Source organism: Clupea harengus, chromosome 13 (genome assembly GCF_900700415.2).
Source record: "Clupea harengus chromosome 13, Ch_v2.0.2, whole genome shotgun sequence".
Classification (NCBI taxonomy): domain Eukaryota; kingdom Metazoa; phylum Chordata; class Actinopteri; order Clupeiformes; family Clupeidae; genus Clupea; species Clupea harengus.
Genome location: NC_045164.1, coordinates 15,558,821 through 15,680,716, shown reverse-complemented (window position 1 = coordinate 15,680,716; position 121,896 = coordinate 15,558,821). Strand labels below are relative to the sequence as shown.

General features: G+C 41.0%; 9 protein-coding genes across 24 annotated transcripts in view; 4 read left to right on the top strand and 5 right to left on the bottom strand.

Moving 5' to 3' along the window:
• Positions 1–1,274: 1,274 nt before the first annotated feature.
• On the top strand, positions 1,275–36,904 carry parga (poly (ADP-ribose) glycohydrolase a). Of its 4 annotated transcripts, none has more exons than XM_031579195.2 (18): positions 1,275–1,592; positions 2,664–2,678; positions 3,350–3,994; positions 4,232–4,361; positions 5,423–5,548; positions 6,682–6,762; positions 7,124–7,198; positions 12,662–12,754; positions 14,433–14,587; positions 20,560–20,639; positions 20,759–20,819; positions 21,316–21,391; positions 22,901–23,048; positions 30,189–30,267; positions 31,166–31,274; positions 32,947–33,052; positions 34,925–35,053; positions 35,830–36,904. In XM_031579195.2, coding segments are annotated over exons 1-18 (2,283 nt in total). In that variant the 5' UTR covers positions 1,275–1,590; the 3' UTR covers positions 36,003–36,904. The 4 variants fall into 4 exon arrangements, with proteins under 4 accessions (XP_031435055.1, XP_031435056.1, XP_031435058.1 ...); XM_031579196.2 differs by having other exon boundaries at positions 1,276–1,408; XM_031579198.2 differs by lacking the exon at positions 2,664–2,678 and having other exon boundaries at positions 1,276–1,592.
• Positions 36,905–38,420: 1,516 nt separating this feature from the next.
• ogdhl (oxoglutarate dehydrogenase L) lies at positions 38,421–53,794 on the top strand. 6 transcript variants are annotated; one of them, XM_031579193.2, is made up of 23 exons: positions 38,421–38,642; positions 39,510–39,728; positions 40,036–40,206; positions 40,737–40,839; positions 42,178–42,293; positions 43,740–43,894; positions 44,029–44,175; positions 44,262–44,352; positions 44,446–44,625; positions 45,150–45,278; positions 45,415–45,594; positions 45,745–45,897; positions 46,610–46,712; positions 46,875–47,003; positions 47,598–47,748; positions 49,668–49,795; positions 50,162–50,340; positions 50,627–50,698; positions 51,438–51,563; positions 52,065–52,137; positions 52,620–52,783; positions 53,017–53,171; positions 53,452–53,794. In XM_031579193.2, exons 2-23 carry the CDS (start codon positions 39,528–39,530, stop codon positions 53,573–53,575), a joined length of 3,030 nt encoding a protein of 1,009 aa, XP_031435053.1. In that variant the 5' UTR covers positions 38,421–38,642; positions 39,510–39,527; the 3' UTR covers positions 53,576–53,794. The 6 variants fall into 6 exon arrangements, with proteins under 6 accessions (XP_031435053.1, XP_031435052.1, XP_031435050.1 ...); XM_031579192.2 differs by having other exon boundaries at positions 38,421–38,834; XM_031579190.2 differs by having other exon boundaries at positions 38,421–38,914.
• Positions 53,795–53,964: 170 nt separating this feature from the next.
• On the bottom strand, positions 53,965–55,493 carry c13h10orf53 (chromosome 13 C10orf53 homolog). Its single transcript, XM_012838085.3, has 3 exons — positions 54,962–55,493; positions 54,691–54,810; positions 53,965–54,597 (listed from the first exon to the last, which is right to left on the bottom strand). The coding sequence occupies exons 1-3, from the start codon at positions 55,053–55,055 to the stop codon at positions 54,533–54,535; spliced, it is 279 nt and encodes a 92-aa protein (XP_012693539.1). The 5' UTR covers positions 55,056–55,493; the 3' UTR covers positions 53,965–54,532.
• A 2,741-nt stretch (positions 55,494–58,234) lies between these two features.
• chata (choline O-acetyltransferase a) lies at positions 58,235–66,698 on the bottom strand. Of its 3 annotated transcripts, none has more exons than XM_031579200.2 (15): positions 66,402–66,698; positions 65,912–66,048; positions 64,696–64,887; positions 63,605–63,723; positions 62,976–63,029; positions 62,469–62,649; positions 61,473–61,650; positions 60,956–61,125; positions 60,771–60,871; positions 60,335–60,463; positions 59,840–59,962; positions 59,468–59,609; positions 59,289–59,351; positions 58,703–58,840; positions 58,235–58,612 (listed from the first exon to the last, which is right to left on the bottom strand). In XM_031579200.2, exons 2-15 carry the CDS (start codon positions 65,957–65,959, stop codon positions 58,370–58,372), a joined length of 1,881 nt encoding a protein of 626 aa, XP_031435060.1. In that variant the 5' UTR covers positions 65,960–66,048; positions 66,402–66,698; the 3' UTR covers positions 58,235–58,369. The 3 variants fall into 3 exon arrangements, with proteins under 3 accessions (XP_031435060.1, XP_031435059.1, XP_031435061.1); XM_031579199.2 differs by having other exon boundaries at positions 65,912–66,027; XM_031579201.2 differs by having other exon boundaries at positions 64,696–64,854; positions 65,912–66,027.
• Positions 66,699–67,192: 494 nt separating this feature from the next.
• Positions 67,193–70,047, bottom strand: slc18a3a (solute carrier family 18 member 3a). Its single transcript, XM_012838482.2, has one exon. The coding sequence runs from the start codon at positions 69,420–69,422 to the stop codon at positions 67,875–67,877; it is 1,548 nt and encodes a 515-aa protein (XP_012693936.1). The 5' UTR covers positions 69,423–70,047; the 3' UTR covers positions 67,193–67,874.
• A 19,061-nt stretch (positions 70,048–89,108) lies between these two features.
• On the bottom strand, positions 89,109–93,399 carry rgra (retinal G protein coupled receptor a). Its single transcript, XM_012838493.3, has 7 exons — positions 93,284–93,399; positions 92,867–93,023; positions 92,224–92,345; positions 90,766–90,919; positions 90,243–90,360; positions 89,459–89,572; positions 89,109–89,273 (listed from the first exon to the last, which is right to left on the bottom strand). The coding sequence occupies exons 1-7, from the start codon at positions 93,360–93,362 to the stop codon at positions 89,130–89,132; spliced, it is 888 nt and encodes a 295-aa protein (XP_012693947.1). The 5' UTR covers positions 93,363–93,399; the 3' UTR covers positions 89,109–89,129.
• A 6,177-nt stretch (positions 93,400–99,576) lies between these two features.
• lrit1a (leucine-rich repeat, immunoglobulin-like and transmembrane domains 1a) lies at positions 99,577–102,569 on the top strand. The gene is made up of 4 exons (XM_031578648.2): positions 99,577–99,989; positions 100,275–100,732; positions 100,876–101,181; positions 101,359–102,569. The coding sequence occupies exons 1-4, from the start codon at positions 99,802–99,804 to the stop codon at positions 102,396–102,398; spliced, it is 1,992 nt and encodes a 663-aa protein (XP_031434508.1). The 5' UTR covers positions 99,577–99,801; the 3' UTR covers positions 102,399–102,569.
• A 916-nt stretch (positions 102,570–103,485) lies between these two features.
• lrit2 (leucine-rich repeat, immunoglobulin-like and transmembrane domains 2) lies at positions 103,486–107,297 on the top strand. The gene is made up of 3 exons (XM_031578649.2): positions 103,486–103,764; positions 103,956–104,725; positions 105,260–107,297. Exons 1-3 carry the CDS (start codon positions 103,655–103,657, stop codon positions 106,045–106,047), a joined length of 1,668 nt encoding a protein of 555 aa, XP_031434509.1. The 5' UTR covers positions 103,486–103,654; the 3' UTR covers positions 106,048–107,297.
• A 3,010-nt stretch (positions 107,298–110,307) lies between these two features.
• Positions 110,308–121,896, bottom strand: part of cdhr1a (cadherin-related family member 1a) — an 18,311-nt gene continuing 6,722 nt past the window's right edge. For 3 of the 6 annotated variants that reach the window (XM_042709563.1, XM_042709564.1, XM_031578644.2), the window contains 18 exons: positions 121,599–121,896; positions 121,411–121,416; positions 120,984–121,079; positions 120,404–120,549; positions 120,270–120,320; positions 120,083–120,172; positions 119,727–119,813; positions 118,976–119,095; positions 118,610–118,753; positions 118,321–118,399; positions 118,058–118,158; positions 117,434–117,637; positions 116,524–116,676; positions 116,152–116,316; positions 114,440–114,507; positions 113,229–113,457; positions 112,720–112,974; positions 110,308–111,129 (listed from right to left, as the gene is read on the bottom strand). The exon at positions 121,599–121,896 is cut by the window's right edge. In XM_042709563.1, the coding sequence (XP_042565497.1) occupies positions 110,557–111,129; positions 112,720–112,974; positions 113,229–113,457; positions 114,440–114,507; positions 116,152–116,316; positions 116,524–116,676; positions 117,434–117,637; positions 118,058–118,158; positions 118,321–118,399; positions 118,610–118,753; positions 118,976–119,095; positions 119,727–119,813; positions 120,083–120,172; positions 120,270–120,320; positions 120,404–120,549; positions 120,984–121,079; positions 121,411–121,416; positions 121,599–121,659 (2,628 nt within the window). In that variant the 5' untranslated portion in view covers positions 121,660–121,896 and the 3' untranslated portion in view covers positions 110,308–110,556. The other 3 variants (XM_031578645.2, XM_031578647.2, XM_031578646.2) reach the window with 3 other exon arrangements.

The following is a 121,896-nucleotide window of genomic DNA, read 5'->3' as shown; positions in this document are numbered from 1 at the left end:
TTCTTTAAATTCAGCAACCTTACAAATGAGACATTACAAATGATACACTGTTTAATGTTTTTGGGCCTCTTTATTCAAATTCAAATGAATTTTGCAATAGGCCATTTATTTTCATTTCAATTTTGACACCAAAATAGTGTGGCGACATGACATTTTTTTGACATGACGTTTTTTTCAGTCACTTTTCATTTTTAAAATTATCCTTCGAATTATCTTCGAAACAGTAAATGCATTTCTTGAAATAATTTCACACAGCATCAGACAATTGACTTCCTGCAAAAACCCATAAACTTTCTCAAAATGCTTAGTTTATGTCTCAAAAGTAAATAATTGAATCAATGAGTAGCCTAAGTACCACCAAAATGCAAGTCCTTTTCTAATCGTTTAACGAAGATTGTCAAAATACTTGGTTATTTATTATGTTAATAGCGTATTCTTCATTGTCCCTCATCCTCTCTGGCGTGGTGACCTATGAGGTTTTGCACAATTTTTTTTGCCTTTGAACACATTTATGGAAAACTAGTTTGAAAGGTCAGCCAATCACAAAACAACTCTAAATCTGTAAGCACTTTAGACACTGTAAATTTGTCAAGAAGTTATGTCACATCAGCATTCCCATGTTAGCAAACAAGTTACAAGTTACACAAGGTACCTTTTGTTTCCCATTGTGCTTCAGATTATTCTCTGAAATTGCTAGTTGCTTTCATCTGAAGAACAAGCCTTCAAATAATTTTCATGTAAGTTCATGAAAAGTGCTTTTAATTGCCAGAAATGCTCAAGATCGCTATTAGCAGTGAAAGGTGTCATCTGAGGGACAGTGAGATTACAGTTGATTAATTATATTCGCTGCCTCAGAACAGCCAACCAGTCATTGACCGTTTCAAATTCATAAACTAATTGGCTATACCATTGCTGGGCTGTTGCAATGGTGAAAGGGTCCTCTTTAAATTGTATTAATCTTGCTGCGCTATTTAAAAAAAAAAAAAAAGGCTCTGGTACATATGTAGTTATCAGTCAGTCTTTGTAACTGTCTTATCTCGTAAAAATAAACATGTTGCTACTGATATGCTAAAGCAGTGAAAAATGAGGGACTCTAGATTGGTATCCATGTTTACAGACAACTTTTAACTCACACCTTGCGGTTTCTTATGAAATGTTATGATACTTAAAGCAAAAATGCTAATCCGCAGCATACAAAATGACGACGGTCACTCTCACGATTGGACTACAAAGTGACGACACTTCCTCAGAGGTCAATTGGTCTCTTCAGTTCGACGTCACGCACTGAAAGTAAACAATTTTGCGAGACAGGAAAACTATCGTATAGTGGCTCGAAAAACAACGCCCGAATCGTGGAGAAAGATTTTATTGTTAGTCATATCAATGAAACACAATGCACATTGTTAATGTAAGTTAAGGTCTTGTGACTAATACATTAAGCAGACTATCCATATGGCACTGTCAGTGTAGCTAGCTAGCCAAGTAACATTTAGTAGCTAGTTAGCTACTAGCTAATAGACTTGAAAGCCAATAGCAAGTTAGCCGAAGAGTTTGTTGGCTAGCATGCGATAGAAGTACCAAAGATTTTCAATGTAAGTTATTGACAATTGTCTGTTTGAGATTCTGTCATTCAATCAGCTTGGGAGATAAGCCCAGTTACTCTATTCTTCCTTAAAGCTCGTAAGATGTGGGGAGTTACTGTATTAGCTAACATTATCAAGCTAACTTAACAGCACATCACCAGTGTCTACGCACTGTGTAACAGTAACAGAAACCTACATTTCGCATGCATTTTCAAAATTGATGCAAAGTTCTGCGTTACAGTTTATTTAGTGAACTAGCTAGCAGGCTTATTAGAAATGTAGGATAATATTAGTTTAGACGGCCACCATCAGCTAACCCCACAACTCATGTAAATGCTAAAACGTTAGCTAGCTAACTGTTCCCTGGTCCCCGTTACACTTGCTGCCGTTGGTTGATTGGTAGAAAACAAACATTATTTATCAGATACACATAAGCAAGACTTAGTAATTTGGTGACATGATATCATATAGTTAGAATAAAGAGCTGGAGCTAGTTTGAGGGTTTTGTCGGACTCAACAGACCTAAAGTGACTTTGATATCTAGCTAGCTACCTAGCTACCATACCTGTGTTGACATTACTTTCATTGTCATGAAACGGAGTATTTAAGTTAGCACATTGCATCAGTAACTACCTAGGGATTTAAATTTGCGTCAGCTAGAATACAAAAGTAATAGCTGGAATGAAAATATTGCTCCTGACCACTCTTTGCTACGTAGCTAGCTAGGATAGGTAATTTGTTGTCATCTGGCTGAAAGATATCGTTCCCTTTGACAGATTAACGTTACAGCGTATAGAAGCAATCTCTGGGAACCAAGTCATAATATAAATATAACATCTGCATGTCTTTATTCGTTTAAGTTTAGACCTTACCGTTAAACTAATTTCACATCATAAAGTTAGAAAATGCTGCCTATTTGCCTTTGAGTTTGATCCCATAAATTAACGTTGTGTACTTAGTATTGAACTCAACATGCGGAACCAACGTATCAGCTAGTCCCTCCAGTTGCGAAAAAGAATAATTTTCTTTCGATTTTTTTTTTTTTACATCGCTTACTTGCCCTTTAACGACGGAGGACAGGATGGAAGCTGAGAGGTAATGTCAATTTTGTCTATGCTTACTGGACATGATTAATAGTGTTTAAAAATAATAATAATATCAATTATTTTATATACATAGTGCCACCAGGTTTAGGTACTTCTGAGAGAAAAACGCTGTATTATAAAGATGCTTTCAAAAAATAATGACGAATAGTTTTTACTTATTAACATGCAAAGAGCAGTTAACAAAAAACAACAACAAAACAAAAACAGCATCAAGCCTGTCTTCAAAACAGCATCAATTTACCTATAGGTACACTTGTAAAAAATGTTATGGTATTTGCTGGTATGGTAGGTTGTTTTGAGCATTTTGGAGAACTTGCCACAGTTCTTCCGTGTATTTAGACTGCCTTGAATCATTTAGTCTCTTCATGTCATCCCAAATTACACTGGTTTCTGACAGTTTTGATCTGATGGCCTTTCGTTTTTCAATCTGCAGTGGGGGTCTGTTACTTTGCTGCTTTCTGTCTTTAACATGCATATAAATGTCTCACTGGAATACATACCTATGATGAAATATGATATTTCCTGTCCATACACTAATGCTTATAAGGATAGAAAATAATTGTCTAAGACAAATGTTTTGGGAAACAACTAAAGTGACTAAAACTTTTGCACAGTACTTTAAGAACTTAATCTCTGTTATTGTTTGTGTTGTCTTTGTAGCCTTGTTAGCGCAGATTTAAACTCAGAGGAGACAAGGAATCATCTCCTTAAACAGGTCCAAGCCGACGGAAAGGATTCTGCATCAATTAAAACCTGCAACAACAGTAACAAGTCTACAGATAGAAGTGACCAGAACCTGAGTGTCATGTGTGACTCTCAGTTAGGGTCTTCCAACATGAACTGTGAACAAATCAGTGGGTCAGCTGAGTCGGAGTCCGGTCTTGTTGACTATCCTGTCAATCGAGTGAATTCTCCAAACGGACAGAAGCCTTCCAAGCCTGACTGTAGAGCTGCCGAAATTTCCACTGGGAAGACCCTCAGTCTAAGTTTAAATGAAGCATCTTGCATTACCCAGGATGTGGAAATGTTGAGCCCACAGAGTCCTACATGCAAAATCTCCACGTGCAAGGAGTCTATGGAGGGGACTGGTGCTTTAGTAACACCCTGTAGTACCTGTCTAACACCAGGGGAAAACACCTCAGACAAGCCAGACACGCCAGACACAAGGGCCAAAGAGCAAGTAGGTGAGCGCTGTGATGCTGCTGCTGTGGAAAGCTCTGCTCACAAGACTGACTGCATTGCCTCATCAGTGTTGAACCCTGTAACTTATCAACAGGAGAACAGCTGGACAAAGTTGCCAAAAAGGTATTTTTATCATGTGCCATACCAAAACAAAGTTTTACTCATCCTAAAGTATTTCAAGCGTTATGCAGTAGTTTACGCATTATGCAGTGTGTTTAAGTGCTTTACTCAGCCTTCCTGTGACAGATTATGTGAATATTATTCAGTGTCAGTGCTGGGAATGAATGAACTCTTATAGCAACAGGAAAGTAGGCTACTGTGTTATGTGTGTCATGTTGTGAATTTATTGGCTTTTATAAGTGAGCTGACAGAAGATAGAAGAGACAAACTGTGGATGGGAACACCTGTTGATGAGCTTAGGAGGATGCCATTGTGTGGTCATCCCTTGCCCCACTTGAAGGTTGCACCGAATCATTATGTAATGATCAGGGTAAGTCAGTGTTGGTAATTATGTCGCGTACTCATCCTACACCTCACAAGGCAAATTCACAAAAGCAGCATGGAGTTTACAACCAACCGAAATGTCTGCAATTGATATTTCAGTACGATATTCAAGACCAAATGATAAAATGGTATTTGTATGTATGTGGCAGACTTTCATATGAAATTAAGCAGGCAAGGCTGTCTCTGCTAATCAGCTGCCTGCCAAAGAGTTACTACAGTTAAGAAGTTGCTAACTTTTAGGATTGAAATGGTATAATTATGAACCTTTCAGTACAGGTCTTTTGGTCCTGAACACACAGGTACAGGTAATCAGGAGGTATAGCACAAACCATAGTACCACTAATCAGAGCCGCAGTGGTTGTCTTCCCAAAATGACACGGACACTGCGCTAATATAATCTAGCTCTGAAAAACAGACGGGCAAGTGCTTCAGAAGTGCACACAGGGGTTATCAATGAAAACTGTTAGTAATTGTGCAATTGCAAGTAATACAATTACTATAAGGTGATACAATTTTGAAACATTTGACACTTAAGTGATATTGCACATGGGTGTACTCACTTCTATTATATACTATACTATATGTTCTGTTTATATCTAACGTTATCCCAGGTAGTGAACCAGGTCCAATCTGAATTGCCTTGACCTGGGTATAACCAGCATTGATGGACTTTGTCTGAATTGACTAAACACGGGTTACACCTTGATAAAATAACCCTGGTCTGACTCAGGTCATCATACAAGGGTCAAATGAAGCATGGCTGAGAAGTTAACATGGTAATAATCCATATAAACAGTACTTCTTGTTAGACGTTATGATAATAACCATGTAATGAATATAGAGGGGACAGCTCCAGATTGGGTACTGAGTGAAACAGATTGTTCACTGAGTGAAGTAGAAATCTGTTTTTATTACATTTCGCTAGAATGTCAAAATAATTCAGTGGAATTTCTCATGATCTTTCGATGTATGGCCAGGGTGTATTTAAGCAGCAAATGAATATGTTTGAACACTTACCCTGTATTCTCTGTTCACGTGTTTCAACAGACAGACCTGCTTAGGGAAGGTGAAGTCCCTATGCCTTACCCAGGCAAGTTCAGAGACACTTGGGATGACATGGCTGTGAAGATGCCCTGTTCTGAGAAGAACCTCTTCCCAGTTGAGACCAATCAAGTAGGTTCCAGGCTGAACTGAAGTGTTCAGTGAAATTGTTTTGGATGCCATAGCCAAAACTAGATTTACGTTTCCTGAAGGAAATACCAGTGCATACAAAGCAAAACAAATCCTGCTATCGTGGTTGCTAGGGTATCACTATGTTAGTGGTTGCTAAGGTGTTTGTAGGGTAGTTAAAGCAGTTGGCAAGGTGCTGTCATGGTACTCAAGGTGGCTCAAGGGATTTAGAATGGTAGTTGAGGCTGTTGCTATGGTGGTTGCTAGGTGTCGCTATGGTAACCAGGGTGGTTGCTAAGCTGTGATTGAAAGACAGAGTGTTGATAGGGTAGTTTGAGGTTTTTGCAAGAGTGAATGCTAGGGTGTCACTATGGTAATCAATTTGGTTGGCGTGGTGTTGCTATGATGGTTTAGGTGATTGCTAAAGTGGTTGCTAGGGTGTCATTAGGGTAGTTTTAGCAGGTGCTAAGGTGTTTGCCAGGGTGTCATTAGGGTAGTTTTGGCAGTTACTAAGGTGTTGCTTTGGTGGTTTAGGTGTTTGCTAGGGTAGGTGTTGTTATGGTACTCAAGGGGTTGGTATGGGAGTTAAGGCACTTAATAGATTTTCATAACAGTGGTTGCTAGGATTTTGCTTGGGTAATTGAGGTGGTTGCTAGGGTAGTTATGGTTGTTGCTGTGGGAACTGAAGTGGTTGCTATGCTGGTTGCTCGGGTAGTCACAGTGTTTGCTATGATGGTTTCTGGGTTCTCATTATGGTAGTGGTTGATAGAATGTGGCTAGGGTAATTATGGTGGTTGCTAGGATATTGCTATAGTAGTGTTGGTGGTTGCTTTGGGAGCTTCAGTGGTTGCCGTTGTTACTATGCTGGTTGCTAGGGTGTTGCTCGGGTAGTTATGGCAGTTGCTATGGTAATTGAAGTGGATGCTATGCTGGTTGCCAGGGCATTGCTAGGGTAGGAAAGAGAAAAAGAGGGATTGCTTTGCATGCCTACAATAATAATAAGAAGCTTGCCTAGGAAGAACATTACAGTGCATTGCTTTGCATCAGCAAGTTAACAACTTTGATGGTAGAAGGGTAACTATTTGCTTTTATCCGCAGTCTTAAGTCTTATTTAATGGTTCATATGTTTGCTTTAGGATGGAAACACTGTCCAAAGTAGATGGGACTTGATCTGTGCAGCTTTGGAAAGTGAATGCAAAAGCTCACTGGACATTAGGGTAAGTTTACATCATGGACATTTGTATTTCTATATGTAGGTCATATAGAAATTGTTTTTGAAAATTAAATCCCATTTCATCAGAAAAGTACAGCATTTTTCAGATGTTTAATAATGTAAGCAGGTTAATCAGAGGTTCAAAGCTCAAAATACTACTTTCAAGACGGTTGATGCATTTATGTTGAAAGCTATTTCCACAACAACCTAGCACAGAAATTCCTACCTGAAGAAATCTGATTTTCAGTGAAACGTTTTGTTTTCCTTCATGTTAAGACCTGGGAGAAAATGAATAGATTAATAAAGGATATGTCTTGGTTTTCCAAGAAGTCTGTAATGTTTCATTACCAATTCTTATCTTGTAGGATGCAATTCTGAGATACAGCACCACCCATGCCAAGCGATGGGACTTCACAGCCCTCAATGTTCTTTGCACTGATGTAAGTATCAACCTTTCTGGAAGGGGAAATGTAGACAGAACAGACACAGGAAATGGTTCTCTTTGGCCATGACTCAAAACAGTCCCTGCAGATGGTTCATTTGCATATGATAATGTTATCTGAGAAAATGTAATTAAAACATCATATTAAATCTTCACTTTACTCAGACATTATGTCTTTTCTAATCTGGTTGGGTAATGCTCAATTCAAAAATAGATCACTCACAAAGTACTGTTGCACTGCTTTGTAAATAACTATGAAGCTTTTGTTAAGTAGATGGGGTATTCTATTTAAAAAAAAACAAAAAAAACAACTGAAGCTAAATAATAGCTTATTCCTGTTATCGTTTCCATGTTGACAGATACTCAGCTCACAAGCAGCACACACCCTCAAAACTCCGACAAAAGACTTGTATGCTACAGAATGGCATTCCATAAAACTGTGTTCTCCTCTCTATGTGTTGTGTCCATTCTACTGTCAACCTGTGGGGGCTGTGCTCGCTGACTGGAGTTCTGACTAACCGTGTGTCTGAATGCCCTTTAATGAAGTGGTTCTTCAGTGGCACTAGGGAGTGGGACTGGTTTCCGGGCCCGTCGTCTAGCTACACGCTCATTGGTGTGCGTCTGCCCCTTCTGGTCCCCTCTCCCAGAGGGCTGTGTCTGTGAATGTCATCCAATTAAGACAGCGGTGGGCAAACAGCATGACATCAGCAGCTGCTGCCATAAGCCCTGAGAGGCACTGCTGTTTATCCAGCCTCAACAGGCCCAGCAGATGGGCCACATTCACGGCCAATGGCAGCCTGTTTCTGCCCTACCCTAGGGATGCAATTTAAACACAGTAGTTTAGAGGGTTGGTGATGATTTCCCAAATTAAAGTTCATTAGAAACTTTGATTTTGGCCATGTATTTCAAATTGAATGAACAACAATAATTCAGATATTGTCTGGGGTGGCATGTGCAGTAATGACATTTTGAGTACATAATGTGCACATCTTAAAAAGGATGATTCATTTTGAGTACATAATGTGCACATCTTAAAAAGGATGATTCATTTTGAGTACATAGTGTGCACATCTTAAAAAGGATAATTCATTTTGAGTACATAGTGTGCACATCTTAAAAAGGATGATTCTGGTGGATTGATGAGTCATCTATTATGGAAAGCAGTTGACTTTGTGCTCTTTTTGTAGTCTTTCTCATCTCTTTTTGTACTCTTTCTCATCTCTTTCCCCGGTTGGATAGTTATGTTAGTCACACTACATAAGTGTACTACTAGTTTAATCCAGTCATCATTTCCCCATTTAGGTTTTATCCAGAATTGTTTTAATCAAAAACATATAGTTATGCTGCTACTGCAAGCAGATTTGAATCTGCGACTACCATTCAGAAGTCTGCATGGAGGTTTCATGTGACCAATGTTACTTTGTTGCACTGAAGAACTTGGCACAAACTGTATCAGTTAAAGTGGGGCCAAACTTTAAGAACTGTATATTTGAACGCTGAATATTTGATAATTTCTTTTGGATGGAAATCTACAGAAATATTTTAATATGCACTACATGATACGACTAGTTGGTGAAACATGTCATTCTGTTATTCTAATATTAGTGTTCCATTGCAAAGCTGGTGAAACTGACCGGCAACTATAGGTCTTCAGAGAAGCCAAGCCAGCAGTGCAGACCAGTGTAGCGACTGCAATTGGCTAATGGACGTATTATGAGTTTTGAGATGGTCTGATATTAGAGGGCCAGTGCTCTATAATGTGACCTGTACGGATGGGCTGGCCTGCCGGCTGGAGCTCCCTTACCTTTACATTAAGGTTTATAGCATAAGCATAGAGCTAATGGATCAATAGCTGACTGGGCGGTTTTACAGCTTGATCCAATTTAATTAAGACAAGCCATTAAATCTATATGGAACTTCATCAAAGCCATTAGCAAGCACAACTGCCTGCAGTGAGACCCAAATGGGGCATAGGCGAGCTACTGTCTGTTCTAGTGGTTCAGCACTTCTCTCTTTTCCTCTTTGTGTTACAGTTACATGCATTAATACTAAGAATGATTGCATGAATAAGTGGTATTAGGCCATTTCTAAGTGTGAGAAGCAACTGTCTTGAGCAAACAACTTCATAGCTGCACCATGTGATATCAGAGAGGAAGGAGCAGTGTGATTATCACGTTATCTCATTGAGAATAATGTCTGAGAAGATCATAATTCATGATCTCAGCAAAGGAGCAGTGTGAGTATCACGTTATCTCATTGAGAATAATGTCTGAGAAGATAATAATTAATGATCTCAACAAAGGACTTCCGTCCAAAAAGTTCAGTTTTTTTTATAAGACCTTGTGCGCAGCTTTGGAATGACTTTGACCTCTTCACGTGGGTCTCAGATGCTTTTCATCTCTAACTGCTGTGATGTTCTGGGCCAATTTCTCTATATTCCAGTTTTCAGTTGAATTATGTGGTTGCAAGATGGGGTCAAGATGGTTAAGCAAAGACTTGACGGAAAACCTACTGGTGGAGAGAATCTGGTTTATTCCAAATGACGGCTTAGTCCAGACTGCCAGTATTCTATACAGAAGCTCAAAATACACACAAGGGTCTTCTCTCACATTTTCTTTTGTAGAAAATATGTGTGTAAGGGTGGAATACACAGCTTTGCACGACAGAAATAAAGTAACGCTTTATTTCTACGTCTTTCTTTTATTTACGTCTGTCTGTGAGGCAGGTTGAGATCATGAAAGATGTGGCCACAGTCAGCTGGAGATTCTGTCTTTGGTGCTTTTGATGAGAGTTCAGAAAGTCATTTGATAGAATCTGATGAATCACTGGGTCACGGACTTTCATCTAATCGTATACAGGGAAACAATATGGATCCTCTTCATGTAAATGCATCATGTACAGATCATATACAGGGAAACAATATGGATCCTCTTCATGTAAATGCATCATGTACATGTCTATTTAATTTAAATTACAAATGACATCCCCAATGTGTATGTTCCAATGGATATGTGAAAACACACGCACTGCAGCACATGGGGCTCAGTTAGGCTGAGGAGGCATTCTTCAGACTTTTGGATCATTTTGTATGTGTATGGAGACTTTACTATGTTTATGCTCTCATTTGTGTGATTGTTGTCCAGCATTTAGATGAATCAAGTGTCATTCTGAACAGCATTTAGGGCTATTTGCATCAAGGGCTAGGATTTAGCAAAAGTTGTTTGCTAGAAGATCAACACGTTTTTTTGTTCCATGTCTGGCCAACAGAGGACACTGTAATCTTATGTTTCGAAACTCTGACTGAAAATTTTTTGCAAGGGGGGTGACGGGTAGCACCATGTATGGGAATGCATTTGATTACACATTTGTATTAAATTGTATGAATCTTTATCAGCAGATTCCCCTTGGCAAATCTTTAATGTTGGTGAGTCACAAACAGTTAGTGTATCAGCAACCTTTTGACTGGTTTCATTTTGTGTTTTAGCCTCGGTAACCACTGTGTAAGTGTGTATGAATGTCTGGTTCCTTTTCTGGTGAAAAGACTTAATTTACTTACATTTAGTGTAGTGTTCCTGCAATGCTTGGATAATTGTTAAGCGTTGAAAGTCTTGGGGAGCACATCTTGACAGCAGAGGTGTAATGCCTGTCAGACATGAAAGTCAAATTTGGATGTGTCTTGTAAGGCGTCATGCTGCTGAGCATTAAATGAAGAAGTCAGATGCTCGAGACCTGATGGATGTCAGAATGGTGTACCCTCACTGCTGTGGTACCTTATCTCTCACTCTCCCTCTCTCATGCTCAGTGCAGTCTCTCCTGTAGGCTCAAAGTGTTTGGAAAAAATGTGTAGAGTAAGTATATACAGTATAGGAAGATATAGACACTTGGAAGATTATGAAAGAGATCAAATAGATTGATTAATTACTTACAGACAAAACCCTTATTCGATTTATGTAGGTAAGTTGTTCAACTGTAAGTTGTGATGAAATTGGCAGTTGTTCTTTTGTAGTGCCCAGAGAGTGAAGTCCTATTTAAGGATCGGGAATCCAAAGCCTTACCAGTAGTCTGTCCATTTTCTTTTGACAGTACTTCTCCCTCCTGATTATTGTGTCAGATGGAAAGGCCACTGAGGCCAGTGGGCCTGTGTGCATGAGATGTGTGTGGTGTGTTAGCGTAATCTGTGTGAATAGCTGTCAGAGGGGCTGTGATTTAGCCAGCCCCTGCCCCTGCTCCTGCTACCTCAGCTCTCCTCCCAAGCCCAGCCTGTCAGCCCCTCTCCATCTATTACACCCAGAAGAGCGCTTTAGGATGTCAGCTGGGTCATTTCTTATGACAGCGTTTAGTCAGGCCTCCTCTGCGCCCATATGAATGCTCCTTGACTAAATGGCCAGCCAAGGCTTCCTGTTCAGAAGCGCGCTGCCCTGCCCTGCTGCCTCTTGCCTAGATTGGCCATTTGCATCCGTTCCAGGAATTCCATTTAATCTGGCGAGCGCACACCCGCTAACTTTGATGAAAAGGCAGGGGTAACTGATCACTGTGACATTTGGAGCCGATATGTTTCTAAATAAGAGGGTTGTAAATCTCCGCCGTGATTGGCCGATATGTTTCTAAATAAGAGGGTTGTAAATCTCCGCCGTGATTGGCCGATATGTTTCTAAATAAGAGTGTTGTAAATCTCCGCTGGGATTGGTGTTAATGCTCCTGTGTTTCAGGGAATCTCAGAGTTGCTGAGAAGCCAAGCAAGTTTAGGATTCCCCTAGAAGTTAGTCGTGAAGTAGTAGTTGTTGTTGTTTGTGGTTGTTTATTTGGATCCCCATTAGCTTCCACAAAGTGGTCGTGTGGCACAGTTTGCATTTCATAAGATGTAACTTATACTGTGGGAGGACAGCACTATTTTATGTATTTTGTTTTGCTGCAGACATTTATAAGGTACACTTTTATTGTTTTGGTGATGTCACGCCTAGCGGGGTTTTTCTTGCAATTGTGAACAGTTATCTTCTCCTTTTATTTCTGGTCTGTAGGGGCTTACCTTTATTTCTCATTAGAAAAGTGATATGAAGCCAGGCCCAATATTACTCTCTCCTCTTCCTCTGGGGGTTGAACGCACACATCCAGCGGATACCTCCACTTCCAGAGGTTACCTGTTTGTATTTTTCACCTGCAGTAATCAGAACCCTATGAACAATAAGAAAATCTGACCATAAGATTGAGTCTGTCAGTGGGAAAAAACAAACATAACTTTCAGTTTATCCTGAACATTACGTATTGGTGCTTGTAGACTGCCCACAGTCATTGCTCCATCCAGTTTTGTTTGTGATTGTAATATAAAAAACGTTTTACCATTTATTCAGTATGTGGTCACGTATCACCATGGAAGGCTCACACTGGCATGCTGCTCAGAATGGTTTTAAATAGGAGACTGTTCAGCGTAGACAGACCTGACCTGCCTGTTTGCTCCCTGCAGGCTCTGGAGCTCAATGAGGTCCAACAGCTGTTTGAGGTTCTGCTCCCCAGCATGGTCCAGCTCGCGCTCAGTGCCCCTCACCTCTGCACACAGGTACGTACGAACACAAGGGAGCCATCAGGGGTCGCTATTTACATGTTTCTGATCATGGGTAATGCTTCTGAAAGCCCTGTGGTTGGGAGACTTAGGCTGGGCTTGTATCAGCATTGTAGTAAGAGATTCGATTTTACGTGGTGGGACGAAAATGTTTTGTTAGAAGCCATTGTAATTGTCCATTCAATTTTATTTATATAGCGCCAAAACAATCAAATTGTCTCAAGGCGCTTCACAGAGCCATGAGCCTGAACCCCCCCGGGGGCAGAAAGGAAGGAAGGGGAGAGAATCTGAAACATGGCAGATAAATTCAGACATGTATCAGGATAAGAATGCTAGCATACACGTGGCAAATGTACACGATGCATACAAACAGAAGATGGTATTTACATGATACATGATACATACAAACAGCTTAGTGGGTATATACAGTGCGCTCTTAAGGTTAATATTACAAAGACAAGTAGAGCAGTGAAACAGAATGATTTTAAAATGAGAGTATGTAGATGTATCATGAGTGGGGTAAATAGGCTAGCACAGAGTTTGTAGATTACATTTACATTACATTTAGTCATTTAGCAGACGCTTTTGTCCAAAGCGACGTACAAGGGAGAGAACAGTCAAGCTAAGAGCAATAAAAAGCATGGTGTAATAAATACTACTTTACATGAGAATTAGAAAGCAACGACCTAGAAAAAAGGAAAAAGAAGTGCAGGAATGTAACTGCTGAAGTGCAAGTTAAGCGCTAGTCAGGTCCCAGTTAGGAAGGGAGGTGCTCTCCGAAGAGTTGGGTCTTCAAAAGCTTCTTGAAGGTAGAGAGGGACGCCCCTGCTCTGGTAGTACTATGTTCAAGATGTACACGAAACCTTCAAGCTTCTCCATTGTTGTTTGTGAACAAGTCATGTATGAATTGTCACCACACCACAACTGCTGTCAACACTGCCTCTCTTCATGAGCAGCCTCCTTCTTTAGATGGATAACCACAGAGGTAATCGTCCCAAGTGTACTGTACGCTATCTTATTCGACCAGTTAGCTCCAAGCTCGCATTGTTACTCCCCAAATCTCTTTGCTTTGCAGTGTCACACTACTTCAAAAATGTGGCACCCTTCCTTCACAGATTTCCTTGTGTGTGTTTGGTAATATAAGTCATTCCAGTCCTGTATAGAACTTGCTGTTATACACATGCAAACACACAGTCACAAACTGCGGTATCGTATGATTAACCGAGTATTATTTAACTCCACTTTTCTCATGCATGAGCATATATAGTATAAAATGAGACTTCATCAGGTCTATAATCAGGATCAGGGCTTGATATGTCTGTTTAGTTTTTCATTGCATCTTATTCTGCTTCTGCTTATCCTGAGTGCTTTGCCTTTACATAGTGGTCGCCAGGGTCTTAGCTTATATTTATGTGCCTGTTATTAATGTTTTCATTGATTAGTAATCCAGGATGCCATCGAGGGGCTCTTGAGGTCCAATCAGCACAGATGGATGGCCCTCTGTGCTGATGCTGATGGCTGCTCCAAGAGTCCAGCAGAGCACCTTAATTACTGCAGACCATTTGCGTAATGTGATTCTGCCCCCCCCCCCCCCCCCCCCCCTATGTTAAATGGTTAAACTAATCCTCCTGGCCTTGTGCTGTTGGCCTCACCTCTCCCCTCTCCCCATGTGCAGCCGATCCCGCTGCTGAAGCAGAGGATGAATCACTCCGTCACGCTGTCCCAGGAGCAGCTCGCCTGCCTGCTGGCCAATGCCTTCTTCTGCACCTATCCTCGACGCAACTCCAGAAAGGCAGAGTACGCCAACTACCCAGACATCAATTTCTACAGGTACACATTTTCACTCAACGACACAATATTTATTATGGGTATAGTAGATTAAAAAAAACATATTGGTTTCTTTATTCTTTTATTGTAATTGTGTTGTAGAGCTCGATCAAGCATCTGTGTACATTAACTGCACCAAATGGTTGAAACTGTCTAAACTCTGACATCTAGAACAAAGCTTCTGCAGCAGCTGCAGCACTGTTCTGTTCTGTTCTGTTCTGTGATATCCTCTGGCAGAACAGAAGCCATGAGGAGATGAGAGAACAAGAAGCAAGCAGATAAATTCATACTTGCATCAGGATAAACATATTAGCATACACATGGTATAAACAAGACTGATTAAGGATGAAAATGGAAAAAGCCAGCATTTAAGGTATTGGTTAATGGGAATACAGAATGTTCATAAGGTTCAGAATCAGAATCAGAATGGGATTTATTGCCAAGTAGGTTTACACCTACTTGGAATTTTTTTCTGGTGTGGAGGTGCATACAGTAAACATAAAAACATAGAAACACAAAAAGTACTACACATAACATAAAAACACAAATAAGTACTACACATAAGAAAAGTACTACAAATAAGAACCAAAATTGATGTTATACAGATAACCAGAACTATGAACTATGAAGCAGGACAAATCTCAGAGATGGCATTCATTTATATTAGGGAAAAACAGGCTGGCACACAGTATGTATAGAAAGGATCCGAAGCAGAGTAGAACTTGTGCATAGCAGTTAGTGGGAATGGGCAGCTGAAAGCTGAGAGTTTCTGCAGGTAGATCAGGTGGAAATACTGCAGCAGCGTCCCACAGTGGAGATAGTCTAGTGTAGGTGGGGGAAACAAGTGAGTGGACAGAGCTAGGTTGCCTTATGCATATACAGTACCAGTCAAAAGTTTGGACACACCTTCTCATTTTTGGAGACGTTTTTTTCTTTACTTTTATTATTTTCTACATGATAGATAACACTTTTTATGTTTAGTACATCATTCCATATGTGTTCTTTCATAGTTTAAATGTCTTCAGTATTAATCTACCATGTAGAAAATAATAAAAGTAGAGAAAACACTTCTCAAAGAAATGAAAGGTGCGTCCAAACTTTTGACTGGTACTGTATGTAATTATAGGTTATGGTGATGAGGAGCAATGTTAGCACAGCCATCAGCATCTGCAGGCAAAGCCTTGATAAATTGTCGACATTCAAGTACATTGTGAAAACAAGGTAAAAATGTCATTATAGCTAAAGTTTGTGATACTGATTATTATGAAATCATACACTTCTACAAAGAATAGCATGATTGAATATTTGAAGCCGAAAAACGGTCTGATGTATCCGCTCTTCTGGAATCATTTTTGATCAGGTAGCCAACTATATGGCACACCAAATGTGGACAGTCATACACCACCCAAAGCCTGTGGCATTGCCACCCCAAAGCCAGTGTGGTTGCAGGGGTGTGATGTCTCCCACATCAAGAGGGGTTCTCCTGGGGCCCTAAACCCCTCTGCATCCTCATTCTGTCTCCAGTCCGTGGACCAAAGTGGAGGGAGAGACAGGGAGACGTGGAAACCATAGACACACAAATGGGAGCATCAGCATGTATCAGCCTCAATCCTTGGTCTTCACCTACTATTTTAAAATCTAGATTTTTTTTGCTACATCTGGTCAACGCTGCCATCTTCTCTTTTTCTGTCTTCTTTTAGCTACTCTGCTACACCAGTATATATACAGCGGTGTGTCACAACAAAATCAGTCCAGTGTCACAAGTGTTTAGAATTGCAGTACCTGAATAGGTTACGTATAGCCTGGATACCATCCGAACTTAGCCCCGCCCACAACATTTGAGGTCTGGAAGTTCGGTCTGGCACCGCTCCGTTGGGGAGAAATTATCAAAAATCAAAAATAGTTCGGACCAATCAAATTGTCAGGGCGGGCTTTATACGATGATGGACAGATGATCAACCGTAACGTAATCAACCACGTCACCAACACACGGGTTGAATTCGTTTTCAACAAACATGGCTGCCGCTGGAGAGCTGAAATGTATAGATTCCAGTCCATTTAGACATTGACAGTACATTCATTTTGAAAGAGGAACAGAGAAACGTGATCAAGGCATTTGTTGATCGAAAAGATGTGTTTGCCTTCCTTCCTACTGGATCTGGTAAAAGTTTAATTTATCAGCTGGCCCCGATGGTCTACGTTATGGTCATACTACGTTGCTCTGATTGGTTCTAGGTATATCCAATTGAGCAAAGAGGCATTTTTTTTTCCTGGTTCGGTTGAAACACGCCCCATAATCACAGCCCACTGGAGCAGTAAGACTCATATTCCGACTAGAATTATGAGTATGACATCGTCAGGCTAGGTTACGTAGGCATACAACAAATAAAATGAGTCTTTAACTTTTCTTTAATATAAATCAAGAAAACAATAACCATTGGACATTTTTGTTATTTTATTCATATGGTTGTCGTCTATCTTTGTGCAAAGTTGCATCACAATTGAATGACAGGAAGAGCAGGTTGCTATTCATTCATTTCGATTTACACAAAACTCACCTCCGATTTACACATTACAAAACTCACCTCCGATTTACACATTACAAAACTCACTTCCGATTTACACATTACAAAACTCACCTCCGATTTACACATTACAAAACTCACCTCCGATTTACACATTACAAAATTCACCTCCGATTTTCTCCAAACTTGATTTTCTGTTCAACTGATGACGCCTTAAACAATTTAGCTAATTTCTCTGTATTGGCTGCACCAATTTTAACAAATTACCCCTTATTTTAAAGATAATTAGAATATCATAAAACAACATTTCATGTTTTGACCAACTAGATTGATTTGTTTGTGTCACGCCCCATGTGATAGCTAAGATCAATACAATAATGTAAAGTAATACTGCATACAAATATTTATTTTGTGTGTGTGTAATATTTATAGTGGAGTAAATAATTCTGGTGGGGCAAAGAATCTGGTTAATTTCACTTGTTTTTAGAGATATCTGCAGTGTCTTTTTCTGTCCACCACTGTTTATTTTCTGTGTTGTTGATGAATATTTGTCATCCTGCTCTTTGACCTTTAGTGGTGTGGCAGTAGTTCAGTGTATTTTTGACCAACCCTGGTGAATCTCCCTGTGCCATGCTATCGTGTGGGATGCAGTGTGTTGGAGAGGACATGTAGGCGTCTATCTGATTACCCAGTACTGTTGCCACTTCAAAAAAACTGGCCATGTGGCACACTGGCTGAAAGTAATGCTTATGGAAGGTAATTAAAACGGATGAGTGTTGTGCGGTGCCGGTGCTAGGCTGTGATAAAGTGCACAGTTATCCATCTCGTCAGTATGCGTGTCCCCATCCATCAGACGCTGACCGCTCTGGGCCCACCTCGCTGCATGAGAATGCAGAGCTGATTTATTTACTGGCCTGTTATTCTGTCTGTTATTAGATTTCAGGATGCACTGCTGGGATAGTTTTCTATTACGGCTGGATGACATTTTGTAAATGATTTGGGCCTGTCAGTCATATTGGCAGATGGGTGTGACAATCCCATTTTCTTGTCTGTTTCCCTCCCCTCGACCCCCCACTAAACGAATCAAACGTGAGCAGTTCTGACTCAAGTGGGTTCACACTGGGTGGGAGTGCATGGAAAATTGTATCTCGGACAGAATTTCTGCCCAGATGATGATGAAACTAATTACATTTATCAATTTGACAACAAAATTAGTACTATGGTGTTGGCTAACAGAACACACACATAAACTCCTCACTACGGAAAAGCCGTAGGATATTGTCCAGGGATGCTTCTTGAGTCAATTTGTCTCCACCTTAATGAGTCATGAAGTATAGTTAGACACCAGAATAGCCTCTGAATTTCAAATGCAACAACATAATGAACACAGTTTTGATACAGCAACTGAATACAATTATATTTAGCTCTCCATTGCAAAGCTTCAAAATGTACCATTTTTTACTGTCTTACCTACAAGAACATACAGTACATTGCAAACATTCTCTGTAGAACTTCAAGCCCTTTCATTTCCACTGCACCATCGGCACGTGCAGATGGGATGATCTCTATTCATGGTCCCCTAGTCTGTGGCGCCTTTAAGTTGCAGTTAACTTGTCAGGAAATTAAGGTTTAACTGGTAGAAATAACAGAAAGGGCCAAGCACTATGCACTCTCCTCCCCGTTTGGTATGTGCTCTAACACCATGGACTAAAACCCAAAACCTGTCAACCATTTGTCAACCAGAATTATGACCCTAACAGTAATGATTGGTGTTAGCGGTTTTGTTTTTCAGACTGTTCTGACATCATCACAGTTACTGCAGACTACACGTATTCGTTTGGGCTGGAATGGAATCAATGTCATTTCAGATGCATCTCCTTTTCTAGGACATGGGGTCAGTCTGAAGCTGCAGTTTTTTTGCACATCAGGACTAGGCAAAGCCCTTAGCCTGCAGCCACTCTGCAGAGAAGCAGGAAGACAGGATAGCTTATCCAAGCAGGCGATGGATCGTTATGGTGCAGTCCTCTCTAATTGAGGGACTGTCCATCAGTTTGTAAATTGTCCACTGTCTGATTGTTGCAAGAGGGAGGTTGATAAGTGGATTGCTGTTTTGGCAGAACCGTCAAGGTCTGCCCTTCAATAAAAGAGGAAGAGCTCCGAGCTGTTTGCCTAAAACTGGAGATTTGCATGGGTCAGGAAGTTGTGTAATGATTTCCTTGTAAACAGTACAGTCTGAAAGCCATACAAAATCTGAGCAAATGTAAGGGCTGCTGTACAAGACAACTCATTTACCTAGAATGCTCTTGTTTAAGGTGACATATGCATACATGTTTTTTCCCCATTGAAATATTGGACAAACTGATTTTTTTTTTTTTATAACTGAGTCTATCTTTCACCCACATGTCCAGTACTTCAGTGATGTCTGAATAGCCATTGTAAGTGTAACAGCATAAGGCCAGATCATTTCAATGGACATCATATCCAACCAAACATGGCCAAACATGGCCATTTCCTCCCAGTTTCAATTCTGTTATTTATTTATATGTATTATATAATCATTCATTTTCTACCAAAGGGCAACAATTTGTTTCCAACTTTAAAAGCTTGCTCTCATCTTAGCAACAACTCTCATGTCAAAAACAGGTTGCCTTCCGGGCCTGCATTACACAAAATTGGCCCTATTGACTAAGAGGGAGGGGTGGAAAAAAAAACTCCATGCAGGAATAGTCTGTAATAAATGAGCTCTTTCTTTCCCCTGGAGGCCTTTTAGTGCATCAGCTTTCCTTTTGTCATTTCATTTGTTCCCCTTTTGGCCGTGGCTAGTGCGTGGGGTGGGGTGGGGTGGGGTGGGGGTGGGGGGCGCACTAGATGAATACGGGTGTGAGAGAGACTGTGTTACTCAAATAGAAAAGAGCCATGTGAGGAGGGCAGTTGCTGTATTTGGATGCCTTATTCTCAAGCCTTTTAATCCTGGACCTTCAGACCATTAGTGCACTTTGAAGCCTAAGGAAAGAAAGCCGTCTTCTTTTTTTTTCCCTGGGTCCCTCTCAGTGTAGTGCTGTCTTCAGCAATGTAGCACAGCAGCAGCCTGGGGCCCTGCCATTGTGTCTCTGACTGAGGCCTCCTCCAGTGGAGTGAGTGAGGGAGTGAGTGAGGGAGGGAGTGAGGGAGGGAGTCAGCCAGGAGAGGAGCGGAGCAGAGCCAAGGAAGCACACAGGGCTCAACACTGACTTCAGTCACATGTAGAGCAGTGTGATCATGTGTCACAGACATCAGTCAAGTTGGAATTGATTGCTCTTTGTGAATAAAGATATGCAAACTTGGCACAACAGGCAGGAGAATACACTAGGGGCTTCTGTAGGGTCTCTACAAATGGCCTAGAATCTTGAAATAGTAAATCATTTTCAAAATGATCATATTTCCTTTTTTTTTTGTTTCCTTTTTTAAAAGGTTGTTTGAGGGCGCCTCTCCACGAAAGATTGAGAAACTGAAAACCTTGCTGTGTTATTTCCGGAGAGTCACCGAATCCAGTAAGAGTTGGAGAGCATGCCCTTTCAAACATCTAATATTCCAGTGGTCAGTGGATTTGTGTGTTGTGTGTGGTCAGAAGTTGTACTCCGGGGTGATTTTGTGTGTTTCCTCTCCTCAGGACCTACAGGCCTTGTGACGTTCACCAGACAAAGCCTTACCAATTTTCCTAAATGGGAAAGGTGAGTAACTAAATCCCAGTGCCACAACAGTCAGGTATTGGGACAGCTGCTGATTTATGGGACTGATTTCAATCTATTACTGTTTTTATATTAAGCTTTGTTCTCCAGTCGCCAGTCTGTTTCATTTGAACATTCTCTCAGTGATTGCATTTGGCGGATTTGAGAGACGATTCCTTCAAAATGCTATTTCTTTGATAAATTGAGCTTGGCACACTGTAGGCAACCTAGCCCATTGTTTTTGAAAGGTTCACAGTCTGACAGAAGAGGCTTTTTATGATGAACTACTCTTAAATTCTTGTTATGATATAATCCAGCCAGAAGTAAAATTTAAGGTCATTAGTGAAATATATCTAAATTGCAATGGTAACTAAAGGTTGCTGCTGTAATTCAGAAAGAATAGCAATACTGCGTTTGTCATAGTAACTACGAATAAAGAAAACAGCCTGTTTGTCGTAGTCCTAGACTGTGAATTGACATGTCCTTTTGGCCGTTTAAGCTCCCGCACTCTACTCACGCGATTGCACATTACCTGTGAGGGGACTATTGAAGATCAAGGGTATGGTATGCTTCAGGTAAGATACTGGATGATATTGAACTGGATATAGAAGGTGCTCTGCCCAACCCATTTAAAGTGCATTTGAATTACGTGTTGCATGAATGAACTGGTTCCATAATGTATACATGACATCTTCCTGAAAATGATTTGATACATACCTAACAAGCTCATGTTGCAGCAGCAGTGCCAGTGTCCATGGCAGTATAAAGGATAACTAATAAGCACATGGTGTGTAGTAGACATTAAGTCACTGTCAAAATGGCGTCTTATACAGAGCTTAATTACCTGAGACCTGAGTGATTGACTGAACAACTCATTTAACAAATACCAGACGATAAATACAAAGGCATTCCAGAAGTGGTGTTCTCCATCATCTTCCATGCTTTTAGACAGACAGTATGGTCAATCAAGGCCGTGGGTGTGGGTGTGTGTGTGTCTGTGTCTGTGTGTGTGTGTGTGTGTGTGTGTGTGTGTGTGTGTGTATAGTGTGTGTCTGTGTGTCTGTGGCCCTTGCTCTTCCCGACCACTGCAAGTGCATCTTCATGTTTGACTGCTAGTGGTTCTGTTCTCCTGCCTCCACCACCTTTGCTCAGGGACGGGGCACATGATGACAGCTGCTGCACACACGAGTATCAGTGCATGGGCTCCCATGAGGACCCAGGGCCCTAGTGGCCAGACTGACGGATGTTTCTGGAAGGGCTGGGCTGGGCTGGGCTGTCAGGCTGTCAGTGGCTTTGAGGAGAGGCCCGACGGCTCGACCTGGAATTGAGCGACCTGATCAGTGAGATCAGCTGGCAGCCTGCAGCCCTCTCCCCACCTCCTCTCCCCACCTCCACACCTCCTCTCCCCACCTCCCCACCTCCTCTCCCCTCCTCCTCTCCTCTCCTCACCTCCTCCTCTCCTCTCCTCTCCTCCTCTCCCCACCTCCTCTCCCCACCTCCTCTCCTCTCCTCCTCTCCTCACCTCCTCTCCCCACCTCCTCTCCTCACCTCCCCACCTCCTCTCCTCTCCTCTCCTCTCCTCTCCTCACCTCTCCTCTCCTCTCCTCATCTCTCCTCTCCTCTCCTCTCCTCTCCCCACCTCCTCTCCCCACCTCCTCACCTCTCCCCACCTCCTCTCCCCACCTCCTCACCTCCTCTCCTCACCTCCTCCTCTCCCCACCTCCTCTCCTCACCTCCTCTCACCACCTCCTCTCCTGCAGAGCTGTAACTGTAAAAGCAGAGGTTCAGCATTTCAGAACCTTTTCACTATTTTAAAGTGGCTAACACTCCACTTGGTCCCTGTAGGAACACTAGCATGTAGCTGAGTTTTTAAACCCATTGACAGTATGAGGAACCCCATGATCTTAGCATTGCTACATTACCAGTTGAACCACAGGTTCAACATCAGTCATCATCAAATTCATGGTACATTGCCAGCGCTAGGTCCCAGCTCTGAAACTTGATTTGAGTATTTAGGTGTGCGTAGTAGTGCTTCGGGTGTTCTGGAGAAGTCTGATGTGTCTCACTGGTGTCTACTGCCCTAGGTGGACTTTGCCAACCGACTGGTTGGGGGAGGGGTGACTGGGCGGGGCCTGGTGCAGGAGGAGATCCGCTTCCTCATCAACCCTGAGCTGATTGCATCACGCCTCTTCACTGAAGCCCTGGAACACAACGAGTGCCTTATCATCACAGGTTAGCATACACGAACACACCACACACTAGTGCCTTATCATCACAGGTTAGCATACACATACACACCACACACTAGTGCCTTATCATCACAGGTTAGCATACACAAACACACTATTGCCTTATCATCACAGGTTAGCATACACAAACACACCACACACGAGTGCCTTATCATCACAGGTTAGCATACACGAACACACCACACACTAGTGCCTTATCATCACAGGTTAGCATACACAAACACACCACACACTATTGGAGGTGCCCCACAGTGGTTTGCAATGCGGATTGCATCAAGTGCTGATCTCGCAGTCATTAGTTAAGGGCAGAGTTTAGCAGAAAGTCAGTGAAAGACCTCGAAGTAACAATTATTCAGGAAACCATGGACTTCATCAAGTGTGCTACAAATACTGGTCAGCTGTGAATGAATGAACACACACACACACACACACACACACACACACACACACACACACACACACACACACACACACACACACACACACACATTTGTGTGCATTTCAGGTTCATCGTATTGGAGTTTGATGGTGTACTAAATGCCTGTATCATAAGGACTGTTTTCCACCCATTCTTTAGTGGAGGTTGTCCTTGATGGTTGTCATATAAGGCTTATCCATGTGCCATACTGGTACCAGACAGGTTGTACAGCTCAGTGCTACATTGGTTTTGGATGAAGTGAAGAGAATGCATCGCAGGTCTTCAGTCAGATGCTTGCGTTGCATGTGCTTATGAATGTATTCCAGTGTCCTCTTCCAGTGTGATTCTGCTCTGTCTCTTACAGTACAGTCGTCTATTTGGAACTGCAGTCCACCCATATTAGTGACCTTTCCTTGATTTATATTTGATTGTATTTATCTATGCAGTTTTTATACACAGCTACACAGACTCACATATTCTCTCTCTCTCTCTCTCCCCCTCTCTCCCCCTCTCTCTCCCTCTCCCTCTCTCCCTCTCTCCCACTACCAATTTGAAGGTTAATCCATTACATTGATTTACACTAGGCTGCCAAGATTTTCCTCATTCCTGCCTGGCTGAATTGCCTTATTCTTCACCCTCCGACTCAGTGCTTGGTCCTACCTTGGTGAAAGTGACCCTCTCTTTTCTCCCCTCTCCTCTCCCCTCCTTCATCACTCCGCAGCTTCATACACACTTCCCTCCTGCTGTCTCTCACTCATCCGTCTTCTCACCCACTCTTTCCCTCCTATGCACCTGCTGAAACAGAGAGGGTGGAAGATGGGGCCCACAACATCTTGTATTGGCTTGTGTCATTCATTACTCACAAGTTCATTCTTCCTGTGTTTCTTTTTCTCTTTCCTTCATAACAACACAACTTTGACAGCAAGAGTTTCTCTTCTATGTGTCTGCGTTTAACGAAAGCACTTCAGTAAGATATCCATTCCTCAAAATTCCATAGACAATTCCATGGGCCATAGACTGTCTTGTCTGAAATGGTACAGGACATGCAAAATAGAACATACTGTTTCATCCACTGTCTGCTACTTTAATAGCTTTTCTTCGCTTCTCGGCCTTAATTTTCTGAACACAGCACCAAGAATGAATAGTACATGACTGACTGATTCTAAAACATTGAGGTAAATGCACCCCTGCACCTGAGGTCATTTGCTATTAGTTTAGATGAGATTTAGACAGAGCCGTTTATGGTGCCTCTAAGCATCCCTGTTTTCTGAAAGAGTTTGTCTGTGACGGGAGCCTGTAGACTACTCGAGTGTGTGTGTGTTCAAGCCTCAATGTGATGAGAGGCCACTGTCCACCCTAACACTTCTTAGCCATCCTTCTTTGCCACAAAAAAAGACCACGTCTGTGTCTTCTGTCTTTGATTTCACCCTCTTTTTACTGCCTTCATAGAGTGTGGGACTGGCCATTGTCATTGTGGCTGAATAGCATTAGAGAGAATTAATGGGGTTTTGGAAAATAATGCCTGTGGTAGTTAAATAACTGCTTGGGAGACCCCACATTCGATTCTGTTCAGTAAAGTGCATGTGTGTATGTCGTTTTCATATAGAATTTAGACCCATTATATGTCTAAATAGCTTGTTGCTATCCCTCTGCTAAGTAAGGGATAATGTATAGTCCGGCGGTCATTAACGAAAAATAAATCTCGACGGGACAAACAGGACCCCGACCACTTATTATACGGTTACTTGCCAACGCGATAGAAGACATTCCTCCAAAATACCTCTTTTTAATGATTTTGTTACCGTTTCGTGATTTCCGCTAAGAAAAAAATAGTTGTTCACGCAAATTGAACTTTTAACTTTCAGGTGTTGCGTAGAAACCCATTACTTGCTGACTTCAAGTTACAAGAACCTCCTGGAGAGGTCTGAAACATGCAAGGTCTCATGAACTATCCTAGCTATCTCTAGCTTAGGGAACCATCTTAACAGTTAGCAGCTGCTAGTGTGTGTTCATATGAACTCATGTTGATATGTGTGAAAATGAACTTGTGTTAAAATGAAGTTGCACAAGCACCCTGAGGGTTTCTACCTTTTCCTATTACAATTTTAAATGTATAAGTTAAGTTCTACAAAGGAAACTGTAACATCAGCTAGCTATCATTTCATGCAAATGGAATTATGCCATTTAAGGTTATTTTAAAGTTTACTTTGCTAGCAACTAGACAATATTACAACCAGGAACACCGTTTACTGCATAGCTGGAAGCAGCATTTCATTTCTCAAAATCATCTCACCAATAAAAGGCAGTCTAGGGTTCAAAGCAGAGATAGGGACTCGAGTCGCACTTAAGTGACTTGAGAACAGTGACTTGAGACACAGACTCTTGATCAATCTTTATTTAGTTTTTTATTAATTATTTTATAATGTCTGACAAACTGAATGTCATTAACGCCCTTATTTTTTACCGATACCCTACATCTGGTGAGTGCCGCCACAGCTGACTGTAAAATGCAGCATTGCAGCTTTGGCTTTAATAACAAGGCCCAAACAAAAGAATGGCTAAATGTAACTGTCTGCGTTATCAACATAAAGCACGCTGGATCGACCAAATCAGGCACATGAACACGCATCCAGATAGGTAAGTCACTTGGAAATGTAAAGGTTTATGTTGCCACCTATGGATGGTTAGCAAACACGTTTAGCTCAGCATCAGCTATGTAACTTTAGCTTGCTACTATCTCTATAACTTTTGAAGTTTGCTTGTCACATTTGTTCAGAAAGTGAGTCCTTTCTTCTTTACAGTTTTTCTCAGTAGCCTTGGTACATCTCAGCAGATGATTGAACGCTCATTACAACTAAGAGACTTGGGACTTGACTTGGACTTATGACCAAAAACTTGAGACTTGATTTGGACTTGAGCTCAAAGATTTGAGACTAGACTTGTGAGTATCTCTGGTTCAAAGTGATCACAGCCACTTGCAGGTGATATTAAATGGATTCACATAGACATTAAACAATCCTGATAGGAGTAATGGGACATCAATGGAGCAAGGGCTTACTCTGATATCAATGTAGTGAATGAAGTCCGTCGTCCTCCCCCCCCTCCCCCTTGCCCTTCTAACGCGTTAATCCAATGGTTGCGATTCCCACTGTAAGCGTGTCAGAAGATTTTCGCCAGGGGATCGATTAACAATTCAATTTAAACCTTTAGCATCCATTCCAACACTAAATAAACACTCAATAAATGGTTTTCACTGTAAGGGAATGAGGTGTGTGTGTGTGTGTGCGTGCGTGCGTGCGTGCGTGCGTGCGTGCGTGCGTGCGTGCGTGCGTGCGTGCGTGCGTGCGTGCGTCCGTCCGTCCGTCCGTCCGTCCGTCCGTCCGTCCGTCCGTCCGTCCGTCCGTCCGTGCGGGGAGGGGGTGAAGTATTTTAGCTTGAAATGCCCATCCCTACTTCATTTTGCAGCACTACGTTGCCAGTAATTTGATTTCCCCCTGCTATAACCCCCTTAGACATGTGTTCTAGTGGCAACCCTGAGAAGAAGGCTGTATAAAGGCCCACTGCAGGTTCTCTCTCTGCACGGAACCCCTGCCTACAGCACTCCTCTCTCTCATTCTACACAACTAGATTACAACATTAAATGACTACTTGAGAGGCCTGCTCCAATAATGGACAGTTAGTCTGTCAAGATTTAACAAAATGTTCATTGTCATCTCCAATTTGAGGTGAGTTTCCAACACACCGTGTCACGTTGCCCCCTCTATCCCCCGTTGTACATCACGCCGCCGGTGGGAGTGGAGTTGGCAGGGCGAGCCCTCCAGGTCAGGGACAGAGTGCTGGATTTAATCTTGTGATTGCTCCATGTTGGACTGCCTTTTGTGGAGACAGTCTCAAACCCAGATTGGATTACGGTGAATAAAGGAGCGTTTTGCTGATATTTCAGATCCAGAATGCTTAGTAAGTGGACTGTGTGGTCATAACACTTCAGGATATTGGTTTGTGGATCAAAGCCACGCTTCGGGCTCTTGAGGGAGTTACCTCCATTTCCCTTTTACGATGCTCTTCTATGGCTATAAATGAAAATGATAAATGGACTGGTGTCACTAGTGTGACAGGACACTAACAGTTTGTTTGGCTGCTATAGGGCGAACTAGCCTAAGCCATGGAGTTTTTGAATATATAAAACCAGTTGATTGTGTCTTTCAGTGGTGTGATGCTATCATTACCTCAGTCTTCAAACCCCTATCAAGCTCTTGTGTTAGAAGAGATTGATGAAGACAGTCTCTCACAATGGGCAGACGTGTATCAAATGTGTATTTTGAGTTATCAGTATTTGTGGAAGGGATGACACGCTGTTTTGTCTTCATTGCGTTCATCACAGCTGACCATGCCCCTCTCACACAGATGTATTAGGCTAAGTGGTTAGCTTGTTTATCTCACATTTAGTTTGTTGTAATACTTCATTTCCTGTCTCAGACCAGCTGATCTTTTCTTTTTCTTTGCAAAGGTTGATTGCCATAGTATCTTGGAACTTGCCTTTAACTGCTTTCAAATGCCTTTACCTGATTGGTTCAGTTCAATTTGGCAACATGGCATGTTAGAGTTTGTTAAGTGGTCTATAGGAGTGCTCTTGTTGCTGCTAGTAATGGCATTTCTAACAATGGCTGTGCTGTTGGTACTTCAGGCTTCATACTAGGTGACTAACTATCTCATTACCTGTAGTTGCACCCTCACTTAAGCTGAGGTTAGACTACGCAACTTTTAAAATCTGAACAGATTTTTAAAAGACTGTTGTATCAATCTTTGCATACTACTTGCTGTTGGACCATCTGTACACACAATTTGTGAATGGAGGTTTTTCGTCCGAGTTATGAAACATAATGTACGCCCGATCTCTTCATAAATCTGAACGTGAATCAAATCAGCGTAAAATGATGTTCACATGAACGCACTTAATGTCCACTCCCACAGTGATCTTGGGTATGTCAGTGGGGATGGGTCGGGACACACCTTAAATTGTACATGTACATTAGCATGTAGATGGTACAGGTAAACCTCCCCATGGAAGGCGTGTCTATGGACAGACTGTGCTGCGCCTCCTGTGGGGATATTAGTGGTGGAATCAGCTGCTATGTGGGTGACCTCTTTCTTCAGAGTTAGGGCTAATTTGCTAAATAAAGCTAAAGTAGAGGATCTATTTTATATACTGAGATCACACACTTCACCATTTTGCAAGTTGCACCATACACTGCTTTACCAAAGAATGAAAAAATCGTCCAGGCCATTGGGCCATAATGTTTGTGTCAGGACCGCTGGGGGAGCCAGAGTCTCACCACTTCCGCTTGGGGGAACAAATGCTAACTATATTTTTCTAAAAGCTATATTTTTCTAAAAGCTATGTTTTTCTAAAAGCTATGTTTTTCTAAAAGCTGTGTTTTTCTAAAAGCTATGTTTTTCTAAAAGCTATGTTTTTCTACAGTCTGTTTCGACATGACAGCAATTTGAATCAGGTTTATGGTTTCAAAGCCTGATTTCCATGTGAAATTATTTATTAAATTACAACCATTTTAAAAGTTACTTATACTTATATACCCCCCATTTTTCCTTCTGTGAGGCGCATTGTGTTATCTCCTGGTTTGAAATGTGCCGATAAATAAAGTTTGATTTGATTTGATAAAGCCACTTAGAAATGTTGTATACCAATCATTGTGCTTATTGGGATAGATATGTACTTGGTCTAGGTTCTGGATTTGTGTCAGACACGACCCCTCAACTATGGAAAAAGCACATTGTGACAGATGTGGGAAATGTTAAACATCTACTACATATTATCTCCTTCGATGGAATTCCATAAGTTCTACTGCCTACTTACAAATGGCGGGGCTTGCCTCCAAAAACAAGGAATTCTACCTTTATGTGTTACCTGGGTGGAGGGTGCAGTGGACTTCCTGCCGCCTGGTCAATGTCCTCCTTCAATGCCACAGTAATGATCTTTAGTCTTTAGCATGTGATTGGAACAGCCTGGTCAATGTCCTCCCTCAATGCCCCAGTAATGATGAAGTCTTTAGCATGTGACTGGAACAGCTCATGAAGGGAGGGGTGTTTATGCTGTCCCTCTGCTGGTCTGACTGAGAGATGTCCATACCCTCTTTTTCTGTTTGTTTGTGTTACGAGCCAGCTCAAGGCACGAAACAAGAAGGGGAGGCCACGCAGAATTTAGGATTTTATAATAATAATAATATATTTATTAATGATTTACAAGGTTATATAGTTATCTAATAATTATAGCAAACGTGTGGTGAAGATCAGTGTTGTGAAGAGAAACAAAAGATGTACTGTAAAGTCAGGTAAATGGTAATATAAACAAGCGACGACGATAATCCAAAACCAACGATACTCCAACCAACGACAATCCAAATCCAATCTCTATCCAAATCCAACGACCAACCCAACGCTCTCCCGACTGCCATTTGATCAGGGCTTTTGTAGCCCAACCCATCATGGGTTACACCTGGGGTACACCTGCTTCCCATTACCTGCTAAGGAAACAGAGACAGAACAGGCATGCAAATCACAAGGGGCGGGGCCTAGACCCACCAGGGTCGTAACATAACATAAATAAACGTCCTTGATATTTGTGTTAATGTCTAGCTGTGTGTCAGAAATAAAAAGCGTAATACTCCATGATTGTATTGTGTTTTACAGGTACAGAACAGTACAGTAAGTACTCTGGCTATGCTGAGAGCTACAAATGGAAAGAGAGTCACAAAGATGAGACACCAAGGTAGGCTTACAATCTGCCTTAAGACATTGTCGTTAAAATACATAGTGGTGAACAGTTGAGTCTTGTAGGAATACATGGCTCCTCTTACTTTATCATTCTGGAAGACTAAATGGGACTCAGTGTTAATTCAATGGTTTTATCAATACAATGTTGTTTTTCGTATGTGAAAGTGGGGGAGAGAGAGTGAGAGACCCATTCAGGCTTTATCTGGCGGAGTAACTGTGCGTGTTACTAACTACCAGGTGGAAAAATACCCGTGTGTAGAATGCATCCAAATATTAACGGCAGGGTTGCAGACATTTAGCTAAATCAGTGTATAAGCCATGGTTAATAGTTGGGAAAGTTCAGTATATTGTCTGTGTTGCTTTAAGAGTCACCAATGGCCTTGTATGGCCTATATTCCGTGTATGTGTAAAGATACAGCACCGCTGTTGATTAATTAAAGCCTGTATTTCAGCTGATCTGCATTCAATGATGGTAACCTGAACAAGCTAACTCCGTAAACCATAATTCCCTTTGCTGTATTCACAGTGTAAAAAATATTCTTGCTGGGTTAAAAAATGGCGTTCGTTGTTTTCCACTCATGTGGTGTTTAACCTGAACTGCAGGCTTCACCTAGCGATTTCAGGGCCGCACAAAAGTACCTACCCCAGAGTAAGCACTTATTTCCCCCCCCAAAATATCACTGAAAGGGGTCCTACAGGGGTGGCTATTGCGGTCAAAACATGCACAAAGGTTCAGGCCCCCTAAAACGGCTTGGTAGTTCCTCTTCCCGTGATCTGTCCCAGCTGTCGGTTTGCATGTATCTGAGATTGTAAAGAGTTGATACATTTTTTCATTTTCCTCTCCCTCATTCATTTTTGCTGTCTTCTCATGTCACCTCCTTCATCTCACTTAGAGATGACTGGCAGAGGAGATGCACCGAGATAGTGGCTCTGGACGCATTGAAGTACAGACACTTTCTAGAGCAGTTCCCCCCTGACAAGATGACCAGAGAGCTCAACAAGGTAAGCAAAGCAATGTGTGTCAGAACAAGCATGCATCCCAGCAGCTCTGAGCGTGTGGAGTGCCACATCCCTCATTCAGCCCGCTAGTGTCCAGTCCATTGGTGTCCAGTCTATTGGTGTCTTTGAAACGTATGGTAAAAGGTTTTAAAATAAATGTGTCCTTTGACGGTTCTTGTCAGGATGTGTTTGCACACATAACTTTTGAACTATACAGAGGAAATGAACGCAACAATATGCAGGGATGTACCACTTTTTGCGGTATGTTTTTATAGCCAACTAGTTTGCCGTTTCCACCATCTTCAGATTCATGTGAAGGACCAGTAGCTGTTTGGGCTAGGAACATGGCATGTCATGGCTAATGGTGTGGAGAGTTCTGTGTTGGTGGGTGAATGATGGTGGTTACTCCGCCACTGGCGTGTACAATATGGGTGCTGTTCATCTTCGAAAACTACTTTAGTCGTCTGTCTCTTAAATCGGACACACAGAGCATAACACAGTCCCTTCAGTTTTTGGCGTTTCTGTGATCACAGAATTCGATGACATTTTTCCGCGATGCAGCATATTTTATTTACCGCATGAATTGAGCATTACATAGCAGAAAACAATCCCTGATGTTAAATTCCACTTCTCCTGACCTCCTGATGGTGGTATAAGGTTATGCACAGTCTGTCCTACTCATGACCGCTGCTTCATGTCCGAGTCGTTTGCTGTCAGGTACGTGATTAGATGGATTGAAGACCGTGGTGAAATTAGCTTGACATAGGACATTCGCTTGACAATGACATTCACCACATCGCTGGATCTATCTAACTGTTATGTCATAGAAAGTTTAAGGGACTAATTGCACATGGGCCGGGTAGAGAGGTAGAGATAGAAAAAGGAGAGAGGGGTGGCAGGGAAGAGAGAGAGAGGGAGGGGAGAAGGTCAGAAACATGGCTGATGAATTCATACACGTATCAGGATTAGCATGCATGTGACAAATGTACACGATACATACACAAATAGAGATGGTATATACAACTGCCACTGCGGCCATTGTTGTAACTACATGTTGTATGCTTCACTTCAGCGTCATTGCACTTAGCGACCTCCACAGGATGCCTCGTTCAACAGACACAGTGATATCAATTTCAACCATATATGCTTTTCCCGCATTTGTGATTTTATCCAAAAGTTTTTTTTAATTTATAAGCGTCCATTGTGTCCAATTTTTTACACTTAATTTTTTTCTAAAGCATTCATCAGTTACAGTCCCTCAAAATCAGTGTGAAAGGCCCCAGACAGGAAGTCAGTGTATATTGTATGATGATATTTCTTTAATTTATTAATAAGATTTAGAATGTTCCTTCCACACTGTCGGAAAGGACCAGTAATAGTCCAGGTGCTTATTTGCTTTAACAACTGAATGCACCCAGCACCTGTTAGAGACACTGATGATGAATTGTACATTGATGTGTTACTGACCTGTGACTGCAGTGAGTCTGGCCCTCACATAGTGTCACTATTACTTGAATTCACCTCCTTCACATAACAGTACCTGCACGTTTTGCACAATCTGAGTTTGTATGCTTTTGGAGATATTAGCTTTGAGTCTTCTGTCAAAATTGAGGGAATTACTTGGTGAATTCTCTGCCAAGCTAAGGGGATCCCACCTGTCTATTGTGTCCCATAGGCATATTGTGGATTTTTCCGCCCAGGAGTGAACAGCCAGTACCTCTCTGCTGTTGCCACAGGAAACTGGGGATGTGGAGCATTCGGAGGAGATACACGACTCAAAGGTTTGAAAATTAATACATTTGGGGGGGGGGGGGGGGGGGGTTGATTCTGTAACTGTGACATACCTTTATCTTAGCTGTGAGACCTTTTGGCTTAAATGGCCAAGGTGCTTGGAGAGTAAGGGAGAGTAAGGGAGGCCTCTCCTAGTGAAGGTGCTTGGAGAGTAAGGGAGGCTTCTCCTAGTGAAGGTGCTTGGAGAGTAAGGGAGAGTAAGGGAGGCCTCTCCTAGTGAAGGTGCTTGGAGAGTAGGGGAGAGTAAGGGAGGCTTCTCCTAGTGAAGGTGCTTGGAGAGTAAGGGAGGCCTCTCCTAGTGAAGGTGCTTGGAGAGTAAGGGAGGCCTCTCCTAGTGAAGGTGCTTGGAGAGTAAGCCAAATCAGAAATGATGGACTCCTCTGAGCCCTGCTGTGCCTTTCATTTACTTCAAGCCTATTTCTCCACTTTCTTCTTATTGTTATTAGCTGACATAAACTAATCTTTTCCATTTACGAAACTGGTAACTGATTTCTTGAGCCACCCTATGAGTAATCTTTATGAGTTTGGGGGTTATTTGTTTATGTGTCTATTTATTTATTTATTGGAAAAGAGGGCTACAAAATACACCATAAATATTACAGCACTTTAATCAGCACTTCCCCTTTGGTGAAATGATGTAAGTTATTTTTAGCACCTGCTAGTTTTCTGCTGCAGGCAACACTCATTTGTCTCATCAACGTATCCCTTAGTCTGTCATCGCCATCCAGGCCCTTTAAATATTTAAACTATGGAGAGTTTTCATTTGATTCTGTGACTAAGACTAAATTCCTTAATAGGCTTGGTTACCCATGGACTATTTACTTTTCAGATTGAGTTTAGATAAAAAAGTGCCCTGTTTTTCTTTTTTCTATGAACGCTAGACACTGTTCATCAGAATGTTCTCCTGTTAATGCAGTCTTCAGCGTGACCATCTAGCACACAGCATGTCATAGATGCCAGTTACAGGTTCCCAACTGAACAAATGTATTTGTATCATACAGATATGCTAAGATCAAATGTGTACAGTGTGTGACTGTGTCAGCAGTGCAGTGCTATCAACAGAAAGAGCCACAGTGCCAAACTCGTACTCTTCTGTCATTGTGGCGTGGATCAGCCTGCTCCGTTTCATTCCAATCTGCCTCAGCCAATGAGTGTTGATGGACATTATTTTGGAACAGTAACGAGAGGAGACCCAACACCAAGCCATGTGACTCTCTGTTCAGTTCCTCATGTCCAAGTATTGGATCTCAACTGAAATGGGCACGGTCTAGATGTAGGGACATCGGAAGACATACTCATACTTCTGTTTCAAGATTAGAATATTGTTACAATTTCCACTCAGAACTTGAGACTTATTCACAGTTCTTTCTTTGAAGTTTGCCTTGAGCATGAAGCATGAGCATGAACTAACTTGCCTTGCCTTGTTAGTATTATATGTATAGGTTATTATATGTTTAGCATACTGTATTGTATATTATCTTGTATATTTAGTAAGGTTATTACATGTTATATTATATGTATAGGTTATTATATGTTTAACACATGTAAATTATGTTCAGAGTACTTGTACAGAGTGTATGTCATGCTATGTTATACTATGTTATGTTATGTTATGTTATGTTATGTTATGTTATGGTAGGTTGTTGTGCGGTGCCTTGTCCTAAGAATTTCAGTGCCCAGTCTGACCCTGTGTCATTCTGTGCATCTGACAATAAAAGACTTGTAACTTGTAACCTTGAGGGGAGGTGTCTGTTGCCCGCTTTGGTTTCCTCTGCCTCTAATGAAGGCATCCTTGGAAAGCCACCGTCTTAAAGTGTCATTTTGTCTTTGGTTTTGATGACCAAGTTCTCTGTGTTCCGTAGCTCTGCTGCAGATTATGGCAGCTGCTGAGAGTGGACGGGACATGGCCTACTTCACGTTTGGGGATGCTGACCTAATGAGGGATGTGAGCGACCTGCATACATTCCTCACGGACAGAGCCGTGACTGTTGGTAAGAACTCTTTACACAAATTCTTATTCCTTCTTTCTTAAGTGGGATTTGGTTGGAATTGCAAACTTTGGTTTGTTGTTGAAATTTTGGTTTTGACATACTTTACCTTAATTCTGTGTTTTTTGGTGTGAAAAGCCATTTTTTGTGATTATGTTTTTTGTTAAGTTTACCTAAATGAGCTTTCTCAGCAGCCGACACCTTGCCTTTTTCCCACCAAAATGCCAAAGTGAATAAGTGCTAGCTATGTCTTTTTAGATGTCCTATATTGTTGGTGGACAAGAACCAAGCAGAATAGAATGCTCCAATGAAACAAATTAATGATGTTGCTGCAGCTCAATTGTTAGAGCAAGGTGCCATAAACAACAAAGCCATGGGTTTGTTTCTCAAGGAACACTCGCACAGCTAAAGTTTATACCTTACCTGGACTGTTCAATGAGATGGATACATCTGGCAAATGAATAAATGTCACTGACCAGTCTCTGGATACCCTTAACAATTTCTTGAACAAGGATGAAGGCCATCTGGCTGTTGATGAGATCTGTAATTCGTGAATACATGTCACCATGTTCCTGTCATGATACCCTTATCACTCCTGACCCATAGATATTTCCTCTGTGATCTCTCTCTCTCTTTGTCTGTCTGTCTGTCTGTCTGTCTGACTGTCTGTCTGTCTGTCTGTCTGTCTGTCTGTCTGTCTGTCTGACTGTCTGTCTGTCTGACTGTCTGTCTGTCTGTCTGTCTGTCTGTCTGTCTGTCTACCTTTGTCTTCTTCTCAGGTAAACTGTTTGGAGAACTGAAGCAGTATTTTAACGTGGTGTGTAAGAACTGCTCTGGGCCGCTGCCAGATGTGAGTTTGTATGGATTTCTGTATGAGAGGCTCAGCTCGGATCCTGAACCCGCTGAACCCAGTGAGATCACAGCTACGACACCTGGCCCACCCACAGACTGACTTCAACACAGGGATCTACAAACACTTTTTGGCAAAATGCCGGAACACTTTCTAAGTTCTTTCAATGTCATTCTGAGATGTAGTCTACAGAAGCACAGTATGCCTTGTCTTCTTTTGTACTTGCAGATATAGCACTCCGAACGAGGCTCCAAGTGTCCTACAGCATTGACAGACATAGCAATAGTAAATCTTGGTTGCTGTAATGTCATTCTTTTTGTCTAGGCACATTCTGAGATGTTCTTGTTTGTTTCAGATAGCACTGTGTAATCTATGGTGGTGGCCAAATGTATTGCATGATCTTGTGAAAATGGCCAGTTGAATGAGACAGTAGGGCACTGCTGTGTGTTGATGTTTAGGTTCCTTACACTCATGGAAATAATTCAATCTTGCAATAGGTACGTGGAGACAGTATGTTGTCTACAGAGATGTTCTATGTTATTCAGTAATATGCATGAAAGCTACACCCCAGATACAGACTACAATGGATCATGGTTCCGTGGGTTTCAGATCCCCCAGCATAAATCAAGCTTACACCTTTTTCCACATATAGTAAGATGTGGTATTACAGCATTTAACACGGTCACCATAATCACTGTCCCTCCACTACAGGTTTGCCATAGAAATGATTCTGTTGAGGCAATGCTGCTCAGATAGCGTTTCATATAGTTCTTGCATGAAGTTTTAACAAGCTATCATAATGTTTTTTGTTTTCTGTACTTAGTTTGTGTTTCTATTTTTGTTTTTATGAAATGGACATAGAATATTCATCATTTGGGATTGATAATAGGGTAGTAAATATTTTCTGTGTTATTCATTGTACAATTATTTGTTAATTAAAATATTACTATTAAACAACTGAAGCTGCTCAACCTCCGAGTATGAAGCTGTCAGTATCAATGTTATTTTTATACTTTGGCATGTTTTTATTTTGGTCAAACTGTATAGAACAAAGAATTCCCTTTCATAGGAATAGTTCGATAAAACTGCATGCCCTATTTGTGTTAGCCTGTATCATGAGGCAGCCATTGATATGCATCCAGTTGATCTGTTCAACAAAGTTCAAATTTAAGGTATTTTTAAAATTAGTTGAATTTACCAGCGTATGGTAAACAGTAAAAATCTGGGAGGATATGTTTAATATGGATCCTCTGCTGAATTATGTAAACCTGAGAGGTGAAGTGTAGGTTTAGAACATATGCATTGTGGTCTATGGTCTGTGTATTGTAAAAAATAAAATAAAAACGCTGGGGACACAGACCTGAGAATATTCAAGGAAAATTGAGGCTTCAGTAACATCTCGGATCAAAGGGAAATAAGCAGTCTTGGGACTTCAGAACGCTGTCTAAATAAATCACTTTAGGCTCCATCCTACTGTTAACTCATTATAGTTTAACGGGTAGATAGCGGGACAGATATGAAAAGCGTTGGCTAATCGATTCTGCAAATGAAAGACTCGAGGAAGTGAATGTAAAACTGAATATTTTGCTGAACTTGGACCGTTGTAAGGTAAAAGGCCCAATCGAGTCATTTGACCACGCTGAATTTGTGCTATTGGAGTAGGCCTACTCAAGACAAATGCCTTTAATAACCTGCCAGAAAAACGTGGGTATCAGCTCCATATTTTTCATAAGCTACTGTTAGAATGTCAGAAATGGCCATAATGACATTTTAAACTGATTGCCTGACCGAATGTGTGTTTCACTTTTTAAAGGATCCCACAAACCTGTAGCTCAACGCAATACTGTAGTGAAGAAAAGTAAGCGCATATTTGATCTTGTAGGCTACAGTAAGAGACGTTTAGCCTACACCATAAAGGATCCCATTGCATGTGCCTCGCCCAGAAAACCCCGTCGTTCACCGATTAAGTTCAAATGTTTATGGCAGAACTAGTCTACATTGTAAAATGAAATCTTTAGACGCAACTTAATCCCACATGATGTTTATGTAAGTTTTTTGTCCTCTGCTGTCCTGTTTACTGATTTAAAAGCCGCTGATCACCAGAACCTGCCCGCTTTTCTAGAATCACGGTTCTGTTTTCATTATGATTGATGTGACTGCTCCTTTCCGAGAGAAAGACTGATGAAAAGGGAGGCTGAAGAGGAGGGGGGAAAAACCAATTAGCCCACGCGATGGTGAAAGTCCATAAATCTCAGTGATGGAAACCACTTGAACAAATGAGTAATGCCAGATCCCTCAGGAGAATTGAAATTGTAACTGACTTAGATAACTTAATTATGAAAGGTAGCCTGTGGTGTGTATTTGGCTAATGCTGGAATGTGTCATTCCTATTTAGATGCCTGTATCACAAATGGGTTTATAGGATTCAGATTCAACCCTGACAGAAATGTAAACTTGTGTCTGACCTATAGGCTAGGCTTCCTAACATAGGCCTAGTCTACTTGTGTGACACTGTATAGGCTAAGCTCTTTTACACCCGATTGTCACCTGTATATCTCTTGGCAGACTTGCGCTGCAGCACCTGCCGTTCACTGTAAACTTGTTCCGTAGGTTATCGGCTACTGCCTATAAATTGACGAGGCTGCATCGACCTTCAGGTGCCTCCACTATTCATAACGTTGACGGCTTGTAGATGGAGAGGCCCATAAAATACAAACTTCAAAAATTATTCGGTTAGATGAAGTGAGTTGACTTGTCAGTGGAAATTTGCTTCAATACTCATCGAATGCGTTTTGCGGCTTCGAATTGAGGATTATGAGGATTTGGCGTTAAGGGATTAACGGGACTGGAAAACCAAGTCGACCCAGAATTAGAAAATAATGTGTTCCTGAGTCGAAGCTTAAACGGACAGTCTTCTTCAAATGTAACACTGAGGTGAATGACGACGTACAAGAGGAACCGAAGCATTTACATCACCACTATCATCAATTCTGCTTGTCCGTGATCGCGTGAATGTGGGTGCTGTTGCGTGGCTTAAAGCCAATGTATGTAGCCTAATGTAGGCTGTTTCTTACCAACGAACGCAGTTATTTGAGCGACGCACAGCGTTTTTTTTATAATGACATGGAGATTGTATCGGTTAGATAGCTGCCAGTTAATGTCAGTAATGTGCAGACCTGTTTTTTGGGACGTAGCCTACTTACAACCTCTATGGGCTCGTCGCGCACTTAAAACGCTTGGGGAAACCGAAGCAGGTAGACTTGGTTACTATTTGCTAAATCATGAGACAGCACCAATGATTCGTCGTTGTTAGATACAAGATGACAGTATTCAACCCCGTACCTAACTATAGTTTACCGAACCAGATGCGCAAAATGTTGTAGCCCATCCAGCCTCCGGAGTGATAATAGAGTGTCTCAGACGTATTGCTTTCTAACAGATACAGGCTAGGTCATGCAGTTCATTATTATAAATGCAAAAGAGAACGACGGTGTTATCCGAGTCTTATAGTAACCTTTTTTTGTAGCCTCCTTTACTTTTACTAGGCCCTATTTGGCATGTTATGTATACAATATAACAACTTTTAATTCTTGCCACTTTCTCTCTCAGACTTTAGGGTGGTCAGACATGAGCCACTTCAGGGCACTGGCTGGTGCTCTAAGGGGAGGGAGCTTTTTGTTAAGAGGGCGATCAGGGGTAGGAGCGAGATACAACCCCTGCCGTGGCTGTTCGTCAGGGGCTGTGGAGCCCTCTCTGGCAGCATGCAGCTCCAGCTATGTGGAGGAAATGTACTATGCTTGGCTGGAGGATCATAAGAATGTCCATGAGGTACATTTGCTTACAAGCGGATCCTCCTCTTACACTTACCCATACCCATTTAGTGTATGTTAGTACTTACTACTAAACTGGTCCAATCATAAGAATGTCCATGAGGTACATTTGCTTACAAGCGGATCCTCCTCTTACACTTACCCATACCCATTTAGTGTATGTTAGTACTTACTATACAACTGGTCCAATACAGAATCTAATGGCTGTTGAAAATGTTTTATATTTACAGTTATTACGACTCCCAAAGAAGCCTGGTAATAGTCTGAGTTTCAATTTGGATGTCTTGATTCTTCTTTTCTCTCAGTCCTGGGATGCGTATTTTCGTAATGCTCAGGCCACGGCTTCTCCTGGGGAAACAGAGGAGAGACGCCCTTCCTCTCTCTTACAGGGCAGAGGAATGTCTCAGACCCCTGCCATGTCCCAAAAGGTTGTGGAGGACCACTTGGCTGTCCACACTCTCATCAGAGCATACCAGGTACGCAGTGCCTTCCTCAGTGTTCTGGTGGCATCTTACTATTCTGTAATTATATAGTCCCGTATAGGGAGACATACATCAATAACATGCTCCAATTTGAAATGAATAAGAGGGTCAATTTATAGGCCTTACATGATAATTAGGATGAGCATACAGTTTTCTGCTTGTGGTTATGCAAATGATACTATTAACATTAACCTACATTGATAAGCCTTCCCCTTTTTTCCAGAAATGAAAATATCAAAGAGATTCCTTAAACAAAACAGGTGGCAATGTTTTCTGTCTTCCTCTGATTAATGAGGAGAGCTATCTAAGGGATTTATTAAATTCTGGCTTGGCAAAGGTGTGATTCAGTTTCCAGCTAACATGGCTAGCCTGTTTGGAAGTCTTACGGCTTATTGCGTGCAAGCCACAGTTGGCACTGGTGTGGAAAGCTGCCTTTCAGTGTGTGGGTCATCTGTACCACTTAACCTCTTTCTGATCATCCCCAGTATATCTTTCTTTCCTGTTCTATGTTCTTGTTCTCATAGGTGCGTGGTCATCATGTGGCACAGCTGGACCCACTGGGAATTCTTGAGGCTGACTTAGATTGTTTTGTCCCCTCAGATTTAATTACCACCATTGACAAACTAGGTAAGACCGTTACTAATATTATGTTATTTCTATCCTTAAATGTGAATCCAAAGACAAATAAAATACTTTAAGATATACTTGATATAAATCAGTGCCCAATCTAGTGGTGGTTGAGGTGCATAGTTCTATAACACACCTGTTTACGCAGCACATTACTCATCCACATCTTGTGACATTGCAGTGATGAGTAACAACATTTTAAACCTGAAAGTAAAACTAGATGTACCACATAGCAGTGTGTTATATGACAGGCGTACAAAGGGAGAGAATGAGCTTGGATTATATGGATATTTGTAAAATGAAAATAAATATGCCGGGGTTAAAAAATTATGATTTGTTTTTCAGTTTTGCATAATTCTAGCATCAACAACATATCCAATCTGTCCTATATATATTGTGCATCCAGATATCAAAAATTATAATAAAATGAAGAGAAAAGCACTACCTTTGGACGTGTTGTACAAACTGGGGCAAAGTAGCTAACATTATAGCATTCGCAATACAGCTAGCAATATAGTTAGTTACATGTCCGCAATGTGTAGCTATCTGTGCGATATACCTTAATGTAATGCGGAAGACAGAGCTATCTTCAATAATACCTGATAATAAAGATGTAAAGAAAATTAAGCAACAGAATCTAAATAATTTCAGATTAATATAAAAATAAGACAAGTCAACTGTCTTGTTCTGTAGTCACACAACCCAGCAGTCATTTCATGAGCTGAATGGGAAGCAGATGCCACCTGCTGTTTTGGTGCCTTTACATTTGCAACTCACCTGATCCACAAATGTGGTGGATGCTGTGTACTTCTAGAAGAAAGGTGTTGCGCTTGTAAAACCGATTATACAGACATTCAACGCGTGGTTTATTTATTTCCATTTTTTGTTTTACATTATTGATTTCTGCCATTTTTATTTGCAAAACATAGATTTATAAATAGATGCACATGATTTGATAGGTGTGTTTTGTATTTGCAAAATATGGTTTGCATATTTGCAAATAGTTGGACATTTATAAATCACATTCCGTTTGTTTGCCAATCGCGGAGTACTACTAAATCGATCCCAAAGAATAGTTTGTTGTTTGTGTTTTCATCAATTCGTTGCAGATGAACAACACAATACACAATGTATTATTTCTCTTCCATAGTACAGTTTTGTAGAGGTACTTTTTTTCGATTCATTAAATTAATTCAACAACATGAGTCGAGCTCATCTTCCTTGACTTGACATCGTGACAACTGTTTACTGTTTAGAAAATGTCACTTCTGAAGTACTAATGAATGAACTTGAACTTGTGTTCTGTCTTTGTGTCATTGTTCTGTATGTGTCCCTCAGGGATTTATGGTCTTGAGGAGTCTGATCTTGACAAGACTTTCCAGTTGCCTTCGACAACATTTATTGGGGGCAGTGAGACAACACTACCACTGCGGGAGATTATTCATAGATTAAAGGTGAGTCTAAACTTAACTTTTTAGAGAGAGTAAGATGGAGTAAGGAACCAGGGAGCTGCATAAGCCCCAGAAAATAATGGGGTGACACACATGAGAGTGTGGCTGTGTGTGGCAGTGTGTGTCAGTGTGTGTCTGAGTGTGTCAGTGTGTCTCAGTGTGTGTCAGTGTGTGTCAGTGTGTGTCAGTGTGTGAGGCCAGTGGTCTATACAGTGGGGTGACACACATGAGAGTGTGGCTGTGTGTGTCAGTGTGTGTCAGTGTGTGTGAGTGTGTGTCAGTGTGTGTGAGTGTGTGTGTCAGTGTGTGAGGCCAGTGGTCTATACAGTGGGGTGACACACATGAGAGTGTGGCTGTGTGTGTCAGTGTGTGTCAGTGTGTGTCAGTGTGTGTCAGTGTGTGTCAGTGTGTGTGAGTGTGTGTCAGTGTGTGTCAGTGTGTGTGAGTGTGTGTGTCAGTGTGTGTCAGTGTGTGAGGCCAGTGGTCTATACAGTGGGGTGACACACATGAGAGTGTGGCTGTGTGTGTCAGTGTGTGTCAGTGTGTGTCAGTGTGTGTGAGTGTGTGTCAGTGTGTGTCAGTGTGTGTCAGTGTGTGTGTCAGTGTGTGAGGCCAGTGGTCTATACAGTGGGGTGACACACATGAGAGTGTGGCTGTGTGTGTCAGTGTGTGTCAGTGTGTGTGAGTGTGTGTCAGTGTGTGTCAGTGTGTGTGAGTGTGTGTGTCAGTGTGTGTCAGTGTGTGAGGCCAGTGCTCTATACGGTGCTGAATATATTTTCTCCTGAAGCACACACTTACATAATGAATAGAAAGAACAGGTATATTTTAATTTGAGGATGTTCAAAACAAAAACATCTCTTAAAAATGGTAGAACAAAACCCTGCATAATGTGCCTGTGCATAACAAACAACTTACATATTCAATTGCTTTTTCATCTGTCGGCAGTGAAGCGCTTTTTCAGAAGGAATAGTTTGTATTAACCACCTCTTTTATTTACTGACAATCTCTGAAAGAGTGCACAGATTCCCATAATGCCTGAAAAGACCTATGGACCTATGTTTTGACCTTAACTTTTTCACTGTGTCCTTTGCACAACACTATGTTCTGGCAACTCTCCCCTGTTGGTTGCTGTTGTACATCCAATCGCGGAGTACTTGTAAAAAATGTTGTCACTAAATCGATCCCAAAGAATAGTTTGTTGTTTGTGTTTTCATTAATTCGCTGCAGATGAACAACACAATGCACAATGTATTATTTCTCTTCATTCCATAGTACAAATTAATTAATTTAGTAGAAATGAATTCAACAACATGAGTCAAGCTCATCTTCCTTGACTTGACATATTGACAACTGTTCACTGTTTAGATAAATGTCACTTCTGAAGTACTAATGAATGGACTCCCTTTTAGCTCAAACCTTCTTTCTTTTTTTTAACTTTTCAACATTCAGACAGCTTACTGTGGTCATGTTGGGTTAGAGTATATGTTCATCAATAATGTGGAGCAGTGTCAGTGGATCCGCCAGCGGTTTGAAACTCCAGGAGTCATGCGCTTCACTCACTCTGAGAAGAGAACTCTTCTGGCCCGGCTGGTCAGATCCACACGGTCAGGCTTTTTTTTTGTTTTGTTTAGACAGCCAGAGCATTTCAAGATATTTCAAACTGTGTGTATTTCTTGACGGCGAGTGCCTATTGTGGTATATTAATGCTATTGGTTGCACCATCCCTGCCTCCTCACAGCTTTGAAGACTTCCTGGCTCGAAAATGGTCTTCAGAAAAGCGCTTTGGTTTGGAAGGCTGTGAAGTTCTTATTCCTGCTCTTAAGATGATCATTGACAAGTCAAGTGAGGCTGGCATTGATTCAGTCATCATGGGGATGCCCCACCGGTACAGTACTCTACACTTCTGCCTTTAGTTTGACCCTCTTCAACAGTTCATAGGTGCAAAATCAACTGTAAACTTTTCACCACCAGGGGTCGACTGAATGTCTTGGCTAATGTTGTTCGTAAAGACTTGGATCAAATCTTTTGCCAGTTTGATCCTAAACTTGAGGCTGCTGATGAGGTACTGCACCATATTTACATCTTCACTGCAACAATCTTTAAAAAAATAAACATTTTCCTTAATATAATAAAAGTGCCTTCTTATCTGTCCCAGGGCTCAGGGGACGTGAAGTACCACCTTGGCATGTGCCATGAGCGCATCAACCGCGAGACCGACAGGAATATCACGCTGTCCCTCATGGCCAACCCCTCCCACCTGGAGGCAGTGGACCCAGTGGTACAAGGCAAGACCAAAGCAGAACAGTTCTACTGTGGAGACACGGAGGGAAAGAAGGTACATTACTGCAATCCGGGGTTGGGTGATGCTGATCTTCCTTACACTTACTGAGAAAAAACATTTTTCTTTACATGTTGCCTGGTTAGTACAAATGTGTGAAAATCTTGTGGGTTATATATTGATATTTGATCCTCTATTGTTTATCATAGTGTAGAATTCTAGGGGAAGCTAGCTTTAGTTTCTTGTTTTCTCTGGAATATTTAAAGCTTCTCTTCAGTTCTTTTTATCCAGTGCTAAGAAGACTGCTCCCGATGTGGAGGTTGCCGCCTTGCATGGTAGCCTCGACCATCGGTGTGTGAATGGGTAGACGTCTGAGCCATGCTCTAATGAGTAGAAAAGTGCTTTATAAATGCAGTCCATTTACCATTTACCAAGACCTCAGAAATGTACAATGAAGTATATATATTCTACTGCTTTAGAACACTGAATCTTAAAGACACTGCCTGAAAGATGCTCAGTATGGGTTTAAATAGCATGTTACTGAAGTACTTGATTAACCATCAAATCAAAACCTTTTATAGGTTATGTCCCTCCTAATCCATGGGGATGCAGCTTTTGCTGGCCAGGGAGTTGTGTACGAGACAATCCACCTCAGTGAACTTCCTTCGTACTCCACTCACGGAACCATACATGTGGTGGTCAATAACCAGGTACAAACAGGACACCATTCAATCCAATGGACAATTGTTGGTTCTAGTTGTTAGTGGCAGTGATGTTTCTTAACAGGCGCTTGACCTCCTGACCGCAATGTTTCACATCAAATTATTTTGGTTTTGGTTATCACAGATTGGCTTCACCACAGACCCCAGGATTGGACGCTCATCTCCCTATCCTACGGACGTGGCTCGCGTCGTCAATGCACCCATTTTCCATGTCAACGCAGATGACCCTGAAGCTGTAATGTATGTGTGTCGGGTGGCAGCTGAATGGAGGAACACATTCAATAAGGATGTCGTCATAGATCTGGTAGGTGGCAGTGTTTGCTTACGACAAAGACCGTTAGTGTGATCTCTAGGAAATCTATCATTTTCTTTTTTCATTGACAATGCATAACATCCATATTTAATGGTTCATTGATTGTAAATCCTGACATGGCTGTTTGTGTGCTTTGTATAGGTGTGTTACAGACGCTTTGGCCACAATGAAATGGACGAGCCGATGTTTACACAACCTCTGATGTACAAGCAGATCCGTCGGCAGGAACATGTTCTGAAGAAATACTCTGACAAGCTAATTTCTGAAGGGGTGGTGACACTGCAAGAGTATGAGGTGTGGGCTTGGTTCTCCTCATGTTGAAGTCAGTCCACATTTGGTTGCATACTAAACATGGATATCACTGTTCCATCAAGCAGGTGTCATGTTACGCAAACAATTGTAGCGCATCTGTTCGAACCGCCTTAGTTATGTCGTTCTCCTGTTGTACTGACGTTTTTTTCCCTGAGCTGTGGTTCCTCAGGGAATAGAGGAGTGATGCGTTTGCTTCTGCATCATATATTGCTTCCTGACACTTGATGGAGATTGTTTTCTGACGTGAGGCTTTATATTTTTGCACTGGAGAGGAAAAAAAACCATTTGTATCAGGCTCCACCCATTGACCCCGGCTATTATTGAATGCTCCATCCCTTCTCCATCCCTTCTCCATCCCTTCCCAGAGCTCTTGCTGAATAGCTGTGAACACAAGGCATGCCTATTTCTCTTGAGCACACCACTCCCACTCTGTCTCAGTGGCCTGACAGTGTCCTTTATTCACAGTTCCCTCCTGTCACTTCTCCAGCGGTTCAGGGAGATTTCATTTGAAAAATTCATCTTAACCTGAGATGATGGTTGTTTCCCCGCTCTCCCTCCTCTCCTTCTCTCTCCAGCCTACAGGCATAGCATTCACATTGTTGTTAGTCCTCAGGAAAAAACATTTCATTCTTTTTCTAATTATGATATTCTTCATTGTGTCATTTTCGCAAATGGCTTCCTTAATTGTTTGCAGGAGGAAGTTGCCAAATATGACAAGATCTGTGAAGAGGCTTACACCAGCTCCAAAGATGAGAAGATTTTACATATTCGCCACTGGCTGGATTCTCCATGGCCTGGTACTAGAAAGAACAAGCACACACAATTTAAAAAATATATCCATTTAAAAGAAAGCCTTATATTGAAAAGCACTTGTTGTTTTGTCCAGTGATTCAATGGAAAGCCAACAGAGTGTATTGAAAGCGAAGCGTGTTAACTGTGTTTTGATTTTTCCTTTCCAGATTTCTTCACCGCAGAAGGAGAGCCCCGGAACATGAGCTGCCCCGCCACAGGCTTAGAAGAGGAGGTTCTGAGGCACATTGGGCAGACAGCCAGCTCTGTGCCACTAGAGGACTTCTCCATTCACTCTGGTAGGTTCTGAGGCACATTGGGCAGACAGCCAGCTCTGTGCCACTGGAGGACGTCTCCCTTCACTCTGGTAGGTCTTCAGTTCAGGGGAGGCATATCACCTCGAATTGTGTGCGTGAACACAAGGCCTCACTTGTAATTTAAAGCTGTGCTCAGATCTTTGACTCCACCATCTGAATATATAAAACAGCATACCCAGAGCTATGATAGATGATGGGGAAGAACAGGGGAACTCAGCTGCATGGGTAAGGGGGGAAAACATGGCAGGTATTTTCTTTCAAACCTGTGATGTTGCACCTCTGTGTGTGTATTCCTCTGGATGCTTATGTATGGCATCTGTTTCTTTCGAATGTAAAGCTCTTGGTGGCAAATTCAGATGCCACATGACTGCCAGTGAGCGCAGTCTCTACTAGCTCCCACTGACTCCAAGAACACACTGGTACTTTGTTCAGAAACATCATGTGAAGATGAGTGCTTTCATTTTTTGAGCAGAGATCTGATCAGCTATGCACAGTGACCACGTCCATTGGCATTTGGTGCTGTGATGGCGGGTGTGTTTATTTATTTGTTTGTTTGTTTGTTTGTTTGTGTCTCAGGGGTGTCCCGTATCCTCCGTGGCCGTGTTGACATGGTGCAGAAGCGTCAAGTGGATTGGGCTCTGGGGGAGTACATGGCGTTTGGTTCACTGCTCAAGGATGGCATCCATGTGCGACTTAGTGGCCAGGATGTCGAGAGGGGGACTTTCAGGTGATTGTCTGTTTGTGTGTGTGTGTTTGTGTGTGTGTGTGTGTGTGTGTGTGTGTGTGTGTGTGTGTGTGTTTGTGTGCGTGCGTGCGTGAGTGCGTGCGTGCGTGTGTGTGTGTGTGCGCGCGTGCATGTGTGGCACATAAGTTAGTTACTGTAGCACAGTGTTTCAGTTCTGTTACTATTTTGCTTTAATGCCCTGGGCCACTTGCATTTATAAGGAATAAGAAGAATATCAGTGTGGTTAGGGAGTGACAGATGATGTCTCCTGAGAGAGAGATGGCACCCACATGGGCTTGTCACAGTGCTGTCTGCTGACGCTGAAAGAAGGCTATTCTGTGACTATTTTCCTGGCTGACACGTACCCACAGCCACTCACATGAGCTTACTGCTGTATTGAAGAAGAGAATAGCGAGAATATTTATTCTGTAAGGAGAATATTTTTCATTAATACATTTTCATTTCATTTCATGAATTAATGAATTCCCCTTCACTCTGTCACAGTTCTGGTGCTCTTTAGTCACTATTATCGTTTGACTATAGGTGCCTAAATAAGTAATAGTTGGTTCAGGTGTCTCAAGCACCCTTGGTTGACATTACAGAGAGGAAATGAGAGTGAAAGGAGAGAAGGCAGCCATCTGCTGTCCCATCAGCTTCTGAATTTATGTTTGCTGTCAGGCCAGCATCGATGGATCTGTCACTCTTCTGCTGCTGCTCATGTCTCTTCCACTGAAGGACCCTGGGAGTGAACATATTGGGCCGCTTCAGTCTGCTAGTCCTGCTCGTTACTTAGGGAGTTAATGGCTGAGAGTAACTGATTCAGTCATCTGGGTTTTGGAATGTGCTGTGTCCTATGTGTATGTCCCTTGATTGATGAAGGCTAGGTTTGGGGAAGTGCTCTGTTTACCAACAGCCACTGCTAGGTTCCCCCACTTACTCTGGGGGGACATATCATAACATATCACAAACAGAACACCAGAGGGACTGGGGCTAATTGAACACGCCCAAACGAAATTCTAGTCATTCAGTCATTCAAAATGATTGCCTTTTTTCAGAACTGTCATAAGGCAGATATTACAGTCGACTGTAGATTGAAAGACGGCAACAACCCCATGTTTGTCCCTAATATTTTCACTGAATCGAGTCACACCTGTGTGTGACTCTAGCTTCACTTCTTACAGTTAACATAGATTCACCCAAGTATAAAACTGTTTACATAATCTGTCAGTTTAAACTCTGCGCTATTAACTGACATCCAGTGCTTCCCAGTCTGTGATGCGACTTTTGATCGTTATCCAGTAGCAGCTAAATGCACGGCATGTGAGCACGGGTGCACGGGACATCATTACTGCGATGTTAAGGAGACTTTAAATGATTGTCTCATCGTGCCACTTCAGATGTGTGAGGCGCACATCCCATTTAAGAGGCATGGCAAGGCTTGTTAAAATCTCTTGCTCCTAATACACTTCAGTTTCTGACCCTTCTCCCATGTACTGATCGAAACTGAAAAGCAAGAAGAATATCTGTCTGATTCCCCCCCCCCCCCCCCCCCCCCCAGCCTGTCTTGGATGGTGAGGAACTGGAGGAGAAGCATCCCCCACCCCCACTCATCTCCAGCTATGTCATATAGTCAGCCTTAGACAAACCCTGAACAGCTGTATACCCAATAAAGATAGATGGGAATCCTATGTGTCGTCTATGTACAAATGGGAGACCTATTCTGAAAATGATTTCTTCTACCTGTACTCGACTTTCCTAATGTCAGCAGTGCTGATATTTTCTGTTTTGTTCTATCTTACACATCTTAATCAAATAGCTCTTTTGGGGATGACTGGTTTAGAAGAATAAGAAAAATAAATGTCAGGAAGTTGAACCCAAGAGAGATGACTTGACTGGAGACGCTGTTGCTCTTGTGTTTGCAGCCACCGTCACCACGTTCTCCATGATCAGGAGGTGGATAAACGCACCTGCGTCCCCATGAACCATCTGTGGCAGAATCAGGCACCGTACACTGTGTGCAACAGCTCTCTGTCTGAGTATGGGGTACTTGGTAAGAGCACAGGATCTCTTCAGCGTCCAACATTCATTAAAGGATTTGGCATACAGTGGTACAGTGGTAGAGAAGTCGTTTCGTAATCAGAAGGTTGCTAGTTCGAATCCCTGTCGAAGCGTCCTTGAGCGAGACACTGAACAATTGCTCCTGATGTGCAGTGTGCCATCAGTGTAAATGTAAAAAAGTCGCACATATGTAAGTCGCTTTGGATAAAAGCGTCTGCTAAATGACTAAATGCAAATGTAAATGTATACTCTTGTACTATCTTGTGATTCCTCTAGATGTCATTCCATTACCTGTTGGTTGATTGTTTAAAGCTACTGCATGATCTTGTTTCATTTGACTTTGTTGTCTTTATGTCAGGCTTTGAACTGGGATTTGCTATGGCCAGTCCCAATGCATTGGTCTGCTGGGAGGCTCAGTTTGGGGACTTTTACAACACAGCCCAATGCATCATAGACCAGTTCATCAGCCCGGGTGAAGCCAAATGGGTCCGTCACAATGGCATAGTCCTGTTGTTACCCCATGGTATGGAGGGTATGGTGAGTTGCATTGACCTTCAGCACCAGGCTGCATAAGACAGACAGGGCTGTAATTAGTCTCGTATTAGTCTAAGTGTATGCCACATTCATTTGAATGTTAAATACTTCATTTGATAAGCATCTTCTGATTCTGATTTCCCTGCTGAGTATATTTTTGAGCTTTAGTCAGGCAGGTAGAGTTGAGGGTGTTGGGAGAGTGTTTGTTGTTTGTTTGTTGTTTGTTTGTGTGTGGGTGTGCATGGCCCTGCCCTTCTCAGCGTCTCCTAATGTCCATGCTAATCATCAGGGCCCAGAACACTCTTCAGCACGGCCCGAGCGCTTTCTGCAGATGAGCAGGGAGGACCCCGACCACTACCCCGTAAGTGTCATCCTCCTCCTCCTCTGCCTAACACTGATTGCCTGAAGGATTCTGGTGCGTAAGCACTTAAGGACTCTTGATTATCCATTTGGCCCCAGTGTTCAACATGTTCCTGATTAGCACCTCCCAGTCCACTGCTCAGCAGTCTGTCAGTCCCAAGGGCAAGGCACCGGCCAATCACATGCTCATGGGGGTGGTGAGCCACGGCCTGAGACTAAACACCAGCCCACATCATCACAGCACCCTTGGGGGGCCATCTCCAAATGGGTTATTGATCAGGTGCAGCTCCCCCCAAAAACACCATTTTGCTGCAGTGCTGCAGCCTTGGTTAAATGCTGAGGAAGGACGGTTGCCATGTTTGAATGTTTGAACACAGTCTTTCTGCCTCAGTTAGGACATTTAGGAAACCAAACCACTAGGGGAGCACTAACATGCTTTTTCATGACCTTTGTCAGAGTTCATAGTGCTGCATTTATTGTGAATATACTGGTCCGATGTTTATAGAGGTCCAATATTTATAGAGATCTCTTAAGTAGTGTTTGGGTACTTGACAAAACAAAAGATGCAATTCAAGAAAGGACCTATACACACTGATTAGGATTTATTTTGAATATGTATGCAAAAAAAGGAATTCAAATGAATACTCAACCAAACTTTTGCTAACTAAAAGATGAATGCATCTCAACAGTATGCTGTGTCTGCTTAGAATTTGTTTAATCTAATTAGCTGTATTTTTCAGGAAATCACTGGAGACTTTGAGGTACAGCAGCTTTATGATTGTAATTGGATAGTTGTCAATTGTTCGACACCTGCTAATTACTTTCACGTGCTGAGGAGACAGATTCTATTACCATTCAGAAAACCGGTAAGCTGTTACTTTTAATTCTAAATGTTGGGTTTTTAGAAACGGACAAATTGCTCCCCGGTGTATTCATGCTCATATTGGCATTATCTGACAGTGCAGGCATTGTTGTATTAAATAGATACAAACATTAGACTTATTGATTCTTCCCCACACTTCAAGTCTTTTGCCTCACTTTTCTTTCTGCAACAGTAACTGTCTAAAGTGATCCCTAGTCACAGATAAATGCAGTGCTTTGTGGAGCATGAGAAAGTCTCTTCCTGTGCTGATTAAAATGTGTGCCATCAGGGGATCTTATTGTTTGTGTTGCATGAAGAACTCACCAGTGACAGATGTGCTTGAATTCACAACTGTGCTCTGTTTGTTTTAAGGACTGTATTTTCTTGGTCTCACGTGTAAATTAAAAAATAAGTTTGAAAGGTGCCTAACACAAAGTTCTATCAAAGAATACACTTATGTTGATATTGCTGTCTTAAACTGGACGTATCGGATCTTCTTTTTCAGCTCATTATTTTCACTCCCAAATCCCTGCTGAGGCTCCCTGATGCCAGATCCAGCTTCGATGACATGAGCTCAGGTAGAACACACGCATGTTCTCAAGCACTTCACATCAGGTAGAACACACGCATGTTCTCAAGCACACACGCATGTTCTCAAGCACTTCACATCAGGTAGAACACACGCATGTTCTCAAACACACACGCATGTTCTCAAACACTTCAGTAGAACACACGCATCTCCTCAAACACTTCACATCAGGTAGAACACACGCATGTTCTCAAACACACACGCATGTCCTCAAACACTTCACATCAGGTAGAACACACGCATGTTCTCAAACACTTCAGTAGAACACACGCATGTTCTCAAACACATCAGGTAGAACACACGCATGTTCTCAAACACATCAGGTAGAACTCATCAGGTATAACACACGCATGTTCTCAAACACTTCAGTAGAACACATGCATGTTCTCAAACACTTCACATCATCACTGTCACCCTACCTTCTGACCTCACCCTGCTGCCCTAACAGATATCACCTTCGATCACTTCCAGGCACCAAGTTCAGCAGGGTCATTCCAGATGCTGGACCAGCCTCTCAAAACCCAGAGGAGGTGAAGAGAGTGATCTTTTGCACAGGGAAAGTCTATTATGAACTGGCCAAAGAAAGGAAACAGCGGAATACAGAGGGCCACGTAGCCATCGTTAGACTTGAACAGGTAACAGCCATATTCCACATGAAGTTGTTTTTAAAGCTGTGATGGGTTGATGAATGGAACCCTAAACGTTGATGGATGGTCATTGTATGTTGTAAGAAAAAGTAGAACTCTATGATTTCTAATACAGAGAATAGGATTAAAGACTCGTATTCATATGCGTTAATGTGGTGCAGAATTGATGATGCATACAGACTTTAGTCAGAATGCAGATCCAAGGTGTGTGTTTTTTTTAGATATCTCCATTCCCTTTCGACCTCATCAAAGCTGAGGTGGAGAAATATGGAAACGCTGAGCTAATCTGGTGCCAGGAGGAACACAAGAACATGGGCTACTATGATTATGTAAGGCCCCGCTTCCTCACGGTCCTATCAAACAAGAAGCCGATATGGTGAGTCCTCCGTCTGATATGGTTCATTAGCCCAGTCAGTGCAACTAAACCCTTCCAAATAGGTCTACCCACTCTTATTCTGTTAAAGATCACGGCATTGTCATTTGGTTTGTGTTGTGGATAGAATTGATGTGTTGATTTTAGAATTAATTTGGGGCCTAGCAGTTATCTGCCGAGTATTCTCTTGACAGCTAAGGAGTTTTCCGACTGTTTTACACAAGATTGTACATTGACAGACAGCACAACTCGTATAACTTGTCCTTTTGTTGACTTCTTGCAGGTATGTTGGCCGTGACCCTGCCGCTGCCCCTGCCACAGGTAATAAGGTCACCCACCTGGCTGAGCTGAAGAGATTCATGGACTCAGCCTTTAACCTGAAGGCGTTTGAGGGCAGGAGGTTTTAATATTCTGAGCACATAACAGCATCAACGCACAATTTAGACCTGACAATCACCTCATCTAATATTTTTAGCTGCACTTGGACTTCGGGGTAGCTCTTTCACTGAGCCAATATCTTGTCTTTAAAGTATGCAAAAACAACTATTAGTGAATATATAGAATGGATATGCAAACATAATATAAAGTATGCTAAAGCAAGGCTCTATACAAACAGAGCACGCACCATTTAGTTTTAGATACCACTTTCATTCGTTGAGCCTGTCTGAGAAATCTTCTCACATCACTGTCACACTTGACTTCATCCAAAGACATCAAACAGCTGGTATAGAGACACACAATGATATTCTCCACAGCAGCCATAAGGTATCTTTTTCATGGAGGAGAGAAAATACAGATGATATGAAATTGCTGGAAAAATGTTTTGCACATGCAGTATTGGTAAATACGCCACATCTTCTAGATGCATCATGTTGTTCTACTTAAATGAATGGGTAAGATTAGTCTGTATCTGATGTTTGCTCAATGGTCTATCTATCTATCTCTCCAAGACTAAAAGGGATTCAACTGAGCCAGCAATGCTTTAAAATGTCTGGAGTATGTACTGTACTGTACTGTAGTGTCATCATAAAGCAATATAGTTTAGCTTAATGTCATGGAGTAGCATGATTTATAAATGTATAAAGTGTCCTGTTGAATTTCACCTATCTATTAGAATTAATTCTGTCTTTTGTAGGACCTTAATTTGTAGATCTTTAAATGATGATGAAGGAAAAGCACAGTGAGTCTGACTCTTCAGTCTGCTGACATTAGAATATATTGCAGCATCGTGTATGACAAAATGAACATTGTGTTAGATTTGTAGCAAATAAAGTCATGTTTAGAGGTACAAGCTGAATACGTGCAGCATTTCTTGTTTTCATTGCAGTACAACGAGATCCAAACATCCCTTCACTGTCACGGGTTTAATTTGCGTTCCTGACGTTTGTTACAGCCTCCTCGCACAGGTGATCAAGTTGTCCATCACCACCTAGACGGACAGACGGACACACACGTCAGTGGCACGCTGTGAATAAAATATTAACATAGAGCTGCTTTGGTGCATGGGAAAAGAACACCTTACCAAATTCTAGGTCTTTTACGTTGCACACATAAACGCACTCTCCATTGACAACAAGCTCCACTTTGTTCCAGTCCAGCGTTTTCTCAAGGACACATCGATGCCCGTTTTCCTGTAGTGCAGCTATTGTTGACCATTTCAACGTTGGCCCGAGGAGTAAATAACATTGCATTTTATGCACTTCACATGTGTAAGGATCCAGGTAAAAATAAGATATAATGTTATGGGGGTGAGAGGTAGAGCGGAAGTTAAGTTGGTTACTATGGCGTGTTACCTTGGAGGCCCTCCAGTCGGAATGTCCTGTGATCCACAATACCACACGAGTCATATGGTCCATATCGCACTGTCACTAATGACTTTACAGGCATGCTGAGCTGCCCACAACAGAGTTATGTTAAGAAAACACGAAGTATTCCCCTGGACTGCTGATCGCAACAACACTATGTAATGTGTGCTTCAAGTCCCTTGGGGGGCAGTGGCTTCTCGCGCTAGTGACGCGAACTGAAAGGGACTATTACGTAGGGGGGCCAAAGTGTAAGATCACCATACATCACAACTGTTAACATACCTTTATGCATCCGTTTTCGTAAATCGACACAATTAACAGGTAGATGCTACAATTAAATGTCAATCCGGCATTTCCTTGCAGAATACTGATTTTCATGTTACCACACCCTGTTGTTAGACTTTTAATTTAGCAGTTTATGTCGATAATGCAGTCACTTTCAGTCACAGATTTACCATGCAAATGCAGCTCTTTCAGGTATTTTATAAATCTCCCCTATCATATCATATATCTTCCTTATCATATCATATATCTCACTTATTACATTTTATATAATATACTATTACACACTTTACCAATTATATATTACGTACGGTTTAAGAAACGTGGAAGTTTAGTCACGTTTTGTAAAATGTAGTGCAAGCAATGTGGGCCTATAACTTATCACAGTGCAGTTGTGACTGTGTAGAACAAAGGTGTGAATAAAATGAAGAATTTGCATTCAAATAATACTATCTTCTGTTTCTCCTTTCTTACTGGTTGCTCAGATAAAACAGTCCAAGAAATCTCAACATCACATTACATCACATGTATTCTTTTGGCAGTCACGAAAGCCAAATCGGCGATATACATAGCATCACTTTCCCATGATGCTTTTGGATTATAAATAGTTTACTCCAAAGTCAAACTGAACATCAATGAAAGAAGGCAAATGTTCCATATATCATCCTCTTTATTGACTGATACAAACAGTTAACACATTAACATGATTGGTAGTCACAAAGCTGAAGAACACAAAAAAGGAATTCATTTACAAAAATAAATAATTTACCTTTTCTCTCTGTTATAATTTGCACATTTTACTAGACAACCAATACACAATATTGTCAATTTAAGAACATGAAAAGAAGCGTTCTTTTACATTTGGCAGATTCCTTACTTAAACAACACAGATAACATTGAATAGACTTCACCATTATCTACCATAATGAGGCTAGGTTTATACTGCAGGTCTTGATGCACACTTAAGCCTTAAGACTTAAGTAAGTGACATATATGATTTGTTCATATCTGATGAGCTGCATTTGCATTTAACATTAATATGCAAACAGTATGCCACATTTTATACTATGGTTCAAAGTTCTCTTTTGTGGAATTGGATACAATGACACTTTACATCTTACTGATAACTCCATATGCTCTCAGCTCATGTGATCAATCAGCAAACAATGACTAGTTTGATGCACAATGTCTGGTGTTTAGACCTATTACTTCAGTAAATAATTACTTCATCATTACTTAAATGAAATGTACTACATTTGCCACTATTCATTTCACATACTCACACACAACATTGATGTTTTTCTCACACCTAACTACACAATAAATCTGGAAGTATTTCTTGATTTCTTGATAGAACTCAATTCTATTTTCTGAATTTTCTTGCTTCATTCATTTCTACAAATATCTCATTGACAGACACAGACACATTCAACACAGTTCAGTGTGGACTGATAGAGATCTGAAAACAACCCCTGCAATATGAACTAGCTGTAGCGCTATAAGTATTACTATTACCTCACTGCTGGCATTACTCTTTAAAACGAAAGTGTAGCTACAGTGTCATTTTAAACATGAAACGTAATGTTACATAGAAGGGAAAAGGTCTGTGGTCCTACACAACAAAAAGAGCATTTTAGAGACCATGTAGAGTGTGTTTTATGTATGTTATGTGTTTCCTTAGACACATACACAATATTCATGCAGTGTTTGGGATCATATTAACCTGGCACTCTAATATAGTTTGGTTTCACAATGGTTTCATTATGTTACATATACTGTATGTATATGAAACACATTTTTCTTCTTCATCATGTATGACATGATTTTCAAATGTCAGCAATTCACAGCATTAGTGCATGAAGCTAGTGATTCTATAAACAAGCTTGACACTGTCCTCTTGAGAGGAAATGCCCTAGCCAAACCGTGACCAAACGAAGGCTATCACCTTCAACATTCATTATTATGCCATTGTAGTCACTTCTACCACAGACAAATGGACATCTAACATATTGATAAATATGAAATATAGTGAGAGTATGTAGCAATAGCAACTACATTGAATATCATTTTGTCAATTATATTTTTTACAAACATTCTTTGACAACACAACACTGAAATAAAAACATCTATTATAGAGGGAACAGGTATTTTCTTCACCAATGTTTTTATATATTTTATTATTGTGTGTATGACACCATACGAGAATTTACCCCACTTAACTTTCTTTATCAACTGTTGAAAAAGCTTTCTTTACACATACTATCACTGATCAATTATGAGTTATAAATTGTTTGTGTCCTTAAGGGTCATTGAAGATGCTAATATGCATTCCTTACTTAATAAAACTCCCGTAATTTCATTTGACATTTTTATATTTTTGCAATATATGGTTTGCTTTAAACAAAAGAGAAATAAGAGGTCATTTAGCGGTTTGTACTCCTGTATTTAAATCACATTTTTTTTGTCTACATTGTTTGGCAGGCCGCAATACAGTTAGCTACAAAATGCCTAATTACATGACATCAGCTGTGGAAAGAAATGCGTTAACATTAGGGGGACAGCTATGATAGCATTGGTTAAAATTTTCGTAGCTTGATATTTCTAGCCATCTATAGCAGTAGCGGTGGAAGTGTATGAGTACAAGAGCCTCCTTCTGCCTACTTCCTCCTTCAGGAATCATGGCTATCAAGATTTCAAGTGACACAGTGTAGGTGTTTGGTGCCTGGGGACAGAATTAACTGAGATAGGGAAGAGTGCAAGGTACAAACCTTTTACACTAAAGATTCCACTTCTATGTGAATAGAGGGTGTTTGATCTGTGTAGAACCACTCTTGAGTACTGAGTGTTTTTTAATCAAATCCATGGCTTAGGATATTTAGGAATTGGATGTAATTTGCTTGATATGGAAATTTGATGTAAAATTAGGTATTCAGAACAAAGGATGTTTCAAGTTAAGCATTATTATTATTATTATTATGATTATTTTTTGTATTATTATTATTATTATTATTAATAATAATAATAATAATAATAATAATAAATCATATTATTATTAAGTTTAGCTCACCGCACCAATACTATTTCGATTCAAGGACACATTTCAGACATAGGGACCTATTTACCAGATCCTCCATTTGATCCATTTGAAGCACTTTCACTGTTTTCACTGCATAGACCTCCCATCTCCAACAGGCACTCCTCGAGCTGTTTCACAAACGTGTCGGAGCAAGTTTGGTCACTGTCATTGAAACTGGACACACAGAAGAGAATGGCGTCTGACTGAGGGTTATAACATACGCCATAGCCGTTAGGAGCCACAGGACCATAGCAGCAGAACATATCCACTGTAGTAGGGACCTAAGGAGCAATCAGAACACACGGTTACACACGTACCCCTCATTCATGAAAGTGCGTTACTTACTGTTATTTTTATATTCTGTTTAATACCTGGCTTGTAGAAAGGATGAACTGATTGCTGATCGTGTAAGTGTCATCAGTGAAGATTTCAGGCGGGTCCATGTTCAGCTCTTTGGCCATTCCCTTCAGGCCACACAGGTGATTGTCAATGGCCATGCCTGTAATTGCCTAAAATGATGAAGTCAGTACGTCATCAATTAGTCATTGACCAATATGTAGGGCAGTTGATTGTCTGATATCCAGTTTCGTTATCTGTTAGTAACATTTTCTTATATGAATATGAATATATATGAATATGAATATGAATATATATAAATCCAGAGAGTAACCACTGTGTACAGAAGTAAACTGGAGTTGGCTGAAACTACTCAAAAACCAAATTTTTAAAGAAACCTTGTCTGCAGGATTGGAATGATCCCTACCTGTGTCCACTCCAGTGACTTGCTTGAACAGGTCTACCAAGCACATTCAGCCTCAGAAGAAGCTCACTTCTAAAGCTGATGACGGTAGAAGTCATGTTGTTTGCTTTGGAATGACTTTGACCTCTTCTTTAACTACGCCTGTGCACTGCAGTTACTCATGAGATATATTTACATATTTAGTTATTGCAGCTTACCAAGATAGTGTAATTCATTTGGGCATTAATGGCATCCTTAAGCATTTTCATCTTTTCGTCGTCCTTGAAAAGGCACAAGGCAACACAGTGCAGTGAGTTGAAAGAAAACATAAATCATCATTTCAGTTCTGCTGATATTCAGATGAATTCACATTATTCCTGTTCAATCTGTAACTTACTGAGAATGTGGGTTGTCCGTCTGTCATGGCCTTCCCAAAAGCTAAGGCCTCCAATGTGGCTGAACGAATGTTGTCCACACGTCCCTCTTGAAAGCGACGGATGGAAGCACTTTCATAAGTTGACACAGCCCTTCTGTGACACCTGGATTATTGAAAAATATTTTCAGTTTGAAATGCTTCCATGTCTTTACCACTCTGTGTCTTTGTATAAATATATCACTTCAAGAAATGACCAGTACTAGTTTATGAGTAATCACACTGACCTGTAGTATGTACACTGACCAGTACTAATTGATTAGTATGTACACTGACCAGTACTAATTGATTAGTATGTACACTGACCAGTGCTAGTTGATGAGTAACCACACTGACCTGTAGTATGTACACTGCAGGGCTACTTGAATATAGGCATCTGGGCTCATTTTCAGCTTCTTGATGAAATCTTTGCCATACTTGGTAAACTTAAAAACATTCATGTCCAGATTGTTCACAAGCCTACAAGTCAAGCATTTGATAAAAATTAGGACAATATGTCTAAATAAGATTATATGTACATGTATATAATAAGAAGCACTCAAAATCACTCACTCTGTGTGTGTGTGTGTGTGTGTGTGTGTGTGTGTGTGTGTGTGTGTGTGTGTGTGTGCATTTCACATGTGTCCACCCGTGTGTGTGTGTGTGTGTGTGTGTGTGTGTGTGTGTGTGTGTGTGTGTGTGTGTGTGTGTGTGTGTGTGTGTGTGTGTGTCTGTGTGTTTCTGTGTGTGTGTGTCTGTGTCTGTGTCTGTGTCTGTGTCTGTGTGTGTGTGTGTGTGTGTCTGTGCGTGTGCTTGCATGTGGGATGTGTGCGTAGTGTTCATTAGACTTGCCGATGTAATTTGTCTGCTGAGGCGGCAAGGAGAGCCTGAATTTCTGGAGAGCATTTCCACCGCAGTCGCCTTGGGGCTGGTAGTTCACTCACACTGGCTGCCCTCACCAGCTTAGACGGGCTCCCGCTCCTTCAGGAGGCACACACAAACCCTGCTACACCAGTGGGTGTCTACAACACTAGTTCTGTGCTGCCTGCCCCCATTAACCACTTCATGAATTATGGACATGTGAGAGAAGAGAATCAACTACAGAATGTCCATAAATATGTGCAGTAGTGAAACAGTGAGTGTGTATTACAACGATGTATTACATGTCAAAATAGCAATATAGCACAAATAGGTATGACTGATGGCCTTTTCTGTGCCATCTATGAAGTTGAGGTTATTTTAGCAGTCTGATTGTGACGCTAGTACTGATTCTGACTTTCAGACTTACATGTATTTCAAGAGATACTCTGTGCACTGGACGAGGACAATCCCCTCAAAAGGTGAGTGTTCACATATAACGCCACAGCAGCCATCTGACCCTATGTCAAACTGAGACAAGGACAATATTTCAATCAGTATCAGAGTTTGGACAGTATGGTTTTCCATCTGTAGACCTTCTAGGAGAGCGCATACCTGCATGGGTTTGTCATACCACCGGTTCCCCCCGTGCCTCTCTATGCCTCCTCCGTGGAGCATCAGTAAGGCACGATTGGTGTCAGTAAGTTGCAAGCCACTAGGCTCATTCAAGCACACCAGACACAAACACCTCTCAATCATGTCCAGGGAGTCTCTGTTGGTAGAATCTGTATTGTATAGAGTGAGACATTCTGTTATTTAACATCGTTTGAACTATGCAATCACGTCATTTGTTTTCTTCCTGGAGTTAACGCTGTAACTGAGCACTCACACTGACAAGAATGGGTATGCTACTATGCTTATATGCTAATAATCACTCTCTCCAGGTCTATGGAAAACCTCCAATGTTACATGTAGTACACATCAACCAAGAATCAGAATCTTTAGTATTTTGCCATCATATCGTTTTTATGATGCTATACATATCTTGTAACACATATAATTCCGATCCAAACCCTGTTACTACCAAAGTCATCAGTGGTGGTTACTGATATAGTAAGCCGTGACCTTTAACCTTTAATGAGGATGTTGCGAGCCTCTGCCCACTCTGTGCGCCCATCTGAAGTGAGAAGGCCAATAGGTGGGAAATGCTCCTCTTCACTGTCGGCCATCTTCCTGATCTTCTCCAACTGAGTGTACAGATCTTTCTCATTCAGACGCCGGAAGTTGATCACCACATCCAGAACAAAGAACTAGGATGAAAGAGAACACAGAAAGAGCAGATAGAACCCCGTCTGTCCCTTCAACACTATGAAAAAATTCCTTTTATTAATATAATATATATTTATATATTGCAACTCCCAAACCTGTCTCTCTCTTTGAAGCAACTTAAAAAGTGAGGTATAATGCAAGCAAAACATTCAAAAGAAAAGTGTCCTGAAGAATATTTTTGGATATGGAAGAATAGGGATGTATTAGACTCAGGTGCTGAAAAGGGTTGCAGAAGAGTGGAATCCTCTGCTGCTTTCTGCGTATTGGGTGTCATTCTGCAGAGCGTTTGGAGTGGAGCGCGTGGCAAAGAGCTTTGCTTGGGACTTTTGGCCACATTGGTGTAAGGACAACCAGACGATGCTAGCTGGCAGAGCAGAGTGGGTGAGATGAACAGTGGTGTAACAGGCGTCCTTTTCAGCAGATGAAAACTGAGTCATGCTGCTGCATTCTGGATCTTCTGTAATGGTTTGACTGCACATGTGGATCTTCTGTAATGGTTTGACTGCACATGCTGGCAACCCAGTCAGAAGGCCGCTGCAATGGTCTAGGCCAGGGATGATGAGATATTACAGAAGGGGTTGTGTGGCATATTCACAATGGTTAGGTTGGATCTTCCTGAACAAAGCTTGTGCTGGTTGTTGGCAGAGACCCAAGTTCACCCTAAATGTATCATCAACTGAAACATTTCCAATAAATAACAATAAAGAATTTCCTCTCTCACTCTAACCAAAAATACGACAGCTAGTCCTTGTCAATCGGCATACCACACAGTAAAGCAGGTTCTGCTGTTTCTCCTGACCTGATTTTTGCAGGCGACTATGATGTGCTCCGGCTCAGGCATCACACTGCTCTTCTGGGCCACGAGGGTGTCTTTCCTCGGCCCAGGCAGACGATAGGAGGAGAAGAGTTTAGAGTACTGTTCCATACACAGAGGAGTCCCAGCCAGCTGACCACGGGCACAGTCCACTGGCAGTGCACGTCTGAAAACACATAGGCTAACATTTAGCATAATGCTGTGCACGTCTGAAGACACATAGGCTAACATTTAGCATAACGCTGTGCACGTCTGAAAACACATAGGCTAACATTTAGCATTAAGCTCGGTTGCAGGGACAGTTGTGTCATACACTAAGGTAAGACGTGTCCTCAGCTTCCCATGAAAATGCTCAAAGGACATCCAAGGACACTAAAAGTTCCAACAAACAGCCTGCCATGTGGCACTATATAGTGTAGTGACCTCTGTTACTGTCACTGAACACACCAGGATCAGACTACAATGTCAGATGTAAGGTATCTCTATACTTACGTTTCCAGTAGTGTTTTATATTCCAGTACTCCTGAAATGAGATGGGCAGCAAATCTGAAAGGAAGTCAGAGTAGGAAATAGTGATGATACCATTGCTGATGTCGCAAGACAGAGATGAAAACTGCATTGTGGCCTGTAGTCATGCAGCAGCATGCATTCTTCAGCACACACTCTTAACTGTACATGTTTTTATGCAAAGGCAAATTTGCTTTGTCAAAGCTGAATACACACACAATCATGTAACAACGGTTTAACGTTATTCAATTCAAAGTGGTTAGACAGCTAGGTGGCATTAAATATAAGGACAGACTGCCTATTTACCAGATCTCAACTTTGAATATAAATGAAATAATGAAAACAAATGATTCATTGGCCATTGGTATGTTTGTTTACACCCAGATATTATCATATTGCATAAGTACTGTATTAGTGTTAGCTCCTCTGGTGTGGTTGTTCTGGCACTGGGAGTTACAAATAAATGTAACAGCAGAATTTACAGCAGAAGCCAGATTATTTTTTTCTGTTTCAGTTCCGTATAATACATTTGCATATTATGGATTTAATTAAGAGGAAATGCTTGGTTTGGGAGACACATACTGAGCATACTGAACATACTGAGCATGCAGTACCTTATTGCATCTCCATCAGTGTTGAAGTTCTGGTTTGGCAGGACCATAACAGGACTTGAATTCACTGGAAGTGCTAACCTGTTATTCAAATACATATCTTCTATCCAGTAGTCATAAACCTGCCAAAAAACGGAAATGAGACTATATGAATGAGAAAGGTTAAACCTGTTCATCCTGGGCGTTTTTCCTACTCAGTTGTGTGTGTGTGTAGTCAGGGTGTTTCTGTTCTTTGATGTGTAAATAGATGCTTAGTTGAGTGTGTTGCTTCTGTTTTTATTTATTTAATTTTTTTGTGATCTTATTGTTTTGTTTCTGTTTTTCTATTTGTTTTGATATTTTATTGTGATATAATTGTACAGCACTTTGGTCTGCGTGAGTTGTTTTTAAATGTGCTTTGTAAATACATTTGACTTGACTTGACTTGACTTGACAGCCCTATTTTTCTGCATTGAGTTTGCTTTTAATGATGGCCGGCAATACGCAATCAGTTTGGTATCATCCGTTGTGTGAGTGGTCCGAAAAGTGAAGACCAGAAAGTTGACCAGTTACAGCCTCGACAGAGAGAGAGAGAGAGAGATAGAGAGAGAGAGAGAGAGAGAGAGAGAGAGAGAGAGAGTGTGTGTGTGTAATACAAAACTATTGTGATTACTTATGGAAACTGCTGTGAAAGGTATGGTTTAATGTCAATATGACTATAAAAACACATTTCTTCTGTCTATTACTGCGGGGAACCGCCTACCTCACGCATGAAAAAAAAGGCTCCACTCCAAACCCTAAATGACTCACGGCTCGAGACGCAGCTGAGACGTGAGTCTCATGCGAGCAGTGTGTATGCCCTAACCTATTAACATGGCGGCCGGAATGAAAAATCAACAGGTAATGCAGGGTGTGAGAGTTACTCTTTCAGAGAGTGAGACTGAAGGAGTGATTGAACATGACCTCTATTTCTCTGGGTTATTACTATTTCAAATCAGATCATGCCATATCCCTCAGAATTGTGAAAGCATTGACATAGTATGAAACATTGCATGGTAGACCAACATTTTACAATGATTTCACAATGCAATCACTTTGACATACGTATTTCTCACCCAGTTTGCTTGACTCTCCCTCCTTTGCTGTAGTTTGTGTTGAAGCATCTCTCCCACTCCTCCGGGCGCTCCAAACTCCTCCACAGTGGCCTGGGTCCTTCTATACTTCTCCTCGGGGACGAGGTGTTTCATACACTTGAGATACATTTTCAGTGTTTGCTGTAAGTCGGGGACAGGCAGCTTAGGCAAGCCCTAACACAAAGTGAAATGGGAAGTGTAAACCTGATGGAGGCATTCATTTCTGTTACATACAAGTACTGATGCTACTTCAGTGGTGGTTAAATGCCTAGTACTAGTATTAATGAGGGATGCACCGGCACACGGTATTATGTTGAACCGTTCGGTATCCCCCTATGGTTCAATACACACACGTGAACTGCAGTATTATGATAGGTGTAATTTTCCTTGATTTGCTACATTTGCTTATTGCGGCTGCAGACTGCACACTGTACATTCAGATCCACAGAACATCCCTGGATCCTGTCAGAGTTTCCCAGGAGCCTATCAGCGCTCTGTATGCAAATAGGAGCTGGAGAAGAGAGAGGAACCTGCAAACAGACAAACAACTTGACAATGGAAAACTCTATCTAGACAGAAAGAAGCCAATTTCGAGAGGCAGTGGCGTCTTTCAAATCCCTCTGTCCCTCTGGAGCAGGAAAAAGCTACCTCACTGTAGTGGAGACAGACACCCGGCCTCTTAGTCATGCTGCCATTTTTTGTGAATAGAACCTTTTATTTGTATATAAGCAAAATAAATAGTTGATTGTTTAAAGGGTTCTTAAATATAAAGATACCGCAACCGTACCGTTAAAGTGGCCCAAAAACCGTGATGTATACCGAACCGTGGGCCCACTGTACCGCTGCAGCCCTGCTATTAATCAATGATTTCTTCCTATTAACTATTTAGTGCACGCTTGCTGAGCACGTGGAGAGAAGCAATATATGTCAAAGCATTCTGTATGGCAGGCAGAGACATTTTGCTCAAAGTGAATACCAAAAACTTTAATCAAATCCTGGATAAACGGCATGACATCATCCAATGTAGAATTTAGATGATTGGGACAAATCTGAAATATGAATCTGTATTATTTATGTGTATAATCTATACATATAATTAGCATAATTATGAGTGTGTTAAATGAATCTAATTTATGATGTAGTCATTTTGAAAACAGCCTTGAGTGATGTCTACTTTTACAGAGTAATGTATCCTTACATTATTGTGCCCAGGATTGGTTGATTGCTCCCTCTCCAAAACTGGCATCTTCTCTGCCTGTCTGATCAAGTGGAGGAACAGCCAGTGGAGAACAGTGACAGCGTTTGCTTGACATTCTGAAGGTTCACAGATGCACACTGGATTTCAAAATATATAAAACCTTAAAACAATTCACAGTGCTATATTTCCATATGTGATGCACATATGAAGAATATGGCTGAACTAATAATGACAGATAAACTAATAATAGGTTAATTGAAACAACCTCCGATAGTCGACATACTGTATGTTACCCTGCACTTAGACAGCATCAGCAGCAGAATCTCTATATTTGAGCTTTTCCACACCTGTTTAATTCTAACGGTACAAAAGCGTCTTTCTCCGATTTGTCCACAGGGACCAATCTACAGCAAGGTGACTTAACTGAACGTTAACCAACCTTTAAACTCATTTCCAAATGCAAAATATCCGATCAATGGCTGTGACTTACCAGAGAAACAGATCCTTCAAAGATCCAGAAAGTTTGTCCTTAACTTTCATTTTTACTCGTTGTTGTAAAAGTCCAGGTTCCCAGAGGCACACCTATGATCCACCCAACACCTTTTGCAAACTAGCTTCCCCACCATTGCGAAACTGGAGATGCTTGGTAAAAGCAATGAGGGGGTGGATCCTTAATTCCGTCTGTAAATAGCTCCTCCCATCGAGGACCATTCACAAAGCCCTTTGCAGGTCGCGTCTCTCATCCACCTCACAACTGGGTCCCCAAAGCATTGAGCCAAATTTGCGCTCAGGTAGCACCTATCAATCGTGATTTTCGACATTTCGATGACTTAACGAATACATCAACGGATTTCTTGAAAGAGAGAAGACTGGATTGCATTTATTATCTATCCCGGAATTATAGCATACATTTTTTTTATTACCTGATCTACATTTATATGGTCACACTTTATATCTTATAACACGATAATAAGACATATTCCAACGTATTTCATAATTTAGCAACCATATGCAAATTCTTGTTTAAATCATCACTGTATTGAAGACATTGGTCAAAGAAAATTGGGGACTGTGAAGAACAGGCACTCCTGTTTCAAGACGTTATCATGGAAGGACGCGGACTTCAAAATAGAAATAATTTCTATCTTTAAAACATATTTGTAAATCAACATTTTTTATCAGTTTAGAATGAATACATTAATTGGCGTATTTGATGGTAACAAGACGTATTTTAAATGAATAACTCAACTGGAGCAAATGTATATGCTGTCTTAATGGCAAGTCTGGGATAGAATTATTTTCGAATTATTTGACCGATTAATTCGGTGTTCATGTACTTACTGTGGAAGAGCAATGCAAACACTACAATGAATCAGCCAACAAACTATTATTTTAATTATTTACACATGTTACATCTATGTACAGCAGATATTTCACATTATACATGTATGCATTCCAGAGGTACATTGATTCTAACCAAGTCCAAACAACACACATTGAGACTCAGGATTCAGTTCAATCTTTTTTCGAGAAAGTGTTGTGTGACAGTGCATATACGTTACAGCAGCACAAACAGAGCAAAGGGTGGGCCTATAAGGAATGATACACTGAAAGACGAGCAACATATCTTTATTTCGACATGTGTAACACTGCATATACATCCCTGAATATGATTTCGAACACGCAGTTAACACAGAGCTAGAACATTAACTTAACAGAAATGTCCAGCATTGCTTTTACCCAAGATTTACAGTTTTAATCTGTCTGAGGAGACGTGTGGGTTAATGCAATTCAACCTAATGCTCACGTCCCTAGGAGATCGTGTCAGGAACAGAAAAAGGTAACCTTAAACAAGTTACATAATCAGTAATTTCGGGGAAGAATATGTATGCTTCACACTGAGGGTATTCCCAGTCTGATGAACAGGAATGAAAGAGGCTGCACGAGCGAGTGCCATGGACTGTTAAATATATTCTGGTTCAGATGTCTCCTCTTCAGAGTATCCTCTGGGATGCGCACCAAAGGTGTCAACTGGCACACAGTTCCCCGCTGAACTCAGCCCTTTTCTCTTGTTTTGGCGCTCTTCCATTTTAATAGTATCGTAAAGACCTGTAGCTCCCTCTTCTAATAGCATATTTCTCTCTGAATGGGAAGGTTTCATAAAACTTACGTTTCGCAGCAGCAGTAGGGCCGGTGCGTAAAGAACATTGACAAGACCCATTCCCAGATTGAGCTGGACAAAGCCAAGGTTGTGCACTATCTGACCTGCAACTATTGGGCCGAGAGCATAAGCCACACAGTAGGATATATCTGCAATAGCATACACACTTCCATACACCGACACGTGACGCACATCTACAAGGAACGCAAGTGTTGGTAACAAAGCTGTGTCTACCAGTGCAATACCAAAACATATTCCACACAAAGGCCAGATGAGTTGGCCAAAGGTTTTGCAGGCTGGTACAGTGCAAGAACTTGCACCAATAATGACCATACCTAGTGCCCCATAGAACCATTGTAAGTGAGGGTACTGAGATGCTAATTTCACAGTCAGGTATACACCGAGAACGTGCGGAAAGAACGCTGGTAACCAAGTTAGTCCAATTTCCCACTGAGTAGAATTCATTGTTTCCTCCATCCAGTTCGCGATGGTGGGTTCCAAAAAGGCCAAGGGGATGTTACAGGTGGTCAGCGCCCCTGCCACAACCATTATGTAGGGATCCATCATGAGTTTATAAATGGGAGTGCCTACTGGTATGTTCGCTCGGGTATTGTTTGAAAAGGGCTTCAGAACAGTTAGACACAGCACACCATCGGCAAAACAGACGCAGGCAAGAACAAGGAATGGAACCCGCTTCCCTGCAAATTCGTAGAGTACACCTCCAAAAGGGGGCGCCACTAGACTTCCAAACGATATGAATGCGAGGGCAATGCCCAGCGCTCGACTCCTCTCTCCCTCCTCCGTGTATTTATCAGCAATCATGGCAAGTCCAGAAGTGTCTGCGAATGCGGAGCCCAAACCCTGCAGACTACGTGCTGCAAACAAAGTTCCATAGTTCTCAGCGAAAGCAAATGTACAGGTGGATAGGAACATGATAGTAAGTCCAATTAGAAGTGGAATGTCATACCCAACGCGGTCAATAAAGGTTCCTGTAAGTGGATTGACAAGGAGTTGCAAAATGGCCTTGGAAGCAAAGAGTACACCGATTTCCAAATCAAAGTTTTCTTTTCCGACTTTTTGCGTCGTACTGTTTGAATTATTTGTATGTAAAAGTGCAAGGGCGTGTTCTGCCTCATGCTCGAGACCTGCAAGATAATCGGGAATAATTGGTACTATCACCATGTAAAGCATGTTGTCCAATAACAGTGCAACACAAACAATCACTAAAATGATTCTCCTTTGCCGCTCGGGGTCCTGTATAGCAGTACCCAAATGCTTAGTTCTTTCTCCCATCTCTGATAATTTCAAGGCAGCAGATTGCGCTAAACCGATGGATCCCTCTGAAGCCATGACTCGCCGCCCTATCGGATCTTCCTGCTTGAATCAAAGCTTTTAAACTTGTCTTTGTATGATATTAAGTGAGCACCACGCTGCCAGATCACATTTGATGCTCACTTCCAGTCTCTTCATTCAACATTCAAGCTAAAAAAAAACTAACTTTTCTTTTTTTCTTTTTTACCTTCGCGTTCCGCTGTAGGCTACCTCATTGCGTTTGCCTTTCGCTCTTTATTCAGGTATCTTCTCTCCAACGCAGTTTATCCAACCTTGCTTCATTGTATTTTGTCCTGTTCTGTGACGAGGAGGACCCAAATAAACTCAAGTGTGAGTTCACGTGTGCTCCCTCTCTTGAAATGAGAGGGTTATTTTGCACGTGCACCTTGGTTCTTCAGTCGTCAGAAAGGTCGGGTATTTGCTGATGCTCAGTCACCTGTGACGCAGAAAAGTGTGGTACCATCTCAGTTCGGCATATCTGGTTTGGTGCGCCTGGTTGGTATACAGTGGCATGTTTGTTAGTACCTTAGCAATCTTTCACCGTCTTTTCCGTGGGCTGTGACGCACTGCTGACTTGCCTCCCCTCCCCTTCTGTGGTTCCCCAGCCTGCCTCGTTTTCTATGCTAATTTAGCGAACAAACCTCTGCCTAGTAGCGCAGTGCAGCCACTGCACAGTGATCAGTGATGGATGGTTGTGTGAGGATTACTCTTAACTGTAGGGTGATCAAAACAATCACATCACACCAGTTCCTAAACCACTACTGCTGTACTGTTTTTTATTCATTCTGTTTAAAAATATAAATCTACAGTAGCCAATGCAGGGTGGCCTGCTTCTGAGTTTAAAGTTTTGCGCTCTGTTCAGTAGCGTTGAGCAGGAAAATGAGTTGTCATTGGGCCATTTCACAGCAAATAGGAAGCAATTTACAATTATAATTGTATTGAAATTGTTATGTGAATCCCATAGCCTAACCTTCATTTGAAGGGCCTACATTTTTATGAAAAGGGTTTGGAATCCTTTTGTGATATCACTACGACAGACAACTCTACAAATAGATAATTAAAATAATCAGTTCAGTATAGCCTAGCATAAACCAAAGAAAGAATGAAAGGAAACTCTGCCAGTGTGTTTGTGCAGTCCCTAAAGTTGAGTTCGAAATAAAATCACCCAAATACGTGTTGGTGTACGAAAACTATTGAATAAATGACCGTTTTCGCTAAAATGATCATCATACCAAATGTAAACGTTATCGGTCAATGTTGTTTAATGGTTTTAATTTAGGCTCTCTTGATCATTATGAGAACATGTCCCAGTTCTTTAAACGAGATGCATAGGTATTTTCACTGTAGCTTTTCATATCCTCTTACTCGAGCACGCGTAGATGATTCGTTCACTGGCAATTAAAAAACAGAAACATTTCTTGTACCATGGCTGCAGAGACTGCATTAGGTTGCCATTGGCCAATTAATTATGAGTTGGTCCGTCAATACATCCCTTTCCTCATTTTGTATTTACATTAACAACTCACTGACAGTTGTCCATTCACCAGTGGGAATCTAGGCTGTAATTTATAACCTGGGCTGATAACGAAATAACTACAGCACCTGCCAATCAATGTTTAGGCTTACTGGACAAAGAGGCTATTATTTACTTTACCACCAACCTATATGTTTACACTCTTTTATGGCACAGGCCACATTACTGTAAATTTGGCGGTGGCCAATAACGGAAAAAGTAAAAGATGTGTTGACTAGTCCATAATGTCACTTTTGTTTATCTACACTTACTGCCACCTTCTGTTGTGATCGAGAAACTCGGTAACTCGAATCCTTGTAGTTTAGTACTGACATCTACTGGTGAAAAGAAAGAAAATATAGTTCTGTTCATTCTTGTTTAGCTTTGCCTGGGCCCTTCGTTGAAGCAATGTGGGTAAAATGAGCGGAAAACATACTCTCTAACATAGAAATATTCCAAACAATATATTCCCATACTAGTCATCACATTTCTTAAAACAATGCAACATCCTTTAATGGTCCCTTAATGAATTTCTCATTAATCTGTTGGTATGAGATAGCCATCCCTGTAATTATCTAAGAACATTTAACACTCTTTTAACCCTAGAATGCCCAAAAGAGTGACCAAAGACATCCTTCTTTTACACAACCTGGGTCAAAATGAGATTAATTTATAATGGTAAAATCTTGATATTTATCTATAAATGTTAAACATGAGATTTCACTTTAAAGGTTGAGTGCTGAAACTCACTGATGTTTGTTCCTTGCTTTGCATAACAGATCCTCATCGTGCATAAATTACTTGACCCATGTATTTTTCTTTACAATGCCTTTGACAGCATCTACCTTAACAACTGATCCACTTGCAGAAGTCCTCTGCTTATTGATGCCCGTGTGCTACCAAACTATAATGCTCAATGTTGTACTCTGCCTATGATACTCATGGAACTGATTTATATTGATGTGAAGCTGGTTTTGTTGATGTTCACACCATATCTGTCACACTATGGTAATTTAATGTTGACTCTTTAGGTCAATAATACAAAAAGTACTCTATCTATTGGGAATTAATCTATTTGTCAATTTCGATTACTTTTGATTACTTTTTACACATTTTAGATCATATTCATGTAGATTTTCAGGAATCTGTAAGGGAATCACAAATGTCCTAGCATCCCCAGCCTATTCCTGCTTCATATCTGCACTTATCCTCTGTGTACCAACTCTGTTGTTGTACGACCAATACTTTGTAATGGTCTGAGCTGGGTTCTGCTCAAGGTTTCTTCCTGAGGGTGTCATAACATGTGTTTTTGACATATTGTGTCCTCATTTGACCAAAGGTGAACATTGAGCTTGTGGGGTTCAGAGGCATAGCTGCTCCAGTTGCACCAAAATGAACACAATTTAAAGAGGAACCTTTCAGCTTTCCCCATTACAGCTGCCTAGCTACAGTGCAGCCAATTAGATTATAAATTTGGAACGGATCGGTCATGATTGGCAGGCTGTTCTGAGGCCAATATAGTTGATATAAACCATAGTCACATCGCACACTTAATTAGTAGTTAATAGCATTTAACAACATTAAATAACTAATAGCATTTCTGGCAATTATTAGTACTTTTCACAGACCATTTGAAGCCTTGTTCTCTAGAAGAAAATAACTACCGCATTTTTACAGCACAACCAGACACAAAGGTATGTGCCGTCTTCCTCGTTAACGTGATGAGTTGTGTTTGGTTGACGTTACAAAATTAGTTTTACAGAATTTTATTCTTGTATACACACAATGAGGATAACATTGTGACAGTGAAGAATGAAGCCTTTCGAAATGTAATAATGTGATGCAGTATTTCTAAAAACATCGGTAATTAGGTAAGGTGAATAAAGGAAATGTAATAATGTGATGCAGTATTTCTAGAAACATCAGTAATTAGGTAAGGTGAATAAAGGTGAGTCAAACATTTTACTGTAACTTTACAGTAATTTACTGGCAGCAGCCTCGCCAGCAAAGTACTGTATTTTAAAATGACAGTATATTAAATAAATACATTGTAAATGTACAGTTCTTTACTGTATTCTTGTTAATTGACCGCACATTACTGGTCACACTTTTGTCAGTTTTAACACATCCTTTCAAAGAGTGTACACTAGTAGTACTGTAACATTCACAAGATACATACTATAGATTAAAATACAGTTATATACTGTAAATATACTGTTACATTCACAAGATACATGCTTCAAATACAGTTATATACTGTAAATATACTGTTACATTCACAAGATACATACTTCAAATACAGTTATATACTGTAAATATACTGTAACATTCACAAGATACATACTTCAAATACAGTTATATACTGTAACATTCACAAGATACATACTGTAGATTCAAATACAGTTATATACTTTAAATATACTGTTACATTCACAAGATACATACTTCAAATACAGTTATATACTGTAAATATACTGTAACATTCTCAAGATACATACTGTACAATAAAATACAGTTATATACTGTACATATACTGTAACATTCTCAAGATACATACTGTACATTCAAATACAGTTATATACTGTACATATACTGTAACATTCTCAAGATACATACTGTACATTAAAATACAGTTATATACTGTACATATACTGTAACATTCTCAAGATACATACTGTACATTAAAATACAGTTATATACTGTACATATACTGTAACATTCTCAAGATACATATTGTAGATTAAAATACAGTTATATACTGTCTGGCCTGAGGGGGACAACAGGACAATGTCATGGAACTTTAGTTACTGGTCAAGGTCCACTCTCCTGGTCATGGACAGGACTTCTTCTTCCTTGCTTTCTCTCTTGAACATCCCTTCCATAGAGTACACATATTTATCTTCATCTTCACTGGTGGGTTGATGTACTAGATAACCGAAAGCTTCAGAGTCTTAGGGGTGTAAAAACAACATTAGCAGCATAAACAAAAAGACGACCACACAAAACATGAAATTTCTGAAAATGCTAGATTCGAGACAATACACCCATCCTTTTTTTTTTTTTGCAAAATACTTGACAAAACAATATTTCCAATCAAATGATTTAAAGCCATGATTGGTAAAGTCTCTTTCTGGTCTGGGACATGATTCTATACCACTCCATCAACAGTAAGGTCCTCCACTACATGCTTTTGCTGAATATAACCCTGCTAAAAAGATAAGAAGCTTTTAAACCATGTTTCAAAATTGTATAACACCAACTCAAAGGGCATCACAGAAGTAGGCTCTTAACCACTTTTTACACTCCATGGAAATTCTTTGCCATTTTGCCAGTGTAGTTTATATACAGCCTATAAAATACCCAACTGAAGAAATTGGCTGATGTTGTAATAACTGACATTAAACAATTCATTATTACACATAGTATCAGAGTTTAAAGGTACATTCGTATACAGTACTCCACATGCCACCAAAACAGTTCTGACCGGCCAACCCAGAAATTACCTTTGGGCCGGATCCACACGAAAGCCTTTGGGCCGGATCCACACGAAAGCCTTTAGATCTGTCTGGAGCTCACACACGGGTTCTGCCTTTAGATCTGTCTGGAGCTCACACACAGACCCTTTACTCAGTAGTTGAAGCACCTTTGGCAGCCTCGAGTCTTCTTAGGTATGACGTGACAAGCTTTGCACAGCTGGATTTGGAGTTTGTTCTGCCATTCTTCTCTGCAGATCCTTCCAGTCAACGTTGGAAGGGGACTGTTGGGGTTCAGGCATTTTCAGGTCTCTCCAGAGATGTTTGATTGGACTTGGGTCAGGGCTCTGGCTGGGCCACTCCAGGACATACACAGAGTTGTCCCTCAATGTCCGGTTGGAAGGTGAACCTATGGCACAGTCCTGAGCACTCTGGACCAGGTTTTCATTCAGGATGTCGCAGGCCAGTTTCCCAGTCCCAACACGTCATGATGCTGCCACCATCATCGATCAACGTTGGGAGGGTATTGGGCTGGTGATGAGTGGTGCCTGGTTTCCTTCAGTCATGACGCTTAGAATTGAGGCCAAACAGTTCAATCTTTGTTTCATCAGACCGGAGAATCTTGTTTGTCACAGTCTGAGAGTCCTTTGGGTGCTTTTTTGCAAACTCCAAGTGGGCTTTCCTGTGTCTTTTACTGAGGAGAGGCAGGACCACACAGGATATCTAGAGCTCAGCCGGAGTGACCATCTGGTTTTTGGTCACCTCTCTTACCAAGGCCCTTCTCCCCCGATTGCTCAGTTTGGCTGGGTACCTTGGCTGTTCCAAACGTCTTCCTTTTAAGAATTATGGAGGCCATTGTGCTCTTGGGAATGCAGTAGTGCAGCAGGTTTGTTTGTAGCCTACCCAATCTGTGCCTCCACAGGTGGACTCTATTCAAGGTGTAGAAACATCTCAAAGATGATCAAGAGAAATGGGAGCCACCTGGGCTCATTCCCAAGTGTCATTGCAAAGGGTCTGAATACCAAATGTGATATTTCAGTTTTTAATACATTTGCAAAAAAAAATCTAAAATCCTGTTTTTGTCCTTAATGGGGTATTGAGAGGGATGCAGGGCGACTGGACAGGCTGGTGAGAAAGGCAGAGCTGTTGTTGGCACGGAACTGGACTGCCTAACATCAGTGGCGGAGAAAAGGACCCTGAGTAGGCTGCTGACCATCTTGGACAATGACCACCACCCACTACATAGTACTCTTAACGGACAGAGGAGCATATTCAGTGGCAGACTCCTGTCACTGTCATGCTCATCGGACAGGCTGAGGAAGTCCTTTGTCCCCAGGGCAATACAGCTTTACAACGCCACGCAGAAGGGGAGGAGGAGGGAGATGGACTTCTCTGCATGAGTCTACCTCAGTCTCCCCTCCTCTTCTCATCTCATTATATTCCATCCCACTGTCCATCTTTTTACTGGCTATACTAGCCCATTGCACAGACTGTACTATTTATATCACTTTGCACTATCCTCACACACACAAGCACAAGTACTCAATCCTTGCACTATCCTCACACACACAAGCACATGAACACTATCTCTCTGCACTCTTTGCACTACTTTCCTCGTGGACATCAACACTGACACAATCAATGCACACTGTAATATCTGTATAATATCTGTATACACCCCACTCCCGGTGAACATGTTCTCCCTATGTGTAGTGTTTTTCTACTGTGATTTGTGTATGTATGTTTGTGAGTTAAGTTAAGTGTATAAGCTACTGGATGACCTAAATTTCCCTCTGCATTAATAAAGTATCCATCTATCTATCTATCTATTGATTGTAGATTGATGAGGGAAAAAATTATTTAAACGATTTGAGCATAAGGCTGCAACATGACAAATTGTGGGAAAAGTGAGGGGCTCTGAAAACTTTCAGAATGCACTGTGTGTGTATATATAGTTCAATTATTTTACAGAATTACATATTGCATATATATACATATAATAAATACTTTCTCCTCATAAAATATATTTTCATTGTTAGTGTTTACCACTAGAGGTCTCTCTTCAACTACATGTCTGAATCATGGTATCAGGATTTGGATGTTTAGCTTCAACCAGTTAGCGTCAGGTAGGCCTATTTCCGGTTAACCGCTGGAGGCAATTTGTGTCCAAAGAACGGCGCCTCCACAGTCTGCAACTGACAGGTGGACCGTTTTCCCGTCTAAATAAAGCAATTGCAAAACAAATTTAATTCGGTTATCCTTCATTATATTGCTCTTTGTCTGTCGGAAATGTTAGATACTTTCAAGCGGGTTGGTGAAATTAGAACACCCATTAGACACAATCTCTGCTACTAATATGACGGTTCACGCACAAGTTTAGTGTAGGGCACGAGCCTCCTCACGCCTGCATGTTGACCCATTCCTTCAGGATAGGGTTAGAGGAGACTGGCTGCTGAGATTTGTGTCAAGGCTAATGCCTTTATCCCATACTATTATGTTAGCCTTATAGGCGATATATGCTATGTGGGAAACAATAAAAAAACATAATTAAATGGTGTCATGTTGTGTATGTCTCGGTGACACGGAGGCGAATGAGAACATTACGTTTTAGCAAATCTCTATGTGGAAGTTAAATAACATACAACATTAAAACCCATTAATATTATTATTGTTGTATGCTGTAGGCCTACAATATAAATGTCTTGTCGGACAATTTCCTTTCTCTAATTACTGCATGTGTAAAACCATGCTTCTTGTTGGCTTTAGTAGTAGCACTTCAGTCGTTATCTGTGAGATTGTGTTGATTCCAGGACAGTGTTTGGAGTAGAAAGTCTGTCCTCTGAAATGCCGTCGTGCCCCACCGTTAATTGCACCTGCATATAATTGCATATAAGGGTGTGTGCTTCTATCGGTAAGTTAGTTTCTTTGAGGTGGCTTTATTTGAATAGCTTGCCATCAGAAGGATAAAGCGCTGCACACTGTACATTGGGCGTTGAAAATGTCATATACTTCAATTAGGCCTACTTATAGTAGTTATAGTTTAGTTATAGTTTTGTCCTACAAAACCATACCAGCAAACCAATGACAGCTTCGTGAATGGCTTCGTGGCTGTCATCTCGTGCAGTTTTCAAACATTCACCAGTCCGCTTAGACGACACTATTCATTAGGATGTTGGATGCTGAGAGTGTATTTGTGGCGCTCCAAAGCCCCTTTCCCCCCTGAGCTGAAATCTATGTCGACGCAACAGAGCTGGCAGAATGCATGATATTCATCATTGCTATTTATAGGCGTTGGTTGGCTGCAGCGAAAGACGGACGTCACTCTAGCTGGTATTTTTTGCTAGTGACAAGCAGGTTCGCTAGGCGGTTAACCATCAGGGACTGAGCACTGATTTTTCTCCATCAAAAATCTGAAAACGTACCTCTCAATGTCTTGCATGCGAGGCCTACACATTGCAAAACAACAACAACAACAAGCAAACAACAACAACAACAAAAAAAAACATTAAGATTTGCGGAAATTGAAGAAGGAAAGAAGGGTTGGACTTGGTTTACAATGTAAGCTACCTCCAAATACTGTTTCCAAGCACCTTTTCTTGTTGAGTCAAAATGGTTCTCATACCAGCTTGTTTGAGAATGCGTTTAAATGCCCAAATCTTCTATTTGATTCGGATGGGCAGCAACCAGCCATAACTACACCAAAGTGCACTGCATGCCAGCAGTAATGCCGTCAATACTCTGGGATGCTTGACTTTTGGTCGTTGCGCGTGCGAACTTATACTTTGATAGAGGCCCGTTTGACTGGCTGCACTCTTCCTACACAATAGGTGTTGCTGCAGAGAAAAATACCATCTAAAAAGCTGCTAGTAATGTGCAAAAGTAAAGCACAGTGAAATATAGCCTACACGACTGTGGATTAACCGCTGGAAGCAGCAATACGAAGAGGTAACATTAATGTGCCCAGTAGAGCAAAATAGCCTATGTGACATGAGAGTTAAACTGTATCAACAATATTCGTTTGTGGATTAAACTGCACGGTTAAAACTGGTCTGGTTAAACGTTTCTGGTTAGTGTTTGTGTTTCTTGCTAGTCACCAGCAAAACTAGGCTGTTACCTAATATTAACTACAGGTTAACATTAAGCAGTTAGCAGTTAAACCATGGCTTAATATTTTCTTTTTTCCAAGTTTGCTGGGAACATAGCAGTCAGGCCTCTTATTTCAGAAACAATGAACTGTAACAGTTAGGTTACCAATAAAAGGTAAGCCTACTACTTCTTTGCTTTCAGCCAGCTGCCTGTTGACATTTTCAGACAACAGTGAAGCTTGCTTCTTTTGCACAACACAGCTTTTAAAAGTAAACTTTCCATTCAGAAGCTTTTTATCATCCATTTCGCCGTATCGCGCTCAGCATTCACTCAAACCGTAACGTTAGCCTACTACACAGTTTGCGAAGCCAAAAAGAATGTAAATGTCGCGATACAAAAATGAACGGCGTTAAAATGGGTTTGCGTTAACGCCGTTAATAACGCGTTAAACTGACAGCACTAGTAACAATAGATGCTGTCAACAACGTTATGGAACAGTGTCTCATTGTCCAGCGATTTTCATCACAAAAAGACATTACGTGTGAGCACAGCCTAAATGCAAAGTAATACAGTAGGCTAACGTTACTAAACCACAGTTCTGTGCCCTCTGGGACTCCCCAATAAAGTAGCTAGCATATTATCGGTACTTCCTCACCCTCTCCAGGCCGGTATAATTTGAATACCTCATATACCTATCATGAATGAGGCTGGCATTACACATTTTATTGCTGTGATATACACAGGGAAATATTTGTAGTTATTGGGGACATATCTGAACATATCCGAATCATACCACTGAATATTACATCATGTAATCAAATATGCAAATCATTTCATATATGCAAACCCTCCTCTCTAACCGGCTCATGAGAGTGTTCATCATGGGCAGAGCGAAGAATGCTATGTAGTAGTCTATGTCTGGGATTTATAACCCCCCCCCTTCTCTATCTCTCTCTCTCTCTCTCTCTCTCTCTCTCTCTCTGTCTCTCTCTCTCTCCCTGTGAGACTAATCCCTGACAGCCTGCCTTGGCAGTCTTTTCATTTGCTGTAGATAATATGGTTTTAATTTTGTGTCTGGGCAGTGGTATACGTCAGAGTCCAATCCCACCTCCTAACTGGATTGACTGCCCTGGGGATCAACATTTTTGCTGTTTTTCCTGTGTTTCCCCTCTGATCTCATTTGAAACCAAGCTCTAGAGATGCAAGACTGCAGATAATCTTCTGTGCTAGTCAAAAGTATTCATTTCTGATGGTGATGCAAGCTCCCCTGCCCAAGCCCTGCTTAAATCAGTAGAAATTAAAGTCTGTGTGCTTGTTAAATTGCTGTAACATGTTTGTCACTTCATGAATCTGTAAAATGAGAGCATCTTTTACATCTGTGTGGTGTAAATAAAAAGGGCTTTGGTAGTTTTCTGCTCACATTTATGAACAATACATTACTCTTACAGACCTTACCATGTTCATTGCATTTAACTGCAGTATGGGTGGGAGAGTAATGTATTGTTCTTGAACCTCTCTCTTATTCATTTAACAATACAACGACTGTGTCAGTTCAGTTGCAACTGAATTTAAATGATTACTTCTCTAAATAGATGAATATATTTAGTTAAAGTTACATTTAGTTGAAGTGTTTAAGTTGCATTTACGAAGAAAGTTGTTGATACTAAGTATGTACACCTTTCATTCTTCAAAGTTCCTCAAATGACACACTTCCTTGAAACATTGGAAGAAATGCAAGATGCAGATATTTCAAGATTATCATTAATACCAACATTTTGGTCGTTTAAGCTCTATGTGAGGTTTAACTGCAGAACAGGAAGACAAACTAAGAACTGTGAAATGGTAAATAAATCCCTGGCTACTGTACACATATCGCAGGGAATGCACGTCACATCAAGTGGATTGAAACAGAACTATATGAAATTGAAAAATGCAAAGGTTGATCAAAATGTAATCCCCATGGTTGAATGAACCATCAACAACGGATTAAAACATCATGGTTGAAGGGGATACAATTTCATTAATGGAATCTGAACACGATGTCAGCCAAGCTCGTCACTTCTTGTGTTGGAATACTCCTACCAGCTGATTTAAAGCATCATCACTGTAGATAGAGTGGAATAGTGGGTTCTCCATATTTTGTTTTATGAATTGAAACTCTTTGATACCGCTTTCAAAACCCACACTTGGAATAGCTAACTAACAGTTCAAAGAATTAGTTGGATTTATTTATAATACAAATCCATTTTATTTTGTGAGAAATCGTTACAAACACTCAGTGTATTAATAAAATGATGTCCTGTAGTAGCCTCTGGCAAGGACCTTGAATAATAATAAATAATAATAATTTATTTGATTTGTAATGCACTCTTCATTCAAAAGAATCTCAGAGTGCCAACATATTAAAAACTAACTATAATAATACAATAAAATAAAAAATGAATTAACATAAGCATAATAGAAAACGTTTTAACATTTTAACATACGATTTAACACAAGGCCAGAAAACTATAGGATAATAGGATATAGAGAGAATAGGAGAGTGATTGGTTAGACATCACTTGTATCATGATCTGACCACCTGCATTAAATACAAGTTCTCAGCACTATCTGCCATGGAGTCTACACTATCTGCCATGAAGTCTACACTATCTGCCATGAAGTCTACACTATCTGCCATGAAGTCTACACTATCTGCCATGAAGTCTACACTATCTGCCACATGAAGTCCACACCCACTGTTTGTGCAAACATATTGGGGTCAGTATTATTACCAAGGAGGTTATGTTTTCATTACCATTTGTTGGTGTGTTTGTTTGTCTGTTGGCAGGATTATGAATACCAGGCTGATTTTCATGAACACTGGTGAAGGGGCAGAGCATGGGCCAAAGAGGAACCCATTACATTTTGAAGCGGTTCTGGCTCAAGGTCCAGATCCAAGATTTAAAGAGAAAAAAAAGACGTACAGCTTTCTTTAACATTGTGAGATAGGACACGTTTTGGCCTTGGCGGAGGTCTGCCCTCTCCAAGTGCCCTTCTAGTGGAAATATAAAATATTATTGTGAGATTACAATGGCTACATCACTACATCACTTAAGTTAAACAGAAGTGAGGATTTAGAATCCTAAATGTAGACAGTGGCAATCTAGTGCTTACCTTTATTTGAGTGTTCTATTATACTGTATGATTGACAGCAATAATCACATGTACCAGATATTCCTCACATATCTACCAACCACAATGCAACCAGTCCATCCATGCAGTTTGTCTTCGGTGGGACCATGGGGAAGGCATTCTGTGGAAGGACTGGATGACAAATGATGTTATGGTGCCAATTTACTTTTAAGATCAGGGTCCGTATTCACAAAGCATTTGATCTTACCACTAAGTGTACTCCTAAGTCACTCTCAGTTTCTAACTAAAGGTCTCCCCCTGTATCTTATTCACAGAGCTGCTGGAATCAGCGCTTACTAAGGAGAAGTAAGAAGTCCTGCGCTGGCCTGCCGTGTGTCGTTTACTAAGGAGAAGCAAGAAGTCCTCTGCTGGCCTGCCGGGTGTCTTGCTCGGCCCCGGGGCCATAAAGCACACAGAATGTGGGCCCCTCCCACACACCGGGTAATCTGTACCCTTTGACACCACCCTCCCCTGATGGCAAGCCTGCTCCTAAGCTAAGAGAAAGACTCTGTTGCTATGGCTGACGTCAAGTCTCATGTACGAGCTTGCTTTCAAAGACCTCTGTGATTGGTTGATGAATGACAGGTCTGTGGCGGTAAGTAGGCATGTGCTTCATAGCCTACCGCAAAGAATGATGAATAAATAAGTAATGAATAATAAATAAATAAATTAATATATGACAGGCTACCCATGAAACCCACGGCCCGTTTTCACAAAGCATCTTAACGCTAAAAGTAGCTCCTAACTTGCCAATTTAGGAGAAACTTAAAAAAAAAATTACTTTTTACATAAAAAACTAATTTTTTGGACTAAGTGTAATTCACAAAGCCCCTTAAGTACCACCTTAAGTACCATCTAAGTCTGGGAGAACTAAGAAGATGTTCGAGAGGACTCCTAACTCATTAAGACCAATTCCAAAATGAACGAAAAATGACAGTCTATCATTTCACATTACAATGTTTTGGAATGCAAAAGTACTTTACTAATTACTGTGAAAGATGCCATATCAATCACGATGGAACAATTAACCATCGGAGTATGTAAGGGATGCAATAACGTCAACCAACCAAAGCAACCCACCCAGTGCGAAATTGAATTGAATGTAACGTTTGATTGTAAAGTTGAATTAGCTCCTGTGTCATCATACAGATGCATCTGTAAACTGTGCGAACATACTGGGTTTGTGGGTAGTGTATTCCGTTATTATTCCACGTGTAGCCTATGTCACATATTTATTTATTTATTATTTATTATTTATTTATTTATTGCTATGAAGCGCGTGCCTACTAACTGGCACCGACCTGTCACTCATCAACCAATCACCAGGGTCTTTGAAAGCAAGCTTGTGCATGGGACTTGACATCAGCGACTGAGTCTTTCCCTTAGCTTAGGAGTTCTTGCTTTCCTTAGTAGAAGTGGACCTCAGTAGCTTTGTGAATAGGATTTAGGAGATATAGCTTTTAGTTAGAAACATTTTGTGCAACTTAAGACTACTCTTACTGGTACGGTAAAATGCTTTGTGAATACAGGCCCAGGTCTTTTACATTGGTTTTGTGTGACTGGTCACTGGGTAGAACTCATATGATGGTCTTTTGTTCCTATGACGATGGTGACATAGTATTAAGCAACAATACTGACATATTTTACACAAACCTGAAATTAAATTCCTTCTATATAGCAATACTTTAAAGAAAACATGAATGTGGGTATCAGAACATGACTAACTCATTTCAGTCTTCACTGGAAAGAGATCCCATTTCACTTCCCTGCGATATGGTCAGAAATGCGTTTTAATGAATTAGAGCAGTGATCTCTGTAAAGACCAATGACGCACACATCACTAATCCAGATTACTCTGCAACTGCAATCTGTTAAATACTTTTCCCTTTAAAAAGGGAAACTCGTTCACTTCATTTGACAGTTCTTATTAGTTCTTTTCCTTCTTGTTCATTATTCACAATGTTATGATTGATGATCCTCGGCACTTTATCTAAGTACTGTATCTCCTTTATCTGTGTTGAGCAGTAGAGGTTTTTCTAGCCCTGGGGTGTTGTTTGAGCTGCGTCATTGTTGACTTATTGGCATTGGTGACTCTCTTCATGTGAACTATAACATCATCGATTGTTCATGATGAATTGTGCAATATTAACCACTAAAACTGATGCATAGCTTTCTTAAACAGGGGTGCCAACAAATAAGTAGGAGTTCAAATAAGTACGAGTTCAAATAAGTACGAGTTCAACTCAACCAAGTAGACTATGCTGCTGTGTAGGTTTTGGTCAAATGAATGCCATGACGTTGTGATGGTGCACCCATTAAATTTTCACTTTGGAAGTGTTAGTTGCTAGTACTTTGGTTCAATGAGAAAATGAATTGACTACATTGTGTGAGTGACAACCCGGATTTCGTGTCAATCCAATTCTCAATTTCTCTAAAGCAGGAATTGAATCTGTCAAGCTTTTTGGAAAATATGACCAGTTTCTCCTATGAAGGTGTGAATGCTACCATGTGCTGAGTCATAAAATGGTATGACGACTAAAGCATAATAAAGATCTTGTGTTCAATCCTTCACCAGATTATACGCAGACCCGTAACACTGTCAGGTCTCACCTTTAAACTTCACCCGAACTGACTCTGAGATAGCATATTGCTGTGTAATCTTCTTAAAACCCCCATATGAAATGTTCATTGGTTTACCATGCCTAATCCCAACTGAACTGTAAATACCTGAATTTCTCAGATGAAAGTTAAAAACAGCTCACAGAAAAAAATTAAATCAATAAGTGGACAAATTAAGGTCTTGTGTCAGAGATTTTAAATCTAAATATGGTATAATCCCTACATTTTGAGTCTTGGCCATGCTGAAAATCTCATAATGTTTTTTCTTTTAAAACATAAGTCTCTACGTAGTTATGACGTCAAGTGGGATAATGATTTTTTTTCTATTTCAAGAGGTTATTTTTTTTGCAAGGCATTCCAGAATTATACTTTGGCAGTTCATGTAAATTCTATATCTGTATTCACAACGGTCGCTTGAGTTCATTAATACATCATCAAAGGGTTAAGATTCAATTCAATTCAATTTTATTTAAATAGCGCTAAAACAATCAAATTGTCTCAAGACGCTTTCCAGAGCCCAGGGCCTGAACCCCCCTAGAGCAAGCACAATGGCGACAGGAAACGTCCCTTTTAAAAGGAAGAAACCTTGAGCAGAACCTCAACTCATAAGGGAGGGCCCATGTGCTTGGAGCCACCGGGTAGGGAGATGGAGGTAAAAAGGAGGGGTGGGGGTATATATGATGGAGTTACTGGAGTACTGGAGTGGGCCTTGTGCCTCCAGCGTTCTCTTTGGAAATAACAATGCAAACAACCAACAGACCAGAGAAATTATTTTATTTGAAAGGTTTTACTTTGTAGTTCACTTTGATGACCAAGGCAGCGTGTTAATAAGAAGCATAGTTTGATTTGAGAAAAGCACCTTTGAATAGTGAGCAGTTAACAATGACATCACCCCGTTAACAAAGCTAACGGTATTGACACCAGACCAGGCTGGAGCACAATTAAACATTTACAGCATTCTTGGACAGCTCTTTTGGGAAACTGAAAAAACAATGTTTCATGTCAAAACAGTCAAAAGACATCCAAATAGACACATTACATACAAATAGAAATAAAAACAACTGCACAAGCAATACATATAGAAAATAAATAATATAACTTGGATAATCACAGATACATTCAAGGAAACATTTTGAAAACATAGATGTTTGATAACAAGGCTGAGTTGCTTGATTGATTGTTTGTGTCAACAAAATTTCAGTTGTACTGATGTCTTAAGACACATCGGGCCCTAATTTAATAAATGCACACCACAGGTTCTGACGCACAACAAAGAAGGGCATTGCATGAAGCTATTTTGATGACTAGCGCACATTCATTTTGTAATTTCATAACATGTGACCTGTGACATATGTATCCCCTTTAGAGAGCTCCGATCGCTGCTAGAGGTCCTCAGAGACACTTCTGATCTGAAGCAGAAACTGAATTCCTTCATTCACCTTCATTAACACAAGACATGCAAGGCTACATAGAATTTGACACATTAACATGTAACATTGTGACACACAGTACATGGGTGCTATAAAGGCATGAAGGGTGAGTAAGATTCCTAGGGCCCTGGCTGGAGGGGCGCCCAAAGATCTCGCTAGGAGGGCCTAACTGAAAAATCTGTCAGGGGCCCCAGAATTGGCCCCTGTCAGTGACACACACACGCTAGATATTCAAAGCCATATACAACCTCACATAATGGTGCAAGACATACATATAAAGCAGTTCATGTCTATAATGATCAGACTAGCTCTAGACCACTTGTGTTCAGCCTGGGGGCCCAAATAGTCCTTTGTGTATTGCTAGGGGCCTTTTAGGGGCTCCCAAAGGTACACCCTGGAGTGGGGGGGCTTAAAGGGTGCAGGTTTTTAGGGCCCCAGGGCCTGTGCCTAATAGGCCCGTGCGGTTTCCAGGCCAGGTCCTATGGCTTGCAGATCACCTGGTTTGGGTTGAGCTTGAGTGCAAGGTAGACACCGAAACAACTCATCTGATCTAAATTTAGAATGTTTGCTTGGTTTATTAGCCTTTTGGGATTATTCACTTCGCTCTGGATAATGAGGCCTATATCACCTGTGTTTTTATAGATGTCTTGAAAACAATTCAATTATCGTGAGTTACTTCATTTCACGTGTACGTCGCTTTGGACAAAAGCGTCTGCTAAATGACTACCGTAATTTCCGGACTATTGAGCGCACCTGAATATAAGCCTCACCCACTGAATTTTTCAAAAATAATTATTTTTAACATAAATAAGCCGCACATGTCTATAAGCCGCAGGTGCCTACCGGTACATTGAAACAAATTAACTTTACACAGGCTAAAATTAATATCAAAAGTAATACAATAGTGATGCATATTATTAGTTTTGCCAGTTACGATAAGTGCACTGTTGCTTTAAGAGAGCACAGTTGCAAGTCAATCAGAAGCTAGAACGTTAGATTGAAGACAGAGAGATAGAAGAAAGACGCTAGTTTGAAACCAGTGAGCTAAAGAACTTGAAGACTGGATTTGTATTGTAGTAAACTTTTATTTTCTAAAGTGTTTTGAGTTGTGTTCTGTCTATGCCGGTAGACTGTGGTTATTTTGACATTAGTTAAGTTATTGAGAGATACTGAGAAATCGCGTGGAGCTAAGCATCCATGCGGCTGCATCCATGCTAGCATCCTAGCTCCACAAAGCCACCGTAACAGGTATCATAATCCATAAATTAGCCGCGTCATTGTTTAAGCCGCAAGGTTCAAAGCATGGGAAAAAAGTAGCGGCTTATAGTCCGGAAATTACGGTAAATGTAAATGTAGAATTGTTTTTGTGGGATCAATATTGTTCTCTCGTTTTTCTGTTGGAATATGGTTTGGACTATTTTACCATTAAACTGTGAGTATTTCATTATTGCGCGAGAAAATGCTTGAAAGACAACTTTAATGTTTTACGTTTATTGATTGATGAGTATATATATACAGCATGTTTTTTTTTTTGCCACCGCATAAGCCGTAAGAAATGAGGCTACCCATCCCTACTAACCTCTTCACTTCCCTTTCCACTATATTCTACATAAATAATTACCCTAATACCTCATGTAGCTTACTTGTCTATTAATCCCATAGTCCTATATGTTAAATAATGTGAAGATCACGGCAATGTATACACTTTCGTGGTTTAAACTGTGCTGGGCTTTTATCAGTATTTAATCACAACATATATTTAACCATTTCACAATGACAACAGTTACAATATGCTCATAATGATTGTCTCGAAAGAAACAAATTCAACGACACACCAACAAATGAATATGCCGTTTCACATGTTCCACAGAGGATTTCTAGTGCATACTTGATTCCTAGTGCATACTTGATTTCTAGTGCATACTTGATCTCTAGTGCATACTTGATTTCTAGTGCATACTTGATTCCTCCCTTAGATACTGCTCCATTTGTGAACTATCATTACGCACATGTGTAACGCACAGCTATCATTACGCACATGTGTAACGCACAGCTATCATTACGCACATGTGTAACGCACAGCTTGTTGCCCTTCTAAATTAGGGCCCATAAACAGGCCAAGCAAAGAGACTTTTCTGCTTGTAGATTCTGCTGCTGAATACATTTGACAATGTATGCACTGATGTGCCACAGCTGGAGGTATGGGGTTTGAATTTGTGCAGAAACAAAGTTTACATGGAGCTTATTGGGTGCTTATTTACACATTTTGCATTTTACGTAAAGTAACACTTCCTTTTCCAGTTTTCTAGTACATTGTGCCCATGCCATTTCGTAAAGGGTAAATCTTACTTGGATCTCATGGCACTAGTAAGATATTGGTTGTATTTATAACCCCAGCAAATATTGTATATCTTGTAATCCTGATTACAATATATTGTTCCAATGGAGTTCATAAAGTTGAAGTTGAAAATGTGGCTTGTTGTTTTAAAACACGATCTCCCTGTGAGAAACGGATCCAAACACCGTATGTCTGATTCATAATCTCCTTCCCTCTGCTAATCTTCAGGGCTTGGGGAATGTGTTTTTATGAAAAGCACCCTTGTTTGTAGGATTAGAAAATGTTGCTTTGCTAATGCTGCCTCTGGCCTGACCTACTCTTCAGTCTAGCTCAAACAAGATAGGACTTGACCATATGGCCCCCCCAAAAGGAGTAGAAAAATTGCTCTTTTTATATGGAATTTGGATTTGGAATATGTACAAAATGTCATGGACTGACTTAGAGACTGAGGTTAACGCATGTGTCTAAAACTAGACATACAAGCAATAACTTCCAACGTTTGGAAAGATTTTACTTTGTAGAATGAATTATGCTTGCTAATTAGTTAATTACTCTACCTAAATAAAGATAACTGAAATTGAAATATTACTTGAGTTGAATGGTTGTTGGAGTCTCGTTTAAATATGTATATTAACCCACAGTTATTCCTTTTGATCAACATGGAAGCGGTCAGCAGCCTTTAAAACCGCCATTGAATTGAAATCTTTATTATGTTTGCCCACGAGACTAACTATGTATATGAACTTACATAATCTATTGCGGCTTGTGAGAGGGTGGCTTCAGAGACTGTGCTTTCAAGGTCCAATTTAGTTATTAGAATGTATGGTTGAAAAAAGGTCCTCTAACTGTCACTGAGGAAAGTGGGTAGTGGTCAATATCCTTTTAGTATCTCATACCAACCACAATTTGTGAAAAAAATCACGCACTGACAACTTATCACAGACAATGACGCCAAATACCACACAACAAAGAGACTACACAAAGATTCAATGAAGACGAAGATGAAAATCACAGGAATATCACAAAGACTTGTGCTCATACCTTTCACAAAATGCAGGACATAGAGGTAGGTGTGATTATTGAATTCATTCTTTATTTGGACTTATTCTCAATCTGAGGGACTTCCATCCTCTGCCCAGTGAGCAACTGCCAGATTCCTCCTCTGTAGTTCTCATTTCCAAGGGCATATAAGAAGACATTGAACATTGGGGAGGTCTTAGCCAGGATGGGAGCCATCTGCCAAAAAAATAAATAAACATTAATAAACATATCCAAATTAATAAACCTCTTAAAATAAGAAATACAAAACAATGCAAAACATGTATCTTCGAGTTAAAACAACTTAACCACTTAATGAATACTTATCAATTAATATATAAATAAATATCTATTTTTTTTATAGAAAATCTGGATGCTCTTACCATTCTCAGCTTAGGGGAAACCAGGGTAGCATTCTCCACTGCAGCATAGAAGGCCAGAATTCCATATGGACCCCAGCACAAGAGCATGGTCTTCAGGGGAGTACTAGCATTGAACTGTATAAACACACACACACACACACACACACACACACACACACACACACACACACACACACACACAAAGGCAGTTATGGTCATGAGGTCTGCATACATGTGACTTCCCAGTCACATGCAGAAGATAATAAATGAAACAGAGAAATGCTATCTGCTTACAATAATTTTATAATCTTTCAGAATGAACAAACATATGAAGTACAAACACACGTGAATGCACATATGTACATGCAAGCACAAATCGCCTCTTAAAAATATGCCCATTCTAACGTACTTTACTGTAAGTAATGCACTAAATCCATACAGATACAACAGATTTACAATAATGCATCAGCCTAGTTCTGGCCCCACTCTACAGACAGGCAGACAGCCCAGCTAATGGGTTTCCTCGTGAAGAGAAAAGGAGAGTTCTTTTTCCTCTGGTTGTTTTCAAACATAGGCGCACTACTGAGCTTGAGGTATTAGCCAGTGTATGATTCTATTCATGGGTTGCATAAGAGTTCTGCCCCAATGAAGAGTTGCTCACATCAAGAGCATACAAGCCTTTGTGCTCTCAGGCAAAAAACCTGCTCGGGCAGCGTGACTAATGACTTATGCAACATACACTGGCATGTTGGAAAGCCATTGATTCCATGAAGCCACTGTGACGTGAACCATATGCAACACTCACCTTGGCTTGGCCAATCTTCTTAAACTTCTTGTCAATGGACTGGTAGGAGGACATGACGATGAATGTCTGAATGCCCATGTTGAAGATAGCCATAGGGATCAAGTAGGACACGTAATTCCTGGTAAAAATACAAGTCAAATAAGTGTTAGTGTCAGTGGAACCATTTGACTGAAATGTGAGAGCAAGCCACATGCTTAACATTAAAGGCATCCTTTGGTTGAAAATGATCAAACTACCTTTATATGACCAAATTAAATGATCAAACTACCTTTATGAGACCAAACTAAATGATCAAGCTACCTTTATGTGACCAAACTTAATGAAAGGCAGTTTCACAATGAGCTCACATATCCACTAACAGATATGTCACTTGCATCAAATCTTTAGACCTATTCATCATGTCGTTTAATAAAGAAGAAAGCAAGATAAGTTTGGTTAAGTGAAGTTAATCTGAATAGGAGTGAATACCTTGGTGTGGTCCAGTTTGGTTAAGTGAAGTTTCTATCTGAATAGGAGTGAATACCTGTCTCCCTTAGTGTAGTCCAGAGTGCAGCAGGTCCTCAGAGGCTCATAGTCATACTCTCCCCAGCCAATCAGAGGCATGGCAGACCAGAAGGCAGTGAAGAGCCAGACGAAGATCACCAGACTGATGGCACTGCTCCACTGCAATTTAGTTCCTTCAAATAGAAATAGAAATAGTTATATTTACTGAATCAATTTAAAGGTCAGCAATGCTCATTCAGAACATGTTTTTGTCATTTGCGGCTCAATAACCCAATATGCTCTGAGGACACACTTTGGCCTCTCCACCACAGGCTCTGGATGTTGGACACAAATGCGATCTCCTAGATCACATCAGTCACATCAAGGTGGTGCCTCTTACAATCGGAAATCTACATGTCGATTGTGTTGTAGCCAAGGGACAGCACTTTGCAGTGAACAAACATTTGTTTTAAAATGGTTCAGTTCTTAAAAATGTATTTTGTACAATTTCCCATAGTTTAAAGAAAGGCACCAACTATGAACCAGAACTATAGTTAGTGCACTCTTGCTATGGAATTAGATTTCGGTATCAAATAGTTTGAATATTATTGCTATGGAATGTTTTTTTCCGTGTCTATCTACTGTTGTCATGGACAGATTTTCCATAGATTTCTTTCTGTATGGTTTATTCCCATTCCGCAGCTTTAGGGAACATGGTGTTTGTCAGTGGAGAGACCGCTTGCCTCCACAGCTGTGGTGAAGCCTAGTGGTGCTGAGACAACGCGGGGCAATAGGGCAACTCTAGCGCCCCCTCTGGGGGGCACTTTACAGGGCCCAATGAGCACCTGTCTGCATGGCTTAGTCAGGGTAGGCCGTGTGTAAAGTAAAGTAAAGTATTCAGAAGACGTTTTTGTCTGAAGCCGCATACATTGACTGGGAATCAATCCTGTGTCAACTGTTAGCATCAGTGCTATTCGCTACACCAATTTAGGCATGAATCATAACTATTGAATAACTACTGACACAGATCCGTAGCAATAGAGCCAATACTATTGCCACGGGATTCCATAGTGATAATCACTTTGTTACAGAAATAAATTATTATCAAGTTTTTTAACACAAAAAAGTAATATAAACCCTTTTGGTATTTGGCTTTTGTTATGACCTTATTTAAGTGTTTATGCCATCACATCATTGGATGACATCTTCAAAGAAAGTGGAGCAACACATTTTTTCTTGGAGCATAAAAAGCCATGAAGGATGTGTGCTTGAGCTGCTATTCCTCCTCAGCTGAGCAGGAGCATGGCCCTGGGACATGACTTCATGTCACATGCATCTGGAGATGCTTGCAGGACAAATGGAGCAGGTGGCCTCCTTGGAAACAGGGTGGTCCAGACAGCTGCCACTGCTGTCAAAGAGCAGCCCCTAAGCTGTGACCCCCTCCCTCTTTCCCTTTCCATCTAATTCCTCATGTCACATGACTGGTCAGGACTCTTACTGGTGCAGTACTGGTGGTATCTGTCCCAGGCAATGGCAGCGATGAAGTGGATGCTGGCGAGCGCGGTGCAAAATCCCTGGAAGCCATGGGTCTGACAACCATCAGATCCATAGGGCCAATATCTAAGATGTTCAACAACAACAAAATCAGTCACATAAAACAAACAATTAAGCCTTTCACATAATAATTGTATCAACCTGTGGCAACTCCCTGTTGTATTGGAAATGTTAAGTGAATGTACTAATTCCAATATCATTCAAATAAACTAGTAATTTACTGGTCACAGTGGCCTTAACTCTATGATTTGAATGTATCCAATTGAACACACATACTGTGACATCACAACATACTTACCCTTGTTGACCTGTCTGAGGTGAGTTGATTTCGTTGAATACTGTTATGCTAGCAGCACTGTTACTAAGGGTTCAGAGCCCGCTAAAGGAATATTGCTCAGCACCCCATTTCATTAATTGATATATGCTATGGATAGCATATGTTATGCCTTTGCATTGAACTGTCACTACATTTACCCCACCAGCAAAACGACCCTATCATAAAGTGACTGAAATCCTATCATATCTCCGAACAACTGCTGATTATAGAGGAAAACAGAAATGACAGGATAAGCACATTTCAAACTCACCTAAGGAAACTGGAAAATGCGGCAACAGTGGCATTCATACAGATCCCCATGTCAGCCATGGCAAGACTAAATACAAGGAAATTACTTGGTGTACGCATTTCCTTTATTTTAAGGAAAGCAACAACCGTCACGGCATTCAGGAAGAATCCAAGGAGTCCTTAAAGGAAGAGAATGCAACAGTCAAAATTCGCCAAAACACTATTTATACAACATAGTGGTGTTCAACACTTTTTGGGAAATGGGTGGATGAAATTACATCTCTGCCCTGACTAATAATGTATAAACAAAAATGACACATCACTCCTTGTGGAGAGGTCTGTTGGGTTAGCATCAGATGACCCACGGCTACTGTAACCTACTGCAGCCCAGTGCAAAATCGCAGCTTCTTCCAAAACCCAACGTTTGCCAAACACTTACCCTCTACAAGAAGACACGATCCCAGAGAGAACACATCGAAATCGGAGAATCCGTCCGGTAAAGGGTAGGAAGTCACCATTTTGAACGCGATTTAGTCACAAAATATGTGAAGAAATCACAACCCACTTCTCACAGTCCGCTCACTTTGGATGTGTCTATGAATGATCAAACGCAGCCTCTTTTAAAGGACCATTTCACGTGAAAAGCATGTACATAATTATGCAAAGCTCCCCACCCCCTCTTTTTTCAATCCGCAAAGGAATGTTTTAATGAACATAACAACACAACCACTGCTCCCTAATACGTATTTACACAATGTGGCCGCAGTGTGCCCATTCAGTTACACAACAACCCTTTGTGTCTGTCTGATCACTGCCGTGATGGGGCTGTGTGAACCGTTAGCTCTTCCGTCCAGAAGTATTATGACGCCCACCATACAACAGGTGTGTAGACTACTCCATGTGTCCAACATTTTATTACGGATTATTTTAATGACTCGATCGTTCCTGTTTTGATGCACTGGTGTCCACTGGTGTAATTAAGAAAATGTAACTTGCTGTCAACAAGTCGTCAAAGTACTTTGTTTGGTTACTGTCAGTTTCAACGCGTGAACCATTGAATACATTTTGACAGATACGCCTCATGTTGTGTGGGCTTAAATAAGCTCTGGCAGTCTGAACTGTGTGCCAAGAGCACCTTGACAGATGAAACAAATCACCTGAATATGACACTAAATCGAACCATCAAAAACAAAATATATGAGCTTGAAATTAACAGCACAAATAAGCACATTTGATCTCAGTAGCCTAGTACTACTGTTAGTAGCCTAGTACTCCTTTGATTCAACATTTGTCTTTTATTTTACCCTGTTGTTTCTGCAACATCTGTCTCTTGGAGGAAAAAAGCCCAGTCTCCCAATCACTGAAATGTTGTTCATTAAGGGAACATTCAGTCAAAGGCATACTGATATGTTGACATTTAGACATGTGACTGAGCTACAGGAAGAGTAGGTGAATACATGTGTAAATGCTTATTTAATGGATCTGTATTTAATAACAAACCAAAATTGACTTGTTATGTTTACCGACACAATTGAAATGTTATGTGCAAACCCCTCTTTTACTCCCAATAAATGATACCATCCACTCTAAAAGGAGATCACAAAATCCTAACTAGCGGCTTTTCATACCATGAGTTAGAAGCAAAACAAGGCTCATATTGTCTCAGGGAACTCTGCTTCAGCCACCAGATTATAAGATTGTGAACTGTTGAAAATGTCTTTGAGATGTTAGGGAAACTGCAGAGTCATATGACTCATTGTAAATTTAAGGGGACAATTACGAATATATCTCTTTTCAGTAATGTCACTATTGATCCATTGCTTTTCTCAGCGTCATACTCCTGGAGGGATTTTCAAATATCTTTATTTCAGTATGAGAGGTTAAAGAATACTGCCCAGTGACATGTTTGATGTCACTTAATATAAGATAAGATATGGCCAGATGGCCAGAGAACAGCTATAACTCTTTTTTATTTAATTTAGTCATCAACAGTTACATCTAGGCTCAAGTTGTTATTGATCATAATATAAGCTCTTTGTGTGAGAGTCACATGCTCAATGAGGTATTTTGAATGGTAAAAATAATTCTCTATAATATGACTCTATATAATAACTTGTGAAAGGCAGCATTATCGTACCCTTGCAAAGGAGATTAACTACTAGCATTATAGGGAATGTATAAGGTCCTTTAACGATGTATGGAGGTGCAAGGCTTAAGTGGTTTAGTCTTCAATCTACAGATTTTCACATGCAGCTTTCTTAACAAAGAATATAGTCTCTTGGGGGTACTGCTCAAACCAAGGACCTCTTGTCTCTCCCACACGCATGGATTAATGTGGATCAAAGAAAAGAGAGACCAGACTTTACAACATTTTAATGCAGAAGTAAAAATTGTCTCCTGTGGAAATAAAACTATGGTGACGCACCTAGAAATAATGACACCTTGGCCAGAATTTCACATTTTTGAACGATACTGGGTCTGAGGATTCTACCGAAGAATACTGCTCCCCTCTTTTGAGAAGCAGTGATGATATGTGGCAAATTCCCCAGCACATTTGAGGCTTAAATGGTTATTACTGGTTATTAACAGCTTTACATATCACACCAGTGTTCATATCCAGTTACCTGAGTAAAGAGGTCGTCAGTTAAGACCTGGTTATTGACAGCTTTACATATCACACCAGTGTTCATATCCAGTTACCTGAGTAAAGAAGTCGTCAGTTAAGACCTGGTTATTGACAGCTTTACATATCACATCACATATCTTCTGTGGCATGCTAATCATGTCAACACTCTTTTTGTGAATACGTTGTTTGTCCCTATTACTGATAGGTTGACAGGTTAACAGGTTAATGATGACTAGTGATTTCATAGATGACATCAATGAAATAGGCTTTGATTACATCAAGCTATCAGTGGTATAAATGAGCTTTATTGTTATCAAAGCAGCACTATGCTGCAATTTCCTGCCATTGTTTGAGGCAAGTTTTTATGAATGCTACATTTAGATATGTTGCTAAAGAGAGCTACGCCGTGTCATCACTTCCTGAGAAACCCAGCTTGTACCAGTGGTATGACAAGGCGACACTGCAAGAGATCGAGGAGCTCATCGCTTGGCTAGAGGAGTGCACGGCCGAAAGCAAGCATTTCGATGGAAGCCAATATTCCAGGATTCTCAATGAGCCTGGTGCCATGTCCCTGCTCGGAGTCCGCCGATGTGAGACCACAGACAGAACCAGCATTGACTGCTCGTCAGCCACCTTGGACTGCCTGATCGGCAACACCGCAGAGACCTGGAGCAACTCCAGAGGCATGCCAGGCCCGTTCAGAGCTGTTGATGGACCTAGCTGTGCCAGGGACCACGGGGCTGGCTTTCCCTTCCCCCACGGGGAAACCGAAGAACACCCTTGCAGTTGGGGAGGGGTGTTATTGATGCAGAGAGCCGGCACAAATGGCACGTGTGGCTTGGTTGTCTGGGCCACACACATTGACTGAACCTTGACCTTAATATACATGGCTATCCATGTAAAGTTCTGGTGAACCCAGGGTCCACTATTTCTCTGATTCACCCTTGAACCCTACCTGGTATGGGCGGCCAAAGACTATGGGGTTGCTTATGCTTTGCGTAACCACAATCACTAGTGAATGCACCAAGATGCAAGGAAAAATATCTCTCATGGTGACTGTTGCCAGCCACATCACTGACCACCACTTCTGGTTGGCCAACATCCAAGACCACTGCATCATTGGGCTGGACATACTGGACAAGAGGCTGGCCACGGTGTACGTACCCAGGGCTATGCTTTACTTAGGTTCTGAGGCCGTGGCACTCCACGCCGCCGGTGAAGAGGGGCGGCGACCTATCTCCACATTGGCGCTGCTAGCGAGGAGGTCTGCCATGTTGCCACCACCAGCAGAGGATACACCAAATCGACGCCAATCAGAAGGACCTCCACATCACCCCCGCCAGCCAGAGGGTCCTCTGCATCACCGCCACATGTTCATCAGTTTAGTAGAACTAGTACTTTTTCCTTTTATTCTTTATCAGAACCTCATGACAAATTAAAGCTGCCCTTTCTCCCTATTCATGCCTCTATATAATACATGGTAAGTTTTTATAAACACAATTACACACGTATGTCTTTAGCATAAATTAAGTAATAAATGTAATGACTACTGCGTTTCCGTTTTCTCTCAGTGATGTGTGAGGCAGTGCAGACTAGCAGTGGCAGTGAGAGAGTTGTGAGATGTTTAAATTACCCCTCCACATTTAAGAAGTGGACTGGCCTTCAAAGCCACATGTATACATTTCATTCATCAGTCAGCTACCAGTTCAGTTTATTATATTCCAAGGTTGTATATTTTTATGACGCGAGTGAGTGACTCACAGACACTGAGGCCAACAGTACCCTGGAGCTAACTGTGATTGGAGGGGGCCCAGCCTGAGGATGGCTCAGAGGACTGTGATTGGAGGGGGCCCAGCCTGAGGATGGCTCAGAGGACTGTGATTGGAGGGGGCCCAGTCTGAGGATGGCTCAGAGGACTTTGGTGGCCTGATTGAAGGTGTGGAGGTTCTCAGTGGTTTGGGTAGCATTGTGCAGGCTCTGTTGTTTGGAGTCCTGCAAAAGAGCCCTCTAAATCTGTGTGAGCAAAGACTCCAATCCACAGTTTCTCAAAAACAAACTCCTCGAGAAATTGAGCTTGAAAATGACAAAGCCAAGTAATGCCCTCAAGTACTTGTTTGTATCCATTTTTTTTTCATTGAATATTAATTCACTTGAAATATATGCTGTCTTTAATCAAATGGATTTTGATTTGTAAGTTCTGTAACGTCTTGCTTAACTCTCACTTACTCCTCAGCTGTGTTCTTTGCATTGATATTTGGGTAAGCCATCTCTCCACAGAAAGGTTGAGTGGGTCAGGTAATATGTATAGAACTTGTGGCCTATATGTTGATCCAAAAGGAAATATGACATAAAAGTGTAAAAACACATGCTGATGCTGTATGTTAAATTGTATATGTGTTTTTCTACTTTTTATCAAAATGAATCAACTGTTGGTAATGTTTGGTAATTTAATTAATTACCTACTAGTGCTACCAACCATGATCACTCTAAATGTAACAAGATTGACATTATGATAATAGTTGTCAACATGTGGCATGATTACATTGCGTCAATTCAACAAATTATTTTTGAGTACAAACTCTACTCAAACCTACAAAAACGTACCTCAACAAGCAGTGAAAACATGCCAAACTATAAAGGAGATAAGCAAGCACGCTAAGCTACGTATGTTGTCAAGTGGAACAAATGGGGTTTTGAAGGCCACCTCCTGTAATGAAATGGAACCAAAGCTAATACTTATAGGTATCCAACCACGACTGGCTCTAAAGTGTGTCAGTTTTTATGAGGCTTTAGAGAATGGCCAGCCAATCCTATGGCTGACGTACACACACTGCCTGTTGGACTCATCCATCTGGCTCGAAACCAGCGAAAGGTTTGGCCACTATACAAGTTTGATTTGAATCATTTGGTGATTTCTTTGAACTCAAGGTATTAAAAAATGGTGAAGAAAAACATTCCATGTGCCACATATGTCTGTGTCATGCAAAGAAAATGACCCTTATCACTGTGTACACATATTTGTTGGAGGCATTGCCATTGAGTACTGAATTAGACACAATGAACCATGAGAAGGGATTTTGCAGTGTTGATACCTCATTTTTTTCTGCTTACAATTATTTGTAAGTATTATTTGTAATTATGCGCTTACTGTTTACATGGGTTGAGGACCAAACACCAAGCTCTTTCACACATAGTATTTCCAAAGTCAGCTCAACAGTAGGTTTCCTGTGGGGTTTTAGGCCGTAGGACTTGTGCCAAATGGGCACTGCAGGAGATTAATATGCTGCAACGACATCAAGGCTTTAAAGCGTGTGCCCAGCTCCCCAGGGGCGTGGGTTGAGGGCGAATAAAAACAGAACGAGAACCCTAAACGTCTAATTACTGATCAAATGATGGCAGTGCTCTTACAGCACAGTAATGATGAGTGTATAGCCTACTTCGTACTTGTAATGTCAGGGCCTACCGCTTAGCCTAATTATGAATACAAAGGATAGGCCCCTAACATAAACTCATCCACAGAATGAAACGATACACAGCCTATCATAAAACCGTATTTAATGGTATCTAATAATATGATTCATTTTAAACAAGAGCTCTGATCAAATAAAATAACAAAATGTTTAACTGATAAAATATTTGAGTTTAATTGATGAAATTAAATTGTTGAAATGAAATGTTTAACTGTTCAAATGTAAGTGTAGGAAGCACTGCTTTACTGTGTTATAAAACAAACTAATTCAATGCTGATTGGAAATGTGTCCCAGTGTGCATATTTGTAGGTGGTTTGTAAAATTCAGTTTTACACAAACATAGACATTCGCAATTTGCGTAATGTTTGAAGATCATGGAAATGCTGACATTGGTGAAATATTATTCCTCAGTGATTTGTATTGCCATTGACTATAATGTGATTGTGTGTGTGTGTGTGTGTGTGTGTGTGTGTGTGTGTGTGAGAGAGAGAGAGAGAGAAAGAGAGAGAAAGAGAGAGAGATAATGTGTGTGTGCGTGTGTTGGAGAGAGAGAGAGTGTCTGTGTGTCTGTGAGAGAGAGGGAGAGGGAGAGTGAGAGTGTGTGTGTCTGAGAGAGAGAGAGAGAGAGAGAGAGAGAGCTTTGCCCATTATGGCCAATTCGGAAGTATTTTGGCCCGAGAATATACACGGAGTCTCTGCATAGCCTATCGGATTCCAGGATGCAATACGCATCTAAATGAAAATAACGCGAGCCCTTTCACTAATCCTTGTCTATCCTTTTTATCTGGGGGCTCATAGCAGTCAGATCACTATGGGACATCGAGGCAGGAAGACAATGTCATGTTGCTGAGGTGCTTCTAAATGCGCAAAGGTTCTATCAATATCGGTAGATTCGGGGGGCGTGTAGTCCTGTGCGGGGGGAGCAACATGTTCCTCACGTCTGTTTTGAGTTTTCTGGTACTGATAGCTAGCTTGCCCCTCGTTTGGACTTCTTGTCCTTCGCAGTGCAGCTGTTTTTACCACAACTTGAGTGACGGATCCAGGGCAAGGTGAGTTGAATACAATAGCGTTTTTTTATGATTTTGTCTAAATGACAAGTCTACATGCCATTCAACTCATGCGCTCTTGAGCTCATGCGCTCATGACACTTCTCGCATTTCACAGCACGTGGATAGTAGTAGGTGCTGCATTCAATGTCGCTAGTTTTAATTAGTTTGTTTTACAGTACACCGGTCCATACTGGTTTTGTAGTTTTTGACATTACTTATAAGCTTATTTCGTACAATTCTTGTTTCCGCTAAGAAATAACTGCTTTTGCCTTTTACCCCCCCTAGGAGCGTTATTTGCAATGACCCAGAAATTTCATTGGTGCCTGCCAGTTTTCCCGTCGACACTTCTAAGCTTAGGATAGAGAAAACTGCCATCAAAAGAGTTCCAGGCGAAGCATTCAACTACCTCTCAAATTTGGAATTCCTGTGGATGTCTTTTAACGCATTATCCTTGGTCAGTCCGGACAGCTTCCGTGGTCTGGACAGCCTGGAAGAGCTGAGACTAGATGGCAATGCTCTATCAGCGTTTCCATGGGAATCACTAACGGACCTGCCTAGCCTCAGACTCCTTGATTTGCATAACAATCAGATTTCATCAATTCCCTCCGAGGCAACATTATACATTAAAAACCTGACCTACCTAGACCTCTCCAGCAACAATTTACAGACTGTACCATCAGAAGTTCTTGCTACCTGGTTAACAGTCGAACCTACACCAGGGGCAGATTCCAAAATGATTTTAGGTAAGTGTGACTTTCCTACTTTAAGATTTTGATGATTTACTGGGATAACAATATTATGTTACTTTTCAGCTGAATATATATATATGTACAGTATTTGGGACAATGTAGAAAGAATTAATATTTAACAACACTCTACATCCTAGGTCTTCATGACAACCCGTGGGTTTGTGACTGCCGTCTGTATGATCTGGTCCAGTTCCAGAAGTCTCCGTCACTACTGGTGGCGTTCATTGACACTCGGCTGAGGTGTTCTGACCCAGAGAGTCTCTCGGGTGTACTGTTTAGCGATGCTGAGCTGAGGAGGTGCCAGGGTCCCAGAGTTCACACGGCTGTGGCTCGAGTCCGCAGCCCGGTTGGCAACAACGTCCTCTTGCGCTGTGGCACCATCGGCATCCCTATCCCAGAGCTGGCCTGGAGAAGAGCAGATGGGAGGCCTGTGAATGGGACAGGTGAGTCAGCACGGTCTTGGGCGGCTAACACGCATTAGCATGGCACAGTGTTGTACATTAAATACAGAAAGGGCCTCCACCAACTGTAGTAATATGCTGTAACAATGGCCTTTGGTCATGCTTGCACAACCTAATTCACTTCTAACATTCCACTTGCCTTCTCCCTTCCTTTTGTAGTTGAGCAAGAAAATTCAAAGGAGGGAATTGTGTGGTCAATTTTAAGCGTTCCTGCAGTCTCATTTCAAGACTCTGGGAAATACATCTGCAAAGCAATCAACTATGCTGGGAGTGCAGAGGCTGTCATCTCCCTGATGATAACGGATTCCCCAAAGACAGAAAACCAAACAGTCAGTCCAAAGAAACCGAGAGCAAAGAAACCAAATGCTGGGGGGAAAGCAGCCTATCAGGAAAAGCTTGTTGCAAGATATGTTTCTCCAACAACCACTCTTGCGAGTCCTTTCATCAAGCCAACGCAGTACACAGGCCCCTACCCCGGGGAGAGCTACACTGCCACTGACAATGGTGCTAACGTACAGACCACTGGCCCCGATGGGCTGCTGGAAACCAACCTGAGCAATCTGGCTGCGAACACATCGTCCCTGCAACAAGACCCTACCAGAGTGGTGCGCTCTGTGAAGGTCATTGGTGACACAGACAATACTATCTCTCTGAACTGGAGAGCCCCGAAGGCCAAAAACACCACTGCATTCAGTGTGCTCTATGCAGTATTTGGGGAGCGGGACATGCGCAGAATTAATGTCAACCCAGGCAACAACAGAATTACCATCGAGGGCTTGGTGCCAAAGACCAAATACATTGCCTGTGTGTGCGTCAAGGGACTGATCCCCAAAAAAGAGCAATGTGTAATCTTCTCAACAGATGTGGCTGCCATCGCTAATGGAACCCAAAAGCTCATTAATGTAGTTGTAATCACGGTTGCTTGTGTCATAGCAGTTCCACTGACGGTGATCGTCTGCTGTGGGGCACTTAAGAGGAAAATCCAAAAATTGCTGGGAAAAAAGTCAGTCAAGGACATTCAAGACTCTTATGTCACATTTGAGACTCTTTCTCCTGGCACAAAAGCCAAAGGCCTGGAGGGGGAGTACCTGACCAGACTAAACCCTGAGGAATCAAACAGACTTCTGTCGGCCAGATCCAGCCTGGATTCAGAGTTGACTGCTAAGATTGAGGGACAGCCGAATGAGTACTTCTGCTGACAGAGTGCGCTGGTCATGGGTGTCTCCTAGCACCTCGACTCTGACCTGAGTTTGCGTCTCCAGCGCAACATAGAACATGAGTCCATTCAATAGAGACGCATTTATGCTGCCAAAGGCAATAAGAAGTTCAGTGACTCCCAACAAACTTCTTTGTTGGGATTTTAAGGATCTCTGATTACGTGACTGTGTTGCAGGAAGTCATTTTGAACTCCTTTTTATTTGAAATGGTTAAAATATTTACATAAAGGGATAATGCAAAATTCACAAAATGGTCGTATATGTACTTGTTTAGGTAAAAGCAATTGCTATTATGAAATAGCAAACTGATTCTAATTGATGGATTAATGTAAGTGTGCACTGTGTCAATATATAATATTTATTGGTCATGAAAGGTATTTTTGTAGAATGCAAATACAAATTATGAAACACACTATACAACATGTATTGGATGTATTGTCCCACTGTGAATATTATTCAGATTTATGACTTGGAAAATGTGGTGAACATGATACATTTCCACCCATCCTTAAGTCTCCTGTTTATTTGTGCATTGTTTGTGCCACTGGTTTACACCTAAATAGAAATCCTTTTGTATGTACACAATATTTTTCAATCCTTCATTCCTTTTAATAGCAGTCATTTTAATAGTAATAATTGAATGTATGAAAATAAAACTTTTGATATATATTCATCAACTTTGTTTTTCTTTCTCTTTGGAGCATAGGACTTGGATTCTTATTGGTAGTGGTTGTGATACTGTCAGCCAGTGAGTTTCATTTCATGAGCTGTTAAAACATGAAAATTCGTCTAGACTTAAAATCCAATTCTTAAAATCTGATAATGTCCATATGAGTTATTGATTCATTTACTTCTATCTGCATTCTATGAATTGTTTCTGTTTACAGGCGTTTTCTTTATCATCATTATTGTGCATATTGTGCATCCTTTAGGTGCATTTTCTATTTTTTAGCAGCCTAAATGCTTACTGTATCTTTAACTGAAGCTCATTTACCTACAAAACAAAATAACCTATTTCAGAGACGCAATACCAGTAATACTAGGGGCTTATGAATGATCCTCGGTATTATAACCATCTCAGGCATAATGGCAGGTGAGTAACTGTTGTTTTATGTTGGATACACATTTTGGTCTTGTCCTACGAAGTACGTCAAGGATTTCCGTTGGCTTATGGGATTAATCTAATTGTACCTTTAGACATGTCCTGCTCGGAATCGGTACGGTCGTGATTGAAAGTTATGGATAACTTTAGTGCAATATTTGTTTTAAGTGTGATACTTCTTAACTTCTGCCAAATTAACTCACAGTGTTTAAACGGGTGTACGTGTGCAACTGACGGTCATGGTAGGTAAGTAATTCTACAGGCTATTCAGTGTCAAACCGGCTGGGTGAGCTTACTCTTCTGTCACTCGATACTTGGAAAATAATGTTTCAGTGAGGGTCCTTTTGTGTCAGTATATAACTTGATCTTCATAATTGACTTATCAAGCGACTGTTCAGTGGCCATCCAACAAAAAATAAGCTAATTCTCTCTTTTAGGTCACTTCTGTGTATGGAAGCCTCCTTAGACGGAATACCTGAAAATATTCCCCAAGATTTTACGAAGATTCGGATTGAGAACGCTCACTTTACGGAAATACCTCGGGCATATTTCTCTAGATTACGTGCACTGGAACACCTTTGGCTGAATTTTAATGAGATCAATATTATTCACACGAAGAGCTGGGAGGGATTGAGGAATTTAACAGAATTAAGGTTACAAGGGAACAAACTGCGGTCAGTACCATGGACAGCTTTTGAAGACACGCCTGGCCTGAAAATTATAGACTTGAAACACAACCGTTTAGATGTACTCCCAGAACACGCTCTGAAATATTTACCAAGTCTGACCTACTTAGACTTATCCTTCAATCAGCTTACGGTCATATCTAAAGATGTCTTCTTAAATTGGCCGCTATACCACAAGGTGAAGGAAAACGGAGAAGTGGCCAATGTTGTCCTGGCATTGCACGACAACCCGTGGCTCTGTGATTGCCGTCTAAAGGGGTTGGTGGAGTTTGTCAGAGCAATCAGTCCTCCGATCATTTTGATGAACTCTTACTTGTCATGTTCCGGCCCACAGCTGCGAGCGGGTAAATTTTTTCACGAGATCGAGTTGAAGACCTGCATGAAACCAGTGGCCACAACATCTGTTACCAACATCACTCTCCCAGTGGGCGGGAGTGTTACTCTCACATGCTTAGCTATGGCTAGACCAGAACCTACTGTTTGGTGGACATATGGTCTCAAGATATTAAGAGGATTTAATGGTAAGGTTAAGTCTGGTTTAATGACGTTATCTTTTGTGTAGCTTGATATCTCCTGGAGATAATTAAATTCCTAATGAATCTGCATGAACAAGCCCGATACAGTATGCTCAAGTAAACAAGCAGAAAAGGTTCAACTTGAAACCCCACAGTGGATTTCTAATGAATCCTATGCCAGGCATCAGATTTCACTGTGTGGAAGTGGGTCACACTTTAGTTAGATATCCTAATTTAGTTGACTAAATACTCACTAAATCCTCAATAAACAATAAAAAACAGTTAGCAAATCATAACTCGTAACTGAATCTTCACTACCTGTCAGTTGATCCTATCCATGACCTGACCTCACTTTGCTACCACAAACCTCAATCCTAGCCCTAACCATGATTAACGCCCTACCCACCTTATCTTAATCCTAAATCTAAGCCTAATTTTCATTGTCACCTGTAAACAGATTTAGACCTGTGATGAAATTGCAAAGCGTGATCAAATGTTAAATGCTGACTGTCTATGCCACTGTTCTGTTGATGACCGTAGAATCCCGTACTCAAATGGACGAAGACACCACGAAGCTGCAGCTGGCGATCCCATCTCTTCTGCTTGCGGATCGGGGTCTGTACACCTGCACTGCCAACAACTTTATTGGGAACTCCTCTGCTAGCACCCTGGTGGAGGTGCAGTCACCTGACGGATCCTCACCACTCTCCCTTGCTTTACCCGCAGCAGCGCTCGATGAGAATGTGTACATTGACATCCGTATCGCCAAGCAAACTGTGTATGGCATCACTATCGAATGGTATGCAGTCTTAGAAAATCCTGCTGAGACCTGGTTCACCATCCATTTTGGGCAATTCGACAGTGCTAAAAAGGAGATGGTCTATATCGGACCTGGCATCAACAGCTATTCAGTTTCAGACTTGCTGCCAGCCACAAAATATGAGATCTGCGTGACTCTCAAGAACCAGGTGCCGCGGACCGGCCAGTGCGTTGTGTTTGTGACAGGAAATGACATCAGTGAGATGGAGCAGAGGGAGAAGCTCATCCACATCATAGTCATTGTCTTCGCTATGGTTCTGGCGGTTCCTGCAGGGATGTATGCCTGTACCGCAGACATCAAACTCAACTGCTTCGAGCGCTGCACTAAATCATGGAGGAAATGGAGGTGGTCAGGAGGGTTTGACAAATCCAGTGATGGGCAGGCCTCATTCGACACCCTCCAGGCAGCCAGTGACGAGGGCTTCTACAGGGACTCCAGTGAGGAGGGGAAGCCCCGCAGGAGATCGGACGCTAAAGCTGAACAGAGTCCCACAGATGAGGTCGAATAGCTCAGTGTATAGATTGGAAATGGTGAAACTGGCATGCCTTTTAATTACTCTGGGAAAGCTATCCCCACTAATTGATTCAGATTTGATCCTGCTGAGGTTGTGGTATTTTATAATCACAAAAGGGATTTCATTGGTGGATGTGCCCCCAGCATAACCTGAGTGTTGTATAGTGGTTGAACTCAGTTTGTTTTCCCTGTTTTTACATTAAATACTGACTGCAGCTACTGAATATGACAACTTTAGTAAAGCCACACCACCCAGAAAAGCAGTAATATTATGGCTTTAAAAGCAAACTAAAGCCTTCATGGGCTTTATTGGACAATCAAACTGAAGTATTTGTCTATGGGGCATTGTTTGTGTGTTTCCTCTGTAATTGGCACTGATGTGTTCATTACCAGATATTATTGATGGTCATTATCAGATATTATTAATGGTCATTACTAGATATTATTGATGGTCATTATCAGATATTATTGATGGTCATTATCAGATATTATTGATGGTCATTATCAGATATTATTGATGGTCATTACCAGATATTATTGCTTGTTCATTGCCAGATATTATTGATGGTCATTATCAGATATTATTGCAAGTTTTGTCCAAACGTGATGGACAAGGGTTTATTACATAAGGGCATTCATCTTTTATGCATACAATATGGTCGCATGAAGATTATGATTTTGTTTTTCTGCCCTGAGCCAGATAGCTGTTGAAATCTTTATCTTTTAAAATACAAGATGTCTGCATCAGTCAGTCTGTTGTGAACTCAACTATGATATATTTGTGAAAAGGTTGTTTTAAATACTGGACAACAATTCACAAACAGTAATGGTAAAAGGCAATGCCTTGGACAATGACCTTGAATAATCATAGATAATCATACAAATATATTTATATACTGTATATACATATACAAATTGTATGAAATAAATACATAGCTGAATACTTCATCACCCTGTTGGTGAAAAATGGGTGTACTATGGGAAACCATTCTGGTTAATTACACTAGAATAATACATGTTCACTGGGACTGTAAAGAGATACATTCATGCCCATTAGAACTGTGTATGTTTTTCTATCAATATCCATTATAAAGCAACACTAAACCAAACATATTAATCATAATCTGCTTGTTGTCTTTTTCTATTTACAGTATATTGTGTGCCATGTGCATTATATTCTACGTGTACGCAGATGTGATGTAAAACAATAAATGGAGATGTGGTGTCTACCCTTTTCTGCTGAAACACATGTGTGCTCACTCGGCTTAACAATTCCATTAGATAAAGTTTGATCCTATATCCATTTCAGAGTTGCATGTGTGGAGCTCAGAGTGTTTTCACTTTCATCACGGCTGAGAATGAAAGAAATGCTCCAAACAGATGTGGCCCAACGGTGTCTGTCTGTCATGATGAGCCTTGGGCAGATGACTGGAGCTTAAAGCCTTTGGAGAGGAAGGCCATTGTTCACTTGATATAAAACGTGAGCAGCAATCCCTGCCTAATTCCTCCCACTCTTAAAACCCACCAGTGGCTCGTGAACTGTCCCCAATCCGACGCTCATCATGGTGCTCATTTCAATGAATATAGGCCTCCCTCAGCTGAGTCAAGATGGACACTTTCACAACATAACTGTCATTGTACAGGCGTAGGCATATGTTACTTTCTATGTGTGTGAGTGTGTTTTGGAATGTTACATATTTAAACCATTTAAACTCAGCTCAGTTATAAAAAATATGGAAAAATGAATTGACCTAAAGCTGTACTGAGTTCAGACATTTCTACATTCACTTTGTATCTCTAAAAATATGCATCCAAGTATTCATGTTTTGATTTCCGTGCCTCCGTTTTTATCCCGGTGCATCAATGCACATTACAACTTTGTAATCCTCTCTCCAAAAGCGAGTAATCCCGCTCACTTCCTACATGGCATAATTCCTCTCCATTTGTGCCTTTTCCCCCCTTGGCATTTGCGATTTGGATTCAAAAGCATTCTCAACACAGGGTTGTGTAAGTTTATAAATGCAACTCAAAATGATCATGACATGGAATCATGAATACATAATTGTCAGCAAGGCTTTGACATGGTTTAAAACATCCTTTCTGCTAAACTCACTCATCGAGGCCAGGGTCTGCTCTGGAAATATTTTTTTCAGTTTCCAAGGACCTGATATAAACATTTGTTACATATCATATGACCTGACCTGACCTGACCGAGTAAACAAAAGGAGGGCACAAATGTTACTCAATCTACAACATGTTCCGATATGGCCAACAAAAACAAATATTTCCTCAATGGCAGAAAAAAAGATCACTGGATAATTCACCTGGAGTATTTGCCCATAATAGTCTTTTGTACTTAATCCATTGCAGTCTGGCAGATTTCATGTGAATTTTGACCATATGCTTTTGTTTTATGGGCAGCAAACCTTTACTTAAAGAAAACTTTGAGACAAGGTGTAATACGTAGTTTGTCCGAAATTGAAATCCTTGTGGGTAAGCCATGCTCGTGTTCTTGTAAAGAGACACTGGAAATCAAATATCTTAAGCAACTCTAATAGTAGTGGTATGAACTCTAATAGTTCATACTGGTGGTATGAATACAACTATCTCAAAGCACATTTTGATTTGTTTTGTGTTGTGTGTGGCGTTGTGGTTGAATTCAGTCACCCAAATCAATATACTGTATATATTATTTTTTTAATTGGAAATTTGTCAATGTGTATGAAAACTCCCAAAGCCACCTACTCTCAGCACAAGGTCAAACCTGAGCCCTGCTTGATACAGCCCCAGACACGACACACATTGAAATTCCTTGTCCACCAGTCGCCATCAGCAGACTATTCTTCACCCCAGATGGAGATGGTCTGCTTCCTCCAGCTTACTACTCCTGTGAAACGTTTTTTCTTTCTGATTTTTTAATATTACAATCAAGTAATAAAATCACAACACAAGATGGATCCATACAGAACATACTTGGAGGCCTTGGTGAACACAAGAGGCCTTGGTGAACACAAGAAGACTTGGTGAACACAAGAGGCCTTGGTGAACACAAGAAGACTTGGTGAACACAAGAGGCCTTGGTTAATACAAGAGGACTTGGTGAACACAAGAAGACTTGGTGAACACAAGAGGACTTGGTTAATACAAGAGGACTTGGTGAATACAGACTCTTCATCAATGAACAACTGGGCAGTGGATGAAATAACCCACTCATTTGGGAAGATACTGACCTTTCGACCTTTAGAACTTAGACTGTATGTGATGTTGAGGGCCAGACCTCTGTAGCTCAGACCCATTGTTCTGCCCTGAACCTAGTAGCTAAGCTTTTAGAACCTTTTAATAGTCCTCTGTTATGTCATCTTTCAAATGGAATGTTGCCTGTGTATATCTTTATATCAGTTATTCTTGATCCAGGGATGACATTTTAACTCAAGGCTTATGGAAGCACAAATAGATTATCATTAGTAACAAGCAGTGGTGTGCTTTCTGTTGATGTCTTTTTAAATCTGAGTGAATGGACAGAAGTGTACTAGCATGTGATAAGAATTTGTGATCAAGTAGTCAGGTTTATCACCCTTATATATTGAATGTGTTTCTCTTTAGTAAGCACTTACACATATATTTCACCTCACTCACATACATATTTCACCATTTTCAAGCTGAATTTAATTTATTTATCAAAATACTGCATATGGATGGATTATCCAAATACAAAATATCAAAGATATGAATACAGTGTTAAATACACTTCATACATACACCCATTCACTTTGTTCTGTTATTCCACATTTCAGTGAAAAGAATCACATCACTGAACACTTGTGCAGATTGATTTTTATTGAAAACCCTTATACCCATGCAAAGTTATCTTCGTTATCAAAGTTCTATAAATATCTGGACATTTATGACATACTGTACCCATCAGAGAAAAAAAAAACCATCATAACCAATGAGATTTGGCATAAAATGAAGCCGTTACACTGGCGTACTGTAAACCTGTGATTCTGAGATCCACTGCATTTATTAATGATCCACTCTATGGATAGACCCCTTTAAACAGACCAAATGATTAAACGTTACATCGAATGGCTGTTTTAATATCAAAGGGAAAGACAACAGTGGTTCTGTCTCCTCAGGCTGATTGAATTTGTGATTATAAATCGGACAAATATTTGAATCACATGTAATTTGTATAACATTTTTATATTGCATGTGTATCCATATTGGTTTCAAGAGGGGGGGGGGGGGGGGGGTACCAGCAACACAAGGTTCTCCTCCTGTCCTGGTTGAGTACAGACATCCTAGTGGAAGCTTGAGTGAGAAACATGGGGGGGCCGTGGTTGGACCGCTGAGGCAGGCCTGCAGTCCTCCAGGCTGGTTTCAGCTGTCCTTTGGGCTGGTACCCATCCTTTGGGTGATCATCCTCAGCGACTCACACCCCTGGACCACCTCCTCCACATCCATCACACTCCACAGCTGCATGCATTCATAGGCTTAGGAAGAGTCAATATTGGCTGGCCATTCTTTTCTGTTCAAGTCTCATCTTCAGCTCTGAGACCAGTGCTGTGTTCACATTATTTTCTTTAGTCTGAATCAATCTTTTCATGGGCTTTAAAACCACTGTACTGGAGCTGACTGGGGTACCAGCCCACTGCCGCTCGCTTGGCCGGGAGAAGCATGGGAGTGGAGGGGGCAGGCCTGGGGGGTGCATATGAGGGGGGTGCATAGGAGGGGGGTACATAGGAGGGGGTGGGTGGTGGTGGAGGTGGCAGTGTGTGTGGACGTTATTGTTACAGTTAATGTTCTCTACATTTTCAGGCTCGTCTTTGACTTCAAAATTCTTTCCGCTGTTTCCTCCAACTTTGAATCCCCACTGTCTGTGCTTGGGCCTTCTCCGTATAATGCGGCGTGAAGGCAAGATCTTGTTTGACTTTTTGTTGCGCACAAATGTGATAGTAGAGATCAAGACTGTAGCCACGAGCATGCTACAGATGACACAGGCAATCATACCTAGGATTTGAATGGGATTGTCTCTACTTTGCATTAAAAAGGACGCGAATGGTCCATTGAGTTGAGTCTGTAAAAGAGCACAAAGAGAAATCAAGTCCATTTGACTGAAGTGATAAGCGTATCATCATTTGTGTAAGACACAGAGGAATTGATCACAAGAAAGTGATAGACTTGTCATGACCAGAGTTTCCAAGGCAACACAGTGACTGTGTTTGTAAGAATTCGCCATGACGATGTATTGTGTAATATTACAGAGCCTGATTCAATGTTAAGACCAAGATCAGAAGGGTTGACTGGGGCGCCCACCATCATGACCATAACATGCACATGAGCAGTAGAAATGTGTAAAACGAAACCTTTTTTGTGTTTCTATTTACCTCTGCCAAGGAGGTTGTGTTTTCTTTGCCGTTTTTTTTGTCGGTCTGTCAGCAAGATTACGCAAAAGCTACCTGCCCGCTTTTCATGTCACTTGGTGGAGGTGTGGAGCATGGGAAGGAAGACCCCAATGCATTGTGGGGCGGATCTGGATCAAGGGGCAGATCCAGGTGATTGCCCTTCAGTTTGAAGCACATTTGTTCTGATTGTGCTCCTGTACTCTTTTACAGACATAATGTTGTAGTACAACATTAATGTGAGTGCGTGGATATCACTAGTCTTAGTTGTGTATATCGATACTGTGAGTTGTGAGTTGTGAGGGTGCGTCATGGTCGTGGCCTGCGAACAACCCTTCTGATCTTGCCCCGTGGTTGGACCCGAGATTTTTTTACAGATCTCCAGTACGTAATGGTGGAAAAGAACACTGTCAAAAGAATCGCCAAGGAAACAGTGCTCAAGCATATGTTGAAAACAGTCGATGGCCGTCTCCTGAGGCTCAGGAAGTAGGTTATTACTCTGGATTTGACCTGAAAATGATACAACAATAAATCATCTTAAATATGAGGTGACCATATCATATCATGGGAGAATTCTCATGGACTCAAAGCACTAGGAGGCGGAAGGCACCACCTCGAGAGTACTATATGAAAAATTCTGATATATAGAAATGATGGCTCCATAAAAGTCAATACATATAATTGTAGCCTATAAACAATCCTGTCCAGAGAATGTTTGACCGAGAAAGCTAGGCAATGTAGAAATATGGTGATACAAACTCTTATGAGACACTTCTAATGTCTTATTTTGTTGAGCAATGCCAAAATGGTCTCCCATGCTTAGTTTCATGAAATTGTCCCCCCTTGAGTGGAATGTTGTTGTCTACATCAGTGGTTCTCAAACTTTTTGTCCGGGGACCCCATAAAATCCATTTGCCAAGTCTTGCGACCCCCCAGACATTTTGACAGGATATTATAGGTCTAAATTCAGATTCATCTTGAAGGATGAGACTGCTTGCTGAGACAATATTAGTTTTCATTATCCACCCTGATGTAGAAAACACCATTTCTGATAGACTATACAGCATGTCAAAGCCTAATATGTTGATGCACAGGGCAGCAAGATAATTTCGCGACCCCCAAAAAACGTTTGGCGACCCACTTGGGGTCCCGACCCCTAGTTTGAGAACCACTGGTCTACATGTCAAATGATTGGGACCGCTGGCTGGGTAGTAAACTGTGATGGTGAGGGTGATAATGTCTGCCTGGAGGGGTGAGAGCCTTACTGCTTCAGTGATGTCAATCTTGACCACAGTAGTGGTGACGAAGGATGGGGACCCCCGGTCTCTGGCCTGGATCACCACAGACCACGTACATTCTTTCTGATTGGTGATGTTCTGAACGATGTCCATGGACTTGATGTAAGACTTCAGCACGATCTCGCCTGTGTCAGCATTAATGTCAAAGATGTTGTCCGGCTCAGTTTTCATGATGGAGTACTCAATGATGTTATTGGGCTCCTCCGCATCCTCATCAATTGCCTGAACAAAAATAGACACAAGGACACACACACGCACACACGCACACACGCACACACGCACACACACACACACACACACACACACACACACACACACACACACACACACACACACACACACACACTCTCACACACACACACACACACACACACACACACACACACACACACACACACAAATATATGAATACATGTACTGTATATGTCATATGTGAAAGGTTTAAGATTGCAAAGTGGCTTTGTCTGTCAACAGACCTCTATTTTGACTGGTGCCCCAATGATCATGGTTGTCTCCAAAAAATTGTTGTTGAATTCAGGTGGGTGGTCATTGAGGTCAAGAATGGTTACAAAGACCTCAGCCAAGCTGTACTTTCCTTCTCTGTCCTCAGCTTTTACATAGAAATTGTACTTGGACTTGACTTCAGCATCCAGGCTAGCCCAAGGTTGAGTATAAATGATTCCTGACTGCGATTGAATGAGGAACCTTGAACAAGTAAAGAAAGAAAGGTATACGTTATTTAACAAGGACAAAACAAGTCATGTTGTCGGCATGCTATTACGTATTTTGTTTGTTTGTTTTCAAAGGTTTACATACGGTTTACGGGACTATCCCCAGAGCTGTTTGTAGAATCGCCTTACTGCAAATGCAACTGTCACATTGCAGGGTGATTACAGGTCACTGGCTCACGAGAACATTCTATTTTCTTCCCCAATCCCATTAGGGAGTTAAAGAAGATGGAGGTACGGGCCTGTCTGTCTTGTGATCAGGACATTTTGTGGAGAAACAACTTCATGTGTTTGCCATTGCCTCTCGTAAGGTGGTTATCACAATGCCTGTGAGATGCTCACACAGACCTGCTGAACCCCAGTGCCTAGTCGAAGACATTTCTGCCAGTAACCGTCATATAGGCACCCTAGATTTGAGTTTGTCACAATGAACCCTGTTCAACAGTATGAAAGGACATTCTGTCTGTTAAGTTTCATTTATCAACTGAGTGTGACGGCTGAATCTATTTTTAAGTTAAGTGTCTCTCCACCAATGCAAGGCCACATCTGAGTTTGAGGTGACTTACTATGAAAACATTTAAGTGATTTCTATCAGCAGATTGAACTCTAATAAAAACAGAGTGGAATATAAATACAGTTTGAGTCCACAAAGGCCCAGCTTTGAGGGGGGATATGAAGTAAAGCTGGTGTATCAAGGCAAAATATGAAAGGAAACAGTAATAAAATAAAAATGTGTGTGTGTGTGTGTGTGTGTGTGTGTGTGTGTGTGTGTGTGTGTGTGTGTGTGTGTGTGAGAGAGAGAGAGAGAGAGAGAGAGAGAGAATGGAATATAAAGTAGAAACTAATTCAGAGAGAAGGATCAGCACAAGTTCTTTCTTCTCTAAAGGCTTCTAGGTAAAGAGGCAGAAAGAGTACGCTGTGTGAGTATAGTACTAGAACTACTCTGGAATGTCACTTACAAGTCTGATCCAGCACCATATATAGAATACTTCACTTCCCCCCATAGGCCTGAATCTGGATCTTCAGCCTGCATGAACAGAGACATGATGAGAGGAGAACATGCCTGTTAGTGCACACTACAATATCTAAACACGTATATGAAAGCACCTGTTAGTGCACACTACAATATCTAAACACGTAAATGAAAGCACCTGTTAGTGCACACTACAATATCTAAACACGTAAATGAAAGCACCTGTTAGTGCACACTACAATATCTAAACACGTATATGAAAGCACCTGTTAGTGCACACTACAATATCTAAACACGTATATGAAACGACCTGTTAGTGCACACTACAATATCTAAACACGTAAATGAAAGGACCATTACCATCACTTGAACTATATTCATGAACTAACATTACAAATGAGAACAACAACAAAGAATACTTTCACTGAGCATTAGAAATAGCATTCGATGAACCCCTGTTCCCTTGTGTACTAATGGTTTTGGCTGAAGATGACCCATACTGCTTCTTGCCAACAACCAGGGAACAGACAGTCTGCGTCCAGGGAAGGGATGAGGTAAGGAGTGTGTGGATAACTTGGGATATCTTTCATGAAAATCCAAATTGGCATTTCAGCCAGCACTTAAGTGGACAAGAGGAGCTGCCTAAACACACACGGCTCTTCATAACCTGGGGATTTAGCCTGCCTTTTATTAAACACTCAATCAGTTCTTCTCTATCCATTTTATTGCTTGTTTTGTTTGGTATTTAGTGGGCATGCAATAAGCTGGACAGCATACACCCAGCACATTATTATTACAGGTACTGCTTCATGCTGGGTTCTGCTCAGCATGTTTTACAAACATGACTGCTGTCTGGCTGTATGATATCCCTGACATGCTGGGAATCGAAAAAATAGTCATCTTAAAGCTCAATGTCATACAGAGTAAATGATAGAAATAATAGTCATCTTAAAGCTCAATGTCATACAAAGTAAATAATAGAAAAAGGCGTTTTATGACAGAGGCCAAAGGCATATATTCTCACTCAAGTGCTCACTTTGACAACAGCAATTGGTAACTTCCTGGTGACCTTTTCTAGGCAGAGAATAGGTCACCTCAACCAAACACAGAACAATCTAGCTGATGCCAAATGCTAAGTGCCAGTGCCAAGCCACGACGACTGCCGAATGACCATGAGTGTGGCAAACCCTTACGCTTGCCGGCATGTGCTTCTATAATCTACAGCCACACCTCAGTAGCCTCAAAAACACTTAGTCAGCCTGTTGCCATCACTATGACATCTACTGGGCTGTACTATTGCCTTGTGCTCATCTAGTCACAAGTGATGGAGTGCAGGTTTGACATCCCCATTCTCCAGCCTTGTCTGCAGTCTTCACTCCTCCTGTGTCTAGTTTCCCAATCTCATGTTTTCAACTTCAAATCACAGCATGCTGACCTACTGACTTCTACATTCCCCTTCTCAAAATGCTCCTCTCGAGCTACGCATCTCATCTCTCCTCTCTCTCTTCTTCTCCAGTCGTACTCATCCCTCGCAACTATTCAACCTCTACCCAGCATTCAATCAGCACTGCACCATCCTGTCCCCAGAAACCCTGTCCTTCCTAGTTCCAATATAGATGTAGAATGTACACTCTTATCTCTCAATACTTTTCTTTAATGTCTGGGTTTTTATGTCCTGAAGCTCAAACAACCACTTACTGTTACTGTAACAACATTGGATCCTCCAGGGGAGTTTTCAGGGATCCGAGCGATATAGTACTCTGATGAGAACTGGGGGGCGTTGTCGTTAGTGTCTAGTAGGTGAATCACTATATCCGCTGTGGCACTGAATCTCTCAGGTGTGTCAATCTCCACTGCAAGCAGCTAGAATACAACATAATTTTTAGTTAGTTTCACTGTTAATCTTTCCACTATGATACTGTTACAAATAAAATAAGTATATAAAAAACTGATAAGTTCAGTATAAGCATACTAACATATAATGGCAGATGTGTGTTCATCTGGTTCATATTGAAAACAATTATGTTCCACAGTACAGTTTTTTTCTGAGGTGCAGACTGATGTGGTTACCTTAAATGTGAGAAACTGTGATTTCTCGTAGTCTATGGCAGAGGAGTCCTCCACTAAGATGGTGACTTGGGCCTCGTTGAGGACGGTCTGAGGGACCACACGTAATATCCGTCCAGGCCCGACCAGCCTTAGGTTAAACTTTGCATTAGCTCCCTGAAAAACACGGATTAAGATTAGCATTTGCATTGCCTGATGACATTACCGTGACCAAATCTGCACTCAAATAAAAAACAGTGTTTATGTCTAACATATGTTGGCCTACTTACTACATTTGTGTTTGTTTTCACGTTACAATCATCTTAAAAAGGAAAGTGGCACATCACAATAAGGCCATTGTCTTTAGGGGGCGAAAGTGATAAGTGAAAGATACTATTAATCAAAGGGAAAATAAATGAGCATGTCTGGGGGATTGAGGTTGGGTATGGAAAGAGTTTAAAACATTCCCAATGTCAACTTAACAAATTGGACATTCCTCTACGTTCGTGTAGTATCTCTAGAAATGCTGACAATAACACTAACATAATGTCTCCAAACCTGTTCTATTTTTGGGATGTATTTGTTAGATTATTTTGGCCATTTCGCAAAAACCAGGTGCTTACCGATAAAAACGCCTTACATAATATGACAGAATCTGGAAAATGGAACACCTGTTTGTTTGGGTATATTCAGTCTTTTTATGTAACCTCCAAAAGAGCACTTTCATCATGAATGGAAAGTCTACCCTCAGGGAAAACATTACGAACACACTAAGCTAAAGGATAAAGCTCATTATACTGTATGCATGATAGCATTAGAACAGAAAACAGACTTGCAGTCAAGGCTAAGGCTAAGGCAAATGAACAATGTTAATGCTCCTGAGGAGGGGTGGATATGAACCCCCCCCTGACCAAAGACAAATGGTCTACTCCACCTGATCTGAGTCATTGACGGAGATCTTCAGCCCCCTCAAGATTTCTCCCTCTGGGGGGTGCTCATACATTGTAAGCTCAAACATGTTCTGAGGTCCATTTTCTCCATAAAAGGTGGGAGGGTGGTTGTTCAGGTCCACTACTCGTATGGTTACCGTGGTGATGGCATAGTCCATTAACTCTCCATCTGGACCCACCTCTGAGGCCTGGAGGAATACGGGGTGCCATGAGGGTCAAATAGGAAAGTGATTTGATTAAACACTTGGCTTAACATGAATCCATTTGGCTGTTTTATGATGGGTGCCATACAGCATAACCAAAATGAACTACCCATTTAGCACCTGCATATAGGCAAAACATTTCTATCCACCTTTTAAACCTCATCCATTGAATTTCCAGGAATGTGTATCACCAGGCCATTCCTTAGCTCATTAGACCAGTGAGAACCTTGACATGCCAAGGAGCACAGTTAAGTTCACCTTTGATTTGTAATTGGCTTATGACTTATTTCAATGGGATTACAGTTAGCCTGCGCAGAAGTGGGTCGTATGAAGCAAAGAGTGGCAAACAACAACAATGAGCCAGTTGAATAGATCACGAACATGTCAACACTTGAGGAGGCTCACCTTGACTTTAATATGAAACATTTCTTTCCTCAGGTGGGCAGGGTAGGCACGCAGGCTAATGCAGCCACTTGTTTTATTGATGCTGAAGACCGCATCTGCACCTGGGTGGGCACAGTTCAGGAATCAGTTTCTGCCCAGTTTGTGCATCCATTGTCATGAATGACTTCAATGCATAACTTTCTCCCTCATTATAGTGTCTGTTTATACAGTACATTGTATATTTCTTTCCATTATGTTCTGCTTGTAAATGTGCGGTTGCTTACCAGAATCAATAGAGTAATGGATAGGATTGGGGTTCCCAAAGTCTCCATCTTTGGCAAAAACTGTGAATATTTCAGAGCCCTGAAACCAAAACCAAAACCACAATATTTTCACAATATTTACTTGTATTTCGAATCCTACTACTAGACCCTAGTATTTCAAATCACATATGTGGGGAAATGGTTTATAGCAACAAGCACGATATTTCCAGCAAATGTCAAACGTCAAACTACATTACCCTACTTATTTGTTTGGCATGGTCTGTACTACTGTACTTCATCACAAACTCACTGGTGATGACACTTCATAAACATATCCAAAATACGGAGATCCGACAAAGATAGGGGGTGTGTCCTGAGTGTCAACAACATTGATGGTCAGAGTAGAAGACGATGAGAGGACCTGGTACTTTCCCTTATAGTTTCCCCCTCCATCCTGATACCACAGAGAGATGAATGGAAAGACAGACAGAAATATAGATATGTCAATACACAAATATGTGGATTCATATAGAAAGAGTGGAGAGATAAGTATAAACTTTAATGCTACAACACCGTTAAACACTGTGTCTCTAACTGCTTATAAAACTAGTTCCTACAGTAGATTGGCTACATGGGGATGCTACTGCAAACACCAGTACCATGTAGCCCACCTCACCTTTGCTACCACGGTGACAAAATGTGTTGTGGACTTCTCAAAGTCCAGGGTCTCCCCCTGTTTAATGCGTAGCACTCCACTGTGTCGGTCTATTCCAAACTTCCCATTTGCGTCAGAGCTCTAGGTAGAAACAGAACAGACAGCATTTAATAGCTTTTAAATGCTTAATAGAATGACCTGTGATCTCCTCAAATACCCCCACTCTATCCACGCTCTGTTCTTCGTCATATGGATGGTAAGAGCAGTGAATGGACATCTGGTTTACCTAGCCGCATTTGAAGGCCATGGCCAGGAATCATGACTGTGGCATCTGCGTCAGTCAGGAGTGACCATACTCTAAATGGGCAGGTGAAATCTCTCGGGTACAGATGTTGTGTACTGCAGAATCTCATTCCCAGCTGTTTCATGTCTATAATAGCCAACATGCATAAACTGCGATCTAACATACCCCACCATTGCCAAATGGTGCAAAGCTGTTCCCTAATCCTTCAGTACCTTACAGAAATGTAATTGTAATTTAATCCCTCGCTGTATGGAGGACCACTTTTCATCTGACATCAGATGTGCTTCTACAGTATTATTACTTTCATTATGACCAACTTGACCTCTCAATCCTCCATTTTTACAGGGATTTCCTGTCAGCGACAGTAATTAAAACAGGAACATATTCATAGCACTACTTTGACAGGATTCCTGTGAAGATATGGGTCACTGGAAGGCTGCGGTTGGTTGCAGTGCTCTGGACTGTTACCTGGAGGTAGTAGGTGAGGGATCCACCCGAGCCCGTGTCCTTATCTATAGCCTCTACTTTGTAGACACTGCTGCCAGGTCTGGTACTCTGAAAGCATATCAAGGATTTATTCGCAATTATCTATTTCTTGTCCTATTTAAATATTGTTCAAATATATCTTGAATAATATACTATAACTGCATATGGCTTATGTACATTGAGTTCACTACGTGTATAATATAGCATCATGATTATTTATGCATTGCAATATAGTATTATAATTATTATAAGTCTTACAAACACAGCGGGTATCAGGTCAGGGGTTATAAAAATGCATATTTGCCAGATAACAATATGAGTCACAATTGCCAACTCACCTCTCGAACATCCAAAATTGCAGGCAGATTCTGGAACTGTGGTTTCTCATCATTGACATCCATCACAAACACTTGGACCTTCTCAGTAACCTCAAGTGAAGGGATAAAACATGTTTCTAAACACATACTAAACACAATTACAGTGGCACAAAAAATTACAAATTCATGAACAAGTGCTATTACTTACTTTATTACGCCCATCTGTAATACTGACAAATACTTCAATCTCATCTTGCACCTGTTGATAAAATAAATGTTAGCAAAATCTGATATAATGGACTATGCCACTGATATAAATATCTGAATTATTTTATGATGAACCTCTCTGTCAAGCTCCTCAATAAGGGTAACTGTTCCAGATTTGGGATCAACTCGAAACAATTCCTTGGATCCTGGTTCAAAGGTCAGTCCATATGTAACTGGTTGACCTTCTGGGTCAGTTCCATTGAGAATATATATCTGTGTTCCTGAAATGGGAATGAAAGAAAATGGTGTGATTTGTGCTATATATTTAGAGATTTTTGAATCCTCCTCCTAAGCATGCATACATACATATATACGTTTGTATGTTATAGCTGTACGTATGACAATGAATCAGAGATCAATAAAGTACAGCCTACCCTGTACTATACTTTAATGCTGTGCATATGCTTCCACTATGTCTAGATGGCCTCTAGAAGGCCATATAACAGTCAGTGTACATCATGATTAATGCATAGAGCAGTGGACATCTGTCCTGACGTCATCTAGCTTAAATCTTCTAATGAGTTACTAAGCGCAATCACAACTGTCACAAGTCAGATGTTTAATGAGGACGGTGATGTATATTATCTGTTCTATGTATGTTTATTGTCTGATATATGTCTGTTTATCTCTCAAATAATGTTACAAAATATCTTACCAACTGGCGTGTCTTCTGAGAGACTAAACAGTGCCAGATTACCACTGTTACTGTTGGGCCCATTATCAAAGAAATATGGAGCATAATCAAGATGTGCTGGGGAAAAATCGAATGTTTTCAACATAAATATCCATTACATTCAGTAGATTTCATGACAACTGATGTCCTCATCCTGAAATCTGTCTAGTACTATTTCTGACCTCTGTGTGTTTTATCCACTTGACAAGGATTACAGTTGCAATTACGTCATGCAAGTTAAAAAAGCCTCTGATTTCAGACTGACCATGTATCTTGACTGTATGCCACATCAAATATCATTCTTACCAGGCAATACTAAGTGTTTAAAGATGTAACATGAGCTTTGTACCTGCACTTCAAATAAATGACACAGATCTGACACTAAACACCCCAATCAAAATGTACTCACTTGCTGCTGTTGCAGCGTGTATTTAGTAAACAGATTACAGAACAAAGTAAACAAGAGTAAATAGTATGTCAAGAGGTACAACGGTCTCAACATAATAAGCAATAGTTGAAATACATTCAAGCTAAACAAATGAAGAATCATAAATCACATCACCTAAATAACAGAAAAAAACTGCATATGTCACTCACCAAAGGTGAACTGGGCAAATACAACGAGAAGAGAAGGAACAATGTTATTGAAATTCGTCATCCTTCTGAAAGAAGCAATGGATTCTAAGCTAGATTAGGACAGAACTAGTTCTAAACACGTTTCCCTCTGCAGGTGGTTCTGCTGGACGGAGGGAAGCTAAGGCATATGCTAAGCGACTAATCCAATGACACGCCTTAGCCCTTTGAACATTTTTAGAGCACAGCAGTCTGTCCCTGAAGAATTCAAAAGAAAACTTCATTATTTCAGTTGTGGTGCATCAAACACATCATTAAGTGA

Bases quoted from the DNA above. Each gene is read 5' to 3' on its own strand.
- parga (XM_031579195.2), top strand. The intron at 3,995-4,231 runs GTATTTTTATCA...GGCTTTTATAAG, and splicing joins TGGACAAAGTTGCCAAAAAG to TGAGCTGACAGAAGATAGAA. The intron at 6,763-7,123 runs GTAAGTTTACAT...CTTATCTTGTAG, and splicing joins AAAGCTCACTGGACATTAGG to GATGCAATTCTGAGATACAG.
- ogdhl (XM_031579193.2), top strand. From the start codon at position 39,528: ATGAGCCACTTCAGGGCACTGGCTGGTGCTCTAAGGGGAGGGAGCTTT. The intron at 50,699-51,437 runs GTAAGTGTCATC...TGTATTTTTCAG, and splicing joins AGGACCCCGACCACTACCCC to GAAATCACTGGAGACTTTGA. The intron at 53,172-53,451 runs GTGAGTCCTCCG...GACTTCTTGCAG, and splicing joins TCAAACAAGAAGCCGATATG to GTATGTTGGCCGTGACCCTG.
- c13h10orf53 (XM_012838085.3), bottom strand. From the start codon at position 55,055: ATGCCTGTAAAGTCATTAGTGACAGTGCGATATGGACCATATGACTCG. The intron at 54,811-54,961 runs GTAACACGCCAT...GGTCAACAATAG, and splicing joins CCGACTGGAGGGCCTCCAAG to CTGCACTACAGGAAAACGGG. The intron at 54,598-54,690 runs GTAAGGTGTTCT...CTGTCCGTCTAG, and splicing joins CGTAAAAGACCTAGAATTTG to GTGGTGATGGACAACTTGAT.
- chata (XM_031579200.2), bottom strand. From the start codon at position 65,959: ATGCCAGTTTTGGAGAGGGAGCAATCAACCAATCCTGGGCACAATAAT. The intron at 61,651-62,468 runs GTCAGGAGAAAC...CTTTCATCCTAG, and splicing joins TAGTCGCCTGCAAAAATCAG to TTCTTTGTTCTGGATGTGGT. The intron at 58,613-58,702 runs GTATTAAACAGA...ATTGCTCCTTAG, and splicing joins TCATCCTTTCTACAAGCCAG to GTCCCTACTACAGTGGATAT.
- slc18a3a (XM_012838482.2), bottom strand. From the start codon at position 69,422: ATGGCTTCAGAGGGATCCATCGGTTTAGCGCAATCTGCTGCCTTGAAA.
- rgra (XM_012838493.3), bottom strand. From the start codon at position 93,362: ATGGTGACTTCCTACCCTTTACCGGACGGATTCTCCGATTTCGATGTG. The intron at 93,024-93,283 runs GTAAGTGTTTGG...TCTTCCTTTAAG, and splicing joins ATCGTGTCTTCTTGTAGAGG to GACTCCTTGGATTCTTCCTG. The intron at 92,346-92,866 runs GTGAGTTTGAAA...TGAACATCTTAG, and splicing joins GCATTTTCCAGTTTCCTTAG to ATATTGGCCCTATGGATCTG.
- lrit1a (XM_031578648.2), top strand. From the start codon at position 99,802: ATGCGCAAAGGTTCTATCAATATCGGTAGATTCGGGGGGCGTGTAGTC. The intron at 99,990-100,274 runs GTGAGTTGAATA...TACCCCCCCTAG, and splicing joins AGTGACGGATCCAGGGCAAG to GAGCGTTATTTGCAATGACC. The intron at 101,182-101,358 runs GTGAGTCAGCAC...TTCCTTTTGTAG, and splicing joins GAGGCCTGTGAATGGGACAG to TTGAGCAAGAAAATTCAAAG.
- lrit2 (XM_031578649.2), top strand. From the start codon at position 103,655: ATGGATAACTTTAGTGCAATATTTGTTTTAAGTGTGATACTTCTTAAC. The intron at 103,765-103,955 runs GTAAGTAATTCT...TCTCTCTTTTAG, and splicing joins GCAACTGACGGTCATGGTAG to GTCACTTCTGTGTATGGAAG. The intron at 104,726-105,259 runs GTAAGGTTAAGT...TGATGACCGTAG, and splicing joins GATATTAAGAGGATTTAATG to AATCCCGTACTCAAATGGAC.